The sequence below is a fragment of the Chelonoidis abingdonii genome, chromosome 5, assembly GCF_003597395.2.
Source record: "Chelonoidis abingdonii isolate Lonesome George chromosome 5, CheloAbing_2.0, whole genome shotgun sequence".
In the NCBI taxonomy this organism is placed as follows: Eukaryota; Metazoa; Chordata; order Testudines; family Testudinidae; genus Chelonoidis; species Chelonoidis abingdonii.
The window spans coordinates 143,792,170-143,936,348 of NC_133773.1; positions in this window are offsets into that span (position 1 = coordinate 143,792,170).

Genomic DNA, 144,179 nt, shown 5'->3' on the forward strand with positions numbered 1-144,179 from the left:
TTTAGGAACACAAGACCTAAACCAGAAGTGAGCCCCCGGGCTGCTGAGCCCTGCTCCCCCCATTCCCCTCCCGCATCACAAAATCACATTAGAATTTGTCCAGCTCTTTTTAAAAAGTAATTAAGTGGGTTGCCCCCACAACACCTATTGGGAGGCTGTTCCAGAACAGCTTCTAATTTCCAGCCTGAATTTGTTCATGGCCAACGTATATTGATTTGCTCTTGTGCCAGCATTGTCCTTTAGCTTAAATAGTGCTTCACCCTCCTGGTGTTTAACCCCCAATGTATTTATAGAGAGTTATCGTGTCCCCTTTCAGTCTTCTTTTTGCTAGACTAAAAACCCAGGCTCTTCCAGTGTAAGATAGGCCCTCAAATTCCCTAGTCCTTATAGTCTCCCGATACAAACACTGGTGATACAGGACACATCGGGAAAGGCAGATGATACTCTGTTCGTTTGTGTTTTTAATACTGTTGCTATCAAATCCCAGTCTATGGTCATTACTGTGAAAAGCAGTTTTCCAGAGGGATTTGGATAAGAGAGGGTAGGGGCTTGCTGGACTGGGATAAGGATGTCATAGCAGAATAGGGGTCATGTTTTCATTTTGTGAAGCTTCCATCTTCGTAGGGTCAAAACTGGGGAGGGATTTACAGTTCTGCACGTCATCATTTACAGCCATAATTTAAGTCCCTGAGTGCCTGGGGGGAAAAAGCAGAGGCCAGTATCTGTCCTTGTAACTTTAGAACCAAAAGGAGGAGCCACTCCAAAATGTGAGGTGTCAGCAGCCACCCGCCAATGCCAACAGGAGTCACGCACTATTGATTCCTACATGGCATCCAGCCCTGAAATATCATTCTACCTCTTGAAAAGGGCCCAAGCCTTACCTCCTTGCAGCTCTGTGAGGAGAGCCTGACACATTGCTGGAAAGGTCTCCCTCTTGCCATGGCCAAGAATAACAAGAGCTTGCAATGTGCGCTCATATATCATCAACAATTAAGGACGGGAATGATCCAAGTGGCCACCTCTCCAGGGAGGGAAGGCTTTACTAGGCCCTTGAAGAGACGTAAATCCAGCCCCGTGCTGGCCTTGGTAGGCTCCCATGTGAGCTGGAAGCCTGACCTTCTGGAGAGCAACATAGTCGGTTGAGGAGAAACTTTGGTGGGCCCAGCAGCTGCCAAGAACATGGGCTCTTTGGAGACCAGCTCCAGAGTTTGTAGAGTTTCATGCCCCCTCCCCTTCCCTTTGTACTCTTTGGACAATGCTGGCTCAGTCCTGAGACACGTGGAAGTTTCGGGCTACCCCCTGCTGCAGCTCACGAGGCAGGCCACATGGTCAAGCTGCCAGAGTGTGGCCAATCGGGCCATGAGGTTGTTTCACGAGGATGTACAGTGCACTGCGAGAAGCTCCTTGGTGTTGGTGTGTGAGGGCTCCATGCAAACACACGGATCTGGGCTCTGGTTTTCAGTCTCGCACCACGATCTATAGGGGAACAGAAGCAATGCCGCAGCAGGAGGGGTTCTGGCTGGCATGGGTCATATCACTCCTGAGGCCCCTCTGGACCAGCTGCTCTACTGCCCTTTGAAAAAATGCAGCCTGTTCTCTCCTCTGCACTGACGACAGCCCATTGGCAGGTGTGCTTGCAGAGGTGGGGCCATGACTCCATCTTCACCCTGCCTCCTTCTTGGGGTTTAGCACCATGGGCCACGTTATCTGGTAAGAGTATCTCAGCTCCTCAGCCCAAACCTGGAGCTGGCCCCTCCATGAGTGAGCAAGAGGGGAAGGCTCTAGGCAACTGCTTGCTCCCTGTGTTCATCCCAGGGCATTGCAAACCTCAGTAAACCTGCTTGCGGACTTCCCCGGCTGGTAACAAAACAGCAGAGCAGGTGAATTTCTGTGGTTCGGGGGTTTGCAGCAAAGAGTACACCTGGCTCTGGGCTAATTAACTCTTCCGCGCTCGCTCACATCTCCGAAGCAGTGAGCTGCAACCAGATGCAGAACATTACAGATCTGACCCTGACAGGCGCTGAGCACTCTGGCCTCCCATTGAAGACAGTGGGAAGACAAGGTCATGTAACTCACACAAGACTGGACTCTACGGTACCCAACAAAGCCCTAAACCAACAGAGCTCAGCTCTCCTTTTCTTACTCAGGTATAAAGACCTGCCCCAGACTGTGCTGATGGGGACCCCCCGATATGTGTCTTACACAGTGTGAGCAGATGCAACATTTAGCTCCTGGCCTACAGTAGCCGCACAACGATGCTCCAGGTTTAATACCATGTAAGCACAGCCCCGGCTAACCTGATCTACGAAGTTTGGCTAATCCGCCTGGATAGCACCAGGCTGCATAGCCTTTATGGAAGCCCTGAGGTCTGAAGGTCTAGAGCAGTGGCTCCCAAACTTTTTGGCATCACGCCCCCTTTTTAATTTTCGAGAAACCCTCATGCCCCCACCCACCCCCACCCCATCTCCCTGCTCCCTGTCTCCTTATTGCCCTGACCCCTATCCACACCCCCACCCCCGACTCCCACACCTATCCAACCCCCCTTGCTCCCTATCTCCTGACCGTCCCCCAGAACTTCTGCCCCATCCAAGCCCAGAGATCCTTGTCCCCTGACCACCCCCTCCTGGGACCCCACCCCCATCAACCACTCCCACACCTATCCAACCCCCCTTGCTCCCTATCTCCTGACCTGCCCGACGCCTATCCACAACCCCACCCCCGACTCCACGCCTATCAACCCCTCCTTCTCCCTTTCTCTGACCCCCCCCAGAACCTCCGCCCGTTCAGCAGCCCGCCATCCTTGTCCCCTCACACCCCTCCTGGGAACCACCCCCATCCAACACCCCCGTTCCCTGTCTCCTGACTGCCCCAACCCCTATCCACCTCCCCACCCCCTGACTCCCATGCCTATCCAACCCCCTTGCTCCCTATCTCCTGACTGTCCTCCCACACCAGAACCTCTGCCCCATCCAATTGCTCCCTGTCCCCTGACTGCCCAGGGGGACCTTCTGCCCCTTATCCAACCCCTCCTCCCCCTGCTCCCTTACCAGGCCACTCAGAGTGGCAGGACTGGCTTATTGGAAAGGCTGGGAGGTCTGCGGGCGCAAGCCAAGCTGCCAGTGTGGCAGCATGGCTACAGAGGAGGGGGTGACAGGAAGGAAGGGGCTGGAGGCTAGCCTTCCCAGCTGGGAGCTCAAGGCTGGGCAGCCTCGCTCCCCCTGGAATTTCTTCACACACCCCCTGGGAGGCGCACCCCCCAGTTTGGGAGCCAATGCTCTAGCGAGAAGGAGCTCTCTGCTGCCATCTACTGTTGAACCAGAGAAAGAGACAAAATGAGCCAGGTGTTATTTGCATGTGTGTTGCCTACTATCCCAGTGTAAACATTTTGGTCATTTTGGTTAAAATTCATTTACGTTTTGGGTGTCAGGGTAGTGAAATGTTCTTATCCTGATAGGGTGACAAAAGGGTAACAGAATTATGTCAAATAGGCCCTGAGTGAGGAGTCACTATAACCAAAATATTTGTCTTTAACTACTAGGTAGTGGTGCTTGGCCACAAGCTAGAAATAGGACATTTTGTGTTTTAAGTAGTGAATGTTTTTCTGGTGGCAGGGCTATTGCTTGGGGGTCCTATATAATGTTAATTTTTCTTCATTGAGAGCTTTGTGAGGAAGTGGTTGCCAGGTGGTTTTTCACCAAAGAAATGGAGGACATCAATAGAGCAGAGTGAACTCCAGGGAGGGCTCTCCTATCCAGCATTAACAATGCTTAGCTCACCATATGTGATGAAACTTTGCTCTGGACCTGTCAGCATTTCCCCTAAGAGCTGAAGATGGACTTATCTGACTGTGCTCCTGGACTCTGGGACTTTGCTAACCACTGACAACAAACTGTGAGTGAAGTACAGTAGAGGGGGAGGGCAAAGGGGGAAAGTGATGTATTAAATGAGACATTGGTTCATCCAGCATTTACAGGAACAGGTGGGGAAACTGAGGCAAAGGACTACTGCCAAAGATACTGGAGGGCTGGGTATTTTAATTATTATTCATATATATTGTTGATTAACTTTGCTATTTTTCCCCCAACAAATGTTGTGTTCCATTTTCCCTTAATGAAATTTCCTTTCTGAGAGAGGAGATATTATCTGTTAAAGGCACCCAGGGAAAGTAGTTATTTTTCCCAGTTACTCAGTGATGGCTTGAGCTGGTGTTGGTGTTGGTTAGTTTTAAGAGGAACCCATGCGTATCTGAACCCATCCCTTATTGCTGCCTACAATATCTGGCAGGAGGGTTACATTTACAGTCATGTTCCGCCTTGAGCAGGAATATGGGGCCAAACTGATCCCTGTTGCAATTCCAGTAAAGTCACAGTTTGTTTGGCCTTTAACCTAGGACATGGAGCCTGGTTCTGGTGGCCTCAAACAGATAAAAGTTAGGAGTGACTCCAGTAATATCAGTAGGCCTGATTCTGATCACACTTACATTGGGTTTGCATCATAACAACATAAAACCGGCCACATTGGATCAGACCAGTGGTCCATCTAGCCCAGTATTCTGTCTCTGATAGTGGCTAGTGACAGATGCTTCAGAGGGAATGAACAAAACAGGGTGATTTCAAGTGATCCATTACCTGTCATCCAGTCCCAGCCTCTGGCAGTTAGAGGTTTAGGCACACTCAGAGTATGGGGTTGCATCCCTGACCATCCTGGCTAATAGCTTATCTTATTCGTTTTTGAACCCATTAATACCTTTGGCCTTCACACCATCCCCTGGCAATGAGTTCCACAGGTGTCTGTGCTTTGTGCCTCTTCATTGGTTGAATTGGGTTCCTGACAGACATGAAATTGAGATTGGAATTGGGCCCCAGGGTTTTGAAAACTAATTTTGTCCCTATCCACACTGCCTGGTAAAAGCATGTTATAAACCAGATTAGAGGGGCCAAATGTGGTTGTGAGGAGAATGGACTTGAATATGGATTTAAAACTGTGGGTTTTTTTTTCAATATGCTTTCAAGCTGGTTGTCTCTCCATAATCTTTGCAATAAAGCCACTAATGCCAGAAAACTCCTATTCTGCCTGGCTGATGCAGAAATTCGGTATTATACCAGCCTCTGTGGCTGTTATACTGTTTCTTCAGGCAGTCCACTGAGGGACATTTTAACCAATGAAGAATGTCTGTGGGTTCAATTCATATCCAACTTCTCAGCTCTGCAGAACTGGGCTGTAAATACCTTTCAGCTATGCTTGCTTTTTTGGGAGGGGCGGGCAGAGTTCTGGAACCTGCTGCTTCCGTTCAAGCCCAGAATACCAATACAGGTTTTGTTGGAGCAGGGTGGGAGTGTGGTTCTGGATCAGGTTGGAACCTGGACAGACAGATGTAATAGACTTGCAAAGTGTGCTTATCACAACCCCTTCCAGTTACTGGTTCACTGGCAGATAATAACCTACTACTGCTATCTAAATAAATTGTTTCATGAACTCATGCAGTGCTGAAAGTTGTGGGTTTAAATCCCAGTGAGGGAGTTACTATACAAAGGTAATGTGGGCATGAAAAATAAATGGAAGAAGGAAAAGTTATTTAAACTTGTATGAAGTAGGAAAAAGTTGTAATGAAGGTTTTGTCCCACACATTCTAAAGGAAAGAGAAACATGAAACATAACTTGGATTAAATTATTTTAACATATCCCAGGCATTTCTCTACTGCCCAGAGTTTGCCATAAAAATAGGGGTGGATATTTATTAGCTATAAGTGAAAATGAGTATACCATAGGGAATCTCTATGGGAAACTATTAGGACTGGGCTAACGGACAAGTTTGAATTCTTAAATGTTAACACCCTAAGAAGAAACTTCTGCTGGACTGGGGTCAGTAGGAATCAAACCCAATATATTGCTTCCTGGCCTGAGCCAGAAAATCAGAACCAGACTCCATTCTGATGATCTCCATATGGGTGAGTGAGTTGGTCATAAAGAAAATACTGAGTGTGATTGACCTACAAACACCGACTACAGCGAGTGGAGTGTGTTACATCCACAATCTGTTTTTTTGCCCAGCGCTTCTCAGGATTCCTCATGAGAGGAAGCAGCGACACCCAACAGCCACATTAGCAGGATCAAGACCTTCCGTTGGTGTGAAGCCCAAGCCCTTAAGGACAAATCCTGATAAGGGGTATCTCTACTCTGCCATCAGGAGGCGGGATTGTAGTTTATGTACATACCTGAGCAAGCTTGAATCTTCCCGAGCTAAGGCTAAAGTTCCAAAAGTTAGGGCTGTCCCGGCTAGGGTAGGGCTCCCCAGGGTAGGGTTAAGGTACCAACTGGCTAGGCAGCCGTTCTGCAGAAAAGGACCTGGGGATTACAGTGGGTGAGAAGCTAGATATGAGTCAGCAGTGCGCCCTTGTTACCAGGAAGGCTAACAGCATATTGGGCTGCATTAGTAGGAGCATTGCCAGCAGATCAAGGGAAGTGATTGTTCCCCTCTATTCGGCACTGGTGAGGCCACATCTGAAGTACTGCATCCAGTTTTGGTCCCCCCACTACAGAAAGAATGTGGACAAATTGAAGAGAGTTCAGTGAAGGGCAACGAAAATGATTAGGGGGCTGGGGCACATCATTTACAAGGAGAGACTGAGGGAACTGGGCTTATTTAGTCAGCAGAAGAGAAGAGTGAGGAGGGATTTGATAGCTGCTTTCAACTACCTGAAGGGGGGTTCCAAAGAGGATGGATCTAGACTGTTCTCTGTGGTAGCAGATGACAGAACAAGGAGCAATGGTCTCAAGTTGCAGTGGGGGAGGTCTAGGTTGGATATTAGGAAAAACATTTTCACTAGGAGGGTGGTGAAGCACTGGAATGGGTTTCCTAGGGAGGTGGTGGAATCTCCTTCCTTAGAGGTTTTTAAGGTCAGGCTTGACAAAGCCCTGGCTGGGATGATTTAGTTGGGGATTGGTCCTGCTTTGAGCAGGGGGTTGGACTAGATACCTCCTGAGGACTCTTCTAACATTAATCTTCTACCATTCCATGATTCTATGAACGGGTGGGGCTCCCAGGTCTAGGATTAGGGCTCCAAGGTGTAGGGCAGCCAGGGGCAGGGCGAGGGGGCCAAAGGGCAGGGATCCCCAAGGTAGGATTGGAGTAGGGTTCCTAAGGCTTGGGTACGGGTAGCAGTGAAGCCATTGGCGCATGGGCAGCATGTGGGCATCAGCGCGGGCTGTACAATCCACCTCCCTTCTCAGAGCCCTGGGTAATTACCCGGGCTGCTAGCCACAGTGAACCTGCTCTCCTACCCGAGCTAGTGACTGCAGTGCAGACCTACCCTTAGATGGACAGGATCAAGCAGTCCAGGCCCGTGTGGCTATGTCTATGTGGCAGCTGGTGCCAAGCGTCGCTGCCCGTGTAGACAGACGCACACCGATTCGGCTCGAGCAAGCACACTGCAAATAGCAGCAGGTTGTCATGGCTCAGGCTGTCCAGGCTACCCACCGCCCTGTGTCTGAGCCACGGTGGCTAGTGTGAGTCTCTACCCAAGCTGTGAGGCCCGTGCTGCTATTCTGAGTGCACTGGCCCTAGCCCAGCTAGCGTGAGCCTTCGTGCTCAGGCTCATAGCCGGCCGCAGTGCAGTCTCCTAAAAAAGGCACGTTTCCGTGACAAGGGGGGAAAGCAACACTGGTCACTATGGATGAGAAACGTCAGGATTATTCAGTGTAAAATTTCAGCACCTGGGTTTTATTTAATTTTAATATAACCCTTTCCGTGAAGTGGAGAGACACAAGCCAGCAAGGGGCTTTGTCCCCCAGACCAGGACAAGCTAAACAAGTGTTGCCAAAGTATAGGGAGGCAGGAACGGCCCACCTTGGCTGTGCTCATGTGCTCTGAGAGGACTTTGAACCCGGACGTCCTGTCATGGTTTCTGAGCTGGGAGGGCAGGCTGCATTGTGGTGGGGGCTGTCTCTGACATTCTCCCAGGGCTGGGCCCAGTTTTGGCTCTCTGAGATGTCATTTGAGATGTGATTCCCAGTCGCCTGAGGAAAGGAAATCCCTGATCACCTTTCGCACACAGACACAGTCACTGTTTTTTGCTTCAAATGTTTTGTGGGGGGAAATAAGCGAGGCTCCACTCGCACGAGTTGTGGTTAGTCACATAGGGTGGGCAACATGGCCTAGTAGATGGAGCACTGGAGTAGGGCTCAGGAGATCTGGTTCTATTTCTAGCCTGGCCCCAGGCTTGTTTGGGCAAGTTATGTCACAGCCTTGTGCCTCAGTTTACCCCTCTGTAAAATGGGGATAATGTTTCTGACCTCCTCTGTGATCTGCTGAGGAAAATGGCTGTATAAGGCTAGGTACTGTTAATATAGCAGAGGCATTTGCCTAAGGAGGATTATTTATTTGTATTGTGGTAGGTTCTAGTAGCTCTAGGCACAGACCAGGTCCACATTGTGCTAGCTGCTGTACAAACAACCAAAGAGAGAGTCCCTGCCCCCACTCCCAAGCTTACAGTCTAAGCAAGGATCTGAGATCTCATTACAAACTGACATTAATTGAATCTAATAAACCCCCTGGAGCTGGGGTGGGGGTTAGGTATCATTATCCTCAGCTTGCAGATGGGGAAACTGAGGCATGGCTTGTGAACCAAAGCGTTCCTGCCAGATAGAGATTGACCTGAGTAGCCTTGATTCTCAGTACCCTATTGGCAGGGAGTAACGGGCCATGTATTTGCTGTGTGTGCTGCTGCTATCTTCCTTCAGAAAGAAGGACCACCGGCACTGTTCAGTGACACAGGCACTCGGCCAGGTTTATTGCCTTCAAAACACAGTCCTAGCGCCCCGGCTCCGTGGTCACAGGTACACGAATACATGTGTATCCAGTGGTAAGGAATGGCTCAGTCAGTAGCAGGACTTTCTGCTGTCCCCAAGGCCAAACAAAGGGTTAACTGAGGCATCCCGATATTTATAGACTGATACAAACAACTTTTACGCCGCCTTACGTGTGTCATGACATCTGCTTGTTACCTCCCTTTGTATTATGCTCCAGGTTTCTGGGACAAAATATCCTCCTCCTATCTGGTGGTAGCTCAGGATGTCTTTGGGCTAATCCTCTGGAGTGTGTTTTCACTCATTCCCAGTATCTGTCACTTTTGTTCTTTCTTAGGTGCCTGTATTTTCGCAGTGCCAGCAATACTTTTGCCAAGATCACATGGTGAACTTGTAAACAGCTACTTTAATACATGGCCTTCCTTTGGTTCACAGCCTCTGGGTCAGGCCTCAGATTCCATACCAAGCCCAGCGTGTCAGGCTCGCTCTCTCTTACAGCCTGTGTTATACAGGAATTCAGACTAGTTGATCATCATGGTCCCTTCTAGTGTTGGAATCTATGAATTTATGAACAGACTACAAAGCTCCAGGTTCATTATTTAACCATTTCTGCCTAGCTACCATTATTTATCACATACTGAGGGCTCCACAGAGACATGTACTGAACAGATGGGCCTTGCCCCAAAGAGTCTGTCGATTGATCGCCCACTTACCTGCCCACCTCCTCTGTGTGTCAAGCTATCGTGAGTGCATGAGAACCATGCTTAGGTCCCTCCACTGGCTCCCAGACCATTACTGGTGCCAGCTGAAGGCTTTGATTCTAATCCCCATGGATCGGGTCTCAGCTGCATTAGAGATTATGTCTCTGGGAACCTGCCAAGACCTTTGTTTTCCTCTGGGACAGGGCAGCTCACAAAACCCATGGTGAAGTAAGTGAGCTCCAGAAATAAGGCCTTCTCAGTCAGTCCAGCTGTGGAAGTCAATGCTGGAGATAAGGTAGATCCAGAGTGAGAACTCCTTTCGGAAATGCTGCAAAGCCTTCCGCTTTGAGAAAGCTTTTCCACCATTCATGACAGCAGCCCCTCTTTTCAGACAATTCCCTTCTCTTAGCATAGCTTTCTATACCCTGTGAAAAGGGAGAAGAGACAGGGAATTGATGAAGTGCATTAGGCATATTGCTGTTATCAGCCTAAGATGGAAGGTGGTCAGACACCCAAGTGATGGGCAGTACTCAATCCTAAATTGGAATATGTTTGTATTGCCATCAGAAAGTGAGACTGCAGGTTGGTGTACATAAGAACGGCCATACTGGATTAGACCAAAGATCCACCTAGCCCAGTCTCCTGTCTTCCGACAGTGGCCAATGCCAGGTGCCCCAGAGGGAATGAACAGAACAGGGAATCATCAAGTCATCCATCCGGTCGCCCATTCCCAGCTCCTGGCAAACAGAGGCTAGGGACACCATCCCTGTCCATCCTGGCTAATAGCCGTTGATGGACCTATCCTCCGTGAATTTATCTAGTTCTTTTTTGAACCCTGTTATGGTCTTGGCCTTCACAACATCCTCTGGCAAGGAGTTTCACAGGTTGACTGTGCGTTGTGTGAAGAAATACTTCCTTTTGTTTGTCTGAAACCAGCATAGGTTTGCTACACCTTGCATAGGCTAGACACAACCAAGTTTTGATCTACCTAGCTTGTCGGGTGACCAGATGTCCCAATTTTATAGAGACAGTCCAGATATTTGGAGCTTCTTTTTATATGGGCTCCTATTACCCCCCACCCACTGTCCCGATTTTTCACACTTGCTATCTGGTCACCCTACTAGCAGGAGCGGCGCCAGGGTTTCTGATGCCCTAGGTGGATGGTGGTTTCGCCACCCCCCGCAGCTCCGGTGGAGCTGCCGCAGTTGTGCCAGCAGGCGGTCTGCTGGTCTAAAGGCTCCGGTAGACCTGCCGCAGGCATGACTGCGGTAGGTCCACCGGAGCCTTTAGACCAGCTCACCCTCCACCGGCACGACTGCGGCAGCTCCTCCGAAGCCGCCACAGCAGCGCACCGTCCCCCGGCACGACTGCGGTAGGTCCCCCGGACCCGCTTGCCGCCCCTCCGGCAAAATAGCACCCCCAAAAATTCTGGCACCCTAGGCCATTACCTAGGTCACCTAAATGGTAGCGCCGGCCCTGCCTACCAGCTTTGATCCTGGCCACAGCATGTGCTCCCCACCCAGGTAATTATTCAGGGTTATGGGCAGACTTGTGCAGCCTGCAGTCTCGTCCATGCTGCTGCAGTGCCCTGCTACCTGTGCTTGAACTGGCTAGTTTAAAAGCAGCAGTCACACTCCCTGGTTGCAATGCAGACCTGTCCGTAGACGGAGATGTCAATCTAGCTGTTTAAAGTGTGCGCCTCACCACTGTGTCTGAAGAACTGGCTGCCTATCCAGAAGCAGGACGCCCTGGAAGCTTTGCAAGAAGCCACACTTACCATTTTGGCAGACGGAAGAAGGTTAGGTACTTTTTCAGATGGCTTAATGACAGGCAGGTCTAGTGGCTCAGGCATTAGCCTAGGAATCAGAAGACGTAGATTCTGTTCCTGGCTCTGCCACTGATCCTGAGCTAGGCACATACCCTGTCCAGGCTCTGTTTCTCCTCCTGTCCAAAGTCTGTATGGAATGTGAGCTCTTCAGGGCAGGAGCTGTCTCTTACCGCGTATATATACAGTACCGAGCACAGCAGAGCCTTTGAAGATATTTACATGGCTCCCATTAAGGTAGTATCTGAGCACTTCACAATCTTTTAATGTATTTATCGGCACAACATCCCTGTGAAATAGGGACCTGAGGCCCCAGGGAGATGCATGGCCATATTTTTAAAGGTATGTGGTTTAGGCGTATAGGTGCTTTTAAAAATCTCACTAGGCATCTAAATTCCCTTTAAAACCCTGGCCCTAAGTAACTTCGCCAAGATGCTGCAGGAGGTCTGTGGCAGAGCATGCACTTGGAACTGGGTCTTTCAGAGACCAGGTTAGTGCTCTAACCACTAGACAATCCTGCCTCCCATCCTCCAGTTCACCGTCGGCCTCCAGACACTGCTACAATACAAGTAACTATGCAAATTCTTGGGTCGCCTATCATTGCCACAGAGCTCTCTCCCCAGAACCCAGAATAGCCCTACATCGAGGGCCAGCATAAGCATTCTGGGTACCTGGTGGGTTTAGTTGAGCAGGGCTGACTTGGGAGCACTTTGGGGCCATACCCTTCATTTCCACAGTCGGCTTCTGGGGCTATAACCGCACATGAGCTAAGGCAGATTTCCTTAAAAAGAGGTCCCAAGCCTCCCCCTCCTAGGCAGCTTTCTCTCGCCTTTTGCGTAACATTGATGTGGTCACTGAAGCTGAAGGCATGATGGATGAGAGAGTTGAAAAAAAACACCGAGACCAATGGGTTTTTCCTATTTATAGTGGCTGTTTCAGAGACTGCCACTTAAATATGCATTCCTGATAAGTGAATAATCTCTGGCAGGACATAAAAATAGCTCTGTGGCTCTGACCATAATTATACAGTTACGGCTAGGCAACCTGCCCTGCAACAGACAGGCAACTGCTGCTGCTGGGAATGGATACAAGGAGCGGCGGGAGGACAACTGAAAAGCACAGCATAAAATATGATGTTTTAACTATAATCTAGGCTAAATGTAAGACTATCAAGTTGCAGGGAACTGGTTCAGGAATGTTGCATAGAGGAGGGTTTCTGAGGGACACACAAGCTGGATGGCTTGTGGGCTGGAATCTTCTGGATCCCTCTTCAAGCAGGATAACCCAGGTCCGTGCCTATGAAAGATACCGAAGCCGCTTGACCTCCGTTTGACCAAATCACCAAGAGACAGCTGCATATGGGAGCAGAGAGGAAATCTACCTTTCCATTGGGCCTTGAATGCAAAGAGGAATTGCAGACCAGTTCAGTCCCAAGATCCATCTAGCCCAGTATCCTGTCTCTGGCAGCTGCCAGCACCAATTGTTTCAGAAAAAGATATAAGAAACCCACTTCTCCATCCTAATTCCTAGTCAGGGATTGGGCTAAGACCTGCAACATGCAATTTTATATCCCTTCCACAACAGTCTCTCTCTTTTTTAGCACTTGCTGTTGTAATGCCGCAGTGACATCATGTGGCAATGAGTTCCACAGTCTCAAGTGAGCCAGTTTCAGCCTAGGCATACACAGGCATGTCTTCACATTCACATCCATGGGAGCAGCAGCTATTTATTAATACACCTGATATAACGCGACCCGATATAACACGAATTCGGATATAACGCGATAAAGCAGTGCTCCAGGGGGGTGGGGCTGCACACTCCAGCAGATCAAAGCAAGTTCAATATAACGCGGTTTCACCTATAACGCAGTAAGATTTTTTGGCTCCCAAGTACAGCATTATAATGGGGCAGAGGTGTATTACAGCTGCAACAGTTGAGATCAGGACCCCCATTGTGCTAGACACTGTACATAGTGAGAGACAATCTCTGCCCTTGATAAAGGGTGGGAGGGAAAGTGATTTACCCAAAATCACACAGTGAGCTAGTGGCACAGTCTGGATTAGAATCCAGCTCTCATGACCCTCAATGCAATGCCCTTACCGGAGCTTCCCTATGGAATGGAGGCATTGGGTCCACACACCTATACTATGTCATTAGCTATGCGAAATCCAGAGTGAGGTCTGGTGGTTGCAGCACTAGAACCAGGATTCATGGCTTTCATTCTGCCACTGACTCACTCTGTGACTATGGGAAAGCCATTTAACCATTCTGTGCCTCAGTTTCCCCTTACCCTGAAAACAGGGGCTAGAAATAAGCCTCTGCTTCATGTGGGTATTCTTAAGCTTAGTTAAAGTCTGAGCTCCTGGGATGAAAGTTGCCATAAAAGTACAAAGCACTATTCTGACCCTGCAAATGGGTAAACGTGTGGCTTAGGGGGTTCATATTTGCAGTGACCTTGACAGCCATTCCCCTCTAGGCTCCCACTCCAGATCTTAACTATCCTTATGTGTAAACATCCTGAGATGCTGATTGTACAACACCTCGCAATGCAACTGTAAGGCCTGGTCTACACTACGCCGTTAAATCGATTTAAACAGCGTTAAATCGATTTCACGCTGCACCCGTCCACACTACTATGCTCTTTAAATCGATTTAAAGGGCTCTTTAAATCGATTTCTGTACTCCTATAAAACGAGAGGAGTAACCCTAAAATCAATATTACTACTTCGGAATAGTGTTAGTGTGGACGGAAATCGACGTTATTGGTCTTCGGAAGGTATCCCACAGTGCACCACTGACCGCTCTGAACAGCAATCAGAACTCAGAGGCACTGGCCAGGTAAACAGGAAAAGCCCCGCGAACTTTTGAATTCAATTTCCTGTTTGGCCAGCGTGGAGCTCTGATCAGCACAGGTGACCACGCAGAGCTCATCAGCACAGTAACAATGCAGTCTCCTGAGAATTCGAAAAAGAGCACCAGCATGGACCGCACAAAGAGGTACTTGATCTGAGCGCTATATGGGGAGATGGATTCAGTTTTGCTTAACAGAAACTCCGTTCAACAAGACGAAATTGAAAAATTTTGATAGAATCAATGTCATGACGGGAAAGGCACAGCAGGACTCAGTGCAGTTGCATGATAATTTAAGGAGCTCAGACAGGATATACCAGGAAAACCAGAGAAAGGCAAAACGGGAAGGTCTGGTCGCCCAAAAACTGCTGCTTCTATGCTGAGCTTGCATGTATTTAGGCTGGGCAACCAGTACCCACCCTGGCCGTAGATTCAGAGGTCGGGTCATGTAATATTCAACCATGATGAGATTCTGCGGAGGAGAGAAGATGAGAGAAATGGAAGAGGAGGACAGAGCTTGCTGAGACCAACCACAGCACTCCGTTAGCCCCAACAGCCAGGGGCTTTTGTGACCCGATACCCTCCCAGCCCACCCCAGCCACTAGCCCAGACAGTGAAGCCATGGAGCGACCTCTGGTGAGTTACCTTGTAATATCATACATGGTTTAAAACAAGCGTTTTTTAATGAATTGATTTTGCCTTCAGGGCTTGTGATGAAGGATAGCGCTGCTTTTCTGCGTTTGGCGAGCAGGAATCTTCCCAGTACCAGCCTGCATGCGGCTGGGAGGGAAGGAAGGAGGGGATGATTACCAGTGATCTTACATGATAGCAGCCATGCCGGTGGGGAGGAGGGGAAAGGTTGGGAGTTTGGTTCTGCTGGGTTGCCTCTTAACAGGAACAAGGCATCGTAGGGCCCTGTGTATATGAGGCTGCAGAAGTCAAACAGAAAGCCTGACCATGGGCGCATGGCAGTGATTATGATGCCTGGACCTGCGTCTGTGAGATCTTGCAACACCAGAGCCACAGGCACTCCATATTAAACGATGCAAAATCTGACCTTGTAGTGAATCACATGTGCTTGTAAGGTGGATAGTGTTATTCACTGTGAAGAGTACAAGCATGTTCCTGTTAATGTATTTTTTAACTACTTCTCTCCTGTTTTCCCTCCCCATACCTGCAGTGCACAGTTGTTCCAGCCTCCCTACCTCATCCAAAGGCTAGACTCAGCTAAGGCAGGGGAGGAAGAAGACATGAGATGAAATGTTTCTCAGAATCATGGAAGTAACCTGCAGTGAAAGAGCTCATAGAATGAGTGGAAGGACGTGCTAGCAAAGTACAGAAATAGATCCAGTGACGGGGGATAGGAGAGATGCTTCGAGATGAGAGGTGGTGCAGAAGATCAGAGGTGTAGGCGGAAGATCAGCGGGTGGTGGGATGCAATGCTGGGCTGCTGTGTGATCAAACTGATATCCTCTGACGCATGTGTATCTTCAGGAAGAGAGCAGGGTCACAGATGCCACTGCAGCCCCTGTGTAACCACCCTCCACCCTCCCCATGTTCCTATTCTCCTCACCCAGACGTGTAAGAACGCCGTGGGGGAAGGCTTTCTGCACCCGCCACTCCACCCCCGTGGCCAGTCCAACCAAAAGGGTGTCATTTACGTGAAATGTGCCTTAATGGCCTTTTCTTCCTCCTATTCCTCCTCCCAAAACCAACAGGTCAGTATACCTTTGATAATTCTCTGCCTCTTTTTATAATTACTTTAATTACAGATACATCCAAGGGGAGGGTGGGTTGCTTACGGGAATGCCTTTTATAAGAATACATGATTTTTTAAACGTACTGATGACTTTTAATAAAGAATACATGATTTTTTATCATATGACTTTATTTCCTTCAAGGCAAGCTGTCAGTAGGGGAAGGGTGGGTTGCTTACAGGAATGAGTCAATCAAGGGGGGAGGTCATCAAGGGGAAACACAGCAGTACACCGTACCCTGGCCCGTGCTGAAACTCGTTTTCAAGGCTCTCTGCATGCGCAGCGCCTCCTTGGTGTGCTCTTCTAATCGGCCTGGGTTGTTCTGGCTGCTCAAACTCAGCGGCCAGGGTGATTTTGCCTCAGCCTCTCACCCCGCCCTAAAGGTCCCCCCCCTATTCTCACAGAGATTGGGAGCCACACGCAAAGCCAGCAATAACAACGGGACATTGGTTTGGCTGAGTCTGAGCATTCAGTATGTTGCGCCAGCGCCCTTTTAAATGGCCAATGCAATTCTACACCATCCCACTTTTTTTCCCATGACACTTGCTCAGCCTGTAGTTAACAGCTCCTGACCACTGTCCAAGCTGCCTGTGTATGTCTTCATGAGCCATGGCATCAAGGGGGGGCTGGGTCACCAGAGCACTAACTACAGGCATCTCACATCCCCAACAGTTTATTTCTGTCTGGGAAGTAATTCCTTGCTGCAGTCGTTTACGAGTTTGCTTTTGAAGACACCGAGCGTCATGACCCTTCCCGGCCATCCCACGTGGATGTTGGTTTAAACGTCCCTTGTGATCACCAGTGCTTGCAGCACCATGAAAAGTACCCCTTGTGATTTACGTACTGGGGGCCCTGGTGCTCGGGGCTAAAGATAGGGATTGGTTCCATCTATGGCCCCTCCACAGTTTAGGAATCATTGCATTCAAAGCCATCACTATTGACCTGCACATTCCCGAGTCACAACCTTTCGTAGCAGCAGCTTACAATTGCTTTGACTACTTGCATCACAGCAGCCCCCACAGTAGACTTTTCCCACTCCAAATTGATTCCGACTGACGGTAGCTGTCTGGCGTTGCAGCTTTCCAGAGGGCTTTGCCACTTTCTTCTCCACTGTGAGGGCCTACTCTCATCTTAGTATTTGCATTTCAGGCAGGGGAAAGCAAGTCACAAAGTTCAAAGAAAGTGCCCTTACGCATGTGAAAGTTCGCAGCCACTGGCGAATCGTCCCACACCTTGCAAATATGCGGTCCCACCAGTCTGTGCTTGTTTCCTGTGCCCAAAACGGCATTCATGGGTAGAACCTGGCCCATTACCAGCAGGGTAGCCTCCAAACGCAGGGGCCCAGGTTAGGAGAATTCAGTTGTCCATGTCCTCATCGTGTCTCGTCGCCGCGCTGCCGTAGCTGCCTCCTCCATCCCTGCGTTTGCATCATGGTTCACCATAGCAGCACAGAATGCGCGAGGTGTTTACAACGTCACGAACAGCATTACTGATCTGAGCAAGGTCCATGGCTTGCTGTGCTATGGCTGTTTGCTTCAGTTCACCCAGGGAAAAAGTGCGAAACGGTTGTATGCTGCTTCACAAAGGGAGGGTAGGCTGTACCCAGAACCCACCCGCGACAATGATTTTTGCCCATCATGCACTGCGGCTGTCAACCAGAATTCCAAGGCGGGGGGAGACTGAGGGAAACCTTATGGGATCGCTACGAACAGCTACCCACAGATGCACCGCTCAGAAATCGACGCTAGCTTGGACCATGGACGCACACCATCGAATTAATGTGCCTAGTGTGGCCGCGCACAATCAACTTTATAATATCAGTTTTATGAAACCGATTTTAGCTAATTTGATATTATCCCGTAGTGTAGACGTGGCCTAAGATCACTGATCAGTCATGATGAATAATAGAGAGAGGATTTCAGTCTCCAGGACTTCCCATTCAGAGCTACAAACCCACTTTAAAAATTACTAGGAGTCAACTCCTTCTTTAAAGATGATCTTCTCAGCTGTCGTGAAGGCTGGTTGACCCAACTGTCCACAACCAATGAAGAAGCTGTTCTCCCACTCACAGAAAACAGAACCTCTTAGGAGACTTTATCCTGTACAGTCCCCATTGTGCCAGGACCCAAGCACCTTCCACCTGTGCATGAATGCCTCCTTACCACACCCGTGTGAGGAGAGAGGTGTCATTATCCCTATACTACAGATGGGGAAACCGAGGCACAGAGCGGTGATATGACCTGCCCACGGTCACACAGGGAGTCTGTGGCAGATCCAGGAATAGGATCAGTGCTCCTAAATCCCAGTCAGCTATTGTAACCATAGGACTGTTTTTGTTACCCTTCAAGAAAGTCAACCCACATGTGTTAGCCAACAGCTCACATTAATATTGTCTTCTATCCAGCATGTGGGCAGTTCTGTTAACAGCTTTGCTCACTTACTTGTGTCTAGAGATACATACCCCAGAATATGCTGCAAAGTTAAATATGGGCGTTGGCATTAACAAATATAAAACCCGGCAAAGGCAGAATATATGATTGTTTTGCCCTGGTGCAAGTTTTGAAGGTATTTTCATGCCTGTTGGTGTCTGGAATGTGGTAAACAAGAGATAAGGGAAAATACAGAAAAACAAGGTGAGGAACCGGTACGAACTGAGGGGTTGGGTCTTATGTGATGTATAAAGTGTTTTTAGCTTGTAAGCAACCTTATTAGAAATAGAGGTAATTTTGAGAGTGTATCTTTGAAGCACAACTACTGTCTAAGGTGAACACGCTGCAGGGTAAGAATTGGTCCTGGAAGGAGGTTATGTATGGCTCCTTTTCATATTGTACAGTTTTGTCTTTAGGCAATAATTGGCTAAACTTGGTTATCTGGACTCAAACATTTTTAATACTGAACTGCAAATGTTGTCAATCAGTCGGCTGTATGTTTTAATCAGTCAAGCTTTGTGGAATTCTCATGAACATATTCAAGTCTCTGAGAACTGGAGCGTGTCCACGTTTTGCTGCAGAATTTGGAAGCTGAAAATTCTTGATCAACATGTTCACAAAACATGTCAGCAAAGCCATTCTTCCTGTTCAAAACTCGCCTTTTCAGAAAACACCCACAAAAGTGTGTCATTGTTTTCCAAGGAGGGCCCCACTGGTCTGGGCGCTGTACAGACACATCAGTAGAGCTCTGCGTGGAAACAAAATTTGGATCCGCATCCGATCTGCAAAAATGGTCCACAGATAGCCACTGATTTGCTCTACACATCAGCAAATGGCTGGAGGAGTAACAGGCACAGAGTGGGGGAAGTGACTTGCCCCAGGTCACACAGCAGAATGCAGGTCTCCTGATACTTAGCCTGGTGCCCCATCCATGAAGATGCAATGTCTTCCAGGGACAATACTGTTACCCCTTTTGATCTGTGTGGCAAGTCTATGTTAGGGGATCTGCAGCCGATCCAGCTGGGAGTACAATTGAGGATGGAGTTGGGTGTTTTCATTGATGCAATCCTATTTACTTGCAAATCCAAGAAATGTACAGAGACCTTCTGCCGCAAACGCAGGAGGAACCAAAACCAAAAAGCAGATGATTTCTTTGCTCACAGCCCCAAGTCTCTTTAGCCAGCACCAGAAGCTACCTCTTGAGCTTCTCTGAGGGTCATACTTTGTGCTCATCTGTGCTCTGTCTACTTATCATAGTCTTTCTTGTTTCTGTTTCTTTTTCTCTCTCTCTGCCGCACACACACATGCGCCTGCTCAGATAACACACAGTCGAACTCTTTGCCCATGCCGTGCCAGTCTCCAGGTAGACTCCATTATCCCCTGTTTTCGGCGGGTCTCCTTAACTCTCTCTTACAGCTATCTTAAAGAAAGGGCCCATCTGTCTCAACTAGTTTTAACCCAGCCCATGACAATACTTCACCACCGGAGGTTTTGTGAGGATAAATCCATTAAGAGATCTACGAGGAGCTGAGGTATTATGAGGTGGGGGAGGCATGTGAGAGCAGAGAGAGAGATTTTAAAAGGCCCTTGTGTTCATGACACACTAATAAGCTGCCAGATGGACAGAAGCCTCTCTGACAGTGAATGGCTGGAATTAAGAAGATTTGCTCTTCGTCAGGCAACCCCCACATGAGTAGGCTGTGTCTCCAAGCCCTGCACACGTTGCATGTTATTTCAATATCTTGTAGCTTCTCATCCATCATTGTTAACGCCACATGAGCTCGTTTAAACTTATTACCCAGCGAAACGCTATAAATGTAACAAAGGGGGGAAACTGAGCTGTGCTTCGTGTTCTTTCAAACCACAGCGTCTTAAGTGGCAGAGTGTAACATCTTAGATGTCAGATCATTAGACCACATGGTTCAGATTAATCATTTGATTATAAAGAAAATATTACAGGCCCCTTGCCTGCCTCCAGACTGTGATTTAACACAGACTCTTGCAAATCCCAGCCGTTGGGATTTCCCCCCACCCCCTTCCTTCTCTAAAGAGTTTCAGAGCTAAAGGAAGCAAATATTTTTACCTTTCATTTTTTGATACAAAACTTGAGATTATTATTAATTGTTTGATTTATGGTAACCTCTAGCAATACTTAGAAGGCCTAACTCAGATCAGGGGCCTGTCGTGCCAGATCCTCTGTGTGCACTTAGTATGAGAAAATCCCCTGCCTTGAAGCATTTACAATCTAACCAGACAAGACAAAGGGAAGATTATCTATCTCCCTTTTACAGAGGGGGAACTGAGGCACAGGGGGAGATGTTGGGGCCACTTTTGGAAAAGGTCTCTGCACTCACAATCCAGGTCAGATTTTCAAAAGCACTCAGCACTGTGAAAGTCTTGATTTAAATGTCATAATAAGAGCTCCTGAGCTTTTGGAGAATCTGAACCCCATCGCAGACACTGGGAGACTTGAAAGCCCAGCCCAAAATCACACAGGAAGTGGCAGAACCAGGAACGGAATTCATCTCTTGTCAGTTCTACTCTAGTGCCATAACCAAGACCATCTCCCTCTGCCTCCTCATTTTAGATTAGAAAAATTCCTCAGTAGCAGTGCTAAAGCCAAAGCCACCTACTCAGTGGTCCCTGCTCAGTGAGGTTCCACGCCATCCTTAGAGATGGGGATGGGTGGGTGAGAATCATTCTTGTTGAAGATGGGTGGACTGAACACATCTGGACACCCTGAAAGCAGCAGATGGTGCTTTGCGAGTGGTTAGGTTGAGAAAAGAAGGGAGAGAAAGGTGGGGAAACAGGTGGGACTGGAAGATGACAGAGAGAAGAATGGGTGCCTAGGGTGACCAGGTGGCAAGTGTGAAAATTGGGATGGGGGTGGGGGGTAATAGAACCCTATATAAGAAAAAGACCCAAAAATCGGGACTGTCCCTATAAAATCGGGACATCTGGTCACCCTATGGGAGCCTGAAAAGAGGGAGAAGTGGAGCTATTGAAATAAGAGAGTGACCGGTTCCCCAGAATACAACACACAGTTCATCGACTTGTCCTGATTATCGCAATAGTGCACCACGTGTACCGTCCCACCCAACAGCGGCTTCGGGGTACAGATTTGCACATTGGTTCCTTTCCGGTATGGTTCCAGCAACGCCACCTATCGGTAAATCCTTGTGTTGTACTTGATTTGATTGTGCTGCACCAGCATAATCATACCGAATAAAAAGGTAACCCTGTAGAAAACGCCACCAAACGGTCTACGAGTATGAAATCCAATTACATGCCACCTAGAGTAATAACTCGATGGTTTGACCTGCTCCCTTGTCAGCCTATCCCAGGGGTGGGGCTGGGGAGGTAGCACGGGACAGCAGGCTTCGTGTTTCATGTCTATGGTTCGTCTCCCACATTCATAGACCTCCCATCCTATACTCCTCCCCCCCCCCCAATAACCAGGATGCCACCACAGAGAGCCGCTCTCTTGCTAACAGCAGCTCACGTGGGTGCTGGAGAAATGTGTTTGTGTTTGCTTTGACTTTTGCTCTGAGCTACCACAAATCCTCAGGGCTGGATTTCAACTCCAGAGGAGGCAGCCTGTCATCAAGGCCTTTCCTTTGTGGGAGGGGAAGCCTGTACTTAACTTCAGCAGGGGAGGACTCTTCTTTTCATCATCCAATCTGGGGGCCCTGGCCTGTCTTTGGCCTCCCTGGCTCTCGGTTACATCTGGCTGTGTCTTTTCTTCCCCTCCCTCCGGGCTCAGGGTTCAGACCGATGGAGAGAGAGCCTGTGCTTTTGCCTCCCACCTACCAAGGAAACCACAATATCTTGCTCTGCCTAATGGCTACGTATGGGAGCCTCCCTGGGATCATAATGTCTGTCTGTCTGCCTCCTGCTGTGCTTGGCCCTGGAGCCAGGCATCTCAGTTACCCACAGGAGCAGCTTGTTTGTCTGTTTTGCATTACACCACATTTCGTCTTTCTCAGTTAGTTTGTTTTTAAGTCACCTAGTGACTCATAGACTTTAAGGCCAGAAGGGACCATCATGATCATCTACTCTGACCTCCGCACAACGCAGGCTGCAGAACCTCGCCCACCCACTCCTGTCACAGACCCCTAACCTCAGACTGAGTGACTGACGTCCTCAAATCATGATTTATAGACTTCAAGTTACAGAGAATCCACCATTTACACTAGTGTAAACCTGCTGCAGAGGAAGGTGAAAAACCCCAGGGTCAGTGCCGATCTGACTCAGGGGGAAATTCCTTCCCAACTCTAAATATTTCAATCAGACCCAGAGCACGTGGGCAAGATCTACCAGCCAGACCCCTGGGAAAGAATCCTCTGTAGTAACTCAGAGCCCTGCCCATCCAGTGCCCCATCACCGGCCACTGGGGATATCCGCCGCTAGCAGTTGCAGATCAGCTACATGCCCTTTTAGGTAGTCTCATCGTACCATCTCCTCCATAAACATATCTAGCTCAGCCTTGAAGCCAGTTAGGCTGTTCCAGAATTTCACTCCTCTGATGGTTAGAAACCTTCGTCTAATTTCAAGCCCACACTTGTTGATGGCCAGTTTATAGCCACTTGTTCTTGCATCCACACTGACACTTAACTTAACTAACTCCTCTCCATCCCTGGTGTTTATCCCTGGGATGCATTTCTGAGAGCAATCATATCTCCCCTCAGCCTGCATCTGGTTAGGCTAAACTAGCCAAGCTCCTTAAGTCTACTCTCATAAGGGAGGTTTTCCATTCCTCTGATCATCCTAGTAGCCCTTCTCTGCACCCGCTGCAGTTTGAGTTTATCCTTCTGAAACATGGGAGACCAGAACTGCATCCAGGATTCCAGATGAGATCTCACCGGTGCTGTGTATAACGGTACTAACACTTCCCTGTCTCTACTGGAAATACCTCACCTGATGAATCCTTGGATTGCATTGGCCTTTTTCATGGCCGCATCACATTGATGGTTCACATTCATCCTCTGATCAATCCGTGCATCCAGGACTTTCTCCTCCTTTGTTGCTTCCATTGGATGAGTCCCCAGTTTATTGCAAAAAATCATGTTGTTAGTCACTAAGCGCAGGACCTTGCACTTTGCACTATTAAATTTCATCCCATTTCTATTACTCCAGTTTTCAAGGTCATCCAGATCTTCTTGTATGACATTCTGGTCCTCCTCCATGCTGGCAATATCTCCCAACTTTGTGTCATCCACAATTTTTATTAGCACTCTCCCACTTTTTGTGCCAAAGTCATTAATAAAAATGATAAACCAGGTTGGTCCCAAGACCGATCCCTGAGGAACTCCACTAGTAACCTCCCTCCAGCCTGACAGTTCACCCTTCAGTATGACCCGTTGTTGTCTCCCCTTTAACCAGTCCCTTATCCACCTTTCAATTCTCATATTAATCCCCATCTTCTCCAATTAAACTAATCATTTCCCAAGTGGAACCGTATCAAATGCCCTTACTGGAATCCAGGTAGATTAGATCTACTGCATTTCCTTTGTTTAAAAAATCTTCTCAAAGAAAGAGGTCAGATTGGTCTGGCACAATCTACCTTTTGTAAAAACCATGTTGTATTTTATCCCAATTACTGTTTACTTCTTAACTACTTCCTCTTTCCAAATTTGTTCCAAGACCTCGCATACAATTGAGGTCAAACTAAGAGTCCTGTAGTTTACTGGATCATTTATTTTCCCCTTTCTTAAAAATAGGTACTACATTAGCAATTCTCCAGTCATAGGTAGGGCCCTATCAAATTCACAGCCGTGAAAAATGCATCATGGACTGTGAAATCTGGTCTCTGCATGTGAAATCTGGTCTTTTATGTGCTTTTACCCTGTATATAGAGAGATTCACAGGGGAGACCAGCATTTCTCAAATTAGGAGTCCTGATCTATAAGGGGGGGAGAGATAGCTCAGTTGTTTGAGCATTGGTTTGCTAAACCCAGGGTTGTGAGTTCAGCCCTTGAGGGGCCACTTAGGGGTCTAGGGCAGAAATCAGTACTTGGTCCTGCTAGTGAAGGCAGGGGGCTGGACTCACTGACCTTCCAAAGTCCCTTCCAGTTCTAGGAGATAGGTATATCTCTTATTATAAAAGGGGGGTACAGTATTGCCATTCATACTTCTCCACTGCCATCAGAGCTGGGTGGCCAGAGGGCAGCAGCTGTTGGCCAGGTACCCAGCTCTGAAGGCAGCACCCTGCCAGTAGCAGTACAGAAGTATAAGTGGCAATTTCATACCATCCCACCCTCACTTCTGCCCTTCAATTGGCAGCAGCTCTGCCTTCAGAGCTGGGATTCTGGCTAGCCGCCACCGCTCTCCAGCCACCTAGTTCTGAAGGCAGCGCTGCCATCAGCAGCAGCACAGAAGTAAGGGTAGCGGTACCACAACCCCCCACTACAAAACCTTGCGACTCCCCTCTGCTCCCCCCTCCCCAACTCCTTTTTGGGTCAGGACCCCTACAATTACAACACTGTGAAATTTCAGATTTAAATAGCTGAAATCATGAAATTTACAATTTTTAAAATCCTATGACCTTGAAATTGACCAAAAATGGACCATGAATTTTGTAGGTCCCTAGTCATGGGGTAGGACCGCCAAGTTTACAGATTCATTAAAAATCCTTGCTATTGGGATTGCAATTTTATGTACCGCTTACTTTCATATTTTGTTTTCATTTTCTGCTTTGGAGAGTCTGTGTTACATTGCACCCCTGGCACGAGGAGCTCTCTCTTCAATTCCCTACTCAATGTTGTCCTTTCTCAGTGTCAGTTGCATCTTTAGAGGAACTGTGTCGATTCTTCTAGCAAACGGGGCATGTTCTAAGGATCTTAGGAGACTTCTGCAACGTTCAGCCCGCCAGACTTGTCTTAAAACCACAAACTTCCAAGCAATTACTCCGTGTATGTTGATGGATTTATGTTGATCAGTCAAGAATCACAGTTCAATTGCAAAGAAGAGCACTGAGCAAACGAATCAGAAATGCCAGTGTTTTCCAGTAGGCTCTCATTGTCCCTGAGAAGCTCGGGACAAGCGGTCTGTCACTGGCAATAGTAAATATATAACAAAGCTGTTCTTCCATTACAGGGGATCCGCTGTATGTATGCTTTGTACAACCGTCGTTGTGCAGGGCTGCTTTCACCGAGGTCGAGGAAGTCACGGATTCCATGACATTCTGGGACTTCTGCAGTGACAGATGTGGCTGACCCCAGGGCCACCCCAGCAGCTGGGGCAGCCCGGAGACAGCTGCACTGGCCACTCCTCGAGCAGCCCCGGGCAGCTGGTCCCATGAGCTGCCCCAGAACAGCAGTTGGGGAGCAGCAACACCAAGGTCCCGGGCCGCCCCATAGCCGGAGCAGTGGCAGTGTGCCAGAGCCCTACACCGAGAGCAGCAGTAGCATCACCAGAGCGTCCCCCTTCCCCCCAGCACCTACCATGTAGTCAGGGGTATTTACAGTACAAGTCGTGGACAGAACACAAGACGCGACTTTTTGTTTAGTGTCCGTGACCAGTCCATGACTTTTACTAAACAGACCTATGACTAAATCGTAGCCTTAATTTCAGCGTAAGCCCATGATTACAATGCAGTGTCCACACACCTTGCCAGGAATAGGGAGGTGAAGTTGCTATACGAGGTCCATTTACTCCATTCTATACCTGCTACTTCTGATTCAGACAACAAGAAAACACCGTGGGCTAAAGTCTCCTCAACATGGCTGAAGGCAGGGGCAGCAAATGTGACTTTAAGACACTTCCCTGCATCTCTCCCTCCAGTCCTGGAGAGGACTGAGCAACGAAGCAGCCCCTGGCTCATATAAGAGTAGTTTTTAGTGCTGATCTAACTTATGCTGGCTTTTAATGGCCCCAACTAGCCATTTTTGCTGGTGTGGATGATAGGAGTACTGTATGCTCCACCTCCATGGCTGTTAGTCCTTTACATGTCCCCACCCTGCCCTTTGTGACTGGCGAACTAGGAGGAGGTGTAGGGCTGGCTACGTTGTCTTTAGACTAGTCAAGGTTTCCCCCATTCGTGCTTTTCCCATTTAGGGAAGTTTACAGTCCCTTTGCCCTACTCCAGCCACATAACCTCAGCATGTGCCAGGAATCGGCCCACTGTATCCAGCCAATTGCATAAGGCAATCTGGGCCGGGGAAGTAGCTAGGAGGAACTGTCTTGTGACTGCTACGGGCCATCAGCATGTGCCCTGAGCCAGGAGGTTTTACTAGCCACATCTTACCTTGCAGAGCTGCAAATGTCAATATTAATGCTCTTGTTGTTATCCAGCCCTGTTTAAAGCCCAACCTCTTGTACTCAGCTCAATCCCCTCCTGCTGCAGTGAGTTTCACAGATCAGCTATAGCTCCTTTGTGTTTTGTAATTGTGTGGGCTTCTTCTAGTAACAAATGCACCAGGTACTGTGTCAACGGGGGTCATGGCACAGTGAGTTATGACTCAATCCATTTGCAACAGGACATGCTTCTGACAAGGACAGGAGGCGTGGCCCACAGGCAGGGTGACCAGACAGCAAATGTGAAAAATCGAGATGGAGGTGGGGGGTAATAGGAATCTATATAAGAAAAAATCCCAAAAATCAGGACTGTCCCTATAAAATCGGGACATCTGGTCACCCTACCCACAGGGGAGGGACACTGTTCCATTTCCTGTGGATAAAACCACCACCTAGTTCCAGTAAAGTGTGTGCTGCTTCCTATGCTAGTGGCAGGGCCTCTTAGAGGATAACACCCTACTACTGCTACTAGCTAATGGAGTTACACCTTTACCTCAAGAAGAAGCAATTTGTGTTCTGGTGACAGAAGGTCCAGGGTTCAGATCTTCCTGATGACCTGTGGTGAGGGCAGGTACAAACATTGGTCCCTGAATAGAGATTTTTGAACTCAGCTGCTTGGGATAAGTTTCCACTTGCAGAGGAAGTTTGCGTATGAGTCATGTCTCCATCTAGTGGCTAGTTCATGTAGTTTAACAGCCTACTAAATTCTGCCAAACAATGGAGTTGCCGTTTAGCTCCCCAGGTGAGGTATGTACATGAGCCCTGAGGGGCCCAGAATCAAATCCTGAAGATGATCCATGGTAAGGACTGTTGCCCCAGCATTTTAAACTGCAGAGAGGCCTAAGTTGCAGAGTTCAAGCCTGCATGCACATTTCAGTATATTGACCTGGGGTTTGGGTTCATCATAGGATAGAGACAAGGGTCAGCTATGAAGTTAGATCCACCCTGGAATTTTGGTGAAGTTTTTGGGGAGCTCAGACCCAGAGTGAGGTGAACCTCAAGACGCTCTAAAGTTTGGATTGGACCATCTGAACCATCCAAGACTAGCAATGGCAGCTGCCCAACATTCTACTCTTCCAGAGGCTCTGACAGCCGGCCCCCATTCTTTCCCCCACACACGCCCAGCTGTCCGAACTATTCACAGCAAATCATTTTTTGGCTGAATCCAAGTCCAGCTGAGGCGCTTCAAAGGCAGGCAGGCGGCAGCCAGGGGAGTGGTGTAAGCATCATGGTTCCCAAAGGGGTTGGGAACCCCATCAAATAGAGAGGGAGTTGAAAAAGGTCCTGCAAATGGGACTTAATATATAGTCATCTCCTATAAGAGATCAAGGTATGACTCTGTCTGAAACGAAGGCAATCTGCTGGATGGGCTTAGGAAATTCACAGAGGTAAGCCAGCCAGTCTCTAGATGCCATGAGAACAGCCTTTCCTGGCATATATTTCAGTGCTCCTGCCAGAACTGGGAAGCATAGAGACGTGACAAATAATGGGGGAAAGAGGCAAAAGTTAACTGAACTTCTTTGACCCTCCAGAGCAGTGAGCTTCAGAAGGATCCAGTTTAGGCTAAAGTCTCAGATCGGATCTGTCTCCAATCCCCGCCGCCAGTCTGTATCCGACGCCGACGCCAAGGGGCGACGTGCAGACAGTGCAGAATACCAGCGCCTCGCAGAACAGTGAATACGACTCTCTTCTTTTATGAAGGTGGTTTTTGCTGAGAGCCAACTCCCAACCGCAGGTTTAAGCCATTGGGAGCCTTTTCTTTTTTCTCCATTTAACGTTCCTCTAGGATCTACACATCAGCGGGCCCAATTACATTGACATTGCCTCTGCTACCCAAACCACAGCCTAATTTGACGTGTCAGCATGCCCCACAATGGTGCATCCTGCTGATGGAATAATTTAAAAACAGAAATGTTCTGCTGCAAAGTCCTTTTTAATCAAATAAAAATGTAGGGAATAAATCTGGGTTAAAATGTCAACGGTGCCCAGAGTCTGTCATGTCACATCACGTCTGTCTGTCTGTTTAATCACCATAGTACCTCACTCTTGAGAACTTCCATGGTTTCCATCTCATTGTGCCCAGCTCAAGCCAGGATCCCCGAGGTCTAAGGTTCCTTCATTCTCAACAGGCCCCATGAACCTTCCCACCTTGCTACTGGGAAGGCCAGCACAGTTCAAGGGACTAGCCTTCAGGAAACTAACTCACAAGCACGCAGCCATCTCCCCTTATCACCCATGACCCCTAACTGGTTATGTCTGCCACATACCTAACCATCACTGAGCAAATGGGAGGTGAGACAGAGTGGTTCCATAGCCCAGACCTTGTGCTCCTCAGTATGTCTATCAAGGTGCCTGGTTTACTTTCTAATTTTTTTGTCCACGGCTCCGAGATTTAATGTCTGTATGGGTTCTGGGGGAATCTGAGACCCCGTTCCATTTGCTAAAAGCTAATCTTTTTGCAAGCAGTTCTTTCTCCCCCAATGTAACTCGATTTCTCCTTAAGCTGACAGACTGGAGACTGCTGCCCTCCAATTATAGCATTAGTACTTTGCATTTCTCCAGAATCTTTCCCTTGTCCCCAAGAATTCCCCAGAACTTCAGCCTGACACAGCCCTGCAAGAGAGGGAAGTATCATACCCACTATACTGGTGGCGAAACTGAAGCACAGAGCAGTGACGTGACTCATCCGAGAGCCCATAGTGAGTTCCTGACCGTAGCAGCAACATAACCCAGAGTGCCTGACTCCCATTCTTGTGTTAACCACAGAACAAGCTGAAGTGTAAGATGCCCCGCCAATGCCCAGCTGAACCCTGACTATTCTAACCATCGAGTCCTCGGTACTAATATGACCAAACTATCTTCGCGCCTTGTCCAGGCCCTAGTTCATGTATTTGTCTCACCCTACCCCTGTGCAGTAGGGAAGTGCTAGTATCCCTGTTGTGGAGATGTAAAAGTGAGCACAGACAGATGAAATGACTGGCCCACGGGCTCACAGGAAGTCTACAGCAGAACAAGGACCTGAAGAACCTATTCTGCTCTGTAATATTCCAACGCATTCTGAAAGGGGCTGTGATTGCTCTCCATAAATACACTGGGGGCGGGGGCTAACGCCGGGGAGGGAGACGAGTGATGGTAAAGGACAGTTTTTGCACAAGAAAAAATGGGAATAAACTGGCCAGGAATAAATTTAGGCTGGAAGAAGGTTTCTACCCATTAGAGGAGGGAGGTTCTGGGACCTTCCAAATGGGAGGAGTGGGGACCACCAACCTAATGAGTGTCAAAGTGGAGCAGGATAGATTTATGAAGGGAGCTAGATGACAGGATTGCCTTTGCTAGCAGGGGCCTGGACTTCATAACCCAGGAGGTCCCGTCCAGTGCTAGCTGAGTTCTTAAGCTGCGTATGGGAAGAGTGTGGGTCAGTCTCCTTGAAGCCATCTGAAGCACGGCCACTTGGTATCCATAGGAACTCATGTGAGATAGGAACCATTGTCTACTAGGAACCTGACCGAGAGCCACCACACAAGGCCACTGAAAAAAATGAGGTGCTCAGAGCGGGGCAGTGTCCTGTCCTTTAATTAGTCTGCAAGAACCATCAGTTAAAAACAACTATGACTCTTGTTCTCCTCTCTGGTAGCTGCAGATCAGTAGTAACTCCATAGAAATCAGTGGTGTTACACTGGTTGTGCCAGTATAAGTGAGAGGAGAATCAGGCCTTCTCTTATACCAGTGACACACAACATATCGTGTCTGTTGCCCCGGGATTCTCTAGTTTATGGGTCTACGGATTTCAGTGCTTTGTGTATGAAAAAGCTCCCTTGTCCCTCACCGAAGCGTTCAGCCACAGAAGCTGCTGTGCAGAAAGCAGTTAAAATCACCTCAGATTGGAATAAATCAATTTGTTCATACTCGGTGCATATTCTTTTCACTAAAGTCATACTGTGGTTTTGGCTTCATCTTGTTGACTGCCCTGAGTTACAGAAGCTGGCAAGCCCTACCCGTGCACAGACCTCCTTGAAATTCTACCAGTTCTATATTGCTGGAGCAGCCTCCAGAGGACAGAAAACTGCTTCTGAATTTATTGGCTATGTAGGATACAGGCACACTGGAACGGGCGGCAGGATATGGGTCAGTGACTCAATAGGTGGCACTCTCCCTCCTGTGTTAGTACAGAATTGATGCCCCCCGGCACAGTGTGAGAAGGCACAGTGTGCTGGGGGTGCTGTCTTTCGGAGGCAAGAGAAGCCCAATGTCCTAACTACCAGTGTGTGGTCATTAAAGAGCCTGTGGTGCTTTTTTGCAAGTGGAACAGTGTTAACCTCAATGTCCTGGCAAAATTCCCCCTGCCATAATTGCATTCTCCCTAAATTCTTCAGAGAGTTTCAACTGCATAGAGTTTTTTTGTACTTGCTAACCTACACCCTTACACTCCTTAATAAAACCCTGAGACTCTAGTACTAAAAGCTTGAGCCTTTGCTGCTGGGACTAAGGAATTAATTCCCTGAGGCTGCTCTTGTGGCAGCTTCATCAACCTCACTTGCACCAACACCCTGTTTACGAGTGCACCCACAGTAACTGTACATATCAGCCAGGCACAAATGCTACAAGCAAGTTTGCACATGGCCCTCAGTTTCTTAGGGTTTCAGCAGCCAGTCCCCTTAAGCATCATGGATTCATAGATTCTAACATTGTTGCTATCTAGTCTGATCTCCCGTCTAACACAGGCCATAGACCTGCCCCACTATAATCCCTACAGCCAAGCTTTTAGAAAACCAAGCAGTCTTGACTGAAAACTTCCCAGTGATGGAGAATCTATCACAACTCTCGGTACATTTTTCCAATGGTTAATTGCCCTCACTGTTAACATCCCTTATTTCCAGTCTGAATATTTTCTAGCTTCAACTTCCAGCCATTGGATCATATTAGATCTTTCTCTGCTAGATTGAAAGTCTGTTGTCAAATATTTGTTCCCGGTGTAGGTACTTACAAACTGTGATCAAGCCATGCCTTGCCCTTCTCTTTGTTACGCTAAATAGACTGAGCTCCTTGAGCCTATCACAATAAGTATCGCAAGTTTTCTAATCCTTTAATTAGAAAAAAAAATCAGTCACTGTCAATGTCTGCAGTGTTTCCAGCAACCTCAGAATTCAGGATTGACCATGTCATCTCTGGCTCTTTACTGGGCAGCTGACAAATGCAATGGCAAAGGCTGAGCATATTTTATTACTGATTTTCTAAGATTTTCACTTCTAGTGTTCTGGCAAATATTCCCTTCATAGCCAGATGTAGGAAGAAGCTAAGTAGGCATAATCTCTGAAAGCTAAGAGGCACGGCTGCTTGAAAACTGTCAAAATCATTTTTCAGTGGAAAAGTGGTTTTTCAACTAATTGAAATTTTTGGAGTGTGTGCGCTTTCTGCAGAAAATTTTGACTTAGCACCCAAACCTGAAACCTTTTTAGTTTTCAGCTGAAAACCAAAAAAACATTCAGCTGAAAACTGTGATTTGGACATGTTGCTCCCGTGCCTAATGGGAACTGTGCTTCATATGCCTCATCACACATTTTCCTTTAAGGCATGAGCTCTGCAGCCAAACTACATCTCCCATGATGCACCATGGCCATGGGACTCCCATGATGCACAATGATCTCCAATCTTGCTGAGCTGCCGAAGTGTAGGCCAATCAGGGTGCCAGGCTCATAGAGGAGAATGAGGGCGTATGGCATCCAAACTACATTGACATTTTCAGTTTCCTACCAAAGGTTTTTGGTTTTCAACTGAAATATTTCAGTTTTGATTCAAAATGTTCAGTTTTCAATTTTTTTACCAAAGCATTGAAAATTTCCATGGAATCCTCCCCCCACCACGCACCTTCTGACTCAGAAGTACCAGGTTATGGGCATTGCAGCGGCAGTACAGAGTCCCAAGCTACAAGGAGGCAATGAGCAACACTCGACTTTTCAGTATTAATGAAGTGGAACCTTTAATGAGAAGATGCAACTGACTCACTATCAGTAAAACTCTCAACTGCCCTGTCCCATGATGCACTGGGTCTTAAGCAAATCCAGGATGGATTCTTCAGGGGATGTCTCTTTGGTTATTCCCAAATCCTGGTAAGGAACATGGAGGCTGTATTTGGATTCAAGATATTGGTTCAGGTCTAGCTCTAAAATAAGAGACTATTAGTCATATATTAAAGGTCGGATCACCATAGCATCTGAGCACCTTCCAATCTTTAGTATATTTATCCTCACAACCCCCCAGTGAGGTAGGGAAGTGCTTTTATTCCCATTGTACAGATGCCCAGTAGAGGCACAGACAGGCCCAGTGACTTGCCCTACGTCACACAACAAATTGGAGCATTAAATCCAGGTCTCCTAAGTCCTAGGTTAGTGTTCTAACTGCTGGACCTTTTCCCAACCATCTCAGCACTCCATTGTGCTAGGCGCTGTACAAACAAATAATAAATTATAGTCTTTGGCCAAAGAGCTTACGATCTCAAAGACAAGACATAACAGGTGATGAGACTACCAGATTGGTTAGGGTAGAGACAAGATAAGATGTGGGCAGCTCTGAGCCAATTAATTCGCCAGCTCTTAGGCAATAAACTCATGATTAGCAAGCATAACTCGCTGCCTGCCTAGCAGTTATCAAGAAGTGATCCCAAACATTCACCTCTGACTTTGAATCCCGGAAGGAAACAGGCAACCTGAAATGTTTTGCCAATTGAATAAAAGTTCAGAGGAACCATCTGGCATGTGTTTTTTAGACTTTTGTGCCCCTCTGCACTTACTGGCTTAGGACAGAAGGAAAAAAACATGCTGACATTTCAACCAAAAGCAAGAGGCAGCCGGTGTCCCATGCCAAAGCCTGCTCTCATGGGAGATGCCATCCGGGTTCTCAGCTAAATAAATTCAGGCCACCTTCAGATTGGTGCTGAATGAATCACTCCCCCAGAACCTTCTATTCAAATTCAGCCTCATTTGCTGCTTGGGGCATGTCAGTTCCCACAGATCATGTTTGCCTTCCCTTTCTCTCTGATTTGAATCCCTAACCCTAACCCTCTTTGGCTTGATCACGTGTACAGTACGCTCTCGGTTCTCTGAATTCCCTTTATCTGAAAACCCTTGTTGTCCAAATCCTCCATGTGTCCCCCATGTAGCCCTGCAGCATCCCATGCAGTGATCCCCTGCCCCGAGCACAACCTGCCCCCGAGGCTGACAGGACTTATCCCCTACCCTAGGCTGTAGGCACAAGGGCAAACGCGGCCCCACAGAAAGCTGCATACTATGCACCTCCCATGACTCTGGCTAGTGGGTCACCTGCCTCCTAGCACCCGCAGAACCCATGACCCCCCACCCTGTCACAAGTGGTTACCGTGGGGTACCAGTTCTCACTCCATGGGTTCAGGACCTTGCTGGTGCCTGTAGTAGCCGTGCATGGCTGGCTCTGACCCAAGCAGTAGCCAGTTCCTGATGAAATGCCACATCAGCATTCAGACCCGCCAGGTCACTGGGGGTGGTAGGGCTCTAGGCCCAGCAGCACCAGTGAGGGCAGAACACGGCCAGTCCATGCACCCTGTAGCCACCATCACCACCTGGGCTCCTCTGACCACCTGGGTCCTGGGCTGTCCAGCCGCATGACAAGTGGCAGGGATGGTGGGGGCTGCTGCCTGGTGGCGCGGGAGCTACCTAGCCAGCCAGGAGGGTGCAGACCATGCAAGACAAGGACAGGGCAGGTTGGAAGAAGCAATCTGTCTGTTTATCCAAATACTCAGTGATACAAAAGTTTCAGATGTTCTCCAGCCCATTCAGATCCACAGGAGTGTCCTGTGTTTGAAATTCAAGCTGCGTTGCCTGGTTGTGATTGTCCAGATAAGCCACATGATGCTATCACTGCTTTCTGATTAGCTGAGCATCTAAGCATTCCCAGCCTCAGATAGGTTTATATGCAAATCTGAAATGTGCTTCCTGCAGAAGCTCTCAAGCCCTCAGTGGTGAAATTTATTCCTGGAATATTTCTGCCCAGAAGCTTCAGTTATTTGAATGTTCCCAGAGCAAGACTTGACATAAATTCATCTAGAAACTAGAATCAAAATTGACATTGAATATTTCACCCAGGTTGGCGTCAGAATCAAGCATCTGAACCATACAGACCTCCTGTCACGCTGAGCAGTGGGTCAACCTTCTTTACCATCTAGGTGCAGAGATGTTACAGAAAAGTGACCCCTCTGCTGGCAATGGAAGTGTCCATCCAGCTATCCGCGATTATCATGGGGGTGTGGATGTTGTCCTCTAGTGATTTCAGGCAGGTTGGTGCTCTGCTCAGCCGTGCTTCAGCTGCTGCTACCCGTTCTCCCATGGCTACACTGCTATTTATACTAGGGCTAGCTGAATGAGAAGGGTGTATGGGGGACATTAGGAAGGGATAGTACCTCTGTTGGAGGAACATGTCATGCTCCTTAGGGAGAAGTTCATCTGCTTTGGTCCCCACCTACACCTCAGCTTTCACCTGTCGCTCTAAGTAGGTGTTTTCAGGCGACAGTGGCCACCCCCTGGGAAACCACTTTGACGAGCAGGCTAAACCAGGTGAGGACAGCCGATGGATCTTTTACCCTCGGCGAGATAAGGAAACTGCCTTGCTCTAGCCTGCGACGACTGTAAGGAGGAAATCAATTTGTGATTCAACGGCCGTGAAGGTTGAGGGGCATGGAGAGCATGTAGGGTGACCAGACAGCCAGTGTGAAAAATCGGGATGAGGGTGGGGGATAATAGGAGCCTATATAAGAAAAAGATCCAAAAATCGGGATTGTCCCTTTAAAATCAGGACATCTGGTCACCCTAAGAGCATGGCAAGCTGTCCTGGTCATGCACTGCAACTAAGGAAGTCCCCAGTCGTAACGATCCTTCCTGACACTGGAATTCAGCTTCCACAGCTGAGGGAGTGGGTCTGCCCCTGGACTATGGCTGTCTCAGTCAAAAATTTCCAGCCCGGGTTTTCTCGCAAATCTCATCCATTAACATCCATGAGAGCTGGTGCAAGTATGTGTGTGCAAACAGGGGGATCGCAGTCTAGCTTGTAGTGTCGACGTAGCCTCAGTAAAGGCAGGTCTCTTGTAGACACAGATAGTGAGTGCAATGCTATGTTTACGAGCAGCACATCATTTAGCCACTGGATATCTCTGGGAGCCGTACAGCCTTCCAAACAAGGTGTGGTTGCTGGTCAACAAAGGAAACCAGGCTGGCACTCAAGCTATATGGAAACTCATTACCCCAGCTGCCTTGTAGAGCTATAACGATTTACAGCGGCTGAAGACCTGCCCTCTCATGATTAAGGACTGTGATTCACTGTCTTGTGATATAGACAACAATGTTTATGGAGCTAGAGGAGAAGGGCTCAGAGTCCTGCTGGGTGTGTGTCATTTACATGGTAACAGCGCCAATTGCCTGCAGCACAGAAGTTCTTTGGTTCAGAAGTTCTTCTGTTTCTGATTTCTCTTCCTGGCTGTAGGGAAATTTGTCTCCCAGCCAAGATGTCTAAGAGAGTGGCAGAAGCAGGAAAAAAGCAGATTTGGAATTCTACTTTGAGACTGTTCACTTAGGTAGGGCACAGACATTAGATAACTTTTTCAGACTCGATGTATCATTCCATTTCCTTTGGCTTCCCCGATCTGAGTGCCATGTGAAGCTAGACTAGAAATTCAGGCAATGGCAACCTGTGAAAATGTCTCCTCAGAGAAAGCAAAAAGCAAGGGGTAGTCATCCTTCCCCACTTGGTACATTCAGAACGAACATGATCACTGATCTCAGTTGAATTGAGAGCGAGCCTGAGCCATAAAATGCTGGGCTTTGGAAGCAGAATCACAGCTCCTTTTGACAAGTATCTGGAAGGCAGAAGAGTTTGTGTCAAATTCTGGGCCCTACTGCTGCACAAGCTGAAATAAATATTTTGCACAGGACAGTTCTCGGAATGGAAAATCATGGGAAACTACAGGGGGAAAAAATTGCTTGGATCTAAATTCTCTTGCAGCTTAAGAGGGTTTCATCAGTGTGTATCCAAGTGCTGTGAGATCCTGGGAAAAGTCACTCCTGGCAAAGGATTTTTCACAAAATACAGTTTGGAAGGAGAGGGGAAAAATCCTCTCCAAAGGTCGTGTAAGGGACTTCTAATTAATGTTGATGGAGAATTTAAAGGAGAAGTGTCTATTAGCTAAAGCACGCATTTGATCTAACTCACAACAACTATAAAACCACAGATTCTATTTTAAAAATGCTCCTCTCCACCTCCCCCAAAATGTACACATACAAAAAGCCACAGTTTATGAAGGACCTACATATAAACAATGTTTGTTTCCTCTTGTGCCCCCTCTCCTGGCCATAAAAAAGGAATTAAACCCAGCTCCCTAAGCCATCGTTGCACTAGCAAGGATGTAATTCAGTGGCGAAAAGTGCTAGCCTGAGATTTCCTGCTCTGCCACAGATTTCCTCTGTGACCTTGGGCAAGGCACTTAGGCCTGAATGTTCAAAAGGAGTTAGACACCTATGTATCCGTTTTGGCTCCATGGCAATGCACAGAAATTCCTGCTGAACCCTGTTGGTGCCTGAACTCACTTGGACCTAAGTTTTTGGAGTGAAAGTTCTCAATGCCTATGTTTCAGCCTCCTGGCATGTGCACCTCCCACTAGGGGTATGTCTACACAGCATTGTAAACCTGTGTCTGCGGGACCCGAGCTCATGGACTCACTGGGTCCAAGCCCTTGCTTGAGTAACCACACTGTATTGTAAACCTGGGCTTACTATGGCTGGACCTGGGTCTCACAACCGTGCTAATGAGTCCGTATTGCACTATGTAAACCTTCAGACTCAGGTCTGCAGCTTGAGCTGTGACAACACTGCAAAGTGACAGGGCTTGGACCTGCATCCTGGTGGGACGCAGGTTCTAACCCGCCCCGCAACAGAGTTCTAGGACCCGGTCCTGAGTCAGACTGATTAGTGTGTGGAGAGAAGTGGGGTTGGGCTCAAACCTGAGTCACTGCCCAGGCTTGGTATGCAGTGTAGACATACCCCAGGTGTCCAGACATTTATCTCCCACTTAAGCCCCAAAGCAGTTCACACAGTGGGGGAAGACAGGCACTTGCTGCTGAAGTCGCTTTTGGGGCCTCATCTAGCAGGTGTGCTGAGACACCACCTACCAGATCGGATCCCATTCAAACCCCAACTGGAGTAGAACGTTGTGATGGTGCCCAGTGATCAGAGCACTTTGCCTGGGAAGCGGTAGACCCATCGATGGTAGTCCTGGCTGAGAGAGACCTCACCCAACCTCATGAGGACCTGGTCTGGTTTAAAACCATCTGCTGGGAACCCCATCTGTATAGCTCTTTAAAGCCTCTTTATTGCCTAATTCCTAAGCATCAGTTTTCTTTGACACTGAGAAAACAAAACAAAAACCACACACACAAAAAATGGGGAGGAGGTTACAATCCAGCAGCAGAGGCATGAAAAATGGAAATGACTGTCCTTGATTTTTCACAGTTGTTACTCAAAGGCCAGGATTATGAGTTCACGGAGAGGCCACTGGAACTAACCCTAGACTGCAGCTAATGCTTTCCATCCAGAAACTCCCTTGCTAAAGCCTACAAGCCTCAGTGATATGTTGAAGCTACCCCAGCAGATGATGGGGGAAATATGCTGAAAACACGATGCACCTGTCTGTTTGGGCAAATCATTACAGGGTTTGAAATGTTGGGATGCTTAGCCACTTACTGGATCAAATCCTTATGCCCAAGAAAGCCCTGCCCCTCAGCTTGGCTTTAGTAGCCTTTCCCGAGGTACCCATGAAGAATGGGTTTGTGGGTGGGGCAGACATAAGGGAAACAAGATCACAGTCAAATAGAACTTAATGGCTGGGTGATTTTTCCTGATATTCAGCCTAAATTTCCATCTTACACTCATCCTGTTACCTCCTTCGGACCACCATAAACAACTCCTTTCCCTCCCTGCTGTCGACATGTCAAATATTGGTAGACTATCATGTCCCACTGTTGGTTATACAGGACCAGATCCTCAGCCAATTCCCATTCCAGCCACTGGAGCTATGTCCATGTACACAAGCTGGGAATCTAGTCCACACTGTTTAATTTGCATCTTTCCTTGTAAGCCAATACATCCAACTCCTTGATCATTACTGTTGCTCTTCTCTCAACTCCCGCCACTTGGTCGATGTCTTTCTGCTCATGCGGTGCCCAGAATTGAGCACAATGTCTTCTGTGATGGGATGTTGTGACAAACTGGGACTGTTCTGAATGTTTGCTCTGAATACTGTGTTGGTGCCTCAGTGTCCCCTATGCAGTTCTTAGGTATCTAGGTGGTGGAATAAGGGTGTGTGATTGCTGCAGAGCAAAGGGCCAGTGCACCTAAATGCCTGGCACTCTGTCTCCTAGCAACTGATGGCCTGGGCCTCCCGTGCAAGGTGCCAACTAAAGGTGTTGGAGACAAAGAGATCAGGTGACCTCCTGGCCCAGGAAAGGGGCTGAGCAGAGAGGAGGGGCTGGAGGGGTTGTGAGTCGGGAGCTGGCTGGGGACAAGGAGCGCAAGTGCAGACCTGGGGTCTGCTCACTGCCCCCCGAATGGACCCGGACGAGGGTCTGGTTCTCTGTACCTGCAAGCTTCTGTTTTAGACCCTGTTCGTCATCGATATAACCTCTATTTTACTGGCTGGCTGAGAGTCTGACTGCAAAGTGGGGTGCAGGCCCTGTGGCTTCCCCAGGACCCCGCGGGGTGGCTCGTGTGGGAAGCGCCTGGTTTAGGGCAGAGGAGTGCACTGAATGCTCCAAGGAGAGACCCAGGAGGTGAAGACGTGTGAGCTTGTTGCCCTGAACAAGTCTGCTCCAAGGGAGAGGAGGCTCCCCAAAGTCCTGACTGGCTTTGTGGGGAGCTGTTCCAGAGCATCGCTCGGTGACTCCGTGACAGATGTATAAGCCCCACCCTGGACGGGTGCCTCAGACCTGGGTTAGCCCCACGTTGTTACACCTGGAGGCTGTGTCAGGCTCAGACAAGAGGTCACAGCTGTTGTGGGGAGGGTGACTCAGACGAGAAGTAGTCTGGAGTTCCTGCTCTGTGGAGTCAGACAAAGGGAGAACAGAGGGAAAGCTACCAGAGAGAAGTTAACTCCTGTGGTGGACTGTGGAAAAGGTTGAGACGTCAGGGAAGCAGCCCTGTTGATCAATGTCTTATAGAAGAACTGAGAACTGGGGAGAAGTTAAGATAGGCTGAAGCAGAGGTTCTCAAACTGGTGGTCAGGACTCCTAAGGGGGTCATGAGGTCATTATATGGGGGATCAGGAGCGGTCAACCTCCACCTCAAACCCCACTTGCCTCCAGCATTTATAATGGTGTTAAATATATTAAAAAGTGTGTTTAATTTATTAAGAGGGTTGCACTCAGAGGCTTGCAGTGTGAACGGGGTTGCCAGTAAAAAGTTTGAGACCCACTGGGCTAAAGGCTCGGCCCTAAAGTGAGTGGGAGTCCCTTAGCTTGTTTTTGCAGCAAGACTGATGAGTCGCCCAGGAGGGGTGGAAGACGTTGTATGGCTCACCATTATTTCATTAGACATTATTGATTCAGGCCATGGGGGTGGCACTAACATGTGACCTGGCTGGAGCACCAAGTTGTCATGACAGCAGACCACTGAAGTCCAGAGGAAGAGGGTCGGCAGAGCCACTGAGAGGCCAGGGCTCACTATGAGGCGGTGCTGTGGGATGGGGACTCTACAATTGACTGATTCGCCGTTGCGTTACTCCGGATTTACACCAGTGAAGCTCCAGTGAGCCATACTCCCTGCTGGCGTGCACAGGCATAGCTCTGCTGAAGTCAGTGGAGCTATGGTGATCTACACCAGCTGAGGATCTGACCTCTTGATTTCAACTGAGTCAGCCAAGCCTGGATGTGAAGTACAAGCATCATCCCACCAGAACCATGAATAAAACGTTCTTTCCTCCCTGCTCCTGCTGATGGCACCCAGATCCTGGGAATGAGAACAGGCCTTGGTGAGAATTTCTGAACTTCAGAGCCTGTTCAGTTTGCCCTCCTTGTGGCTTTGCCGTGACTATCAGTGGCTTGGGTCCTCACCAGGAGGAAGAGAGGATTTATTGCTTAAACTCTGCAATGAGGGACTTGGCATGTGCCCTACAGACACAGATTCTTTGTTACATTCTATTTCCCCGGGAAACCAGGGCCCAGACGCAACATCTGGTTTCCCTGCTCTCTTCACCTAGTTCTCTAACGTGGCTTGGCTGAAGCACCAGGAGGTGAGAAAGGTGCCCCAAGGTCAGGCAATGAGCCAGTGCTCAGAGCTGCTCAGTGGGGATTGGGATGAGGAAGGAGCCTCATCCAGGCTCCCAGGTCTGTACTGCTCAGCACTCAACTTCCTTACAGGGACAAAAAAAATCGCTACACCCTTGCAGTGAGGAAGTCAGGATCCACATCCACAGGGGAGCTCAGGCTGGAGTAGGAAACAAGGTCTTTTGGAGGGATTGTGTAGCGTGTGTGTTTACACAGACAAAATAACACCTATCCATAGCTATATACCTAGCCCATCTGCTGGTAGCTATCTATGATTCTAAGCACCCTTGACAACATCTAAATGTGCAATTACTGTAATTTACAACTCCCCCAACCGCAATTTCCCATCACCCTCCTACCATGCACCATCCCTGAAATATTCCCCCCTCACCAAAAACCAGGGATAAGAGCATAAAAGGTGGCATGATTAATGCCAGTCAACATGGTTTTATGGAAATGGGTCTTGTCATGCAAACCTGATACTCTTTTTTGATGAGATTACAAAGTTTGGTTGAGAAAGGCAACTGTGTTGGCGTAATATACTTTTACTTCCGTAAAGCATTTGACTTAATTCTGTACAATATTCTGATGGGAAACTATACAAAGATAACATTCAATAACCAGTAGGAGAACACTTCAGTCTCTCTGGTCACTCAATAACAGACCTAAAAGGGGCAATTCTTCAACACAAAAACTTCAAAAACAGACTTCAGCGTGAAGCTGCAGAACTGGAATTAATTTGCAAACTAGATACCATCAGATTAGGCCTGAATAAAGACTGGGAGTGGCTGGGTCATTACAAAACCTTAACTTAATTTCCCCAATACTAATTTCTCCCTACTGTTACTCACACCTTCTTGTCAACTGTCTGTAATGGGCCACTCTCTTACTACTTTAAAAGTTATTTTTCCTCCCTTGGTATCCTGCTGTTAGTTGATTTATCTCATTAGACTGACCTCACACTTGGTAAAGCAATACCATCCTTCCATGTATTTATACCTGCTCCTGTATTTTTCAGTTCATGCATCTGATGAAGTGGGTTCTAGCCCATGAAAGCTTATGCCCAAATAAATGTATTAGTCTCTAAGGTGCCACAAGGACTCCTTGTTGTTTTTGCTGATACAGACTAACACAGCTGCCCCTGTGAAACCTGTACAGAATCAATGTAGCCAAACTAGTGCAATTTTGGATCTGAAAAAGTAAGCGTAAATGGGGACACATCATCCGAAGGGGGTGTTTCTACTGGGGGCCAGTTCTGGGCCCAGTGCTATTCACTGTCTTTTTCTATAATCTGGAAGAAAATATGAAATCACTGCTGGCCAAGTTTGCAGAGGACACCCAAATTGATGGAGTGGTAAATAATGATGGGGGCTGGTCAGTTACACTGGCCGATCTGGGTCACTTCGTAAGGTGGGCTCCTTTCAACAACGCGTGTTCCAATGCAGCTAAAGGCAAGTTCATACATCTAGGAACAAAGAATATTGGTTAAATGTACTAGACGGGGAAATGGTGTCCTGGCAGTGCAGTAACTCTGAAAAGTACTTCGGGGTTGTGATCGATACCCAGTTGAACATGAGCTCCCAGGGCCATGCTATAGGGAAAAGGGCAAATGCAATCTTTGAAGGTATAATCAAGGGAATATCAAGTAGGAGTACGGAGGTGGTATTACCACTTCAAGCAGTGCTAATGAGACCATTACTGGATGCTGTGGGCTTGTCTACACAGACAGTTACTTTGTAGCTGGCGGGGGCAGGAATCTACGAGTCTGCCAGGGATTGCGCATGCGCGTCCTGCTGAGGCACAGTAGCAGCTCGTTAATGCACGTTGATCTAGCCCCATTTCAAAGAGGCCTAGATGAAAGCACATTAACAAACCTGGACTACGCACCAGCAGGATGCACATGGATGGTTCCTCCCCAGCAGTCTAGCGTGGGGTAAATTCACACCCCAGCTCGCCACACAATAATTATTCACGTAGATCCCCATGTCTAGTTTGGATGCCCACATTTCATAAAGGGAAGGATGAGGCCTGAAGAACATTAACAACTTTTTGTGGAGCAGTCTGTGGGAGGGACATTATTCCCCCTCAGAGACCTCCACGGCTCCATCTGTTGTCCATCCAAACAGGCCCACTGTCCTGGCAGGAAGTCATGGGCCTGACCTCAGACAGAAGGAGGCATAGTCAGTCCACAACATGGATCTGAGTGCCAAATTCCCACCCCACTGCCATCCCAAACAGTAGAGCACGAAGGTAGCCAGCGAGATGGGCAAGCCGGCACCACTGGGGTTGTCCCCAGGTTGTCATGGCAATGAAGTCTTGAGGATGTTTGTGAGATGCCAAAGACTACAGTGCTGGGACCACAACGGGAGAGACACTGTGTTGGAGAACAATAAATGTAACCAAAATACTGCTGTTTCTGCTGCCCTTCTGGCTTGCAAGCCTCTCTCCTCTTCCCACCTTCTTCCCGCCCTGCCCCCGCCAGGCAGTTCCCTGTGTCTGAACCTGGACTTGTTACAAACCCAGATGGGAACAGAGACTACAAACTTTACTCATTTTCATCTCCCTCACACCTCAACTAAACATTAGCCATGTAGGGTTAGTTGCCAGCGAGCTGTTAGGCGATGTTAGTCTTCCCAGTGCATGTTTTTTAAATGCAGCAGCAGAGTAATCATTGCTTGGGGAACTACCTTGAGTTTTTACAATGTCCTGAGAAAATCCAGGTTTTGGGGGCTGGTGGTTTAGCCGATTTCCAGCCTGGTGTCTGCTCAAACCCCCACCCCCACCTTCATTCCTTTCTTCTTTTTATTGCACATCATTCTGTAACTTTAAGAGAAGTTTGAACTCCCCTGCCTAACTGGAGCCTCCAAGGGAGGATTTACACAGAGGAGCTGTGAAGGGGTGGGGAGCGGGGAAAAAGAATTGCTGGGATATAGAAAAGGCTAGACAGCCATGAGAGTGAGAACTGGAGGATACATGGATGTTGAGAAAAGCATGAATAATGCTGATTTTCTGTAGCCTGTCAAGCACTTTGCCAAGGTGGGCAATCATCATTACCACCAACTTGCTGATGGTGAGAGCAAGTCCCAGACAGGTTGAGTGACTCGCCCAGGGTCAGCCAGTGAGTCAGTGTCAGAGTCAGGAATAGAACCCAGGTTTCTTACTGTGTGTGCCACCCACTAGACTAAAAGACAGGCTTGAGACAAATGCCCTGATCTGAATGTCCCCGACCCCTAAAGATCTTTGGCTCTGGAGTCAAGGATTGGGACTTGGACCCCTCTGCAGGTCGTGGGACCAATACTTTACTAAAGAACTCGTGTTTTCAGCTTCTTTCTCCGGGCACAATCCAAAGCCCATAGACATCAAGAGAATGACCCTTGCTGACCGCAGTAGGCATTGCCTCAGGCCCCAAGTTCCGTCACACATGGTCAGGTGCCAGCGCTGGAGACAGGTGCCATTTGGTTTCATTTCATATACAAATGCAGAGAAAGGAACGACACGAAGAGTGAATGAGATTTGAATCTGGATCCGAAGTCTGGAGGTGGTCAGCTTGGGGAATTTAGTTCAAGCTAGTCTCCTGGGTTAATTGTGAGCCCAGTCCTACAAATACTCACTACTTGTATGAGTAATAAGTATTTGCAGTACACTGGCTTACTATTGTTTAGTACTTATATTGAGGTAATTCAGGCCCAGAGGGAGAAATGTGGGGACTGGTACATCACATTCACTCCCCGTCTCCGTTTCACCCCAGTTACAGATGTTTTAGTGCCCAGAGGACGCAATCAGTATTGGAGTCCTCACTAGGAGAGGTGCTGTACCAACACATACAAAGACAGAGTTCCTGCCCCAAAGACTGTACAATCTAAGGCGATAAGCAACATACGCAGCCACAGGCTATAGGAGATGACATTTTAATATAAATAGAGTAAACCCTGAACATGCAAACTTCACAGCAATGCACAAATGGACTGTGGGAAAATGGCCAGTGCCCAGTAAGCCATGACCCAGGCCCATGCCTATTCATAGCCACTTCTCCCAGCTGAGGACAGGTTCCAAATTTCCATATGTCTATTTAGACCCCCAGCTTCATTAAACAGGCAGCCAGCAATCCTGGTTTTCCTTAAGTTGTGTTGCTATGTTGGCACTGTGAATACTGGGTTAGATATTTTGGAAGTACCTAAGAAACTTTGGACCGTAAGTCCCATTAATGGGTCTGGAAGGTTTGCAGAACAAGCTGAATAGGTCTCCTCTACAAATTGGCCCTAAAAGCGAGACGCTAAATCTAATAAGCACCCACTTTTTCTTACCAATTCTCATCTGCAACAGGTCACTGTGGAAAAAACAGACATCAGGGCTAATGTTAGAATTAAACACTATGACCACAGAGAATCTCACTCAGTGAACAGAATGAGTGACTCTATATGCCCCTGTAGATTATCTGTGTGTACACACACACACACACACACACTTTATCACTTTGAAACCTCTGTGGTTTTCAACTAGCTCCTGTAAATTTCACCTGGAGAGGGGGATCATGTGCAGGTCTCATTAGGTTTTTATATTCTCTGATTGTTTTCGCAGGCCTCAGAGCCAGTCTCCAAGGGCCCACTGAGTTCAAAGATCAAATAAATTGTCTGGCAGATTTATCAGGTCTTATGCTAGGTAGCCATGTAGTAAACTTCCTTTGCTTTTTTTTCTTTTTTTCTCTTCCCTGCATCGTCAACATAAACCAAGGGACATTAAAATGAACACAGCATTGGGTCCGAGTCACTTCCGCCTCACTCAGTTTCCGGATGGTATAAATTGATGATTTTGATCATGTTACACTGGTGTAAACCTGGAGTAGCGCAGCGGTGAAATAGGCCCAATATCAGGGTGGTGGAACAAGTAAGAATTAAAGCTGCTTGGTTTTGCTGTCAGCATAAAGGGAAAGAGTCAACAAAGAGGCTTCTGCACCTCATTGTCCTCCTCCTCATTCCGCTTTAAAACTCTCCATGAGGTCTGCAAAAACCTTAACACATAAACAGCTGGTGAGCTGTGGCCAGTGCTGCTTATGCTGATCAGTACAATCTCCTTACTTCCTTCTGCATCTGTCTGTTGTCTCTTAGTCCAACTGTAAACTCCTTGGGACAGAGATTCTTTCGTTATATGTTTGAACAGCACCTCGCACAGGGTCGCCGTGGTCTATAATAGGGATCCCTAGGCATTATCGCAATACAGACACATCACTAATGATAACAGTAAATTAAAGGGGCCTGGGTTTCAGAAACTGCTGAGCATCCACCCTCTGAAAGACATGCATCCAATGAAGTGGGTATTCACCCACGAAAGCTCATGCGCCAATGCGTCTGTTAGTCTACAAAGTGCCACAGGACTCTTTGCTGCTTTTACAGATCCAGACTAATATGGCTACCCCTCTGATACTTGACACCTCTGAAAGTTGGACCCTTTCAAGGTGTCTCGAGTTGGACACTCTAAAACAGAGTCCCCCCCAAACTCACTTGTTGCTTATGAAAAGCTGAGCTGGAATGCGTCTCTCTGAGAAACAGGGCTGGACCATGAAAACATAAGAACGGCCAGACTAGATGAGACCAATGGCCCATCTAGCCCAGTATCCTGTCTTCCAGTAGGGGTCAATGCCAGGTGTTTCAGAGGGAATGAACAGAATGGGGAATCATCAAGTGTCACCCATTCCCAGCTTCTGGAAAACAGAGGAGGGACACTCAGAGCATAGTGTTGCATCCCTGCCCATCCTGGCTAATAGCCATTGATGGACCTATCCTCCATGAACTTATCTAGTTCTTTTTTGAACCCTGTTTTAGTTTTGGTCATCATAACATCCTCTGGCAAGGAGTTCCACAAGTTGACTGTGTGTTGTGTGAAGAAATACTTCCTTTTGTTTGTTTTAAACCTGCTGCCTATTAATTTCATTGGGTGACCCCCTAGTTATGTGAAGGAGTAAATAACACTTCCTTATCTACTTTCTCTACATCAGTCATGATTTTATAGACCTCTGTCATATCCCCTCTTAGTCATTTCTTTTCTAAACTGAAAAGTCCCAGTCTTATTAATCTCTGATCATATGGAAGCTGTCCCATCCCCTAACCTTTTTCTGTTGCCCTCCTCTGTATCTTCTCCAATATATCACATAGTATTCAAGATATGGGGATACCACGGATTTATATAGAGGCAATATGTTATTTTCTGTCATGTTATCTCTCCCTTTCCTAATGGTTCCTAACATTCTATTAGCGTTTTTTTACTGCCGCTGCACATTTGCATTGAGTGGATGTTTTCAGAGAACCATCCACAATGACTCCGAGATCTCTCTCTGGAGTGGTAAGAGAGAATTTAGCCCCCATCATTGTATATGTATAGTTGTGTAATGGGGTCTAGACTCACCACCGCTGGCGCCTCCTGCTGGTTGCTCCAGGAATTAGCTCTTGTCAGCTGTGAAGCACCCTCTGCGTGTGGTGTCTCGCCCATTGTCTGCTCTGCTGATTTGTCAACAGCCTTGCTCCTTGCTTGGTGGTGTCCACTTCAGGACACTGCCCTCCGGCAGCTCCCACTACTCCATTCTCACCCCCTTCTGGGTGTGTGGGGGGGTAACAATAGTCCTTCAGCTTGCACTTGCCTCAGTGGCCAACCACAATCCCAAAGTCTAGCCACTCTCCTCAGGGCAAGTTGCAGTCTGTCTCAGCCACACTCCTCTGTGGCCAGGTGCAGTGCAAGGGAGGGGACCCAGGCCCATCCGCTACTCTGGGTCCTGACCCAGGGACCCTCTAGCAGCAGCCTCTCTCTGCCCTCCTTCTCTCCCCTCCTGTCCACCTATCTTCCCTGGGCCACTTCCCCTTTGGCCCCTTGCACGTTCGTGAACCTTTTTAGCAGGGGTCACAGCCTGGCAGGTAACTGGGCCAGAGCTCTCCTCTGCTCCCCAGAGCCTGCCCAGAACTGCTGTATCTAAGGTGCCACCTCCTTACCTCAGGAGCCACTCCTCCCTTGCTACTCAGGGAGAGACTCCCCTCTCCTTTGCGAGGCAGCCTTTATATAGGGCCCAGCCCGGCCCTGACTGGCTGCCTCTTTCTTTGCCCTGATTGGCTCTTCACAGGCCTTTGCTGATTGGCTGCTGGTCTGTGCAGCTGCTCTGGCCTGTTCCAAACCTTTTTCTCATGGAGTGGGGCAGCCACCCCACTACAAGTTCGGATTTTGTTTTCCAATGTAATTTACTTTGCATTTATCAACACTGAATTTCATCTGCCATTTTGTAGCCCAGTCACCCAGTTTTGTGAGATCCCTTTGTAACTCCTCACTGTCTGCTTTGGTCTTAACTATCTTGAGTAATTTTGCATTATCTGCAAATTTTGCTACCTCATTGTTTATCCCTTTTTCCAGACCATTTATGAATATCTTGAATAGGACCATTCCCAGTACAGATACCTGTGGGACACCACTATTTACCTCTCTCCATTCTGAAAACTGACCATTTATTCCTAGCCATTGTTTCCTACTTTTTAACCAGTTACTGATCCATGAGAGGGCCTTCCCTCTTATCCCATGACTGTTTACTCTGCTTAAGAGCCTTTGGTCATCGACCTTGTCAAGGGCTTTCTGAAAGTCCAAGTACACAATATGCACTGAATTACCCTTTTCCACATGTTTGTTGACCCTCCAAGGAATTCTAGTAGATTGGTGAGGCATGATTTCCCTTTACAAAAAACATGTTGATTTTTCCCCAAGAAATTATGTTCATCTATGTGTCTGACAATTTTGTTCTTTGCTATAGTTTCAACCAGCTTGCCCTGTACTGAAGTCAGGTTTACCAGCCTGTAATTTCTGGGATCACCTCTAGGGTCCTTTTTAAAAATTGCCATCACATTAGCTATCCTTCAGTCTTCTGGTACAGAGGCTGATTTAAATGGTACTCTACATATCACAGTTAGTAGTTCTGCAGAACCAGAACTTCAGACCTTCTCAGCTGCAGAATTTGCAGAAGTTTGGGCTTGGCATTCACCCTACCATTGGCTCTGGAATAGGTTTGGGATCTGCCTTCATGGATCTGAGTGTAGGACCAGGCCGGTAGTGATTGGGCCTGTGTCAACCCCCATCCTTGGGACTGAGCATCCAACATGAGGCAGGTTAGATAAACACCCTTTCAGGGGTGCTCTAGATAATACTTAGTCCTGCCCTGAGTGCAGGATCTGAACTAGATGATCTCTTGATGTCCCTTCCACTCCTACAGTTCTGTGATTCTATGAATGAGCTTGGCGCACCAAACTCACCCCTAAAAGTGTGTTGCATTAATTTAGATAGAATATATGGGCCAAATAACTCAGTCCCTGTCCAACATTAAACAGTTTTAAACAGGGTTTGGTAGCCAGAGACCTCAGCCTGCTTAGTACCATGGCCAACACTCCAATAAAAATTCTTTTAACCTTTTAGTAAAGATACAGGAAGAGAAGGAAAAGCAGTTAAAAGCATTTGATATGGAAGCGATCAAATGAGGCTTTTGTTTTATCACCATCCCTTGTTCCCTTTCTCTTTCGCTGGGGAGACTCTTTGGAAGGAAAAATCCCTTGTTTGACCGTCTCTTGTGTGGTATTAAAGATGGTAAGAAGTGCTCTTGTTGGAGAAAAGAGAAGTTAGTTGAGGTGGGATGGAGCTGTTGTTGTTGAAACTGGATCCCATTTCCAAGAAGACAAAACAAGACAAAGAGGGGGGAGAGATAGCTCAGTGGCTTGCACATTGGCCTGCTACACCCATCGTTGTGAGTTCAGTCCTTGAAGGGACCACTTAGGGATCTGGGGCAAAAATCAGTACCTGATCCTGCTAGTGAAGGCAGGGGGCTGGACTCAATGACCTTTCAGGGTCCCTTCCAGTTCTATGAGGTAGGTATATCTCCATATATTATTTTTTATATTCTTATTTATTATGTAAAAGGGGAGAGAAAAGAACAGCAAAGATAGAAAATGCAGCTTCTGTCTCTGGTGTTGACTTTCACTTGCAGTCTCTCTGCTGGGAAAACATGGGCCCGGCCCATGGTTTGATCAGCCATGCCGAGACCTGGCAAGTTTGTACCAGCATTGGGGTGTTCAGGGCATTGCATTTGGCTGCCTTTCTGGCCACAGGCTCACAGCAGTGTTGCAAAATATGCCATCCTGGCCAGCTAAGCCAGACTCAAGGCAAAAGATAGGAAAGAGAAGAAATAATGTAGGGGAAGAAAAGGACACAGTTCCCATTTGGGGAAGGAGGGAACAAAGTGCCCAGCTAGAGCTAGTGATGTCACCTGCCTCCCTCTCTTTGGTCCAGCCTCGTCAGGACATCTTTCAGGGTCAGGATGAAGAAGGTTCAGGGTCCTAGGAGATGGTGGGGGTGGCAGCCAGGATGGTGAAGCTCGCTCCTTCCCCTCCTTTGTTTTTGTCGTCAGCCACCATCACAGTACCTTTCATCTGTTCATCCATATCCCTCCCACACCTCAAGTCTCTTTCTTTTTTTTTAAGAACCCCAAAAGGGAATGCTGGACAGAATAGCCCATCCTCGTTATTTTACCAATAGGCTGACTTTTTGACCCATCAATTTTGCTTTATTCATTTTGGTCTTATGCTGTTTTGTTTACCAGGCACAATTTTACTGCAGTTCTTGAATTATGTGAGTTGGCCTTTTTGTTTGTACTAATTCAGGGTTTTTTTTTCTTTTTACAAATTTCCCATCAACATTTATTACTCTAGATTATTGTGACACATCACAAACTTTGACTCACTTTTTATAACTGAGCTCACAATTAGGAGACATTTATAGGCCCAAATATTATAACAGGTGGTCCCTTTGTCAAAGACAGGGGAGTTGAGAGGTCATTCAGCACATCTTCCAGGGTTAAATGGACAACTTCCAAATCAGGAGGATTACTTCCTCAGAACAACCTGTTATCAGCTGATTGCAGATTTTGAGACAGGATTGTCCAGAGTCAGTCAGCAATTTTCCTGAGTGTCGCATAAACCAACTCAACACAGTATCTATCCTCACTTCTTGTCCTAAGCTGTTGCACAGTGTTACTGTGCATTGTTAAACAGCTGTCATGTACCACCCCAGAGTTGGCTGCACTTCTGTGAAGGGCACAGCAATTCGTCTATGTAGGTTGCTAAATGCTCTGGGATTGAAAGGTGTTTTTGTAAAAGTCACTCCTCATCCTAGCTCCTACCATATAATATCATCTGTATTTTTAGGGGCTTTTTTGCTTAAATGACTTTTCCATGTGCCAGCTGATCTAGAATTATCTAAATGATTTTCCACAAGCATGAAGCTTACCCTGTTCTCATTGCCCTCTCCCATATATTTTTACTATGTCAAGTAGTGGAAAGTTCTTGGGTTTACTACACTGAACAATCAGAAATAGCTTATCCAGCTAACAGACTGAAAAATGTTAGAGATGCAAGATACCATTTGAAATGGGATGTTTAAAAATAACAAGGAGCCTGTATAGATTAGATCTCTATCTAGAGAGGGTATTATCATCATTATTATTTCTGTATTAGAGCCCAGAGGGCCCACGCAGGATCAGGAGTAGAGAAGCTAGTAGGAACTTTTCTGATTAAATATTTTTAATAGAAAATGACATTTTGGACAAAATGAACATTTTTGTGGAAAAAGGTCCATTTTTGTCAAAAAGCTTTGGGATTTAAATGAAAAAGTTTTGGTAGCTGAAAGTCAAAGCATTTTTTGTTGTCAGGTTTGGGATTTTTGACAAAACCTCAAAAAATGTTGAAGACAAAATTTGACTTTAGTGAATTTTTTTTCACTCAAACTTTTGGCACAGAAAGAAATTTCCAATTGTGCTAAGTTCTGCACATACACATCGCAAGAGACAGTTCCTGCCCTCAGTTGTTTCAAATCTGAATAAACAGAGGGAAGTTTATGATCCTTATTGGGCAGATGGGGTTTCTACCTCCCAGAAAGATTAAGTGACTTCACAAAGGTCACAGGCAAAGTTTAAGGTAGAGGTCAAAATTAAATTTATCCCTTCTGAGTTTCAAGCCAGTGTCTTAAGTATAAGACCACCCTTGCCATTTGTGGCTGCCAAATAAGACATCCATAAGTACCACACCTGCAGTGAGAAATACATCTAGACCATCTCGCAGTAATGAGTAGCTTAACTAATGGTTTCCACACACTGACCTAAACTTCAAATTCAAAATGATCTTGGCAAACTGGAGAAATGGTCTGAAGTAAATAGGATGAAATTCAACAAGGACAAATGCAAAGTCTTCCACTTAGGAAGGAACAATCAGTTGCACACGTACAAAATGGACATTGACTGCCTAGGAAGGAGTACCACAGAAAGGGATCTGGGAATTATAGTGGATCACAAGCTAAATATGAGTCAACAGTGTAATGCTGTTGCAAAAAAAAAAGAGAACATCATTCTGGGATGCATTAGCAGGAGTGTTACAAGCAAGATGCAAGAAGTAATTCTTCCTCTCTACTCCTCACTGATTAGGCCTCAGCTGGAGTATTGTGTCCAGTTCTGGGCATCAGAATTCAGGAAAGATGTGGACAAATTGGAGAAAGTCCAGAGAAGAGCAACAAAAATTATTAAATGTCTAGAAAACAACCTATGATGGAAGATTGAAAAAATTGGGTTTGTTTAGTCTGGAGAAGAGAAGACTGAGAGGGGACATGATAACAGTTTTCAAGTACATAAAAGATTGTTACAAGGAGGAGGGTGATAAATTGTTCTTCTTAACCTCTGAAGACAGGGCAAGAAGCAATGTGCTTAAAATTGCAGCAAGGGCGGTTTAGGTTGAAGATTAGGAAAAACTTCCTAACTGTCAGGGTGGTTAAGCACTGGAATAAATTGCCTAGGGAGGTTGTGGCATCTCCATCGTTGGGGATTTTTAAGAGCAAGTTAGACAAACACCTGTCACAGATGGTCTAGATAATATTTAGTCCTGCCCTGAGTGCAGGGGACTAGACTACATGACCTCTTGAGGTCCCTTCCAGTCCTATGGCTCTATGATCTATGACTGGAAAAAAATTGGGCTTTTAAATTCTGGCTACTCATCACCATTGATCATCCCATGTCACTTTTCATAATGTGGGCTTGTCCCATGCCACATCTTTGGTGGCTCCATTTTAGTAGCTAGAGGGATTCAGTGGAGATGTATATTTGTGAGTACAGAAAAATGGGCTCATGATACCCGTATGATAAATAGGGCTCATTTCACATCTTTGGCCACCAAGCATGCCCTTTCCCTCTAGTCCACCTGAGCAGGGACCGCTGCTACACTTCTGACCCTCTGTGCAGCTCCCACTTTGGAATAATACAAATACAACTTGCCACAGAAATACAGGAGTGGGAGCCTAGAGATCAGGGTCCTTTTTCACAGTGGAGGCCACATTTTAATTCAGAGATTGTCTCGCTATACCTCCCCTTTCATTCACAAATGTGCAACAACCTGACAGCCATTACGGTGGCTGCTTCAGGTGAAAAAGTAACATTAGGGAAGTGTTGCGTTCAGTTACTAGCCACGGGGCCTTTAGCAGCTGAACACTGGGAGGACAAGCCAGCACATGGAATGGATAACTTGCAAACAGATGACAGCTTGAGAACCCTTGCTCCAGTGTGCAACATCTAGTTACCTCGCCTTAACCTGAATAAGTCTAGTTACCCTCCCTAAAATCATCCATCGCTGTTTAGAACCCAGCTGACAGCATTTCATGCTCTGAACTCCTGCATCAGTGAGTTCCAATGGTAGGAAGGATGATTTCCTTCTTTCCCTGCCTTTCATTTTGTAGAAATCAAAACATTATGAGCCAAGCTGGTGGGAATAGAGGAGTGTTGTCCTGGTGCACTACACATTTCTCCAGCAGTGTGAATGTTGTTTGGGATTTTCTCTGCTCCTGCTACTCCCTGGGTCCCCCACAAGGCCCTATGACAGGGTGCTGAGAAACTACTTGAGCACAAGGAGTTAACGCCGTCTCACCTGCTCCTCCCCTTGCAGAGGTGCTCAAGGGTATAAAAATGGCTGCTCTGGAGACAGAGGTGGGGAGTTGAGTTCAGAGCATAGGACTTGAAGGGACCTCCTAGGTCATTGAATCCAGTCCTCTGCTATCTCAAGCAATCCCATGCGTAAACTTGATCTTAAAATCAATTCAGCTGTTTGCACCCACTCCTCCTACTGGGAGGCTGTTCCAGACCTTCCCTCCTCTGATGGTTAGAAACTGTCTTCTAACTTTCAGCCTCAATTTACTCATGGTCAGTTTATCTCTGTTTGGTCTTGTGCCAACATTGTCCTTTGGTGTCAACAGTTCATTTCTCCCCTGGGTGTTTATCCCCCCGATGTATTTCTAGCGAGCAAGCATAGCTGCTCTTAACCTTCATTTTGCCAGGCTAAACAACCAAAGTTCTCTGAGTCTCTTCTCGTAAGATAGGTTTTCCATTCCCTGATCATCCTAGCAGCTCTTCTCTGCTCCTCTTCCACTCTGAATTCATCTTTCTTGAACGTGGGTGGCTAGAATTGTGCACTGCATTCCAGCGCCTGGTGCACTGGGAAATGTTGAGCCAACTCAGCTGAATTTCTGCTCACATGAACTTGCTCTGTTCTCTTGTTGGGAATATTGTTCCTTGATCAGCCGTGGCAGGTACGTCGCCATAATGATGTTACTTGCGTAGAGTCCAAGGCCAGATTGACTGTTGGGATCATCTCGTCTGCCCTCCTGTGTAACTTGTAGCATTTCTGTCTTACAATGTGGAAAGACCATAGCTGTGCCCTGGGCTGTCATGGCTATAACTGCATACATCGGTCGCCCTGCTGGGACACATTTTTTATAGAATCAAGGGTCCTTGTGCAATTCCATTTACTCCTGTCTCTCAAAGCTCCTGCTGGCTTTAATGGGTGTTTGCCAGAATAAGAAAGGATTAAAAACTGAGTACAAATTACATAAGCAGCTCAGGATTTGGCCCATGGAAATTAGAAGGGGATAAGACACACCTTGTCCCTCTCTCTCCTCAGTACAGGCCTTTCCCTACAGTATATGCTATTGTGCTTTGTCTAGCTTAGTTTCAAGCAGAGAGGAAAGCTGGTGGCCTGACGTGCAGGTGCTTGGTTCAATTCCCATTTCTGCTACAGGTGCCCTCAGTGACAAGTGGCAGCTCCCCTTGTCTCCCTAGGGCTTACAAAGACGATGGGATTTTCAAAAACCCCTCCCCACAAGCAAAGGATTCAGTGCCAACCGACAGTCAATGGAGGTGAGGCACCTCAGTCACCTGGGTGCCTCTGAAAGTCCCGCCCCCCCACATTCAGATAGCAAACCCTATGGGGGCAGGGACTGTCTCCCATGCCGTGCCTGTACAGCCCCTTGCATAGTGGGCCCCCAGTCTTGACTGGGGCCTTGGGGTGCTCTCCTTATGCAAATAACTCAAGCCACGAAGCTGCTTCTAGAGCTTCCTTGGAAAGACTCTCCTGCAGTTGAATAGAAGGACAGGCATCGTTAGGACATTCTTTAAGGTCGGTTCCCTTTTGTTGAGCTTTACCCAGTGCAGCTCTCTACTCCCTTGGACACTCTAAGGAATTCCTCTCTGTCAAGATTATTCTGCTCTCTCCCTAATGTTCAGCATGGCAGATGGTACTTAACCCCACCTCTTGTAACAAGAGAGGCCTCAGGAGCATGCATGCAGGCTGTCTAAGATGTTTGCTTTCCATTGCCCTCCAGCCCAGCTAGCAGAAGAAAAATGTTTTCTACATCAGTCACTTGAAAGACTACAGATCACCTACAAGTATTTTTATTGAGGCAGTTTTGTTCTTGTTCTGAATTGTAAATACTTTATGTCTTCCAGGTGCCGGCTACTTGGCTGTTGATGGAGTGTGTTTAGCCGAGTGCACAGCTGGGCCACGCAGGTGTGTGGAACAGACAGACGGGTGAATCTAAACAGCTGCTCGATGGGGAGAAACTAGAAGTCCATTTCACTCCTAGCATCGTCTTAAAGTTGAAGACACGGGGTGCAGTGTGCTGATGACCCAATGCAGGCTAACTGCTTTGAGAAGGGTCTCTCCTGCAAGCTGCTTTGCAAAATTAAGCAATGCAGGACAGCAAGCTGTGCGTGCTATAGAAATGACACAACGCTGTGCTGTACAGAAATTGCATGGTAAATAGACGGCAACGTTCTGTCATCTCTGCTGCCTTGGCAACACCTTCTGAGTCGTCACTGCCTCTGTAGCAAAGATGAGACTTCCGCTGAGACATGACATGATGTGGAGAATGCTCGAGGTGGAATACGTTATGTCAGTCACAGCTGTGTGAAACTAATGTAAGATGGGTGTGATCCAGGAGCATTTTACTGGCCACATTTGCAGGGGTGTAACTCATCATGCAGGAGGGGAGGCCATGGAGAATCAGTAGTTTAGGACAGGAAATGAAGTAGCATACTGTATTTTGCACTTTAGAGGGAATTTAGGGAGGCAAAGGGTAATTATCCAGGCTGGAACTGGGGAAGGATATCAAAGGGGCAACTTACATGAGATCGGGAGACTGAAGAGCAATTCCTGACTACTTTCATCCTACCGTTTGAGTCCCATATAATACATTAAAGACCAAATTTCATGCTGTGAATCATCATGACAGCTGTATAGATCTCCAGGCCCAGGCTGAAGCACATGAGAGGTGGGAACAAAGCATCCAGCTATGACATGGATTTCCAGAGACTAAAAATAATCCAAAACCTGATGATTTTAGATCCCCTTAGAAAAATACATTATACTATAGCACTGACACCCCCCTACAGGTTGATATTGTGGCTCAAATTTTCAACACATTTCTTTGACACAATCTCTAGAGATGGGAAAACACACATAAGCTTTTGTGGCCTATAACCCACTTCATCTGATGCACAGAGTGAGAAATACAGTAGGCAGGTATAAATACACAGCACACGAAAAGATGGGAGCTACCTTACCAAGTGTGGGGTCCAGTGCTAACGAGGCCAATTCAATCCAGGTGGGTGTGCCCCATTCCCAATATCCTTGTTGTTTTTGTGGATACAGACTAACACAGCTACCCCCTGGTACTCGGTAAACTGAAAATCTCACCCCAAGCATGTCAACCAACCTGACCCACATGTGGAATTTTGATAATTGAAAACCCACAATTCAATCAGGTGCCTAACTCCCATTGAAATCATTGCAACTAAATACCTTTACGGCTTTGGGCTTTGCTGACTACAACAGACAGGCTGAGAATTTTTCACCTGATGTATCCAGTGAATCAATTTTGTATCACAAACAAATTTGAGAAATCTCACAAGCTGTTTGCAGGCAGTTATCAAACTGGAAAAGACGTGAACTTAGTCGAGATATTTAAGTCTTCGTAAAATACAGATTTTATCCCCTTTGACTGAATACCTTCCATTGTTTTTTTTTTAAAGGGAAATTAATCTTTCAAAAAAGTCCATGCTCATTCTACTGTTTGTTTTTAAAAACAGCAGGAACACAAAGCATTGGCCTTCAGCTTTGAATTTCCAGACTTTTAACAGCTTTGCAACACCCTTAATTAAATGTGTGTGGTGGGTGGTGGAAGGATGTATGTACATATGTTGTGGCAACAGGCCAGTCCTTAGATGCCTGGTTGGAAATGGAAAACGAGCTGTAATGAAGGAGAAAACTACATCTGCATCCCATGAAATCATCAGAAAGATTACAGGCTGCAGCTGGCTGTGAAGATGTGTTGCCTTGGAGAACCAGTGAACAGGTTCATTTCCAAAGTTCTCCTCCCCTACCTCAAATGGTGACAAAGGATGAGCTGCTCTCAGGGCCTGAGTCTCTGAAAGAGAATGAACACATTAAAGTGGAAATAACACAGTAGCGAATTGGCCGAGGGCTACTGAGGGTTAAGCTGGTGGCAGGAAATCCCTCCTCTGGCTTTGCTGGAGGTGCTGATCCAAGTGTAAATGAAGAGAAGGAATCAGTCAAGCCTCAGAATTTTCACTGGTGGGATTCAAAGGAGGTGAACTGCTTTCTGTCTCCCAGGCGTCTGCAGAAATGAACGCCACGCACAGCACATCAAAGATGGCCATGTGTTGCTGAACCCTGCACTGGAGGAGGAGGAGGTGGTGGTGGTCTCATGCTCCGTTCCCTTTGATGCTTTCCAACACTCAGCCTACTATTCAGCAATAAAACAGAAAGTGCAAGCATGTGCACGTTGGCAATTATTCAGAGCACCTCGCTTTTGGCCTGTTTAATGCATCATGGAAGGATTTTTCCTTGGCTCTCCAGTAGCTCATGTTCTGTCTTGAGGGTACTAACTAGGGCGGTCTGGTCAAAAATGTTCCATCCAAACTGTGTGCAGTCAAATGAATGTTTTTTGCAAAAAGTGCCTGCTTTCCATGGAAAAAGTTGATTTTTTTTTTCATCCAAAAATCAACCTCCTGAAATATTCTGATTCAGCTATCTCACCATAGTGCCTCATGGGAGTCACAGTTCAGTTTCCTCGTGTCCCCATTCACCTCTATGAGCCTCACTCCCCAGCTAGACTACATTTCCCATGAGGAATCACGACCAGGGACTCCCATGATGCAACCTCCTCCCCTCACCATGAGCGGACACCATGGTGCATTATGGAAGGTGTAGTCCAGCTAGGGAGCCTGACCTATAAAGAAGAAAGAGAGTATGAGACTGCCAAACTACAACTCCCATGATGCACTGTGGTAGGCTATCCAAATTGAAATATTTCAGATTTGCTGAAATGTTTCCATATGAAAAAAGGCACTTTTTTTTTTACCAGCTCAGCTATTTACCCCCTGTTCTCTCAGGGTGGAATTCATCCCTGTGCCAAGGGCTGCCACCAGGTCTGTGCACCATTTAAGTCTAACTTATTCATCATACCTCCCTCGTGTGTGCCTCAGAGTCAGATCTGCTGATATTAGCAGCTATGATATGTCTTTGCACCTCCTTAATCTAGCAGGAGCCCACACAGCCCTAGGAAAGGGAGCTGGGGGTCTGTATTACCTTGTGCATCATCATCAGAATTCTTTACCAAGCTCCAATGCAGTCCACCTGTGCAAACCCATTTAAGGTGGTGATACTGCACATGTCCTGCGGGCACACGTATCCTGCACAGCTTTTATCCCTGGTGATGATATGCAAGCAAGAAAGAAAACAGTTTAATTCTCAGAGACCAAACTGAGCTTGCAGTTCTGCCAGGTACCGAAACCACTTTTATGAATGTAAGCTGAGCACGTTTAGTGGCCTGATTCTCATTTCCATGGAAATAATGCAATGAAAAGGACAATCAGGCCCTTGCTATTGAAACTACCAAGACCCAGTAGGCATGGAGCCCAACAATGCTGTTTTTGCAATCTCTTTTCAGGACAGAACCACATTTTAAGGAGCCCAATTCATTGCTAGCATCACTCCCTGGAGTTCAGTGGAGCGACACCAAGGATGAATTTGTCCAGTATGTAGCTTTTATCTCTTAGGTCAATAAATAAAAGTGCCATAACTAGACCAGTCACCATTGAGCTCTTGGGTCTAAGGTCTCAGAAGTGGCATGTGGTTGTGATTTCCCAAAGGGCCCTGGATTTTCAGAGGACGAGCATTCAATATGGTCTGAACATCAGGCCTCTTTGAGGTGTTTCTAGGTTGTTGCACCTGAAATCACTAGCTACTTCTGATAATGTAGACCACAGTTTAAAGGGCGTAGGCAGAAGCAATACACAGGTGATGCATGGACATCTGCAGAGCAGCAAGTGACCATTACAACCTGAGTCCTCATGGAACCAGAGGTCTCACTGGAGCAGTAGGGACATCTCTACAGGCAAAGTTCAGAGAAAAGGACTCATGCTGACCATGGTTTGCATGCTTTCTCTGAACAAAGGAAGCTCCTCTCGAGCCCCACAGCAGTTTGAATCCTGGACTGGTCCCCACTTCTGTGATGGCTGCTAACTCCCTAGCAAGGGCTGTAACAGGCTCATATCAGGCAGAGAGGGGGACCTGTATGTTACCTGCACTCACTAGTGCATTTCATAAACACAGCTCTAAGTTCCCAGAGACCAGACCTCAGCTGTCCCGCAAAACTGATAGGAGCTGGCAATGATCCTTCCTGTTATTGTTATTTATTATCTGTGTTGCTGTGGCACCTGCGAGCCCCAGTCAGGGACCAGCCCCTATACAAAACATGAGAAAGATGGTTCCCTCAAAGAACTTCTAATCAAAGCAGAAGAGCAGAGGCAATAATACGCACAGCAGGAGCACAAAAGACCAAACAGACGATATTGGGCAGCACGGTAGGCAGGGTTTCAGTGCACCAGTTGTCTAACCATTGTCAAGTTTTTTTGTAGGCCTAACGCTGACACCCCTGGATGGGTTGTCTGCAGCAAAGATTAAATCTGGGACTACTGGAGCTTAATACATGAGTTTCTATTGCCTAAACTAAAAGGCCCATCTCTGTCAGCTAAGGTTGTCTCAGAGAAACTGCTGAGCTTCGGTTCATCCGCAAATTTGACATCATCAGCTCAGGATTAAACAAAGACTGTGAATGGCTTGCCAGCTACAGAACTAGTTTCTCCTCCCTTGGTTTTCACACCTCAACTGCTAGAACAGGGCCTCATCCTCCCTGATTGAACTAACCTCGTTATCTCTAGCTTGCTTGCATATATATATCTGCCCCTGGAAATTTCCACTACATGCATCCGACGAAGTGGGTATTCACCCATGAAAGCTCACGCTCCAAAACTTCTGTTAGTCTATAAGGTGCCATAGGATTCTTTGCTGCTTTTACAGATCCAGACTAACACGGCTACCCCCCTGATACCAGACCCAGACAGAAACGCCACTCAGCCCCTTCTGAGCTACACTCACTTGGAACTGATCCAGGAGCAAAAGGCGTAACAGCCATTACCAATGCCTGAGCTGCACGCTTCCCTTGCTCAGACATGACATGAAAGGTCACAAAGGCTTATCTACCGTATCTCAGCTTCATTAGGTCAGTGTTTCTGGTATTTTAATACCCTGACAGTTATTAAAAACATATTGGTTGAGGTTTATAAACTAATCTAGCCATTGCAGAGCTGTTAAACCTCAACAAAATATGTTTCCAATACTCACATGCTATTAATTTAACATAAAAATTTCCTTAATAAATCGGAGCTTGACGCAATTTGGGGATCGCTGCTTATCATTAAATCACTGACTGATGAGTACTGAAAACATATTTAGCAGGGTTTAACAAGTACCCAACAAATCAAACCCACACGACTGTCATTGGCTCAAATCTAGCAGCCGCAAACAGTCCTTGCCCAAGCAAACCTTCTCATGGGCTCACGCCTGAAGTCCTTAGGCACAACCCAAGTTTGGAACCTGATTGTGCAATGCTGTTATGCTGCAGTGAAATACATGCCTCACCATAAAGCCTGGGGGCTTATGTCCCCTTTAAGAGGTGCACAGCCTTTACTCTGTGGTAAATTTCACCCACTGATGAGCATGTTCAGAACTCATCTGGTTGACGTCAATGGAGACGCTCAGCGACATGTGCAAGAATTGCACAACTGTCTCTTGGAATTGTGACTGGATAAACAGTAAGGGCTTCATTGATGCATTTGCTTGATTAAGCACTCCAGGCTTTGCCTCATCATGACTAGAGTTGACCCCCTGCCCCCATCCCATTTTCATACTGTATAGGATACTTATATGTCTCCTCTTATAGTCGTTCCTGAGTACCTCATAGAGTTTAACGCCCATGGTGTTCATGGAATGTGTGCATCATCTTTCAATGGTTTGATGCATTGATTATGCCCTTTTCATTCTGATACAGGGTGTCATTCCCTTGCCACCAGCACTCACCCAGATTCTCAGAGGCCTGTAGATGCCTAATGCCCATTGATTTCAATGGCAGTTAGGTGCCTAAACACCTTTGAGAATCTGGGCTGAAGCATCTGTAGTGCAGAAGAGTGGCATTATCGCTTCCTGAAAACAGATTCCCCTAAGTGGATGGAAAGAAGCAGTTAAGCCACAGGAGGACAGCCACACACAAGGTGTATTTTAGGCCTCAGGGTGCAGCGTCTAGAACCAATCTCTGCATGGGATGGGCCAAACAGGCACAGTCATTGGGCTTTTCTCAGTTCTTGCGAGCACATCTACTTACCTTGAGACATTGGGCAAGCTCCCATTGAAGAGGCACTCATGCTAGTCATGGCAGGGAAAAGTCACGTGCTGGATAAAAGCTCTGCTAGTCAACAGTGGGGCTTGAACCATCCATGAGAATCTGTTTCAGCTGTTGCTGGCCATACTATCACTCATCTGGGCTTCGTAACAGAGTGGAGGTACAGTGTCTGGTGACCAGGGCACTACGTTGGGTGACCAGGGTTTCATTCCTGACCGACTACGTGACTGTATGCGTCTCTTATCTCTTTGTTTCTGTCTTGTCTATTTTCACTGTTAGCTGTCTGGGGCACAGGCTGCTCCTTACTACATAGCTGGGCAGCACCCAGCACACAACGGAGCCGTGATCTCACTCGAGGCCTTTTACAAAGATAACATTGTACTAAAGTCCATACTGTGCAGTGAAGTTCAGCATCAGCATCTGAATTTCACATGCAGCCCCTATTTTGATCACAGGCCAAACCAAAATCCTGGATCCAAAGATCCCAGAATTATGGAGGTGTTTAAAATTCCCATCTGGAATCCAGTCCAGACGCTTGGCCAATGCAGGACTGCTCTCACCAGTCAATTCTCCAGTGCTCCCTTTAAATGTCTCATTGGTGCTCAGATACTTCAGAGGGGGAACATGGTATATTAATCCAGGAAGACTATAAGTATCTTTCCTTGTGATCATACCCACGATGCATAAGATGCTGTGGTCAGAAACAGCCTGGCACAGTTCCTCCCCTAGAGCTGATTGAAACATTATTGTCCAATGGGAAATTCAACTGTTTTATCTTGAATCAAGACAAAAAGTTGAAATATCACAACTGTTCCACCATGGTGCATCATGGGACATGTAATCTACCTGGGGATCTGCACCCATAGAGACTGTGGGTATGTGGGACCCAGAACTACAAGTCCCATGAGGTACTGCAGCCATTCACACAAACCCAGCAATCAGGGTCAACTGAAAACAAAACATTATGTTTCAGGCTCCAGAAACCAAAACGAAGCATTTATGTTTCAATTTTCCCCAATGGAAAATTCTGCCAAAATTGATCTTTCCTTGCAGAAAATTTCAATTTCAATGAAACCCCATTTTTCTGACTGGAAAATGTTTTGTTCTCAATTTTTCAGCCAGCCCCGTCCTGCCCAAAAAGAGCTTGCAAGCGAAGATTACAAAGAGAGGATTAAAACAGTCAATGGGGCTCTGGGGTGTTTTTTTCTTAAATAAATATAAAATATCCCCAACTTCCCTGTGGCTGAGCTGTTGTTGGTTGGCTGATTGATGTAATGTTTCAGAAGCAAGTTCCGAGTGTGGCTCTGAAGGCGGAGAAGGTGGTGGCCTTGAGGGCAGGAGAAGGGTGATGTGCCACACATATGGGGTGGAGTAGTAGAAATCTATGGGACAGGTGATCAAATGGGAGCCGAGAAAACTTCTCTTTGGAATAAGTTGGCAATATCTTGTGCTGGGTGGGAAGAGCTTGGAGGAGGAGGAAGGTTTTAGGTGTGAGACCAAGGAGGTGACTAGGCAACTGGGACTAGGCTTCAGCTGATGAGACAGGAGCATCCATGTTGTTCAGCCATGAAGATGGCAGAGGTGAAGGAGCACAGAGGGTGAACTGATAGAGGAAGAAGTGTCTGTGGTCAGAGGACTTTCTCCAGTGGTGCTCAGTAGTGTGGGGGCAGGAGTGGAGAAATCAGGGGCAAAGCAAGGTTTGAGACATGGACTTTGTTGTTGGAGAGACAGGAATCGATGGTAGTGGCAAGGATCAGTGACTGAATCAGCTGAAGAGACAGCAGGGAGAAGGGGGCTAAGAGTGGCAGGGAGGTTACTTACATTGCTGGGCTGAATGGAGCAGCAGGAGACAGCAGGTAACTGGGTGATGCTGAAGTGAAAGAGGTGGTCGCATTCAGAGATGAAAGAACTCAGTGATGGAGGGATCAGAGAAGGAGCAGTGTATGTAGTTCATGTTGTCACAGCATCAGGCTCCGATTTCTTAAGTACTGAGCACATCCAGCTCCCACTGACTTTATCATGAGCTCAGTTCTTTGGAAAACAGGCCCTGTGTGTCTCTGTCCACCTCTAGTGGCTGGTCCACCTAAGAAGATAAGAGTCTATTAATGCTACCAGCTGGAGGAGTTACACCTTTGGCCTGAGGAAGAGTGGCTCATGTTTTTGGCTGTGAAGGTTTCCCATTCAAGCCTTCTGATAACTCAGGTAAGGGCTAGTTATACAAAAGATGCCAGCCTGGGGCTTGAACTTTGGTAGATCTCAGACTGAGCTGCCCTAGAGAAAGGAAGCAGACGACCCACATTAGCACAGCATGTTCTTTGTCACCTCCCAGGGGCTAAGAGCATAGTACAGATGCTCCCCGAGTTATGCAAGACCCAACTTACGCAAATTCACACTTACGGAAAAAGTTCCATAAGCCAGAAATAGGATTTTTGAGTTGCAGAAATGTTTGTGTAACGTATGGATATAAGTTTCCGACTTATGCAAAATTTGAGTTACGCAAAGCTTTCCAGAATGGAATGCTTGCATAAGTCGGGGGGCATCTGTACAGCTGGCAACACCAGTGTAGGTGTGATTATATTTAGTGAAGACAAGGTCGATGGAAAGATGGCCCTGGTTGAGTTTCCAGACATTTCTCCTGGGAGGGACTAGCTCCAGAAGGACAAGTTTCTTTGCCGAGAATGTTCTCCTTCTTGGAGTTCATTCATGCCCCACATTCTCTGCCCTGCAGCTCTGACCTGAAGAGGCCCATACAAAACACAGAAGCACCCAAGAGGACAGCACATGAAGGGAGATTACTTGAATCCACCCAGGGTTTTCATTGTGCACACACTGCAACTTTTCTCACTCGACTTCTCTTTGGCAAGGCTGTGTTATGAAAGCTCCCCCCAAAGGTGTAAATCAGAAGCCACAATGTGTTGTCTTGAGAGTGTCACCATACGAAATACTCTTGCACAGCCATCTGTAATGAGATAACCCTGCTGACCATCTCATGACAGTCCAGGTTCCTCTGCCTTTGGTCAAAGGTCCCAGTTTTTAACTCCCACGTCTATCTGGGCCATTTTTTTTTACATGTGGAGGGGAGAAGAGACGAGGTGCTACTCTACATGCTGAAATGCTGGGGGATAAAAAGAAACATGTTATTTGGCCAGCTGGATGCCTCTGGCAGGCAGGTAAAACCAGGAATATATTTTTTATCAAATTGTCTAATTTCCCTGACAGATGTAGACATAAATAATTTAAAAAACCCAATTCCCTGATTTCTTCCTCCGAGCCAAGGTCAGGCAAGGATGTGTATAGAGAGAAATCTTAAGCTTTCAGTCAATGTTTTGCATGGATAAAAACTCTGTTTTCAGTTCTGCCGTATAAAAACAAAAGAAAATGAATAACATTGCCCCTTAGAGTGGAAAGTTGCTGCTTCTTTTTAATCATTTTTCCTTTCCACGCTGTGAAGAGAGCAAGCCAGAGGTCAGACACTGCTCAGAAGTACATACAATATATTCCCCGCAGCAGGACGATTGCGTTCTTCCCCGAATCCCCAATCCACAAACGAAATGAATTTCTTCCGTAATAATGAGCGATGGCTCGCGCCGCTCCACATATGGCACTGGAACAAGATGGGAATGAAATCCAACGAAGATGGTCTTGAAATATCAGCTACTGCCTGTTATTAGATTTCCTGCTGAAGCTAAACTCCTTTTTTTTTTTTTAAGTTCTATATCGAGGCGCGTGGGGCCGCCAGCACTTGTTTAATTGTAGCCAAGTGAAATGTTCTAGTCTTGTTGGTTTACCAGCCACGGGGTGGAAAAAAGGTTGGGGATTCCCGTCATGCTGAATAACAAGGCTGAGCCACAGAGCAGATCATGTGCGCTGGGAGAACTGGCATGGGACGTCCTGTACAGTGAGTGAGTCAGAGCTGAGGAGTGGGGTGCAGGGTGAGAGGGGAGATCAAAAGATGGATGATGCTGCAGGGCTGATCTGGGGAGCAGGGCTCAGAGAGGGAAATGGAAAAGCCTTTATTTAACTGATTCTCCCACTCCAGTGTGATGTTTCTAATTTCTGTTCCATCGCCAGAAGAAGACACAGCTCCATAGTCAAGACCCCAGCCCAGCTGGACACCAGCTCTCTTTCAGAAAGTCATCAAAACCCCTTGAGGATGTGGGGTTATGATTTACCTGGGGGGGGGGGAGGACCCTGGGGGTTGGAGATGGAGGGGGCTCACCATTCAAAGCCATTAGCTGCTTTGCCACTGATTTCCACCTGGCATATTTCAATGCTAGACAGAATTCCCTGGCACTGTTTCTTTGATGAACTGCACAACCTGAGCTGGTAGCTTCGATCCAACTCTTCGTGAACAGTGGACATCGCAGCTGACTCCAGCTGGCAGTCTCCACGGAGCGGCACAGGATTAAATGAAAGTTGGGGATGGATTTCCCCTCTCACCCTCCAGGTCAGGGTTGACAGCCCACCAGGCAGGGCCAGTGATGGGAGACATGCATAGCTGCAAACCATTCCTCTCCCCTGCAACTGCAAGAGCAGGTATCTCGAACAGAAGCAGATACAAGGCTTCCAAGCCAAACAGATGGTGATGAGGAGGAGTGTGTGGGGGAGATAATCCAGCCGCTTAGTTAGTGAGGGGCGCCGTGTGGCCCGGCTACAAACTCACGATCGTCCAGCATCCAGCCTTGAATCTCTCTCCCGCTGATATCGTAACCCGGCCCACCAGTTAAGAGCCTGTCTCTTGGAAGCAGCCCTTTGGAACGCCTGCTGTTTTACTGCTTCTGCAGGCCAGTTTTTCCAGGCTCTGTGTTGGCCAGTTCTCCCGATTCCAGCCTCGCGCTGTGGGATTGTTTTATTTCATTCTCAGCAGCTGCTTGAGCTTCCAGACACTTGAAATGATAGACTGAAACAGAGCAAAAAAATCCGCTCTGTTGGAGAAGCCCAGTGTTTCTGGGTAGGTATTGTTATACAGCCAGTTGGAGGTCCATTAGGAACAACGAAATGAAAACCTCACGCGAAGCACCACACTGCTTTCCAGTCCAAGTGCCATGAAAGCAGAGCGATGTAGTGGGCAGGCTCCTGCCTTGAAGAGTCCACCATTCTATTCCTGACCTGCTGTGGGACCGTGGGCAAGCAGTTTGCCCTCCATCCCTTTGTCTGCTTCGATTCCTCGGGTCAGGAACCACCTCTGGCTATTGGTTTGTAAGATGCTTAACACAATGGCTACCAATAAACACAGCGTCAAGGTGATGCCAAATCTCTCAGCACCTTTTTCTCACAATCACTGGCCATATCCATTACTGTTGCTTGTAGATGTGTGAGGAGGGTCCAGATACAGGATGATAGCCTATTACAGCTACTCTTTAATGGATTTACTGCTTTAGTTCAAGTGAGACCATTCAGTGCTGTAGTGTGGCAGAGCCCAGATTTAAAGGTGGCTCATGACCAAAGGTACAAGTGTGAGTTTGGGATGGAGAGACGTATGCGTAGCCTATATACAGCATATGCTTTGCTGCAAACCTGTCTTTAAAAAATGTTTTATCAAACAGTGGTCCTAGGACTATTTTTGGTATCCTTCCACCAGTAAAATCAAGTGCATTAGAGTGTGTCTACACTACACACTAAGCCCAGGCTGTGACTCAGGTTTGAGCCTAAGACTGCCATTCATTCATATACAAATCAGTCTGACTCGGGCCAGCAAGCAATCGGGAGCCGGGTCCTAGGACCCTGCTAGCTGAGAGTGAGTCAGCCCCTGAATCTGGCTGTGACGCTGGTCCAACCCCTGTCATTTTGCAGTGTGGACACAACTCAAGCTGCAGGCTCGAGTCAGAAAGTCTATGTACTTCGGTGTGGATGTGTTAGCATAGCTGTCAGCAACTTGCTGACAATGCTTAGCCAAAGATTTTTCCCAGCTCCCTGGACCTCCCTGTGTTCTGTGTTTCACCTGGTCCGGGAACAATCAACATGAACCCGCAGCTACGCAGGGGCAGGATTAGAGAAGCCAACATGGTCCCCAGCACCTGGTCCTCCACCCCCTGGGTTCCCATTACCAGCCCAGCAAAGGACAGATTCCACTGGCCAGAAATGGTCACAGAGGGAGCTGCTAGTGCCGGGGGAGGAGAGCATAAGGTGGTGCTGCCATTAGCATCCTTTGCTTGAATCAGTGGGTTGGTGTGGGGCGACATGTCATTGTCCTCTCCTCGCTGTAATGAACCTTTCCTGGCTGGACTGTGCCAGGGACATGGTGCGTAGGTAACTGCACACCAGAGAGCTGAGCCACCCCTCCTGTGCCAAGCCCATGCACTAGCTGCTTGGCCTGCATGACTTTCCCTTTGCAGGACTGGGCCTGCCGAGAGCCAGGACTAAGCGTGCTTGGGCTAGACCCTGCTACTCCAGGCCCCCATTAACGGGGAGGGAGTCGCTCTTCCATCACCCCATAAGCCTTCCGAGACGTGGGCTGCAGGACAGAGGCAGAAAGGACTCAAATCTGACCTTGGTTTTGAAAGCAGGAGGAGCCAGTGCTCCCTGTGGGACAGTGGGGTTGGGGCCCTGGGTGGCTTTTCCTAATGGACATGGGGGGGGACAGTTCTCCTCCTTCAGACTTTGGTTACCCCAGCCCAGACTTTGATAGGTTGATCTGTAGGATTGGAAGGATTCGATTTTTATCAGCAAAAGTCAGTAAACGTCGATTTCACCATACCCACGCAAACCGACACGGAAAATAATTCCATCGATAATCCCTGAAATTCACAGCGAGGCAAATAGAGTTCAGCGTCTGAGGGAAGGCTGCAGAGGTGCTATAGTTTGACATGGGATGTCACCCAATTGTGTTATAATGGCTATACACCAGTCACTTTTAGCCTCTCAACAGCTACTGGTGTCTGACCTCCCACCGTCATTCCCCACAACCGTGAAAATTTACACTGACCAAAAAATTGGAGGGAAAATGCTTCAAAATAAACATTGACATTATTTGTCAAATGTATCAAAAAGGCAAAATCAAATTCTGCTAAGCCTAGCTATGTGCTCCACTCCCCACACTGCCCCCTCCCGCCGGCTTTGCAGACTATAATATAATCACATATAGTCTTCTATATGCTGTCACAACTGTGCCCCACCCTGAATTGCTCTCAAGTAAAGCCACTGGCAGGGGCGGGGAATCCTTCCAGATGTGTTGTGCCCCATTCAGCATCTCTCGTTCATCCTGGGGGGAACCCATCTCGCTGTGACAGCCCATTACAAGCCTCACTGATGTTGCACGTTACCACTCAGGCTAGTGTCTTCATTGCTGCACGAGGGTGAATTTCACACAGTGAGTCGTACTTACTCGTGTACGCAGGCCATGGGCGGCAATGAGACTGTTGCAGGGGGTTGGTGTGGTCTAGTGCACGGAGCATTGGACTGAGCTGTGGTAGAGCTGGATTCCAGCCTCAGTGCCGCCCCTCATGTGCGGAGTGACCTCCTGCATGTCATTGCCCTGCCTCAGTTTCCCATCCCATAAAATGGGGATAATGATACAGCCTTCCTTCGGAAACTGCTTTGAGAGCAACTGATGAAAAGTGCTATGCAGGAGTGTGGTATTGTTATTGTTCTTGGAAAGCAACACGAAAGGCAGCAGACGTAGCTTCGTGCCTCCACATGGTGTGCTTACCAATAAAAACCACGGGCCAAGCATGCCAATAGAGATTGCCAATAAAGTTGATTGATTTTTTTGCCAATATTTCACCGTTGTTTTCATTTTGCAGGGAAATGAAATGAGTCACTCTTCATTTTGAAAATACAGAATTTTTCAACCCCCGTTTTAATTTTTTTAAAAAAAATATATCAATGAATAATGTCACAAGAAAGTTCACAAAAAAAGTTTGCATAATGACACTAAATTTTTTTTGCAGACTATCACATATTTTAAAAAAAAAAGTCTTTTTTTTAACCAACAACCTTTTCATTCAGAGAATTTTGACCCCCTTGTAGTTGTAAAGTCACGCATTCAAACACTAGGAAATGCTAGGATTAAGGCTGTCCACTCAATTTTAATTCAGATCCCTTGTGCATAGGCGTTATGATAGTCTCTGATACATGAGCTCATACTGTCCTGGCCACAAAAGCTTATGCCCAAATAAATCTATTAGTCTTTAAGGTGCCACTGAACTCCTCGTTGTTTTTGTGGATACAGACTAACACGGCTGCCCTCTGATAATTTAGTTAAATTTATTTAAGGCCACATTAATTCTGAATGAAAGTCCACACGGGGGCTAAATGCAATGTAGCTAATTCACTTTGAATTCACACCTCTAATGAATTAGGATTAATTGTCCTGTGTGTCTCCATGTAGACAAGCCCGTAGCGTAGCAATCAGGCTCAGCTCCGTGGCACAGTTGCTCTCCCCCTTTGTGAGGCTGAGTAGCGCTGGCATGGCTGGCATTCCTGAGGGTTTCGAACACAGCCCAAAGAAAAGGCTTTTAAAAAAATTGAGGTTGGGGGGTGGGGTTAAAAGAAAAAAATGCTTCACCTTTCAGATGTCTTTTATTGCCCTAGTTGCTTAAGATAGCGTTACCATAAATCGACTTGACCAGAACATTATTTGGAACCCAAAAGGATTAACACATCTACTAGAACATTTAAACCAGCTGTGTGAGGCTCAGCGCTCTCTGTGCCATATGACAGATACATATTGGCCTGCCAACCTCTGCTCCCCTTGGGCATGGAGCTGCTGAGTTTTTACTGACGAGGGTTGTGGTCCATATTAACGTGAGGAGAGGGTTGGTATTTTTCCAGCATCATTTACATGGGGACCTCAATGGAATTTACAAATATTATTTAAGCCTCAGAGCAACCTTGCAAGTCATCCCACCACCATGAGAAACCTCAGGTACTGGGAGATTGAGGCCAACATTTTGAAATGTAAGAGCCCAACATTAGGTGTCTAAATTACTTGGCCTTGATTACTTGATTTTCAGATGCTTTGAGTAGCTCTTGGAGGAAAGTTGTGGGTGATCAGCACTTCTGAAATACCAAGGCAGGTTACTGACGGCATGTTAGGAACCGCTAGGACAGGGGTTTTCAAACTGGGGGTCGGGACCCCTCAGAGGGTTGTGAGGTTATTACATTGGAGGTTTCAAGCTGTCAGCCTCCACCCCAAACCCCGCTTCGCCTCCAGCATTTATAATGGTGTTAAATACATTAAAAAGTGTTTTAAATTTAAGGGGGGGGGCAGCACTCAGAGGCTTGCTATTTGAAAGGGGCCACCAATACAAAAGTTTGAGAATCACTGCACTAGGAAAAGGATAGACAATGAGACAGAAAATATCTTAATACCACTATATGAATCCAGGGTACACCCACCCTTTGAGTACTGGGTGCAGTTCTGGTCGCCTCATCTCAAAAAAGGTATGTTAGAAATGGAAAAGGTTCAGAGAAGGGCAACAAAATGATGAAGGGTATGGAACAGCTTCCTTATAAGAAGTGAGTAAAAAGACTGGCACTGGTCAGCTTGGAAAAGAGACCACTAAGGATGGGGGTATGGGGTCTGATAGACGGCTATAAACTCATGAATGGTTTGGAGAATGTGAATAAGCAAGTGTTATTTACCCCTTCACATAACACAAGAACTAGAGGTCACCCAATGACATTAATAGACATCAGGTTTTAAACAAACATAAGGAAGCACGTCTTTATGCAATGCACAGCCAACCTGTGGAACTCCTTGCCAGGGGATGTTGTGCAGGTCAAAAGTATCACCGGGTTCAAAAAAAGAACCAGATAAATTAATGGAGGACAAGTCCATCACTGGCTATCAGCCACGATGCTCAGGGACACAACCCCATGTTCCTGGTATCCCTAAGACTCTGACTGTGAGAAGATGGGACCTGATGACAGGGATGGATCACTCAATAACTGCCCTGTTCTGTTCATTCTCTCTGAAACATCTGGCACTGGCTGCTGTTGGAAGATAGGATACTGGGCTGGCTTGGACCATTGGTCTGACCCAGTCTGGCAGTTCTTATGTTTTTATTGTGTGTGTACATATAGACTGAGATGTCTAGCTTTAAAGATCCAAATTTCTCAATGTTGGCCTAAGTGTCTTGCTCCAAGATGACACAGTAAATCAGGGGTTGAGAGCACATCAGAAGAATCCTGACTTCCAGTCCACTGGCAAGTCACTCTGCACCCCTAGATCCTGGCCATCTATTGATTGCTTCTTTTGGTTGTTATTTTACTGCATCTCTTTTTTAACAGATAGTAGTTTCCTAGGCATAGAAATAGAGTAAATGAAATTTACCTTCAAAGAGGACACTGGACGCAATCTGGCGGTTATGCTGGTTTCACAAAAGGCGAGAATGGATAGTCAAATCATCTAGTCTGACCTCCTGTAGAGCACAGGCCGCTAACTTGCACCCAGATAGCACCGTATTAAGACCAAATACTTTAGTAAGACCAAGACATTTTAGTCCCTAGGAAATAAAATTATGCCACAGGCAGAGAACAGGAGAGACCAAGGTACCACCAGTGCCCGAGGCATCTGCAATGGAATTGATTATGAGAGACATGCCCAGATGGTCCCAGCAGGCAAACCACAACCCAGGCTGCAGGGGGAGGTGAAAAACTTCAAAAGTCCCTGCTAATCTGGCAAAAGAGTCTGTGCCCATGAGCTCACACTCCTCGTCAGAGCCTGGATAAAACTCCCAAGACTAATGTGTATTTCATCCCCTTCTTATGGCAGATCTGCAAGGAGGATAACCACCTATGGTGCTACTGGTTAGCCCATTAGCTTACTTGGCAGAGGTCTGTGGTGGCTCTAAAGATTCCACCCCCGCTGATGAGCCCAGGGGATGTGAATGATGCTGCATGATGGAATTTCTTCAGTTTGCTTTTTTAAAAACCTCAGAAATTATTGGCAACAAATCCCACCTTAAAAAGAACACTGGGGTTGTAAACTCATACACTCACAAGTTAACGGCCTGCGAATCCTTAATTCAGCCTCCTTGTGCGGGTGTGCGCGTTGTGATAATGTCTTTAACTACACAATCACAGACTGTGTCTGGCACAACATCCCTGTCTCGTTCAGTGCATGGGTTGGACCCACTGTCGGGACGACCACTGTAAAGGAGGCTGTTGTGTGTGGGTGTGCGTCACAGAACCCTGCAACAGGGAGTTTTGGAGCCTGGGTCAACAGACTTGGGTTTGCAAGGATTGGAGCCAGGCTCTGAGACCCTCCCCTCTCACTAGGGCTCAGAGTCCAGGCTCCAGCCCAAGCCTGAATGTCTGCACAGCTATTTTGAGCCCTGCATACCCAAGGCAGTTGACCCAGGCTCCGAGATTCTCTGCCATGGCTCTTTTTTTGTTTTGCTGTGCAGACATACTCTGTAGGACCCCTCCATTTGTTGCAGAAGTTGGACAGTGAATAAGGCAGGAGCTTGCAGGAAGAGAGAGGATGATCTCATGGTGAAGGCAGTTAAATGCAGCTCTGGAGACCTGGATTCTACTCCTGCCACTGAGTTTCTGTGTGATAGTGGGCATGTTACTTACACCAAACTTTGCACAGGTGGTTGCTAAATGTGAGTTCTTCATTTTTTGAGCACCCAAGTCGAGACCCTGGGGTTTGATTCGCCAACGTGCTGAGCACTCACAGCGGCAGCTGAAGTCAAAGGAGGCTGTGCTTGGAACACATTGCTTTACAATGCAAAGTTCTGGGAAACTTAGGTTCTAGGGGTCTCAAATTGGGCACCAGAAATGAATGAACTGCTTTTAACGTAATCGCTCTGTGCCTCAGTTATGTGTCTGTAAAATCAGCATAATAGCACCTGTTCCCTTCTCGAGGTGTTGGGACAATACATTAATTAGGATTTGGAAAGCACCCCAATACTGTACTGATAAGTGCCACAGAGAAAGCCAGGAGAAAATTAATACCTTTGCCTTCGAAGCAGGAGCAACAGACATGCCCTAAAAGTGTGGGGGGGGGGCACAGTTTCCCCACCCCATACTGTGCCCCTGAGACTCTGCCCCCGCACACCACCCCTTTTCCAAGCACCCTGCCCCCATACTGCCCCTTCTCCCAAGACCCCACCACCTGCACTGCCCTGGCCCCTCTCCAATACCACCTCTTCCCTCTCAAGACCCTGTCACCCACTCATTCCTCTCCCCTCCTTCCCCCACATCGTTCCCCCTTACAGCTTGTAAAAAGTGGAAGGGCCATGGCCCTCTGGCCTCCCTTGTTCTGGCGACCCTGCCTCAAAGCAAGGTTTGAATGGTGTGCAGTAAAATAAGCCACAGGGCCGCCCATTGAACAGGGAGAAAACAACATATGTAATAACTTCAGTGATGAGTGAAAAGTGGGTTTTTGTAGCCTTTTAGACCCACGTGCGGCACATTTAAATCCCTGAGATGATTCTACTATTGGTAAAATCTGGGACTGATTCATTTTGGTTCAGTTTGTTTTTGTTTTGGGGATGAAATGGGGGGGTGAGTCTCTATTCCTCCAACCTCTGAGACTTTCAGAATGTGCTGAGTTCCCTTTCCAAGCTTCGGAGCCAGCAAAGCAGCCTGCAGTTCCAATGGAAGCTGTCTGAAAGTGCGAACTGGCAGCAGGTGCTGAAATACAAGGGGGCGGAGGGTTATTTTACTAAATCTCACTAGGGATTATAGTTCTGTCTAGGTCAGTGGTTGGTGCTAAACCTGCCTCCCCTTGGCATTCTCATACTACGGGTTAACAGTAACAGGCCAGATCCTCAGCGGGTGCAAATCGGCGTAGCTCCACACGTCCTAGTTAACCCAGCCGGGAGGGAAGGCACCAGTAGCAGTGCACACAGTTTTATCACCTCGGCTTCAGTGTGGCTCTGATTTCTTCTCATCTGCAATGGAAGGGCTCCCTCTGCTGCAGTCCTGAGTCTTCTCTGCTGCTTTCCTGCTGGTTCAAGAGGAAGCATCTTTGCTGTCACCTCTCTGCCTCTCCTGGGGAGGTGAAAGTGCCCAGGGCTACCTGGTCTTCTGAATCAAGAAAACCTGATTCATCCCCCGCTACAGACACACACAGTAAAATACACGGATTGTGTCACTGCAGCTCCAAGCTAGACAGAATTTGGAGGGCAGCTTCCGAACGAGGGGAGTGTCAGCTGGTTTGGGTGAATAAGAATCCCCCAAACCTGCCCCGCAAGCTCCTGTCAGTGATTTGAAAATGTTTCGTTAACTTTAGCTCTGTTCACTATGGAGCACTCTCGGCAGCTCTGTGGGGCTGGAGGCTGGGATGGGCCAGTCACACGCAGCCAGAAGCAAGCAACACTGCAAAAGCGCTTTCTCGTGACAGTTCCAGCTCTGTTGTCCAAGCCTGATGGGTTCTAGCAGTGTGCGTCACCAAGCTGCCTTGGGCTGGGCACAAGGCAGCCCCTGCCTGGCAGTGCTTGCCCCGGGAAAGGCAGAGGTGCTGGGAGAGTGAGCCATGGGCTGAAGCTAGAGCCGGGTGGGGATTTTTTCAACAGTTTGACTTTCTGTCCCTATTTGGAACGGCAAACAGTTCTGAAATTTCAAAAATTCTCGAGAGCTTGGAAAGCTGCTTCGGCCTGGCCAGAGCTGAAGGCAGAACACTGTGCCTGCAGAGGGCTGGCCTCTGGCCTTGAGTGGCCCTGGGGGTGGGGGTCTCAACCATGGACAGGCACTGTATTTGGAAAACATTCTGAAATCCTTGATAGAAGGTGCTGTAGGGCTGCATGGCATTTCAGTTAGCTGCCATGCAAGCCAGAGCCTGAGACTCAGCCCAAAATGACCCTGTCGCTACCTGTCTATCCAACTGTATTATGAGGTCATTGTAATATGGTAGAGCCTAGGGCCCCCAACCAAACTGATTTGCTGGGCACTGTACAAGCCCAAAGTGAGAGACAGTCCCCACCCCAAGGTGCTTACAGTCCAAAGAGATGAGGGGCTGATTCTCTGTTTCCCAGCACCTTGCCTTTATCTTTGTGTAAAGCGATCAAGTCAGAAAGGTGGTATCAGCCATTCACACTCATGGGTATCAGTGAGGCCCAATGAGGAAGTGACTTGCCCAGGGTGACACAGAAGCTCAGTGGCAGAGCCAAGAACAACATACATACAGTTCTCGTCTATGAATAATGTGAGACAAAAATCAATGACATAGCAGCCCACCTCACAGCCACATAGTCTATCTGGGTAAATATATTATAACCTTCCCTATGTATTACATAGATACTGTCTATTGCACAGGTTGGTTTCAGTCATTCCATTCTACTACCTAAATCCCCTTGCACTTCTAATTTGCTCTGAGCTGTTAAACATCTGCTGCATCTCACCCCAGAAGTGGCTGCATTTCAGTGCTGGGTGATCCCTACCTAAATAATCTGCAAATGTAATTGCAAAGTGATTTGGATAATATAATCTAGCATTTTTATTCTATGACGTGTGTTAGATGTGAGGAGGGAGCATTGCTCAGTGCAGCGGTGAGCTACCTTGCAATCTCAAAACTGTGTTGGGGAGATAGACCGTGACATTTTCTATAGAATTTTAGCTTTGATTGTTGTTAGTTTTAATGAAGTCAAATGCAAAGAGCTGCAGATTTATGTTGTGCTGGGGAAAAAGTAATTCAAACTATTCTCCCCAGGAATATACTTTCTGCTCCAGTACCATTCGGGACTAGGTCCCTGCTGGAGTTGGACAAAGAAGGTCCAGTGTCATTCATCATTCTGCAGAGGACGTCTCCTACCACATTCCAGGAGGCAAGTCTGGGACAAAGATATCATCTAGGCCTTCAGCATGATCCTCTGGCACAGACCAGTTGCTTGGGAAGATGCCAGGCATGGGGGCCAGTGTCAGCTACGTATCAGCCGGCAAGGCCAGGCTCCACATCCATCTGCAAGGGCAGATAACATAGTAAAAGCAGTGAAATACACCTGGCAAAGCACTGGAGGAGGAACCTAGATAGAGAGACTTCATGTCATATTCTGCCAGCTGTATTCATCCATGGCGCCACATAAATATTCATATTACAATGTAGGATGGGAACTGCTATCCCTGAACCATCATTCTCAAGGCAAACTACATCACGTGTTACACAGAAGATAAGAGAAGCTTGAGAGGGATGTTCCCAAATCAGAACCCCTACGGGAAGGACCCCAGATTAGGAGTCATGTGACTCGGTTCTAGCCACAGCTCTTCCGAAGACTCCTTTCATGGACTTGGACAATTCACTTAGGACCACCTAGCTCCCACTGAAATCAAGGAGAATTTGGCACCTATATCCCTTTAAAAAATCTGTCCCTGAGGCTCTATGCCTCAGTTTCCCATGCTGTAAAAGGGGGATAACCTTACCTCCCCTCGCAACGCTCTGTGAAAACTGCTGCTGGACAGTGCAACATCAGGGCTAAGTATTAATAATGATTATAACCAGCCAGACATGCCCAAAGGGTGGGAAGGGCGTTAGTATTATTTATTATCTAGTGCCTAAGAGCCCCAGTCATGGACCATGACCCCATTGCGCTAGGTGCTGTACAAACACAGAACAAAAAGACTGGCCCTGCCCCAGGGAACTGAGTTCCCGAGCAGACCCTGCACAGAGATGAGGTGTCTCTCTTTCGCTCTTTGTGTGGGGAGAAAACGAAATCTTTGATGGAAACCTGCACTGCGGTTGTGAGAGGTGGGGCCATCTAGGAAGCTGTCTTTGTAATAGCCCCCAAATAAATGTGCCTTAAATGTGTGGCCCTGCATCCTTCTGGAAGGGAGGGAAAGGATGCAGGAGCCTTTCTTGGCACCTACACCCCATGCACAGTTCCCTGGGGGCACAGGGTCTGCTAGTGCCGTGACATAGACATCTGAAAGAGGGCAGGGACTTGGTGCCAAGGGAGGCATGCCAAACCGCTCACCTAGCATGATGGCATTGCCTCTCCTGTGCATGTGTCTTTGGTTCCCCAAGGAGGAATTCTGGCTCACTCAGCAAAACTTTGTCCTTGGGCCTGCATTACCTGGGTATCACCCCTAGTATACCTCTGGCTGGAAAAACCCTAATCCAGCCCTGAAACAGCTGATAAATTACTTGTAGACTCAGGAATAATTTCTCCAGTACCCCATCCACCAGCCTAAGTACTGCAGCGATAGGGTAACTAGAAGCAAAGGTGTTCGGGGGGACTATTTCCCCTTTTGGGGTCAACAGCTTGCCCAGTCGTCCTCTTCCTGGGTACTAAGAAGGCAAGACATTCCCAAGGGGCTGCAGTGAGCCCCACCAGCTACTGGTTACGAGTCATATCTGATTTTTTTAAATGCATTGTTAAATCCAAGAAATATAGTTAATATAAAGGACGGCATAACCAACATGTAAATTCAGCAACAAATCAAGATGGCAGCTGGCCAAGAAACAGATTTGGAAGTTTATCGACAAGCAGGTCCAGAAAAGTTAGGGAATTATCCCTCCTCACCCCCCAAAAGGAGTTGCCAACGAAAGAGATGGTGGCTGCAAGCTAGGTGGAAAGACAAGCTGGTGGGACGTGCTTGAATGCGAACGGAGCAAGACTGAAGAAAGTGCTGCTTAATGTGGAAGGCTTTTATCTAGTAATGGGCTGAAAATGACAGAAGAAAGCAAAGAAGAACGAAATGGGCAGAATAATAATCCGCAGTATTTTTGTAGCACCAGCCACGCTTGAACTAATCATGGTCAGCAACTCCTCCCGAAGGTAGAGACTAAACCTCATGATCTGGCTCCATCCTGCAGAGGAGAATGTAGACTTGAGCCAAGATTCACACCATGAGGTGGTAGCAGAGGGGGGATTTGAACTCATGTTCTCCTGACTTCCCAGCCTGAGCTCATTCTACATTGCCTGAAAGGGATGATGGAAAATTTTAGTGGCCCAGCTGCTACCCGCCAGCTGGACAAATGTCCTCATAACTGGAACATATTGGACCCCTTTGAGCCTCAGCAGAGGGTTGAATGGGTCATGGAGACTGACCTTTGGGTGTTCTGGCCAAGGTCATGCTTGAGGTTCACCGATGGTGCAGCAGAAGAGAAGCTTGCGCTGCCTCTTCCTGCAGGGTACCCGTGCCATGGCTTCCCGGAGGACTTTGTTTTCTCTAGAGCTGTCAGTCCAACAACCAAATCCAGTGAGAAAACAACAGCAATGAATACAAGACCCAAATCTCATGCCCTCTTCTGATGCTCCTTGCTCCCCAGTCTCAAGCCATTTCGGCTTTCTTCCCAGGGCAATGGGCCTTGCCTTCCAGCCATACAGCGCCACATTTACGGGGAATATTTTTTCAGACACAGCTGCGCCTCTACCTTTCCTTCGCTGCCCCCCTCGCCCCCACATCTCCATTATCTTTTTGCTGGAAAGCGCAATTTGCTGCAGGGAATGCAAACAGAAATGGTCTGTGGAGGCTGGGGAAGTGTCATGCCGAGGCTTTGAGGTTCCTTTGATTTCCTTTAACTATGGAAAGAAAAAAGAAAAAAACAAAAGATGGCCACCCCCGAGCATGCCATAAAATGTGCTGAAATTTAGCATGGAAGAAGACAGGGAGTGCAGGGGGCAGGGGGTGCGCCTAACAAAGGCTGGAATGAACCAGACATGGATGTGTGGCAAAAAAAAAAAAAATCCAACCCCAAACCAACGCTCTCTTCCTAATTGGAAACAGCTCTGTGAGGGCAAGTCCTGTAATGAGTTTACGAGTGGGTTTGGAAAGAGAAGGATCGCACATGTAATTAAATGTGCAGGGGTAATAAAAATACTCGAAGAACCTTGTGTGGAATCAAGAGGGAGTTTAAAACCCCAAGGGCTAAACTGAGCTGCTAACAATTAGGCCATAGGAGTGCTAGTCCCTGAATAAATAATGGGATTCTTTTTTTTCCTTCCCCCATGGAAGTTGAGAGGCAGTTCTTCACCGGGCCAGCCCTCCATGCCAAAGCAGAAGAGCAGGAGCTGGGCTCTGCAATGTAACCTGACAGCTTCATCAGTCAACAGCAAGCAGAGGGATGCAGCAGACCATATGCTTTCCTGCCTTTGCTCCAAGAAACTCTGTGGTGGTGGTAGCGATATTAAAAGCAAAGACGGCTCTTCTGGCCCACAGGGTAAAGCGTCGTAGCAAACAGTTCATGAACGGCTCTAAAAGTCCCCCAGGCAGCAAGCTCCATGTCCTTAGAAATGAGCAGACGATCACTGAGACTACGGTTTGTTCAAGGTAGAAATACATGGGGACCAAGGCGTTTCCAGGGGAGTGAAGGTTGGGGAGGATGTGTCATAAAGATTCAGCTTAGGCCTTTAGATAGCTCTTTCCAACCACAGATTGCATAGCACCCTACAAAGGAGGGGAGTGGGCTGAGTGTCTTTCTGGCTCCAATAACCTTAACATTTAACGAATTTACATTCAACAGCCCTTTCTGTGAGATGGGAAGTGCTATTACCCCTCTTCTACAAACAAGAAACAGCAAGATTGGGCAGGACATGCATTACAGAAGCTAAAATGAAAAGCTGAGCTCCTAAGTTCAGTGCTGCCTGCCCTCGATTGTGACTCCCCTTTTCATAGGGAGGTCAAGTGATTTGCCCAAGGTGGCAAAGAAAGTTGATGGCAAAGAAAAGAGTACGTCAAGGTCTCTTGCTTTCCACTCCTATTAGGACACATCTATTTCCATCCGCAGCTAAGGAATTTTGCTTTTTCCAGTAAGACAACTGCACCAACAGAAATCTCTCTCTCTTTCTCTCTCTTCATAGGCACTGATACTACACTCGGGGACTTGGAACAGCTCTGAAAGAAAAGAAGGGGATGGCACGGCCAACTAGCGAGGTATCCCTGCGCCAAAATTCCCAGTCCCAATGCAGCCAAACTGAATAGCTGTTTAGACTCCAAACCTGGATTCAGGCCCCCCTATCTTACCAATAGGCTAAAGCGAAGCAAAGCCAAACCAAATTCCTTGGCTATGTTCTCCGGTTCCATGTACACCCACGATACCCACAAGATACAAACTCTATTGTCTAATGTCTGGTGAGGGACATAGGTCACCAGCCAAACAGGTTTTCATTTGCTGTAATGCTGCAACATTTTTTAACGGCAATAACAACTCCATCACAGGCTAACGCAAACACCCGCTTACCACATGATACCACGTGGTACCATGCTACAATGTTTGGTTCTTCGTTCAAACTTAGGAGCAGGGCCGGCGCTACCATTTAGGCGACCTAGGCAATGGGCTAGGGCGCCAGAATTTTGGGGGGGTGCTATTTTGCCGGGGGGGCGGCACGTGGGTCCGGGGGACCTACGACAGTGATACCGGCGGACAGTGCGCTGCTGTGGCGGCTCCGGCGGAGCTGCCGCAGTCATGTCGGCGGATGGTGTGCTGGTCTAAAGACTCCAACGAACCTACCACAGTCATGCCAGCGGCAGGTCCACTGGAGCTTTTAGACCAGAGGACCGGCCGCCGACATGACTGCGGCAGCTCCACTGGACCCGCGGGGGGGCGGTGAAACGGCCGTCTGCCTAGGGCGTCAGAAACCCTGGCGCCGCTCCTGCTTAGGAGTCACTTGGATCTGAGGCAGTTGGGTCTGTGGTTTGGGCCCATCTCCCTTCATAGACTCACAGATTTTAAGGCCAGAAGGGATTTGCGATCATCTCTTCTGACCACTTGTATAACACAAACCACAGAACCTCACTAGCTACCCCTGTACTGGACCCAAGAACTTAGGTTTGGCTAAAGCACATCTTCAAGGGAGGCGTCCCATCTGAATCTGAAGCCACAGAGAGGTGGAAAAGCCACCACGTCCTTTGGGGTTTTGTTCCAATGGTTAATCACCCACACTGTAAAAAAAATCTGTGGCTCATTTCTAATTTGGATTTATCTGGCTTTAACAAAGTCTATCCGTTCCCATTATTTGAGTGATTGATGCCAATCTAAAACAACTAGATCTATCGCTGTATGTATTGGTATTTATTTGTTTGCTGTGTTGTTGTAGCCGTGTTAGTCCTAGGATATGAGACACACAAAGTGGGTGAGGGCATCTCTTTTATTGGACCAACTCCTCGTGGTGAAAGAGAAGCTTTCAAGCTACGCAGAGCTCTTCTTCCGGTCTGGGGAGGGTACTCGGAGTGTCACAGCTTAATACAAGGTGGAAAGAATGGTTGAGCGTAAGAAGTTAACACATATTGCAAGGAACGATTCACAATGAAGTGGGTGGTAACGCCTTCTGCAGTCATAGGACAAAAGAGAGTTGGTGGGTTACAGATTGTTGCAATGAAACATACAACCGGCAGCACATGATTTTTAGCACCTAGCAGAGTGATGAATTTAAGCTCCCAGGCTCGTCTTTTGAAGGTGCTGTGCAGGTTCATGTTATTATTTATTTGTCTCACAACAGGACCTAGTGGTGTCAGCAGGGCAAGGCCCCGTTGTGGTCAGCACGGTACAGATCGATCGAAATCCCAAACCACCAACCATCCTGATCTCTCTCACACATGTAATTCCATTGGCTTCAGAGCTGTTCCTCCTGATTTAGAGCAGCAAACAGAGATACGATTAGGGCCCGACTGTGTCTAAATCTTCAGAGCTTATATATCACACCACAAACTTCATCAGCCATGAAGAGGAGAGTTAAACTCTCTTGCCCGTAAAGGAAAGGAAACAAGAAAAAAAAAGTCAGATCACTGAGCAGAGCAGTCGTTCCTCCCCACTTATCAGTTTTGTTTCACATATTTCATTTATGGTTTTTTTTTATTGACCAAAGGAAGCCCTGGAAACCTTATTTTCCTTTTTACCGTGGCAACATCGACGTGGTAAGACTGGGGACTGACCACATGAACATCTGAGCAGAGGCACTAAAAATTCCAGTAAATGTTTTTCTGGTATGAAACTAATAGTAAGTAAGCAAACCAGTCTTCCTCCGGGAGCAATTAACCTTGCTGTTACCCGAAAAGATTCTGCTGAACTTCATCAGCTACTCGGCTTATTTAGATGTACATTTTTTTGGGGGGGGGGGTTAGTACATCAGCTGTAGGAGCCTGCGGGTGCTCCATTTGACACCACGGACTAGATTTTGCCTCAGAGACTTGCCACATCACATAATTAAGGGTCTCTGTGAAAACAACACTCGCCTGCTTTGCTCTTCACATGTTTCTGCCTCCAGTGTGGACACGGTAACCACATCCCTGCTTGTGTCGCATTTAGGCTGCGTCATCATGGCAACAGGAAAAGAACCCCCTGGGGTCACTGATATTGGAGGTTGTGGAGCACTGTGGGGAAGAAATAAGAACATAGAACATAAGAATGGCCGTGCTGGGTCAGACCAAAGGTCCACCTAGCCCAGTATCCTGTCTACGGTCAGTGGCCAATGCCAGGTGCCCCAGAGGGAGTGAACCTAACAGGCAATGATCAAGTGATCTCTCTCCTGACATTCATCTCCATCCTCTGACAAACAAAGGCTAGGGACACCATTCCTTACCCAGCCTGGCTAATAGCCATTAATGGACTTAACCTCCATGAATTTATCCAGTTTTTTTTAAATGCTGTTATAGTCCTAGCCTTCATAACCTCCTGAGGCAAGGAGTTCCACAGGTTGACTGTGCACTGTGTGAAGAAGAACTTTCTTTCATTTGTTTTAATCCTGCCACCTATTAATTTCATTTGGTGACCCCTAGTTCTTGTATTATGGGAATAAGTAAATAACTTTTCCTTATTCACTTTCTCCACATCACTCATGATTTTATAGACCTCTGTCATATCCCCCCTTAGTCTCCTCTTTTCCAAGCTGAAAAGTCCTAGCCTCTTTAGGCTAGATGAGGACTGGCTGCCCGTAGTGTGACTGGGAAAACTCTACGGGGGTGAGAGATGGGAGGTGTATGCAGGCCACTCAGAGAGAAGGAAGGATGTGGCAGCTCGAGCACAGTAAACAGATATCGATTAGCTAGATGCAGGATTGGGAATAGAGGCAGATCCTCCACTGAGCATATGGACTCCAAGTGTTCAAAGTCCTGATGACAATGTGACCATAAGTTATTTTCCATAGCTATTGGCTTTGGCTTGGGACATCAATGGGCTTATGGTCCCTCTGACCTCTACAGATCAGTGTCATCAACATCAAGGGGCTATATCGATCAACAAAACACAAGCCGATGTCTTGCAGAGAACAATCCCTACATATGGAGTGGATGGGGCCTAATTAGAAATGGGCCTGCAGTGCTCCATTTGGGTCTGGATCCGAGGAGATCTGACCTAGTGCATTCGTTAGGTGAAAGCTAATTAGCCTTTTCTATCTTGTGATTCTTTTTGTGGCTCTGTGATTGCAGTAGCTGGTTATACAGTGGGGAGGGCCTGCTTGAGGGGTGATGGAGCTGCAGAGTTTTTCATTTCTGCATTAGGTTTCTGGCTAGAATCCAGCTCAGATTGCAAGAGGTTGAGCAAAGTATTGTCTCACATTTGTTCAAAGCTCTCTATGAAAAGAGAGGGGAGGAGGGGCCATCTGTCTAGCTGGCCTCATACTGTTCCATCCATCTGTTTGTCCATCTATCTGTTTAACCCCACAGGATCTCATCCATCTGTCCATTTGTCCATCCCTGTATGGCCTCACACAGCTGCCTATTGATCTACATTTACACATGCACATATAATATGTGACCTTTTGACCTTGAATCCAGGGTTTACACTTCCCCCACCGCCGCCCATTGGGATAAAGTTCCAGTTGCTCAAACTCCCGGGAACCGCAGTGTTTTCCACTGGTCTGAGTTAACAGCAATCCCTCGCCGTGGTGCTCCAGGTCATAGGCCGGCACACTCCATAAATCAGCCGCCCAGCCTTGTAAAAGCATGTTGCACACGCTGCGTCTGGTAATGAGAGTCTCCCAGTTGTGAGGGTTGGGGGGTGGGGGGGCATTAGCACCTCTGCAGACTTACGTCAAGGGTCTCTGACTAACCTCCAAGCAATCCTGCCAGTCTGATAGACACCCCCCTCTCACACACACACACACACTCTTTGTTTGAAGGGAGCAAGGGAAAAGCGCGGGCTGGCCCTCCGCCACCGGCTGTGAAACTCCTAGGGCAGATCCCTGCTATAACCCTGCCACGCAACCTGATGGAGTTTTGATCCTTGCTGGGTTTTGTTGTGCTCGATGGGGCCCATCTTGCTTAAACATTGAGAATCAGAGACAGGGAAGGGCCTTTTGGGTCAGTTAGTCTGCCCTCCTGACCAGAACAGGGTTGTTTCCAAAGAGACATTTTCCAGGGCGTACTCCAGACTAATTTTAAATACAGTTGATGGAGAAGGAGTCCTTTCCCAGGGAAATTATCTGAAATTAAACTCAATTTTCTCACTCATGTCAGTTGATAGTGCTGGCGGCTGAAGTCCTCTCAGGCATCCGCAGCCAGGCTGTCTTCCGACCGCTATCCCCCAAGCCAGCCTAGACTTGTCAGCCACAGCCTTGATGTGCAGGGACCACCTTTAGAGAAGAGATGGCCACTCAGCCTCCAGGTCTCTCTCTAAAGGAGGAGTCTCCTTCACGAGTGGTGAGATTCCCTGGAGAGGAACCTGTTCTCACCTGGATGAAATCTGCATCCTCATCAGCCCCTTAGACTCTGAGACAGATGGGATCCTGATGGCAGAGGACCCTGCATGGCGATGGTCTTGCTTCATAACTATGCATAGGCTGGAGACTTCTCCTTGCAGGGCTGATCTAGGGAGTAACAAGCCACAGCTCTAATCAGCAACTTGTATCGTTCATAGCAAATTCACAGGCATTTCCACCTGCTGCCCCGGCAGCTTTGGGAGATGAACACTTCTCCGCTAGCCATGGGACTGAGGACCTCAGCTCAGCTCCTACTGGTCCCTCCCCAAAAGAGCTTGCAATCTAAATATAACAGGAGCAGTGGATGCAACAAACAGACCACAGGAGTGCAAGAGGGGGTGGGTGAGGGGGGGAAGGAAGGAAGGAAGGAAAGGGGCATGGAGGGAGCATGGAGGAGCTGGACCCTGCAGCCAATCAACAGAAGAGAAAGATACTTCCAAGCAAAAGCAGACTGATGACATCATCAGCGTCTCACAGCCCCTGCAAAAGATACTTGCCGAGACAAAATTAGGGAGGCCAAAGCACAAAACAAGACATAACTAGCTAGAGACTTAAAGGGTAACAAGCAAACATTCTACAAATACATCAAAAGCAAGAGGAAGACCAAGGACAGGGTAGACCCATTACTCAATGAGGGGGGAACAACAATAACAGAAAATGTGGAAATGGAGGAAGTGCTAAATGATTTTTTGGTTCAGTTTTGACCAAAAAGGTACGTGGTGACTGGACGTCTAACGTAGTGAATGCCAGTGAAAATGAGGTAGGATCAGAGGCTAAAATAGGGATAGAACATGTTAAAAATTCCTTAGACAAGTTAGATGCCTTCAAGGTCACCAGGGCCTGAAGAAATACCCCCTAGAATAGTCAGAGAGCTGACTGAGGAGATGTCTGAGCAAAGGGCAAATATAGTGCCAATCTATACAAAGGGAAATAAGGACAACCTGGGGAATTACAGACCAGTCAGCTTAACTTCCGTACCCAGAAAGATAATGAAGCAAATAATTAATCAATCAATTTGCAAACACCTGGAAGATAATAAGGTGATAAGTAACAGTCAGCATCGATTTGTCCAGAACAAATCATGTCACATCAACGTAATGGTTTTCTCTGACAGGGTAACAAGCCTTGTGGATGGGGGGGAAGCGGTATATCTTGACTTTAATAAGGCTTTTGTTACTGTCTCACATGATCTTCTCATAAGCTAATACAACCTAGATGGAGCTACTATAAGGTGAGTACATAGCTGGTTGGAAAACCGTTCCCAGAGAGCAGTTATCTGTGGTTCACAGTCAAGTTGGAAGGGCATATCGAGTGGGGTCCCAGAGGGATCTGCCCTGGGTCGAGTTCTGTTCAATATCTTCATCAAGGATTTAGATAATGGCATAGAGTACACTTCTAAAGTTTGCGGTCCATACCAAGCTGGAAGAGGTTGTAAGTGCTTTGGAAGATAGGATTAAAATTCAAAATGATCTGGACAAACTGGGGAAATGGTTTGAAGTAAATAGTATGAAATTCAATAAGGAGAAATGCAAAGTACTCCACTTAGGAAGAAACAATTGGTTGCAAACATACCAAATGGGAAATGACTGCCTAGGAAGGAGTACGGCGGAAAGGGATCTGGGGTCATAGTGGATCGCAAACTAAATACGAGTCAACAGTGTAACACTGTTTCAAAATCAAACATCATTCTGGGATGTATTAGCAGGAGTGTTGTAAGCAAGACACGAGAAGTAATTCTTCCGCTCTGCTCTGTGCTGATTTAGGCCTTAACTAAAGTATTGTGTCCAGTTCTGGGCACCACATTTCAGGAAAGATGTGCATAAACTGAAGAAAGTCCAGAGAAGAGCAACAAAAATGATTAAAGGTCTAGAAAACATGACCTAGGAGGGAAGATTGAAAAAACTGGGTTTGTTTCGTCTAGAGAAGAGAAGACTGAGAAGGGGACATGATAACAGTTTTCAAGTAAATAAATATTACAAGGACAAGGGTGAAAAATTGTTCTTCTTAACCTCTGAGGACAGGACAAGAAGCAATGGGCTTAAATTGCAGCAAGGGTGGTTTAGGTTGGACATTAGGAAAAACTTCCTAACTGTCAAGGTGGCTAAGCACTGGAATAAATTGCCCAGGGAGGTTGTGGAATCTCCATCATTGGAACTTTTTAAGAGCAGGTTGGACAAACACCTGTCAGTGATGGTGTCAATAATGCTTAGTCCTGCCATGAGTGCAGGGGACTGAACTAGATGACTTCCCGAGGTCCCTTCCAGTCCTATGAATCTAAGGTTCTTTGTCTGCCTCTGCTGGCATGAGCACAAATTGCAGCTGAAGCCTGGTATCCTGCCTTATATTAAACATGCCGGCTGCTCGATGCCATCTTACCCCTTTATATTGTTCATTGAGCACAGGCGGGTGTAAGATCCGAGGTGGGGATCGCATGGAGAGGCAGAGCTGGCTAGCTCACATCGGGAGCAATTTAAAAACCCTGCTTTCATCCCTTCGTGGCTTTGACTTGCACTCGCTTAATCAAAGGCGTCTGGTTTATATTGTCGCACACAAGCTGCAGAACCTCTGGGAGGGTTTTCTTTTTGTTTTGGAAGAGTGAAAGGTTAGAGCAGCTGTTTATGTGGAAAGGAAAATCTTGGATTAAAACCTGGGCAAGCGGCTGAAATCATTCAATTCCCATGGCTTGCCTTTTCGGTAAATCTCTCGCATGCTCAAGGCATAGCATCTGAACTCCGTGGCCACTCAGGGAGAGGGGGTATTCTTGCATATACTGTAGGCCCTCTTGTCCTCTCACCGCAATGCACAACAACAGCATCTGCACTGCACCCCTGGCATTGCACCGACCCAAAGCAAGAGGCAAATCAAGCCCTTAATTCCTCATTCTCAGCAAGACGCCAGTGGCGGCCGAGACCAGAAATAAAAAATGTACCAAACGCAGGGCAGCCAGCTTGTAAACCCTTTGCTCGCCTTGGCGAGCTGTTACTTGCATGAGCTGAACTCAGACTTGTGAAAAGATTCCCAGTCTGGCCTGTAACGAGCAGCAGCTGCACACATACAGATAGACGCCCGGCCGGAATTGACCCAGGGATCTTCAATATCAAACCCCCACCTCCTTGCCACTAGGAGCAAGCTTGCCAAACAGACCCTGGCCAATTCTGCTAAGCCAATGCCTTCAGCACAGGCTCCCAATGGAATGAGGCCATTGGCTAAATTCTGGCCTGAAGCTAGGTTTGGAGTTCAAACGTCCCCCAAACAAGATTTGTTCAGATTGGAGTCCCACAAATGCTGAGAAGAAGGGGGTGGGACTTTGAAGCCTGGCACCTTTCCACCTCTCAGCTGATCACCCACCCTTCTCTCCCCAGTTACTCATGGACCCATCCCCATAGAATGGGAGCAGCCATGGCCTTTGGAGTGTCTCAGGGCTACTGGAGAAAGAACTGACGTTCGAAGGCAGCTACGGCAGCTAGGTAGCCAAAAGTCCTATGATTCTGGAAACAGTCCCATGACACACAACATCCCTCTGAAGCCTTACACCTCAGGCCAAAAGCATGAGGCATAGCCAGCCGAACGAGGCCACCACTTACTTCTGATTACAGCGCCTGACCTAACTTAAACCAGATGAATGCACCTCAGAGATGATTGTAGATGACGGCCCAGATTCTCCTTCTTTCCACCTGGGTGAGCCTATGGACTCCACTCGGACTGGCCCAGCCTGGGAGCGAACTAGCCCAATAGCGTCTCTTTTTGCCTTCTGCTCAGATGGCTCTTTGGTGCCAGGTGAGAACATTTCAATGCAACATCATGGCCTTGCAGTGCAACCTTGTGGCCTGTATGCTCTACAGGAGGCTGGGGAGCAGCAAAGGGGCCACAAGCTGCTCAAAACTAAAGGAGACAGACAGGCTGGAGTAGGGGAATGAGGCTGGCAGCTTCTCAATTATAGGCTGGAATGCGAATTGGATGTCACTGCTGCCCAGGGGTGTAAGAACTCTCCAGGAGCATGTGGGGTGGGGAGTAGGCTGTGACTTGACTCCATCTTGGCCTACTTGTAGAGCAGCTGTAAATGACTATCCCAACCAACCCCGGAGCTAGTGGGAAACTAGGCTGGAATTGTATTGTGGAGTCACAATAGCTCCTGGGGCCTCTCCTGGGATGGTGCAGCCTACACCTCATCCCTAGCTCAGGGCTGTTGTGTACAGGAGTCCCCCTAGCCCTGCGTATGACCATCTTTGGTTCTCTTTTAACCAGCACACTCTGAAACCTCCAGCATAAAACCCCAGAGGTGTGGGGTGGGGTTGGGGGGGGAGTAGACTTGCTGATGGATGGCCTGCTGAACGCCACCTCTGTGCATATAATAATTACACCCATCTTACAAATGGGGAAAACAAGGCACAGAGACTAAGTGGGGCTCACCCAAGACCACCTGGTGACAGAGCTGGGATGAGACCCAAAGGGTCCATTTCCATGCTTAGATCATATAGTCTCCCATGTATGTTGACAACAGCCAGACAGGACTGCTAGAAGGTCCTGTTGAGCCATATTGGCTGGAGCTTGTATCTGAGGTTTACATGGAATGGAATTAAAATGTCACCCAATGAGGAGCGCCTTGTTTCTTATCAAGCCAGAAGCGTCTCTTGTCTTCAAGCAGATTTTTTCCTTCCACGGTTGGGAAAAAAGAAAACTCTGAGTTCTTCATGCAAAGAACGAATGTGGTGGGGATCTGAACAAAGTTAGAAATATAGGAATGAAAGCAAAAGCGTCATGTCAGTGAACAATAGGGCATTTATGGGATAGTCACCACAAATTAAGGGCTGGCATAAGCTGACTTGGGAGCATAATTTATACCATTGCCTAAGTCCTGGCTCGCAGACAAGTGGGCTAAAGCTGAGAACACTCTGGAAGGTTTCTTTTTGTACCACAGGCAGGGGGAGCACGCTGTACCCCGGAAGAAGTGGGTTGGGCATTATGTGGGAGACTCAAACCAGTTTGTGGGGCTGATGCTTGGAGTTAAGCTTTGTCCGGGGAACGAGAAGCCCGGAACAGAGATGTGCTGAATGATTTTCAGTATAAGGTTGGTGGGTACAGAACATCGACTATCCATGGTCTGATGATGGATGATGCCCTCGGTTCTATGTGCGTAACTGACACATGGCTGGATGACACTCCTAGAAGGTTGATTCCTACACTCAAAAGACACACACGATAGGATATGCAAAACCCATCTTATTTCTGTGCTATTCACTTACTGTGGACCTCCCACAAATGAGGTCCTTGCAGTATACCCCCCACCCACCCCAAGGGAAGCCCTGTTGCTTGAGAGAGAACAGAGTGCTGGAGAAGGTACCAAAAGGAATAATCCTCCACTGACTGTGTTGAGCTTCACCATCTAACTTCTACATTTCTCAGTGCTGCTAATTCTTGCAATTTTTATTGAAAGTTTCCCCATATTTGGTATTTTTCTCAAAGCCCCACCTCTGGGATTCATGTGATTATGTGAGAATCTCAGCATTCATTTAAAAATGAGACAAATCTAGCCTTGTAGTTGCAGAGAAAAACTTGAAAATGTGACCTGAGTGGCCCCTAAAGGCTCAGAACTTACAAGGTAAATGAAAAGAACCCAGCATTTATTATTCTTGAAAACCTCATGATTTTTAAGCCAGTCTCATGCATTTTAAACATTTGGGATTGGGAGTCCTGCTTGCTATAAAAGTTCTCTGTTAACTGGAGAAGGAAGAGTGATCAGACCATTTTCCTTCTACCTCGCACCTCATTTGGTCTAAAACAGTCTCAAACTGATGATATCAACAAGTTAACAATGTGTGGATTGGATGAATGGACTATAAATGGCCAATGGAAAGCTGGCTAGATCATCGGGTTCAAAAGGTAGTAATCAACAGCTCCATGTCTAGTTGGCAGCCGGTATCAAGCGGAGTGCCCCCGGGGTCTGTCCTGGGGCCGGTTTTGTTCACCATTTTCATTAATGATCTGGATGATGGGATGGATTGCACCCCCAGCAAGCTTACTGATGACAATAAGGGGAGATGTTTACTGATGATGATGCAGGGAGAGGTAGATACACTGGAGGGTAGGGATAGGGTCCAGAGTGACCTAGACAAATTGGAGGATTGGGCCAAAAGAAATCTGATGAGTTTCATCAAGGACAAGTGCAGAGTCCTGCACTTAGGACAGAAGAATCCCAGGCACTGCTACAGGCTGGGGACTGACTGGCTAAGCGGCAGTTCTGCAGAAAAGGACCTGGGGATTACAGTGGACAAGAAGCTGGATATGAGTCAGCAGCGTGCCTTTGCTGCCAAGAAGGCCAACAGCATATTGGGCTACATTAATGGGAGCGTTGTCAGCAGATCAAGGGAAGTGATTATTCCCCTCTATTTGGCACCGGTGAGGCCACATCTGGAGTATTGAGTCCAGTTTTGGACAAACTGGAGAGAGTCTAGGGCAACGAAAATGATCCAGGGGCTGGGGCACATGACCTATGAGGAGAGGCTGAGGGAACTGGGCTTGTTTAGGCTACAGAAGAGAAGAGTGAGGGGGGATTTCATAGCAGCCTTCAACTACGGGGTTCCAAAGAGGATGGAGCTCCGCTGTTCTCAGTGGTACCAGATGACAGAACAAGGAGCAATGGTCTCAAGTTGCAGTGGGGGAGGTCTAGGTTGGATATTAAGAAAAACTTTTTCACTAGGAGGGTAGTGAAGTACTGGAATGGGTCACAGCAAAGGAGAGGTTTGAAGGAGGACAACGAGGTTGCTTTATGGGGAGCTTCTCCCAACAGTGAGGGGCCTCTTCCTTATCCGAATTCGCTACAGGGAAGAGAAGCATCTCTATATCCTTTGGTGGCCTGCCTAGTCCTCTGGCTTTGGTAAGCATGTCTGCTCAGCACATATCCTGAGTGCCCTCTGCTCGGTAAGCTTGCCCTATAGCTCTGCTGTGGATAAACTGGGTTCAGTCGCCAGGGCTGTCTATCGAAAATGGCCTTAGCAATAAAGACCATGCTGCGAAATGTCAAGGGCCCGTCTGTTGAGCCCAGGAACGTCAATGAAAATAAAGCACAGCTAGTGCCCAATACCCTGAAATCACAACACCACAAGCTGCAGCATCTCGGACTAAGAAAGCAAGGACAGGGTGAAAGGATCGTTTAACTCAGCTAGTCACTAATTCAACAGAGACAGTATGAGCCTGCGGAGAGAGCAGAAGACAAATTCAGGAGACTGGGGGCAGAGCCTCAACCGCACTGGAGCTATGCCAACTGATGCTAGCTAAGGATGTGCTCCTAGGATTAGAGTTTTGGCTCTGCCGTGGACTTGTGCAGCCCGGGACAAGTTGTTGCGTCTCATTTTCTCCACGGGTGAGAAAACAATAAGGATCGTGGGACTAACACTTCTTCTGTGGTGCGTTAATATCTAGCCCTGGGCAGAGCTACGTAACTGCGAAGCATTATTACTTTCACTCACTAGGACAAATATGAGTGGAGACTTTTATATTATATAAACCATAAAGCCCTAACAAGAGCAATTTTGTGGCTTTGCTTTTATTTTTTAATAATGAAAAGGTATAATCTTAACATGGCTTCAGAGCAGCCCCCAGTATATGCACAGTAGTTTTATTTAACTAAAAATCAAGACTGATTTAAGTCATGGCTACTTGCCAGGGGCATTAAAAAATATATTAAAATCAAGCTAAGCTACTGGGGTTTTAAAAAACATTTAAAGATAAATTTAAAATCGTTACCAGCCTCCGAGGGGCTATTTCCAGGCTGCCATTTGAGGTGAGCGGGTTTCCACTGGTGACTGAGTCACAGGTTGATACTGCTATGTCCCATGGTACACGTTTTAGCTTACTGAGCCAAAATGGCAATTTAAAACACTGCTGCAGACTCTTGGGCTTGCTGAATGTGTCACTCAAAAATTCCACATGTTAGCAGCAGAAGACGCTAGGATAGAGTTACTATAAATATTATGCACCCTTGGCAAAATAAAAAATAATAAGGCCAATTGAAACTGGAACCTGATCTCCTCTTACAATTACAGTTTGTCAAACTTTGTGGAAGCCTGTTCCACTGATAACGAGATTGGAGGGTTCGCATCCCCTCTCAGCAAAGGCCAATTTTATTTATTTGCTGTGAATAATAATCATCATCTGATATGGATATGACTCGAATGCCGAACGAGTCCAAGCTCCTTCACAAACGATTTGCTGAAGAAACAGGAAGCAGCGAGTGTGGGTTCAGGGGCTAGCGGACAAAAATGGGAAACCGGATTCTTGTGTTCTGGTCTCAGCTCTATCCCTTGCTCTGTGAATTTGGCAACTGGCCCCCTTTCTGTGCCTCAGTTTCCCCATCAATAGAAGTGGGGTAATTATACTTCCTTATCTCACAAGTATGTTGTGAAGTTAGATTCATATTTATAATGGAGAGAGACCTAAATCAAAACCACAGATCTTGACAGGCTTCGGAACCTGTTGGAGTTTTTTGAAATCTGAATCCAAATTTTGCTCCTCCAGCCCAGCTCTGGTTTATAAAGCTATTTGCCACATAAAAGCATAGCAAAAAAATCTCAACAGAATGTCAAGGTTGCCTGCATAACCTTACCTCTGCCTCTTTTGTGTATGCACTGCAATTTTAAATCTGAGCTGCACACAAAGTCGCAACAGTTTAACAATAGGGGGATGTCTGAGTGGGGCAATATCAAGCAGGAGTAGGGGGCTGGTATTACCACTGTGACAGCATTAATGAGACCATTTCTGTGCCTAGTTCCAATGCTCACACTTTCAAAAGGAGGTTGACAGACTGGAAAAGGTTCAGCAAGAGCAACGAGGTCTGGAAAACCTGTCTTACTGTGACTGACTAAAGAAGCTTATTATATGTAGTTTTTCCAAGAAAAGATCAAGAGGGGACTTGATCAGAGTCCATAAGTACCTGCATGGGGAGAAGATTCTGACAGTAGAGGGCTCTTTAATCTTGCAAAAAGAGGCTTTGCCTGGAAACTGAAGTGAGACAAATTCAGACTAGAGCTAAGGTCCGCTTTTTAACATGACAGCAATTAGCCATTGGAATAATTTACCAAGGGATGTGGAGGATTCTCCATCACTTGAGAACTTTAAATCAAGACTGGATGTCTTTCTAAAAGACCTGCTCTAGCTCAACCACAAGATATGGGCTGGATGCAGGAACCAGCAGGAGAGGTCCTCTGATCTGCATTACTTAGGAAGTCTGGCTGGATGTTTATAATGACCCCTTTTGGCCTTCAGCTGCTACAGCTATGACTCACCAGTGATGGATTGTGGGCCTGATTTGCAGAGAGGTCGATTGCCTTTTGCCTGTTGCTCCCATTTGGAGCTGTGAGACTCCCCTTGGGCGATGCGATGAAATCACAGCCCTGAATGCTGAGTGCAGCTGGTTTATCGACAGCTTGGTTTGCTGTGGTGGCAACACAACAGAAGCCAAGGCTACAGGAAGGTTGGGGTGTTGCTTTGGGTTGTCAGTGATCAATAGGATTCTGAAGGCTAACAAAAAATAATGGTGAGAGATCTGTCCGACTGCTATTAAGGGAAAGCCTGGAGTCGCTAAGCCTTGGAAGGACTGGGCAAGTATGTCACCCTTGTTAAAAATGTGATACTGCATTGGACTCAGTGTCAGTGGTTATGTGTCACATCCATTCCAGCACTGCTCACAGGCACCTACATTCATGGGTTGTTTCACACCAATTCATTTATACAACTTTGCCTGCTTCCTCCTATGCATCCTTCCTTCCCTTCCAGGCATTTTTATGCCTTCTCCTCCTTCTTGATCTGTGTTGTGTTAGCGCTTCCAGCTCCTGGCCAAAACAGAGATCAGGTTCCCATGGTGCGAGGCCAAGTACAGACTCATTTTACATAGACGTCATAAAAGTGCCAGCCACAAAGTACTGAAAGTCTAAATCAGGGGTCTCAAGCATATACTTGTGTGGCCACCATGACATAGTCAGGAAGCACATAATAATCACATTCATTAAGAAGAAAACAGCAAGTTTCTAGTCCTCATGGCAACAAAGAAAATCTTCCAAATCAACTTGAGGGGAAAATGACACAGTGTTGCCTTCCTGAGTCTGCAGGGAGCCTGAAACAATGGCTTGGAGAAGTGTGAACTCCCCTGTCCATCCCATTGGGGTGGCAACTAAAGTGATGCCACTTTAATGTTATCATTAACTATTGAGCTGCTGGATGGAACAGGAAAGGTGGTGTGAGGGAAGCCCAGGAGGGGTAGATATTAGGAGTTTCTGCGGGGACAGAAGTGCAGAAGAAGGAAATGAAGAGCCAGAAAGACAGAAAAGAGGGAGAAAAAGGAAGATGGGGAAGGAAATTAAAGAGCAGAAATAGTGCTGGCCCAAAGGAGGGGGTCCATATTTCCCCAATGAGCGACACTGAATGTGACAATGAAGTGCTTAAGGGACAATAGTAACTGAAAAATTAATAAATATATAATATAATATAATATAATATAATATAAAGCCAGATTCTATCCTTGATCTCTGTGCAAATCTGCCATGGAGATCAGTGGGTGCTCTGCTGGGCACAGAGGGAGACCAACGGACCAAAACTCTTACTGCAATTCAGCCCTCCCTGCTCATAGAGTTCTATGCACCCCATCTAAGTAGACCAGACAGACAAGGGTGAGGGCGTCAGAAGGGAGGAAGGAATAGGACCCCCATTTTACAGATGGGGAGCTAAGGCACCAAGACTTGCCTACGGACACATGGGGAGTGTAACAGAGTCAAGGATTGACCCCAGATCTGCTGAGTCTTAGGCCAGTCCTTTTTCCATACACTGTCCCCGCCCATCCTAACCAGCGAGCTCGCCCCCTGTCCTGCTAGCTGGCAATTCCATGAAACAGGAGAACAATCATCGGCCACATTTCATTCAGGATACAGATTACACAGAGAGCAGGTCTAAATGGCAAAAGCCCAATAAGGATTCCAGGATACACTAATCTGTCCCTCATCAGTTCTTCTGGCCTCATTACCCACAACACTTTCCTGCAGGTGTAGGCTCAGCGTATGTGGGTGGGTTATGATAGACTCATCTAATGATAACTTGCCACACAGGGGTCCTAAAGCCTAATTCTGCTCTCACTGACCAGTGGGGATGCATATGGGTATGCGATAGCAGAAGTCATCCTATAGAGATTAGAGAAGAAAGACATCTTCCGATCCATACCTCCATCCCCTTCCCGGCCAATGCAGGATCAGACCCTATTATATAATCCTCCAGGGCTTTGTCCAGTCTAGTTTTAAATAACTCAGCTGACGGGGTGTCCACCATTGCCACAGGAAAAGGTACGGCTCTTGCCACTGGAATTTTATTGCTGATTAGAGCTGGCCAACATTTTTCCAGTGATCAATGTTTCCACTGGAAAATGCTGATTCCACAGGCTCCAAACGTTTCATGGGAACATATTGATTTTGCTGAGACTTTTGATGAAATCAGGCAGGCAGGTAGGATGGCCTGGCTTCCTACCCTGTCACCTGGCCCTCAGATCTCCTGCTCCCTAGGAAATCGCAGACTTGCCAGGCAGCTCGGTGGACATTTCACTAGCTGGCTGATTCTCCAGGCAGCCGCTGTCTGCCTCGTGGGCACATGGGTCTCCAGCTAGGGAGCCAGCCAGAAACTTTAAAAAAAAATCCATTTTGGTTCTTCCAAAAATTATTTTTTTTAAAATTCCTGTTTCACAGGAAATTTTGCCTTTTCTGATGTTTTGTTCCAATTTGGAATTAAGAAAAATATTCAGAAATGCAAAATGTGCTGTGGGATGTACAATTTCAGTTCCCTCCCAGTTCTGTTATTGCTGTGCAGGCCAAACTCTCCATTCACTTAATTTCGTCACATTAACCTTTGTTCTTTGAAGCAGTATCAACCATGGGTTCCCCAGCACGGACCATTTTTAAGTCAAGATGGGGTGTTTTTCCAAAAGCTCGGCTCTAGGAATTATTCCAGGGAAGTTCTCTGGCCTGTGTTATGTGGGAAGTCAGACTACATGATCACAATGGTTCCTTCTGACTTGGGAAGCCCTGAATCTTTGAATTCCTCTGTTTCCTTGCAGTGTTTAATGCTTCTAGGTAGTCTACCTGTGAGGCGACTCGTATGCAGGCCAGTATTGTCAAGCTCACAGCTAGTTTATGTCCTAATCCTGTGCCTCCTGGACACCAGGACAGTCTTGAGGCACAACTCAGAGTGGCCACGGGGTTGTTCTAACTTGAGCTGGCTGCTCATTTCCTAAAGCCAGGCAGCTGGAGTTCAGCCAGACATAAAGGTGCTCTGGCTATGCTTCCCCCACCGCTCCACAATTTTCCTCAGCCAAACTGGAGGCTGGAAGGGGGTTAGATCCACTACACCCATCCTACATCATCTGGGGATTCACCATGTTAAGCCGGTTTTCCAGCTGCTTTGTTCAGCCCACGTGGCGTGAAGAAACTGGAGCTGGGATTGAGAATCTCTGCAAGCTCCCTGCTTTAGTACCTTTTCAGTAATAGGAAGAATCACTCTCTCACCACTTCAAAAGTTATTTTTCCTCCCTTGGTATCCTGTTGTTAATTGATTTACCTCATTAGACTGACCTAACACTTGGTAAAGCAACCCCCATCCTTTTATGTATTTATATCTGCTCCTATATTTTTTACTTCATGCATTTTTTTACTTCATGAAGTGGGTTCTAGCTCATGAAAGCTTATGCCCAAATAAATTTGTTAGTCTCTAAGGTGCCACAAGGACTCCTCATTTTTTTTTTATGAAGAGACAAGTGTATATATGCGGAGTGTGTGTGTGCGTGAGAGAGAGAGAGAGAGAGAATATGTCTCTGCAATGACACATTTCATTTCTCTTCTGCCTGTGACTGCCAAGGCATCCAGCATTGAGCATGGGCTATTAACTTAACAGCTCAAGAACGTTTGCTTTAGTCCTGCCAGATTCTAAATACAGTTTTATACCCTAAATCCCAAACCCTCTGAAAAGTACAGCAATCATCTGCAGCTGAAATATGAAAAGGACTGCGGTTAGAAGGGAGATTCTTGGATGCATCAGCCAGTCACTCTGGAAAAGTGACTCCAGAAGGGATTACAGCGGCAAGGTTTACGTTTTTTAAACCCAGGACAACGCCATTAGAAAAGCAGAGTCAGGGAGCTCTCTGCCATGCAGACTCTGACACAGGGAAGGCACGGAGGAGGTGAGCTGCATGGCAGCGAAGCGTTAGCGTTATGGTAATGACTGCATCCAATATGGAAACAGGTTAAATGACAGCAAGATTCGGTTCTAGTCTCTACAGGTTCTCATGCTTCACCTCGCCTGGCTGGGTGAAACAGAATGAATATTCCTGCTAAATCCAGCCGGACTAGTGGGTCCCTAAGGCCAATGACACACTAACCTCAATCATATTATTCAGGGGCCACTAGGCATCTTGACAGCCTCTAATCTGGAGGAGTTATTCTCAAATACTGGGCTAAAATGCAGCCCTGAACTCAACTCTCTCAATTTCCATCAAGCAGAGGGAAATTGGGCTTGCTTTGTCCATGGTGTTGGGATGGCATGTATGCCCTGCTCATTGTGGGCTAGCCAGAGTAGTCTAGGCTGGAGGGCTCTCATGTAGCCCATGCCTGCTTGATGTGGTGCTCTGCCCCCCTCTAATGACACCTAGCACAGCTAGAGATTGATGAGCGTGTTACAGCCTTCGCTAACAGCCACGTGGCTTTTAGTTCAGGCAGTGGAGGCTTGTGCATTGAGCTCCAGAGGTCCCAGGCTCAGTCCTGCCCATTGCACTCACATAAGCCTTCACACTGAAGTATGTGAACCCTTTCTGAGCAGCAGCTACTTCAGAATAACTTCAGGTACGTGGGCTAGGGTCTGTGGTCAATCCAGACACTGAACGCAGGTCTCCTGAGTCCCAGTATGCACTACAGCAGGCCATCCTTCCTTCCCAGCCCTTGGAAAGCTAATGCTAGCTAACCGGGGCAATGGCACCTGTAGTATTTTCCCCACACAAGCAGGGAGCTCAGCTGTTCACATGCTCAGTTTGGAAACAGGGCACCGGGTAGTTATAGTTACAGAGTGTGGTTCCAGGGTGGGACAGGCCTATAAATGTGATGCTCCTCTGGGCTAGTGGTTCAAACACATACCAGGTAGCCAGCATCCTAACCCGATGGTTATAGTTCTCTGTTTGCAGGAGCTGGTGGGCTCTGTCCAGTTCTGCATAGACAGCTGTCCACATTACAAAGATCCCCATCACCACTGGTCTGCTTGTCAGAACGCTCAGCAGAGGAGGGGCCGGGAGAGTGAACTGCCCACTCATCCCACAAGGCAGGCATGGTAATGCGGTGGCCATTTCAACAGCTGCTCTATCTATTGGTTGTCTAGAGTTTCCATCACTGGAGTTTCCAAGGGCACATCCACAGTGCATTGTAAACCTGGCTCGGTGGTTGCCCCCGGCTTGTGGACTCGGTGTTTCCAAGCCCGCATTTGAAAGTCTACACTGCATTGTAAACTTGGGCTTGTAGTTGCTGGTGCTGGGTCTAACGTGTCCATATTGCACTAGGCAGAACTTCTGGCTTGGTTCTGCGGCTTGAGCTGCAGCTACATTGCAAAATGACAGAACTTGGTCCAGAGTCAGCCTGAATCAGAGCCTGGGCTTGGTATGCAGTGTAGATGTACATTCAAGTATGGCTCTGGGAGTTGTCAGCAGGTGGTGATGTTACACACAATCTTTCAAGTGCTTTTCTTAGTGTGCGAGCAAGGTTTGGTTTTAGGGAAGACATGCTGGATTGCTGTTAGTTTTGGGTTACGGAAGGTTTTTATGTAGAGGCAGCTTTCGGCATGGGAGCAGTGGGAGCAGGAGGACAACTTGATCGCTGCCATGGGCTCTGATTGGAGTCAATTCTGAGGCCGAGTTGCCACAGGAACTGGATTTCGGTGTTGGGCTGAGATTCCTGGAAGAAGAGAATATCTTGCATGCTGTTTGCCCACCTCTGTTCCAGGTTTTATAGGTGTAAATAAAACAAGTTACAATTAGAATATACCCAGATTCTGCATCACTGAGCTGAGTGGCTGGAGAGCAGCGGCTGCTGGCAGCAGCGACTGGCAGCGCTGCTGGGTTCAGAGCTGAATGACCAGAGAGCAGCGGCTGCTGGCAGCGGCGACTGGCCGTGGTGCTGTGTTCAGAGCTGGGTGGCCGGAGAGCAGCAGCTGCTGGCAGTGGTGACTGGCAGTGGTGCTGCGTTCAGAGCTGGGTGGCTGGAGAGCAGCGGCTGCTGGCAGCAGCGACTGGCAGTGGTGCTGTGTTCAGAGCTGGGTGGCCGGAGAGCAGCGGCTGCTGGCAGCAGCGACTGGCAGTGGTGCTGTGTTCAGAGCTGGGTGGCCGGAGAGCAGCGGCTGCTGGCAGCAGCGACTGGCAGTGGTGCTGCGTTCAGAGCTGGGTGGCTGGAGAGCTACGGCTGCTGGCAGCAGCGACTGGCAGTGGTGCTGTGTTCAGAGCTGGGTGGCTGGAGAGCTACGGCTGCTGGCAGCAGCGACTGGCAGTGGTGCTGCGTTCAGAGCTGGGTGGCTGGAGAGCTACGGCTGCTGGCAGCAGCGACTGGCAGTGGTGCTGCGTTCAGAGTTGGGTGGCTGGAGAGCTACGGCTGCTGGCAGCAGCGACTGGCAGTGGTGCTGTGTTCAGAGCTGGGTGGCTGGAGAGCTACGGCTGCTGGCAGCAGCGACTGGCAGTGGTGCTGCGTTCAGAGTTGGGTGGCTGGAGAGCTACGGCTGCTGGCAGCAGCGACTGGCAGTGGTGCTGCGTTCAGAGTTGGGTGGCTGGAGAGCTACGGCTGCTGGCAGCAGCGACTGGCAGTGGTGCTGCGTTCAGAGTTGGGTGGCTGGAGAGCTACGGCTGCTGGCAGCAGCGACTGGCAGTGGTGCTGCGTTCAGAGTTGGGTGGCTGGAGAGCTACGGCTGCTGGCAGCAGCGACTGGCAGTGGTGCTGCGTTCAGAGTTGGGTGGCTGGAGAGCTACGGCTGCTGGCAGCAGCGACTGGCAGTGGTGCTGCGTTCAGAGTTGGGTGGCTGGAGAGCTACGGCTGCTGGCAGCAGCGACTGGCAGTGGTGCTGCGTTCAGAGTTGGGTGGCTGGAGAGCTACGGCTGCTGGCAGCAGCGACTGGCAGTGGTGCTGCGTTCAGAGTTGGGTGGCTGGAGAGCTACGGCTGCTGGCAGCAGCGACTGGCAGTGGTGCTGCGTTCAGAGTTGGGTGGCTGGAGAGCTACGGCTGCTGGCAGCAGCGACTGGCAGTGGTGCTGCGTTCAGAGTTGGGTGGCTGGAGAGCTACGGCTGCTGGCAGCAGCGACTGGCAGTGGTGCTGCGTTCAGAGTTGGGTGGCTGGAGAGCTACGGCTGCTGGCAGCAGCGACTGGCAGTGGTGCTGCGTTCAGAGTTGGGTGGCTGGAGAGCTACGGCTGCTGGCAGCAGCGACTGGCAGTGGTGCTGCGTTCAGAGTTGGGTGGCTGGAGAGCTACGGCTGCTGGCAGCAGCGACTGGCAGTGGTGCTGCGTTCAGAGTTGGGTGGCTGGAGAGCTACGGCTGCTGGCAGCAGCGACTGGCAGTGGTGCTGCGTTCAGAGTTGGGTGGCTGGAGAGCTACGGCTGCTGGCAGCAGCGACTGGCAGTGGTGCTGCGTTCAGAGTTGGGTGGCTGGAGAGCTACGGCTGCTGGCAGCAGCGACTGGCAGTGGTGCTACGTTCAGAGTTGGGTGGCTGGAGAGCTACGGCTGCTGGCCGGCCACCCAGCTCTGAAAGCAGCACCACCACCAGCAACAGGGCAGAAGTAAGGGCAGCACAACATGGTTACTTAGCTCTGTAGGGATCTGCACTGATGCCGCAAAAGCTACATCCAGTACCAACAGTGGAGGTCGGGGGGTTGTCAAAGCCTGAAATATTTTCAAAGGGGGGGCCAGCAAAAAAAGTGTGAGAACCCTGGTTCTAGGACTGTAGAGCTGGTACCTTTCGCTGGCACTTAGTTTCTTCACTCCAAACCAGAGGTGAAAGCAAACCAGTCTGGTACGCCATACCGGACTGGACCGGCTTCCCTAGGTTGGCCATTTAAAGGGCCCGGGGCTCCCCAAAGCGGCCAAATCCCCTGGCCTTTTAAATCACCTCCCGAGCCCAGCTGCCAGAGCCCCGGGGTAGCAGCAACAGGGCTCCCATAGGGATTTAAACAGCCAGGGGCTCTGGCTGCTGCAGGGAGCCCAGGGCCCTTTAAAGCACAACCCGAGCCCCGGTGCTGCGGAGTAGTGGCAGCAGGGCTTCGTCGACCGATTTAAAGGGCCCACAGCTCCACTGCGATAGCGGCAGCCAGAGCCCTGGGCCCTTTAAATTGCCCCAGGGCTCCCAGCCACCTGTGCTGCTGGGATCTCCGGGGTTGATTTAAAGGCCCTGCCTCCTCCAGTTAGGCCACGTCTCTGCTCAGGACTCTGGCATACTGGTAAGCCCTTTAACTTACTTTCACCCCTGCTCCAAACTAAAAACATCATTTGGAAATAAACCCAAAGAGTTCCATGTGAAGTAACCTCTGTCCACACTGAAAAACAGACATGCATGGAGGGGAAGTAGAAGTGGGTGGCAACCTGGGCAGCAGTGATCATGAAATGGCTGAAATCATGACAAGAGGAAGAAAGGAGAGCAGCAGAATATGGACCCTGGACTTCAGAAAAGCAGACTTTGACTCCCTCAGGGAACTGATGGGCAGGATCTCCTGGGGGGCTAATATGAGGGGGAAAGGAGTCCAGGATCACTGGCTGTATTTTAAAGATGCCTTATTGGGAGTGCAGGAACAAACCATCCAGAAGTGCAGAAATAATAGCAAATATGGCAGGTGACCAGCTTGGCTTAACAGTAAAATCTTCGGTGAGCTTAAACACAGAAAGGAAGCTTACAAGACGTGGAAACTTGGAGGGATGACTAGGGAGGAGTATAAAAATATTGCTTGAGCACGCAGTGGTGTAAACAGAAGGCCAAAGTACAACTGGAGTTGCAGCTAGCAAGGGATGTGAAGGGGAACAAGAAGGGTTTCTACAGGGATGTTAGAAACAAGAAGAAGGTCAGGGAAAGTGTGGGACCTTTACTGAATGGGGGAGGCAACCTAGTGACAGAGGATGTGGAAACAGATGCAGTACTCAATGCTTTTTTTTGTCTCTGTCTTCACAGACAAGGTTAGCTCCCAGACTGCTGCACTGGTAGCACAGCATGGAGAGGAGGTGAGCAGCTCTCAGTGGTGAAAGAACAGGTTAAAGACTATTTAGAAAAGCTGGACGTGCACAAGTCCGTGGGGCTGGATGCGCTGCAGCCGAGGGTGCTGAGGGAGTTGGCTGATGTGACTGCACAGCCATTGGCCATTATCTTTGAAAACTCGTGGTGATCAGGGGAGGTCCTGGACAATTGGGAAAAAGCAAATATAGTGCCCATCTTTTAAAAAGGAAGAAGGAGAATCCAGGACTACAGACCAGTCAGCATCACCTCAGTCCTTGGAAAAATCATGGAGCAGGTCCTTAAGGAATCCATTTTGAAGCACTTGGAGGAGAGGAAGGTGATTAGGAACAGTCAACATGGATTCACCAAGGGCAAGTCATGCCTGACCAACCTGATTGCCTTCTATGATGAGATAACTGGCTCTGTGGATAGGGGGAAAGCAGTGAATGTGATATACCTTGACTTTAGCAAAGCTTTTGATACAGTCTCTGACAGTATTCTTGCCAGCAAGTTAAAGAAGTATGGGCTGGATGAATGGACTATAAGGTGGATAAAAAGCTGGCTAGATTGTCAGGCTCTACGGGTAGTGATCAATGGCTCAATGTCTAGTTGGCAGCCGGTATCAAGCAGGGGTCAGTCTTGGGGCCGGTTTTGTTCAACATCTTTATTAATCATCGGGACAATGGGATAGATTGCACCCTCAGCAAGTTTGCAGGTGACACTAAGCTGGGGGGAAAGGTAAATACACTGAAGGGTAGGGATAGGGTCCAGAGTAGGGTGACCAGATGTCCCGATTTTATAGGGACAGTCCCGATTTTTGGGTCTTTTACTTATATAGGCTCCTATTACCCCCCATCCCCATCCCAATTTTTCACACTTGCTGTCTGGTCACCTTAAACAAATGGAAGTATTGGACCAAAAGAAATCTGATGAGATTCAACGAGGACAAGTGCAGAGTCCTGCACTTCGGATGGAAGAATCCCAGGCACTGCTACAGACTGGGGACCAACTGACTAAGCGGTCGTTTTACAGAAAAGGACTTGGAGATTACAGTGGCCAAGAAGCTGGATATGAGTCAGCAGTGTGCCCTTGTTGCCAAGAAGGTTAATGGCATATTGGGCTATGTTAGTAGGAGCATTGCAAGCAGAGAGAGGGAAGTGATTATTCTCCTCTATTCAGCACTGGTGAGGCCACACCTGGAGTACTGCATCCAGTTTTGGGCCCCCACTACAGAAGGGATGAGGACAAATTGGAGAGTCCAGCAGAGAGCACCAAAAATGATCAGGGGGCTGGGGCACATGATTTATAAGGAGAGGCTGAAGTAATTGAGCTTATTTAGTCCACAGAAGAGAAGAGTGAAGGGGTGATTTGATAGCAGCCCTCAACTACCTGAAGGGAAGTTCCAAAGACGATGGAGCTTGGCTGTTCTCAGTGGTGGCAGATGACAGAACAAGGAGCAATGGTCTCAAGTTGCCGTGGGAGAGATTTAGGTTGGATATTAGGAAACACTATTTCACTAGCAGGGTGGTGAAGCACTGGAATGGGTTACCTATGGAGGTGGTGAAAGCTCCATCCTTAGAGGTTTTTAAGGCTCGGCTTGACAAAGCCCTGGCTGGGCTGATTTAGTTGGGAATTGGTCCTGCTTTAACCAGGGGGTTGGACTAGATACCTCCTGAGGTCTCTTCCAACCCTAATTTTCTATGATTCCTGAGAGCAGCTCAGCCTAAGTGCTCTTTCCACTGTGCCACAGGACATAAGACAAATTGGAGCCAGTCTCAGAAGTAAAGAATAAAATACACATAATGGGGGCTATGGAATACACAGTAACAAATGTTATTTGTTTACCCTCCCTGCCAATAAAACCCATCATGGAAATAATGAATGGACCTTGCAAATTAGTCACTAGAAATCACTTAACTCATAAAAAATTACTAGGCCAGGAATGGAGGCTTGGAGAAAACAGTGAAAAAAGCCAGAGGAACTCTTGTCTTTAGACAAATGTTCTTTACACTTAAATTAATGGGGGTCAGGGAAGGGCATGGAAATAATATACAATAGAGCAGGAGGGTGGGGTGGGGGAAACCCTCACTGGAGAAAGTGAAGACAAAATGAAGTTGGATATTGGTCAAATAAGTATTGCAATATTGTCAAGAAACCTGCCTCATTAGGCCAAATCCATTGCATATCACAGAGGTGGGAGAAGCTAAGTAATTGCAGGTCTAAGACAGTAAAAAAAATAATCTGGTTATAACAATATCACAATCTGGGGACATATGAGACTGCTGTACAGGGGTGTAGATCACAGATTTGTAAAGACGGGTTAATTTAAATAGATAATATATAAGAGGATTAGGTAGATATTGAACCAACTTCTGTTGGTGAGACACAAGCTTTCAAGCTACACAGAGCTCTTCTTTACATCTGGGAAAGGTACTCTGAGTGTCACAGCTAAATACAAGGTAGAGGATAATTTAGCATAAGTAGATAGAACATATTCTAAGGGACCGTTCAAGGAGAAGTGGCCTGTTAACACCCTTGTAGTCAAAGGACAAAAAGACTATACATCAACATCCCTCACAATGACAGCATAGCTGCCTGCCTCAAATATTTACAGGATAATGGAGAACCCTCAGATATCAACCCCATACACATCACCAAAATCATCCATTTTATCCTCACTCATAATAATTTCACATTCAACAAACATTTTGTCCAAACCATGGTAAAAACCATGGGTATTAGGATGGCTTCCCAATATGCCAATTTCCTCACGGGCCATTTTGAAGCAGAATTTCTGGACAAATGCACCACAAAATCAGTGATATACCTGAGACAGAGCAATGATATTTTCAGTCTCTGAACAGATGACTTAAACACCCTCATAGATTTCCATTAGAACTTCAGCATACCCCCCGCTTCCAAACTCTTGTTAGAACACTTCCGCACCGGCATCAGCTTCCTGGAAGCAATGATCAGCTTCAACAAGGGAACTCTACAGACAACCAAATACAAGAAACACATGGTTCACCACACCTACCTTCATAGATCCAGCAACCGCCTCAAACACATCAGGAAACCTGTTTTCTACGGCCAGGCACTCAGATATCACTGAATATGCTCTGAGGAGAAAGTTAGGGATACAGACCTTAACGTACTCAAAAGTGCCTTCACCAAACAAAGATGCTTCATCACAGAAGTAGATCACATTGCAGAATGGTCCAAAGAGAGAACCTGCTTCAAAACACAAATAAAACCCTCTCTGACTGCACAAGTCTAGCTGTCACCTACCACCCCACACTGGAACCCATACAGGATATCATCAAACAACTACAATTCATACTCGATGGGGACCCCACCCTGAAAGAAATCTTTCCTGAGTCCCCTCTTCTGGCCTTCAAAGAACCCCCTCAATCTCTCCAAGTCTCATCAGCAGAAGCAAGCTCCCCATAGACGAAGACCCACCAACTCAAAGGAGTACCAGACCCTAGAACAAGAGATGCAAAACCTGCAGCCATATCTTCCCTGCTACAGTGATCAACACCCCCAACAATGCAACTTTCAAGATTATGGGATTGTCTTACACCTGACTATCATAACGTGGGGTACCTCGTCCAGTGCACTACATGCCCCAATAGCAACTACATGGGTGAAATGAGACCATCACGGCTCTCTTGAATGAACTTGCACAGAAAAATGATAAAAGACAAAAGCACCCCATCACCTGTGCCTGAACACTTTTCATCAAGCGATCGCTCTGTATCTGACCTGTCAGTTTCTCATCCTCAGAGGAAACCTGCACAACACTTTCAAAAGACAAGCCTGGGAGCTTAAATTCATAACTTTGCTAGACACTAAAAATCATGGTTTTAATAAAGACACTGGATTTATGGCTTATTACAGCAACCTGTAACCCACGAATCCCCTGTTTTGTCCTATTGACTACAGGGGTGTTAACAAGCCACGTTACCTTGAATGGTCTCAGAATATGTGCTAACTACTTCAAACAATCTGTTCCAGATAGTATTTAGCTGTGACACTCCCAGTACCTTTCCCAGAGCTGAAGAAGAGCTTTGAGTGGCTTGAAAGTTTGTCTCTCTCATCACCAGAAGTTGGCCCAATAGACGATATAATGGCATTCACCTTGTCTCTCTATAATCCTGGGACCAACACAGCCACAACAACGCTGCATACTAGGGGGTTAGGTAACATTTTCAAAAGCTGCTATGAGACTTAGGAACCAAAGTCCAGTTTTCAAAAGTGATGTAAGGGTCAGCTCCTCAAAGACAGTTAAGGTGCCCAACTCTGGGCCTAAGCATGTAGGAGTGAATGTCTCACAGCACATCAACAGGACTTAAGCTTTTAACTGCTGAAGTCACCTCTGAAAATGGGACTTCCAGTGCCTTAGTCCCTTTGTCATCAGGAACCAAGTTATGGAAAATCATCAGCTTTTTATCTTTTACTCTCAGGGACAACTAACACTTTTAGAGGGCAGCAGCAGGGAACAGAGTAGCGCATTAAACTATGAATCAGGAGACCTCTTCCTATTCCAGGCTCTATTGCTGACCTGCTGCATGACCCTAGGCAAGTCCCTTCACTGCTCTGTGACTCAGTTTCCCTTCCCACCTTTTGTCTGTTTAGATCATCAGGGCAGAGATTACGTCTTCCCACCTGCATGTCAAGTCTAGCACAGTGAGGCTGCAGCCTCAACTGAGGCCATCAGGATTTTGTATTTAGATAAAGATCAGATACAGAATCACTCTCACGGGACTCTTAACATCTGTGTGTGAGAGAGAGAAAGACTCATGCAGAGTAGCAAATTTGCCATTCCCTTCCATTTGCTGTTTGGAAATACAGTAGACTCAGAACATATCTGAATTTATACGAAGCCCTATTAAATTGCACATGTGGGTGCTCAAATCCCATACTGAAAACTTAACTGAGGGGAAAATCATGCGCTGGGAAGGGAGAAGCCTGGATAATTATCAAATATTTCATTCTCCTCATTTTGTTAGATGGGAGGCAGGCTTTGTTCCCCTCTCCTTCTTTCCCAAAGGTCAGGCGCAGGGCATGGGAAACAAAGCGAAGATGGGAATTATGTCAAGCTGCCTTGTGAGCAAATTTACCCAATAATTTACTTTGTAACAGGTATTTATGGAGCAGCAGGGACTGGCATCTAGGCCAGAAAATGGGCCAAATTCCCAGGGTATCCTGCTGTGATTTTTTTTTTCACAAGCTATGACCCTTCAGAGGAAAAAATACCCTTCCAAACCCTATATTACCATATGCAATTAAATGGAAAGGTGGATACCAGTTCCCCTGGCTGGTGCAGCCTGTCTGGGCTGGGTCTGGCCTTTTATATGCAATCTCAATTACATTGAAAGTGCATTCTTTTGGAAAGAAGGAAAATTGCAAGCAGACTTCTCAAAGGTTGGGGTTGGTTTGAAACTCAAGGCCTCACCAGTGACTGCCTACTGTACCCAGAGACACAGCTGCCTCCAAGCTTGGCTTTAAATTAAAGCCAGGCTTTGCCTTTCGTTTTCAGCTGAAGTCCCCACCGCAAATCGACAAGCCGCGCTCTTTGCCAACAACTGTAAATAACATTGCTAATAAACATTCGCCAGGAAGGAATAAACAGAGAAGGCGGTGGGTGTCTCGGAGCAGGGGCCCCATCCCACAGGCTGACACAGACTCTCCCCCTCCGTTAACGCTATATAGGAACACGATTATTGTTCCTGCTAATTTCCTTGGAGGGCTGAAACCAGAAGCTAAGAGGCCATTGTATAAATGGCCCAATCCAGTGAAGTCCTGAGTAGCCCCGGTTGCTATTGATTTTACTATACTGGTCTTGTGATAAATGACCACTGGAGGACTCAGAAGATCTGGGTTCAATTCCCTGCTCTGTCACCGGTCCCCTGTGGAGCCTTGGGCGATTCATTGAATCACCTTGTGCCTCAGTTTCCGTCTTCTGCTTGTATGTTTGTTCCTTTCCTGCTGCCCTTGGTCTGTTTACACTGTAAGCTGCTCAAGGCAGGGACTGTCTTTCACTATGTTTGTACAGCACCAAGCACAGTGGGGTCCTGTTTTCGGTTAGGACTTCTAGGATATGTCTACGCGGCATGCTAAGCCCATGATCTGACTCAAGTCTGATCTGAAGCCCCCTTTCCGTCCACACACAAGTCAGTTTGGCTCAGGTCAAAAAGCACTCAGGACCATGTTAAAGGGTTAGATCAGAGCCTTGGTCCTGTTGTGACTTGGGTCCAAGCCCCGTCATTTTGCAGTGTAGACACAGCTCAAGCCACAGACCCAAGTCAGAAGGTCTGCACAGTGCAGTATGGATGTGTTAGCACAGCTGAGACACCCACATCCAGCAACTGTAAGCCCACGTATACAATGCAGGGTGGACGCTTAAGCACAGACTTGCTAACACCAAATCCACAAGGCTGGATCCCACAGATCTGGGTTTACAATGGCATGGAGACATACCTTTACCCTTAAGTACTAGTCGGAGAGCGCAAAGCACTTTACATTGAATGGTATCACGACCACCCCTTTTACAGATAGAGAAACTGAGGCACAAATTGGTTTGGGGCCAAACTTTTCAAAACTAGCCTCTGATTCTGCACCCCGCCCCCAAAAAAGCCCCCCGCTTATGAACATGTTAGCCTAAGTGACTACAGAACCCAGCCCTCCTGAGTACCAGGCCTGTGCCATACCCACCGGGCACTACAAAGAGGTGTCTAGACGAGGCCCGCGATTATGAAGCCTGGGGAAATCTGCTCAGAATAGGAAGCAGGGCAAATCACTGGGACTGCTCTAAAATGGGTGTCAGAATGAGCTGCCCTCCATGGCGTCCGAAGCCAACGGAAGTTGGAGGTGCCAGGAGATTGCTCACAAAGTGTCAGCTCCTGGCAGGGAGCTGTCAATGTTTAACCATTTCTAACACACCGTCAGTGCCGATCATTCTGGTGTCTTCCAAATAACAGGTATGGACGGTGCTGAGCAAAGCTCATAACTAGATGGTCACAGGGCCCGCTGCACTGTAATCCAAAGGGAAGCCCACTTCTGTTCAAGGAGCGCAGGGACTTGCTGCTAAACTTGCTCTGCTGCTAAGTAACTTTGAGCGTGAGCTACTAACCCATCCCTGAGTTCCTCCTGGAGTGGCTGTTGTTAACCCCTTGTGCAATTGCCCCTCCATCTGAGTACCTATGCTGGTCTCACATCTTTACTACGAGATGTAACACAGCAAATCTGTGTTTTCTAGAGCGGAGTCTGTTGCAGGCCGGTCCAGAACATCACTATGCCCTGTATATTGCTAATTCCTTCAGGCTTCTGAAACTAGGAGTTCCTGCTGAGCAGCCTCGCCTCTCATTGGCTCCCTTGCAACTTTTCATCAATGGGTGAAAAAGAATGGGCTTTTGCGTAAGACATGGGCCAGAACAGCAGGGTTCCCTTACCACCTCTTCCACAGACTCTCTCTGTGACCTTGGGTGCACCACTTAGACCCAGAGCCAGGGTTGCACAGAGGTTTTGGGGGCAAAATCTCAAACTGAGGCCCACCACCCTTCCAAAAAAAATTACCATGAGGACAAAAGAGCAGCTGGGCCAAGCCCCCCAGTGGCACTGCAATTCCATGTGCCAGTCCCAATGCTGCTTACTCAAATTCCATAGGTTTGAGGTCCCTCTCAAACAGGGCGCCTGGGACAAACTGCTCTCCTCCCCTACCAGTGGCCCTGCCCAGACACTCAAAAGTATACAGTTGCCTAACTCCCATTGAAAGCAGGCTAAATGAAGTTCAGAATGGGTATATCCCCCGTACATTTCCAACCATACCAAGGGCTAGATAACTGTGGTGATGGAGGCCATAAAAGGACCTTAGTGGATAGCTAGTGCTGCTCACAGCAGAGAAGAGACAGGCACTCTTTGTACTGAATATAAAGGTAATTTTTAACAAGGCTGCTGGGCACAGATAGACCCTGTGGGTCTCTCTGGCTCTGCTACTTAGCATTTCCTTCCCAGGATCTCCCTAAGTCCTGGCCAGACACGAAGCAGTCATGCAATCAGCTACTGACCAAACTACAGGTTCTATGATTTAAATTAGCAGTGGGAGGGAATGGTTGGTGACCTCGAACCAGTTTTATGAATCTGTAAAATCATTTTAGAGGAATCCTTGAGGTTCATCCTCTCTGGGGGAACTGTCAGTTGATGTCCATATAGGAGTGACACGTTTTTGGAAGTTTTGAGAAGACTTTTTCCAGGACTGTACCGTTGATGCACTCTCTAGATGCAACTCAGCTATGGGCACACAATATGTCTAGCTGGCTTCAGGACTCTTGCCATTACTCCAAATACAGTTATTGCTTGTCATTACATGGTTGGGTCAATAATTCAGGGGGTGGTGCATCCCAGGTGCACATTCACAGATCCTATTAAGTATGCATTCAGAAGCCTTGATTAGAAGGTCTGCCCCAACGTCTCCGACCATTCCATTCTGAGGAAGCCTCTTTGTTTTTTCAGCAGATAAGGGTTCTGCTCTGTGCCATTTTCCCCATTCCTCTGACAGCTTTCAGAAAATTACAAAATCTGAATGGCTGCTGGACTGTCACTCTCATTTCCGGGACAACAAATTTGGAAGGAGAACAGAAGAACCCACTGAACTACTTGGTACAAATTGCTCACTATGGGCTTGTCTACAGTACCACACGGGGTCAGTCTAAGATACACAACTTCAGCTACATGAATAGCGTAGCTGGAGTCGATGTACTTAGATCTACTTACGGCAGTGAGTCGACAGCTGACGCTCTCCCATCGACTCCGCTTGCACTTCTTGTTCTGGTGGAGTACCAGCATCGACAGGAGAGTGCTCGGCAGTTGATTTATTGTGTCTATACGGGATGCGATAAATTGACCCCTGCTGGATAGATCGCTGCCTGCTGATCCAGTGGGTAGTGTAGACAAGCCCTAAGTTCTGGTGTTTATACCCCTTATCACTGTCCTTCCTCTGCTCAGGAATTCACAGAAAGCTCTTTGGGAAGGAAACAAGATACATTCTATGGGTGCAGCATGCACCTATCAGATCTGACACTGAGGGCCTTCTAAATACCCAGGACACTATCAATTGGTTGAGATATTTATACTGTGGTCATCAACATGGGGTTATGAGCTGGGTGAAAGTTTGTTATGGGTTAAAACCCCATTGAGATTGGAAGGTGTGAACTCCCCCGTCAATTAACATAGCTGTAAGCGTAAGTCCCACTTTACACAAAAGGTGTGTGTGAAAACCTTCCAGCAGCTTTTGGCTGAATTTTGTTTAGGTATAGGGGAGGGGAGAGAGAGCTCACAGAAAATGAGGCCATGTCCACACTACAAAATTATGTCAACCTAACGTCAGCATACAGCCGCCGCAGTTATTAAATCACTTGTGGATGTTGTAACCCAGGCCTGCTTGGCGTGGTGCTCTGTCCCCCTCTAGTGGCACCTACACCACCTAGAAATTGATGTGTCTGCTACAATGTTGGTTAAGAGGCACATGGCTTTTAGCTCATGCAGTAGAGTCTCACACGCTAAGCTTCAGAGGTCCCAGGTTCGATCCTTCGCACCGATGACGGGGGTCTATTGGCATTACATAGGTACACTTGGCTCCTTATGTCGGCAGGATACGCCCTCACCAGCAGCGCTTGTATCAAATGCACACTCAGTGTGGGGCATTGTGGGACGGCTCCTGAAAGCCAGTAACAGTCGATATAAGCAACACAGTGTCTACACGGACACAGCGTTGACCTAAGTACATCGACCATGACTCTAGGCCGCTCTAAGTCATTGTAGAGAGGCACTTACGTCAGCAGGAGCCAAATTTAAGTGAAGACTCTTTCAAAGCTAGGTCAATGCAAGGCAGCTTATGTAAGTCCAGCGGAGGGCAGCAAAAATGATTAGGGGGCTGGAGCACATGACTTATGAGGAGAGGCTGAGGGAACTGGGATTGTTTAGTCTGCAGAAGAGAAGAATGAGGGAGGATTTGATAACTGCTTTCAGCTACCTGAAAGGGGGTTCCAAAGAGGATGGAGCTTGGCTGTTCTCAGTGGTGGCAGATGACGATGGACAAGACACAAGAAGCAGTGGTCTCACGTTGCAATGGGGAGGTTTAGGGTGATATTAAGAAAAAACTTTCACACTGGAGGTGGTGAAGCACTGGAATGGGTTCCCTAGGAGATGGGTGGAATATCCTTTCTTAGAGTTTTAGGTCAGAGTTGACAAAGCCTGGCTGGGCAGATTTTAGGTTGGAATACAACAACGAGTGGTCTCACGTTGAGTGGGGGAGGTTTAGGTTGGTATTTAAAAAACTTCTCAAGGAAGGTGTGGTGAAGCACTGGAATGGGTTCCCTAGGGATGGTGGAATATCCTTTCTTAGAGGCTTTTGAGATTCAGAGTTAACAAAGCCCTGGCTGGGCAGATTAGTGGGGAAAGGGTCCTGCTATTAGATAAATCAATTGGTCTCCAAACTTTTTTTGGTTGCAACCCTATCAGTAAAAAAATTTGAGCACGCACCCCCTGTTCCCGCGCAAACTGTCGAAGCAAAAAAAAAACCAAACAAACAAAACTAGACTCCCGGCCAAACTGACTGAAGGGAAAAAAAAAATGCAGCACTGCTCTGGCGGCGCTCTCCTGCTGCGCACCCCAAAGGATCCTCTTGCGCACACCCCACTTTGGAGACCACTGGACTACATGATCTCCTGAGGTCCCTTCCAACGCTGATATTCTATGATTCTATGTTGACCTAACCATTAGTGTAGACCAGGCCTGAGGTCCAACAACAGCAGATAGAGTGAGAGGCACCTGTGATGGAGTAGGGACTGTCTGTGTGGGGAACGGGAAAGCAGGGCGGAGACTTTAGGTGATGGACAGGTGCTCAGCCGCGTAACCGAACCGGCAGGGAGGAGGGGGCACCTGGGCGGAGGGAGAGAACAAAGGATTCGGCGAGGAGGAAAGGCAGACGTTTGCTTGGTTTGGGGCTGTGGCGGAATTCAGGGATCCTAGCTGGGATAAGCACCCTGAACCCCAGAAGGACTCGATGAGGGGTCCTGGACTGTGCACTTGCAAGCTCTGCTGTAACCTGTGTTCCTGATTGTCCAAAAATCCAATCTTCTGTTTTACTGCTGGATAAAAAGTCCTGTGGGTCCCAAGGAAGAGGGGTGCAGGGCCGACACTCCCAGACTCGTGACAACTGGTGGCTAGGGGAGATATCTGCACCCCGGGACGGGCGCTTCTGCAGTAATGACTGGGAGCAGTAAAACGAAGGGAGAGACCCCTGGGAGTGCGTGCCCAGTGAGAAGGACTATGCAGTAACAGGGTCCCCGCGGGGATTGCAGCGAGTGGTCCCAGGGGCGGAGGAGTTACAGCTCGAGCCCTGCAGAGAGTGGTGACCTCAAGAAGGGCTGGTGCACTAGGGGTCCCTGGAAACCGTGGGGAGCGTGCGAGCACCCCGACCTGTGAGTGGCCAGCAGGAAGATGTACGCCCGAGCGGCGCAAGTGTGACCTGCTGGAGCTGTGCAAGCAGAGGGGGCTGCGCACAGGGAGGCTACCAAGGACCAGCGATTGCCCAGCTGGAGGAGGGAGACCGGAGCCCGCTGTCTCGAGGAGCGAGCCGGAGAGCAGCCGGTGCAGTCGCAGCGCATCACCAGTGCTGTCCCCCCGGGGAGTGGTCAGCCGCGGCGATGACTTCCCGAGACCCCCCTTCCTAGGCCTAGGGAAGGGCGCGGGAGGAGCCCAGCGAATGCCGAGGGCACCGTGACCCCCCGGCCAGCAGGGATCCGGGCAGCAAAGACTCCCAGCAGGGGATCTCTCCCGGCGACGCTCGACAAGCTGTGGAGCAGCTGTGGCTGGAAGAGGAAAGGGTTGAGACAGGGGCGGAGTTAAAGAGGCAAGAGCTGGAGGAAGAGGTGAACCAGCGTAAACATGAGGGAGAACCAGCACCAGCATGAGCTGGAAAGAAGGGAGACCAGCGTAACATGAGGAGAACCAGCGTAAACATGAGCTGGAGAAGGGAGAACCAGCGCCAGCATGAGCTGGAGGAGAAGCGAAACCAGCGTAAACTAAGAAGAACCAGCGTAAAACATGAGCTGGAGGAGAAGGAGAAACAGCGTAAACATGAGCTGGAGCTGGCCTGGCTGAGGAGCGCATGAGGCCCCGGCTGCGGTGAGTGAGGGGGACCCAAGCCTACACGAACTTTGATAAGCCACTTGCTGCCTCGCGTAAGGAGGGGGAGGACATAGATACCTTCCTGACGGCCTTTGAGAATGCCTGCGAGCTGCACGGGTGTTGGCCCTGCAAGACAGGATCGCGTGTTCTCACCCCCTTACTGGACTCCACGGCCGTGGAGGTGTACAGCCGACTGAAAGGGGCGGAGGCGGGGGACTATGAACTGTTCAACAGGCCCTGCTCCGCGAGTTTGGCTGACTCCTGAGATGTACCGGAAAAGGTTCCGGAGTCAGCGTTAACAACCCGTGAGATCACATATCTACAACTGGTCAACCGCGGAGGGTGATATGCCCGCAAGTGGACAGCGGGGGCCCAAACTAAAAGGACTGCTGGACCTGTTCATACTGGGACACATGTATGAGCAGTGCCCGTCCTGACCTGAGGCTGTGTGTTGAAGAGGACCAGAAACCTCCGGAAGAAATCCCCTGCAGCACGCAGTTGCACATAGCGATTTAGCCTGGACTCTCAAATAGTTGCGCTTGGAATAGTCCGGGCTTGCACGGAGGAGGGCAGATGAGAGCTGGAGTATGAGGAATGAGCGCACAGCCTGCCCTCAACGCGATGCAGAGAGAGTCATTTACAGTATGGAACCTGTCGCACACAAGTGGAGAAGAGTCTGCTCTATGTGTAGACTCCCAACTCGCCCAATATATAGGGCGGCACCACATCAGTGTCAGGTACTTGCGCAGACCCTGGTTAACACTCAAGGGGACAACTAACTCGAGACCACAGGTGTAGTAATATCAATGTGCCAGAACGAGGCCAGCAGAGCGAGGCCTCAAGTGCCAGGGTGCCAAGCATAAGGACGCCGAGAGCAAGCCGCATACGCTCTACTTATAACAGCAGAGGGTGGATCTTGACAATAACCAATCGGAAGATTGGGCTACATTCCGGGAATATGGCAGGTGGCTGGCAATACTTATTATGAAATACCTATCAAGCAGGGGGGAGGTCACTTCAGTATGGTCTTCAAGCCCCTCTCTGGGGGAGCTGGACAGCCCAGAAGGACTCAGTGGAGGGGTCCTGACTGTGCCTGCAAGCTCTGCTGTAACCTGTGTTCCTGTTGTCCAATAAACCTTCTGTTTTACTGGCTGGATAAAAGTCACTGTGGGTCCCAGGAAGAGGGGTGCAGGGCTGGAACCCCCAGACTCCGTGACACAGCCCAAAGCAGCAGTTGAAAGCATGTGGTTGATCCTGGGGAGAGGTTTTCGGGTCAGGGGTGCAGGCTGAAGAGTGCACTTGGTGCTACGAGCAAAAGAAGCCGGGCCCTGCGATTTGATTCCTTCCACATTCGGAGACACAGGACTTTGGTGCATTCTTTGTTAATAAACAGAACTGCATGAAAGGAATTCCAGACTACCACCAATTTCTACTCCCAACTGGAATGCCCACAGGGCCCCAAACTTTGCCTAGCTGCTCGGGTCAAAAAGGGACCACAAGAGTAACAAGCTATAGAGCTGCTCTAAAACAACCTGTCTGAGATGGGATTCAGCCTAGAGACAGATGGACCTTCAAAGTATCTGAGATCACCTTCCAAGAAGCACCCAATTGTTCAAATGCTTTTCTGACAGCCTCCGATTAGCATATGTGGAGGCTAGAAATCTCAGGAGAAGAAGGGTGTTTTTTCTCAGATTCTTCCTGGTTCTGGCAAATCCCAGGATCTTTCTGGGAAACATGAGCAAAATAAATAGGGAAGGTTGAACAGCTCCAGCTTCAGGGTGGGGTAATCTGGCACATCTGGATGTGGTCTGAGCTGGTGCAGGGACAGCTGTTTTAGGTACAGCTGGCAAGTGGGGCCGATCACCCCTTTTCTGGAACCAATTGTTATTAGATTTTTATATATAAATATAAAACTGAAGTCTGCTTGGCAACTCTCTCTTCCTGGTTTCCCCTCCCAGCCCAGCCTCCAATGCTTATGCAGACATGTCTTCAGATGGCTTAAAAATAGACACAGCTAGTGCCAATGTAATGAAAGCTGCACGACTCAGGCAAAGAGTGAAAAGCACTTTCCAAGGATGGGGAAATATTGCTAGCTCTTTGCACCAATCGGGGAAACTGAGGCACAGCCAAGGTAAGTGACTCGCCAAAGGTCAGTGGTCCACATTACAATAGGATCCACATACCTCACAATTTTTACCATTGTTATCCGCACACACACCCTCCTGCCAAGTAAGGCAGTGCTGTTATCCCCATTTTACAGATGGTGAAGTGAGGTGCAGTGAGACAAAGCTGCTGTCCAACTGAAATTAGAGCCCCCACTCAAGGCCTTGCGCTGGTTTAACTCGTCTGGTTTCAGTTCATTCCTTTAGTTAAGAGGGTGCACCTCTCAGAGTAGACAAGGCCTATGTTGAGTCACACATCATGCTTGGGTGGTAGGAAGGTATTATTACTCCAATTTCACACCAGGGGAAATTTAGGCAGAGTGGCTAAGACCATATTTTTCAAACTTGGAGGACTAAATTAGACATCTAGTTAAATGGCCTGTTTTTTTCAGAGGTGTCAAGCATTGACTAGTCAATGGCGGGGAGGTCAGCACCGCTACCTATTTGGGTGCCAGAGGATGGATGCGGGCATCTAACTTTAGGCACTCAGGTTTGAAACTTTTGCCCTAGGAGACTCACTGAAGGACACACAGAGAATCAGGGGCCCTTCCTCCCTGACTTTCACTTCCAGAGAGACAATTACCTCGCAAGGAATTGGGTCCGTTTGGCAAGAGAGCCGTGGGCCGGTCCTTAGTTTCTGCTTGGGAAAGGCAAGTCAGTGGGGTCCATCCTTCCCTTCGCAGCCGGCGCTCCTGACTTTCACTTCCAGAGAGACAATTACCTCGCAAGGAATTGGGTCCGTTTGGCAAGAGAGCCGTGGGCCGGTCCTTAGTTTCTGCTTGGGAAAGGCAAGTCAGTGGGGTCCATCCTTCCCTTCGCAGCCGGCGCTCCTGACTTTCACTTCCAGAGAAAAACTGTCAGTTACTGAGCATACAACTTGAAAACATCCTATTGAGCCAGCCTGGGTGTAAATTTCTAACCAGTAAGGTAGAGAAAAGCTGGGCATGTGGGGGTAATTAACCACTGGAACAACTTACCAAGAGTCATGGTGGATTCTCCATCATGGGCAATTTTTAAATCAAGACTTGGTGATTTTCTAAAAGATCTGTCCTAGTTCAAACAGGAATTAATTCAGGGAAGTCCCATGGTCTCTGTTGTGCAGATCAGCTTAGATGATCATAGCTGTCCCTCTGGTTTATAAAATAATCTACTAATTAGTCTCTGTGCACCCTATTTCTCCATCTCCCAGCAAACTTGGGAGGGTAAATATATTAGCACTTGTGAGGTGCACAGATAAGAGCCAGGTAAGTACCTTAGACAGGCAGAGCTGCTGTTGGGTTTGTCAACCAACAGAAGATACTACAGAGGACTCATCCGGTAAATGTCCTCACCCTTGCGCGATTGGTGGCTGGGCTGAGTGCAGCCGAAGCGCAAACCGGGTCGCTTGCCGTGCTCAAAGCTCTTCCAGGGCCTTGGATCTGTAAATATTAGCTCATCTCATCACCAACCCATCATCAACCTCTCTCTTTTTTCTTTTTTTTTTTTTTTTTAAGGGGTCGAGATGGGGCATGTCTCTCTTTTCACTTTGAGCCAATTCAAGTGAAAATCTGAGTGCAGACGCCTCGGGGCCTGGCGAGGGGCTATGAAGCCTTGAGCAAAACCATCGCCGTCCGCTGGCTGGCCTGTGTGAAATAGGCTGGAAGAGCAAGGGACTGGCTCCCCAGATTCTGCATCCGAAAATCCACCTGGCTAGCACTGCTTGTATTCTCACCACGATGGAAGACTGAACGGGCACCTGAATGGAACCATACGGGGCTTTTTGCAGGTCCAGCTTGCCGCCCATTGGCTGGGCCTTGCAGGGAAAAACTTGCCCCCTGCCTCTGCTGTTTGTAACGCAATCACACCTCAAGGCCCCAGCCACCATGGTAGGCACTATACAAACACCCAGTAGGAAACAGACCCACCCGTGTCCTCTTACCAATGTAACAGACAAGAGTGAGAAGGGAAAGTGAGACCCAAAGAAGGGAAGTGACATGCCCGGGTTGCAGAGCAGAAAACCCCAGGAGTGCATTTAGCTACAGTGCTGATCTGCTACCCTCACCACCCTTACAGACCTGCTATTATTCCCACTGTATGGACGGGAAACTAAGACACAGAGGCTCAGGCTCAGGCTCAGGCTTTTTTAAGCTATGGAGGCACCGAACTCCCACTGGCCCCAAGAAACGTGCCCAAGATCACACTGAAAGTCTATAGCACAACAGGCCTAGTGTGCTACCCACTGGATGACCTTTTCTCTCCATCCTGAATCTCCAGCCGGTGCTCTACCCCAGGGACCCCACTGCCTCCTCATTCCTGCCAGTGTCTCTCCCAGGGCTAAAGCAAAGCTCCTCATTCTCCTGGACGCCAATCCAGCCAGTTCCAGGAGCATCGTGATGACAGTGAGGGTCAGCATACGGCCAGTAGCCACAACATCCATCATCACTGCCTCAGGCTCCCCAAGGCTACCTTCGAGAGGCACCTCAGGTCCCGACAGGGGGAAGTTAAAGATCGTTGCCACACTGGGGCTGTCAGGTAAAGGAAAGGAAGCGAGGGAGGTGACCCAGAAGGACTGGCCCTGGCTTAACTCATTCCTGATGGCTTGCTGGTAGAAAACAGGGCTCTGCAATAAGGGAGAACAATATGCTTAAGGTCGAGCCAATAAAAGGTTACGAGCCAAGCCTCAGAGCCTGGCAACAATATCACATTTGCTTGTAACCCATGGATGTCTTGTAAATCATTATTTGAGAACCCACTGCCTGTACCTGGCGCATGGTTTCATTTAGGACCTTGTGCTGTCTCAGAAATATATAGCACTGGGATCAGGCGTTGAGAAGTTTGATTTGGGGCCCTTCTGTAGCTTGGACTGGACCCTGAATGTCAGGACATACAAGGGGATGTTGCACAAGAAGGACTGATGCATGAGCTACTTTTGCCTTTTGGGAAGAAGGGCTTAGTGCGTGAAAGTGAACCTACGTACATCGCCATGAAGTTGTGTTGTCTTGGTTCCCCACGTACTGTGACTTCGACACCACTCTGTGTGCAGAACCATCAGGCATTTTGTTCTTGGAGTCACTGCAGCTGCAGCATTGTAAGAGGACCAAAAAAGAGCCACCCTGGCTAACCCACAAAGTAGAAGGGGCGGAGAGAGGCAAAAAGGCATCCTTCACAAATGGAAGTCAGATCCTACTGCAGAAAATTGACAGGAGCATAAACTCCAGCAAGTCAAGTGTGAACGTATAATGAGGGAGGCCAAAAAAGAATTTGAAGAGCAACTAGCAAAAGACTCAAAAACTAACAGCAAAATAATAATAATGATAATTAAGTACATCAGAGACAGGAAGCCTGCTGAACTATCAGTGGGGCCAGTGGACAATCAAGGTGCTAAAGGAGCCAAGGCCATTGTGGAAAAACTAAATAAATTATTTGCATCAGTCTTCACTGCAGAGGATATGAGGGAGATTCCCAAACCTAAGCCATTCTTTTTAGGGGACAAATCTGAGGAAATGTCTGAAAATGAGGTGTGAATAGAAGTAGTTTTGGAACAAATTGATAAATTAAACAGTAAGTCGTCACCAGGACCAGGTGCTATTCGCCCGAGAGTTCTGAAGGAACTCAAATGTGAAACTGGAAAACTACTAACTGTGGTATGTAACTCATCATTTAAATCAGCTTCTGTGCCAGATGACTGGAGGATCGCTAATGTAACAACAATTTTTAAGAAAGCTTCTAGTTGTGATACTGGCAATTACAGGCCAGTAAGCCTAACTTCAGTACAAAGCAAATTGGTTGGAACTATACTAAAGAACAGAATTATCAGATACATTGATAAACATGATTTGTTGGGGAAGAGTCAACACAGCTTTTGTAAAAGGAACACGTCTCACCAATCTATTAGAATTCTTTGAGGGAGTCAACAAACATGTGGACAAGGGTGATCCAGTGGCTATAGTATACTTGGACTTTCAGAAAACCTTTAACCTGTGGAACTCATTGCCAGGGGATGCTATGAAAGCCAGAAGTATAACTGGGTTCATAAAAGATTTAGATAAGTTCATAGAGGACAGGTAATCAAGCCAAGTTGATTAAGGATGCAACACCATGCTCTGGATGTCCCTAGCTGAGTGCCAGAAGCTGGGACTGATGGACGGGATGGATCACTCAATAAGTTCCCTGTTCTGTTCATTCCCTCTGAAGCATCTGGCATTGGCTACTGTCAGAAGACAGGTTACTGGACGAGATGGACCTTGGTCTAACCCAGTATGGTCATTTTTATGTTCGCCACACACACACACACAGGGACACATACACGCAGCACTCTTGTGTTCAATCATACTGTTCACTTTAAGTTAAAATAAAAGTCATTCAGACTTAGAGTTTATGGTCACTCTAAAAAATATAACACCTAGTTCCCACCTGGTGACTGGAGTAATATTTGATTCTTTATAACATGCACGCCCAAGGACTTTCAAGCACTTTACAAACATTAATTACTCTGTCTTTTAATGTGGCTAGCCCTCAGGATTATGAAAGTGTCATTGAAAATGTGAACCAATTGTAAGCAGATGCAGTGAAGCCTGCCTGAGTTTGCAAATAGCCTGGGACAAAATCTCTGAGAACTGCAAACTGCCTCATTCACCTCAACGGCTCATTAACACAAAAAAAACCCTAATGATGATAATTCAGAGGTCAACACCGTAATAGATTTAGCAGGTTATGCCTCCCCAGCTAGCTCAAACTGTCTCCCATACCACTCTAGAGCTCAAAACATCTGTCACTCCCCAGCCCTTCTCCCAGTACAACATTTACAAGGCAGCTGAGCCATTTCAATTAAAAGTGATATTCTACAATAACAAGACACTTAGGTAGCAGGGGTCCATGGTGCCACATGGCCACTGTCACATCACAAGGCTTAATTCCCAGCGTCTAAAAGCTCCACAGGATCCTTACAGATCTGGTGCAGCCAGCTTAATCCCAGATGACTGTGGTCGTACAGTGTCCTCTCCTGACCTCAGGTCGATCTCCAGGGCTCGATGTGTGGGGACTTTATCTCCCAATCTGGCTATGTGACCAACAAGCGCCAGCCGGTGGTGACTGATGATGTCTTTAATCCTCTTGAGGCCAGTTCTCAATAATATATCCCTATGGCTGATCAAATCAAACCATCTTATGCCCAGTAGTTGCCACCAGCAACGCGTATGCAATGTCTTCAGCCTCCTGATGTCTTGTTTAAGTAGCATCCATGTTTCAGGTTCATACAGAAGGATCAGAAGTACACAGGTTTGAGAACTCCGTGTCTGTGTATACAATTTCCCCTTCTTTTGTCTCCAGACCCCGGGCAGGTCCTTCATGACTTAAGCCGCTAAACCACTTCTCCCTAGGATGTTTGACTGGCTGCGCCTGTGTGATGGCAATTTACTGCCTAGATAAATGAAATCATCCACTACTTCTACAGCTGGTCGAGCACCACAGACCCCTTGTATCCCAACTTTGGGGCTGACCCTCTGGATTTTTGTTTTGTCCAAGAAGCCCTTAGCCTAAGGCCTACTCCCACACACTGGACGCTCTCTCGTGCATCTTTAAGGTCATTTGCGACAGGCTAAAGAAGACATTGTCATTCACATAATCCAGGGTGATAAAAGAGGTTGAAGCAACAATTATACCGGTCTTTGTGTTCCAGGAGCCAATCCACTGGGCAAAACAGGGCCAGGAGTCAGGGCACAGCCCTGCTTCACTGCAGCTTTCGTATAATACCCATTGGAGCTCAAAGTCCTCCATCACACCCATGCCTCTAAGCCTTTATATAAATCTTGAGTCAACCTCAGGAAGATGTTGGGAAGCCTTGTAGGACCTGCCACAGGGCAGTTCTGTTGACACAATCAAAGGCTGCCTTTAGGTCGACATACGCTGCTGCCAAAGCACAATTAAATTTGCTCTGGATCTCAGATAAAAGGCAAAGACTGAGTACAGCGTCCATTATAGAGCGCCCCGCAAGGAAGCCCAGTTGCACACAGCATAGACAAAAATTCACCATGTGGGGATGCTATGCTGAGTCCATTGTTCATTATCATACTGAATAAAACCCAGCTCTGGGGGAATTTATCTGAAGCTGCTGCAGAACTGAACGTCCTCTTGAGCATTATCGACTCCTGAGCTCTTCTTAAAGAATTTAGGTCCAAGTTTCCGGGGAGTACACGGGGCCTCGATTGCAATGAAGTGTCTTCTGTGCGTGTGTTACTGCTGCTGTCTTCTGGCTGGAATCACAACAGCTCAACTGTGTGTCACAGGCCCTAAACAGGTAACACTGGTGAGCACAAAATGTCCCAGGAACCATTGCAAAGAATGAACACATTGGTCAGAATTGTGGCTTATTGGAGGATCGGTTACAACCTGAGAAAGAGCATGAAGTTTCCTCAAATAAAAGGGCCCTTTTCCTCAGCTAAATTAATTGGAGCAATCCTGATGCTGAAGCGTGTGATAATCATCTAGCCCATGTCCTTCTTTCCACCGCTTCTTCCATCTCACTGTTCCCAAGATCCTAGATATTAAGGCCAGAAAGGCCTGTCGTGATCATCCAGTATGACCTCCTGCAGAACACAGAGAGCCTCATCCAGTGAGTCCTGGGCCAGGTTCCATACCCTGGAGATAGGCTGTGATACCAGCTCTGGGATGAAGAAATATCTCAGAATCCCTCAGGCCTGGCAGCTCCAAGCTGAGGCCTGCGGAAGAGAATGGCGAGATCTGGGCAGATGGCTGAGAAGCCAGGAGTGGAAATATATTAACTTCAATCCGAACATTGGCGGCCCTGGAGATAAAGCACAAAGAGAGAGCCAGACGCCTGCTGTCATGTTAGATCCTCTAACTCCATGGATGAATCCTCCACCCCTTCCCCTTCCAGACCCCAGGGGCCAACAGGAGTTTCCTTCTCTCATCAGCCTGACAAGGTTAACAAGGCAATATTGACCTGGTAGCCTTTAACATGTAATTAGCTTGTAGCATAGTGTTACATGTGGCCGGGCTGCTTTATTTAAGGAAAATCTGACTTGCTGTTTCCACATTCGGTTTGCAATGGGAGGGGGGGAGGAAGGCAACAGTGAGGGGCTGGGGGTGAGGGTTCTCTCTCTCTTTATTTGCTGTTCATTACAGAGCTCCCAGCAAAGCCTCTGGAGCAGAGAAATGGAACATTCCCTGACATGTCGAATCAGTTCAGCTGAACTTGGAACATCCCCATCATTCCCGTGGCCAAAGTAAACACCCCAGGCCATCGATACGATTATTATTATTCTTCTAAGTTAGTGCGCTGGATGGAAACCATGAATGGGTTTTCTAAATTCTCAGGATTCGGTTTTTGGGGTTTTTTTGGTTATAACAAGAGATGGAGAAAAAGTAAAACTCGAGGCCACCACATCTGCACTGACACAGGGTGACCTTGGAAGAGTTATTTGCTCAGCTGAACACAGAGGGAATCATGCCCTGTATATGTGTGTGTGTGTCGCTTGCTATTCTTCAAACTTGAAGGCTGAGGTATGACGCCACAGGCTGCCAATGTGGGCTGATGTTTAGCAGCCTGGACAAGGACTCTGAAAATCTGGGTTTAAATCCTGACTGTGCCACAGACCCCCTAGCTATTTTGCATAATCTGTACCTTAGTGCTCATACTGCCTTCCTGTAGGGGGCACTGTGAGGCTAATAAACTCATTAACCATAGAATCATAGGGTTAGAAAGGACCGCAAGGGTCATCTAGTCTAACCTCCTGGCAAGACGCAGGCATTGTTGTGTCTAACCCATCCCAGACAGAGGGCTCCAGCCTTCTTTTGAAAACCTCCCGTGAAGGAGCTTCCATAACCTCCTTACTGCAGTTTGAACCCATTTTCTCTTGTCCTGACCTCCAATAAATTAAAGGTCCTCAGATGGGAGCCTGAGAAAGAGACAGGTTTGCTTCCAGTGAGGGTTTCAATTCTTTGACCCAAGAATCTCTTAATGTCATCTGACAAGGAGATACAAAGGGGTTACAGAAATCTCCTGAACATAGCATGTCCATTCTGGTTCACCAAATGAAAGCTGATGTTGCACTGGTTCATTGGTCATCAACATCCCTGTGACACGTCTGTGTGTATGCTGTGCAAGGAGTTCTGTATCTATACCAGAAAGTTATGTCCTTAAGCATGTAAGGTAAAAGCAAATCATCAAAAGGTGACATGCCCTAGATCGAGAGAAAAGAAACATGTATCTCTCTGTCAGCATGTAAATTAAGCATTGTAATCTAATACAACAGCTACCCATTTACATACAAAGTCAAATGTTAACGAAGAGATGTGATGTCAACAGGACTGGGGTGTGAGGAGAAAACAAGCCAGGGGAGGTTATCCTCTCTATGAGCAAAGACAATGAACTTGGGGGGAATTTCTAGAAGGCCAAGATGACATCCTGGCATCCTGCACCTAGGAAATAAGTGGACTGCGTGATTGCATCGGCATCTCAGCCAGCCTGGGCTGAAAATGCTGCAGACTTTGGGTGAGATTAGCTTCTTTAGACAAGAGGGTAACCTGTTAGTTCAGTTTAGTCTCTAGAATGCACGTTATGATTTTGTTTTATAGAGAACCTTTTGTATCCAACATTCTTACTCACTATTTCTTGAATCTTTGGTAATAAATTCATTCTTGTTTGCACTAAAAATGTATCTAAGTGCTGTGATGTTGGCCAAGCGCTGATCCTGACTTGACTCTTGCAAGCTGGTTTGTGCTGTGCCTTTGGGAATAGCAGGGCTGTGTCCAGTGGAACAGGGGCTCGGCACGGCAGGCAATGCTCCAGGGACTCAGGGGTTGGCGTGTGCCTATCACTACTTAAACAGAGAGAGTGAGGACTACAGAGGCCTGGCAGGCAGGGCTTGTGCTGCCAGAGACTGTTGATTTCAGGGAGCTGACCCACAGCAAGGACAGACAATACTCCTACACACTAAGGGTAGGTGGTGGTGTGGGGCCCTGCACCCTGGAGAGAATCACAGATTCACACCAAGGCCTGTCTGCTGTGACGAGCCACAGGACAGAGCTGACTGCTAGGAAAAAATGGTGATTGAATAAAGGGAATAAGGTGGCTATTTGGCATAGCAATGTGGATACAGCATCAGAGTTGGAGTCAGGAGAGGCAGGTTCTACTCCCGGTGGTGTTATTGGCCTGCTGGGTGACTTGGCAAGTTACTGAGCTTCTCTGTGCCTCAGTTTCCCAGCTGTAAAATGCAAGACAATGACACTTGTGCAACTTTAGAAAGGGCTTTGGGATTCTCCACTGTAAAATGGCAGCTGTTTCGTGATTTAGCCTTCAGATGTTCATGTACCTATTACTGGTAGTGCAGTAATGCCTCTGGGCCCATTATGCTCCCACAGAACAAGGACACCATCTCTACCTTGCAAAGCCTACAAACAAAATACAACACAAGAGGCGACAGGTAGAGACAGACCGGCAGACAGACACATAGGGGAGCTCAAGGTGACTATGAGCCAATATTGGTTAGCATGATAGTCAGTGGCCTATCTGCTGTCATTTAAGGATCTGAACGGATCTAGTAGGGGTTTGATGGGACAGAGACACCCCCAAACTATAAGACATGACATGCTCATGGAAGTTAGGAATACAAGCTAGCAGTCTCTTCAGTCTAGCTCCCTGTCAAAGCAAGAACACCAAGCCCATCGCAGAAAGGATAATAAACAACCCACACAACATAATGAAGGGGCTAGAGAAGGGGGAGTGAGAACGTCTGGTCACCCCATCTTATACACAAGAGCAAGTGAACGTTCAGTGACAATGAAAGGTGGCCAATTCAGAACTAATCAATGTTTTTTCCAAAACGTGTCCCATGGAACTCTTTGCCACAGGACACTGAGGCCAAAATCTTAGCAGGAGTCAAAAAAAAAAAAAAAAAAAGAGGCCTGGGCATGTATGTGAATAATGAGACCATCTAGAGGTATGAGTGTAAATGTTAAACATGTGAACAAGTGTTTTGGAAAGTGGATAAACCCTCCCGCTTTAGTCCAGTAAAATATATGACTTCATTAATAATAAAATAAAACGACCACCTCATTCTTCTATAGAATATTTTTGTTATTCACAGATCAAAGCATTTCACAAGTGAGGTTGGTATCATTATCCCCATTTTACAGCTGGGGAAACTGAGGCACAGATATACCAACATGAGTCTAATGTAAACCAAGCCTCAGTGACCCCATATTTATATGTGCTGGGATTCTCGCCGAGAACTTTTCCAATCAGCTTACCCAGAACACCTCGCCCAATTCTGGGAGAAAACTTTATCCAGTTTGCTGGACTCCATGAAATCAATTCAACACCAGACTCACCACACAGGTTTCTTCACTGGCATACAACCCAACTACACTTGAGCTGAGGTGGTTCAGGTGTAGGAAGTGGGTACAGGGTGTACCGCACAACCAATGTACATCATCATGAATCAGCTTATATACGCACTTACACTTAATACTATTGGTTAATACATCATATCACACGCTTTATGACTGGTGTGCTAATTATTGTAACCAATCCCAGTAGGGATGATTAACTGGCCACCACGCTTCTGACTATTTCGGTATCTACTGACTACAGGTTAGTTACAAGGCCACGTGTGACTTTACGCTTTGTCCATTGTTAACCTTTGTATCTTTACTTCTTGTATTGTTCATGCACGGCCTACAGTACGGCCTAATGGGGGCCATGTAAGTACCTAGATTAGAGCAATGGAGTGAACACAGCCCTGGGTCTGAGCTAAAGGGCTTAGGGAGAGGCTGATCTCTAATTAGCTGGAAACTCACCTCCTTCTCCTCTGTCTCATGGATTGGTAACTCATTTCCCAGAGTTTTGCCTTTCAACTCCTTAGCCCCAATACCTGAGCTTCTGCAGGTGGCGAGGGGACCTGCTGCCAGTTCTGTGCTCTTGTCCTTCTAGCGATCTTTGTCCAGGGTGCTGAGAGGGTTGCTCACAGAACGCTGCTTCCTGAGAGGGAACAGCGTGTCTGTCCACTCTACGTTGCCTGCTTCGGGGCATGAGCTGTGACCACATCCCAACCCTCCTTTTCCACTGACTCCCAGAAGTTGAAGGTGGTATGGGGAGTAATACCTTTGACTGCAGGTCACATCTTGTCCATCCTCCTGCCCAACTGGTCCCTCCATCTCGCCACTGGGCTTTGTCCAGTGAAGTTCAGGGGATGGGGGCTTCCAGTGCTACCGCTGCCTCTTTCTTACCATTGCCACACCTGCGCTCAGCTCTGCCTGTGGATTTGGTTTCACTGAACTTCACAAAGCAGCACCTGACTAGCTGCCCCTCCGTGTGCAGTCAAAGGGACATTCTCCGTAGTCCCTGCTAGCAGACAGTTAACACCCATTCACTGTACTCAGGGATTGGGGGTGCTGGAGGCACTGGAGTCCCAGGCTGAAGATGTGAATGCAGGAGAGGAACAACTGAGCTGAAAAGTTGATTTGACCCTGGGTCCAAATGTTTCTAACATGGTCTTCTGGGCAGCAGAGCCGGGGTGCTGTGATATGCCCCCTCACAGGGCATGCAGGTTGGTACAAACTCGAATCATAGATGTGTAGGACTGGCAGCGACCTCGAGAGGTCATCTAGTCCAGTCCCCTACACTCATGGCAGGACTCAGGATTATCTAGACCATTCTGGACAGGGGTTTGTCCAACCTGCTCTTAAAAATCTCCAATGATGGAAATTCCACCACCTCCCTAGGCAATTTATTCCAGCACTTAACCACCCCGTACGCTCCAGCTGGGCGCTTACTCTGAGCAGCAAGACAGGAGCTCTCCGGCCATAGCACTGGCGAGGAAAAAGGACCACTGTCCCATACCCATTGATTAGGTCCCAAATGTGCTTCTGAAGCCAAACGCAAAGGGCTGTTCTGGGTTAATTTGAGCTGGCAGGATTTCTCAGTGTGAACACTATAGCCGTCATCCTGATTATTATTTGTATTCCTGAACCCCCTAACGGCATGGGCTGATATCAGGGCCCACAGAACTAGGCGCTGTACTAGGGTTGCCAAGTCTCCAATTTAAAAGGGACCCTGGTGGCTTCAGTCAGCACTGCTGACCAGGTCATTAAAAGTCCGGTCAGAAGCGCAGTGGGGCTAAGGTAGGTTCCCTGACTGCCCTGGCTTCGCGCAGCTCCCGGAAGCAGTGGAATGTCCCTCCTCCAGCTCCTACATGTAGGAGCAGCCAGGGGCTCCACATGCTGCCTCCTTCTCAAGCGTCAGATTCGCAGCTCCCATTGGCTGGGAACCACAGCCAATGGGAGCTGTGGGGGTGGCACCTGCAGATGGGACAGCATGCAGAGCCACTTGGCTGCGCCTCTGTGTAGGAGCCAAAGGTAGGATATGTTGTTGCTTCCAGGAGCTGTCTGAGGTAAGTGACGCCCAGAGCCAGCACTCCCTCCCGTGCCCCAACTCTAGCCCTGATCCCCCTTCCACCCTCCAAACCCCTTGGTCCCAAGCCCAGAGCCCCCTCCTGCACCCCAAACCCCTCATCCCCAGCCCCACCCCAGAGCCCGCACTCTGTCCTGCACCCCAACCTTTATCCTCCCTCCCTCTGTCACTCACTCTCCCTACCCTCACTCACTTGCTCATTTTCACTAGGCTGGCTCAGAGAGAGAGAGAGAGAGAGAGCCCTCCCTTCCCTAAAGAGCCAATAAGCTGATGGCTAGGGGAAAAACAGTCACCTGGCATGTGGAAAAACTGGGTTCATCTTGCTGCTCTGAATCAACTAAAGTAGGGACTTGAACATGGGTCTCCCACATCCCACCCAAATAAAAAAAAATGAAAAGCCTCATTTTCCTCCTGATGAAAAAAGGGAAAATGTCAAAAACTTGAAAATGTTCTCAGGATGGGAAAAGTATTTCCCACCTAGCTCTGCCAGGGACCTTCAGCACTGAAGCACAAAGCTAAAGGAGTAACTCCATTGTCTTGCAGCAGTCGCAGGTTATGTTCTGTGTAAACCAGATGCTAGAGGAGAACATTATGCATATTTCATATGTGTATTGCAGAAATAGCTGCGATCCCAATTCCTATCCCCAGAGACTGTTACCACTTCTCTAACTATGAACCTCCAAGACAGCTGCGCTCCTCTCGGATAAATCAGATCATAAAACGCATGAGAGCTGGGCACAAAACATCTGCAGTCAAGAAGCTCTGGCTGTGTAACAAACCTGCAGGGGAGACTGGGAGAATCTGGAGTATGATCACCTCTAGAAAATGGCGCAGAACCTTCCTCCCTGCCAATGGTTTTCCACCATAGCTACGAGGATTTTCAAAGTATTGCAAAGCCTGGTTTCATCTTGTAGATATCTAGCTCTTCACCAGACCAAGTAGGTGCACATCTGCTGCTGTGTAGGAATTTCTCAACATTAATACAGCTTAGTTCACTGCAATATTTCCACCCCAGCCCCAGCCATTCTAAAATTATGATTCAGGGCCCCAACAATCATGAGATTGAAAACAAACAAACATTAGGTAATTTTCTATTTGCTATCCCCTTTTTGGAGTCTTTGAAGCCCTTCTCCACATCCATGAAGGCTAGAAACGTACTCCTCTTTTGGTTTAAATGAAAGCCTTGAGTCACATGTGATTACCTGACTCCAGGAGTTGGGATTTGACTGTCACCGCCTAATACCATGAGGTTAATCTGCTGAGAGCGGCCTGCTCACTTGTACATTGAGTCTGTGGCCAGTCACATGTCCTTCTCCTCACACACCAACCACAATGCTGTGAGAACCACGCGGCAGGGAATTGTTCAAATTAACTCTAAAAAAAAAATCTGATTTCTTTGTACATAATGCACAAAAATGGATCTGTTCTTATTAGACTACAAGACAACTGATGAGAAGCAGGACGTGCACTACTCGGGCTATTTCAAACCAAGGTTGGAGGGAGCACTAAAAAATATACTGCAAGCATCAATCCTGCATTGAGTGATGTGATGTATTGAAACTGTGTAAAATTACAAGCTACTGCTTTAAGGGTGGTTTCCTGGTTCTACTTGCATGCAGGTGGCTCTGTCAGGAGACATGTGATGAGAATCGTTCTGTCTAGATTAAGGTGGGGTGAGCAGCCTGCTTTGTCGCCCTCTGTTTTGGGGTTCTAGTGTGGTAATGTTCTGAATGCTAAAAAATAAAGTCATGTTTCCATTACAATCTTCCAACAAGAGTATTTTCTGTTTTTATCCAAGTTCTCTGTGTGTAGGCTGTGAACTTAAAGAGACGAGCGGGGCAGGACTAGAGGTCCTAACAGATCTTTTCCATCTCTATCCTGATACCCCTTTGCTCCCTCCCTGTTGTTCCAAGCTCTAAATTTTGGGTCTCAGATTTCCTGAGGATTATTCCCTTGAAGAGAGTCTCTCAATGCAGACGTTAAACTGTTTAACAACACGAAAGAGAGACTCCATCCCTGCTTTCTCCTAACCCTGATGAAAACACCAGTGAAGCCTTGACGTTGTAGCTGTGGCAGCCTGGTTAGAAAGCTCTATCTTGGGTGGCATTTGCGTCTTTTATCTCCCTCCAGCACTGCAGCCAATTTTTTTGTTCTTAACACAGTAGCCAGCTGCTACCGAGGAACAAAAGACCCTCAGAGCAGCGAGCCCCTCCTGAACGAGTCATCGTACCGAGGTCTGTGTGGTTTTCAAGTTGATGAAAGTAATGATTACACATTTTCTTTTCTTCATTAGGGAGTTTTACTGTTACTGTAAAACACGCCAGGGTCCATCCCCCCAGCCTCTCCTGTCAGGGCTCGAACAGCAGGCGGTGTTGGCACGGGATCAACAGAATCAATGAGCTAATAAAGGCGGGCAGCCCTGATCCTCATTCATGCATTAACTTGGCATAACATTTATATAAACCCAGACCTGACTTCCATTACCCCAAATCCCCAACTGGAGTAGCTCATACCTTCTATCGCGGCAATTAGTCTTTTGTCCAAGTTGGCAGCTTTCTTCCTGTCAAGGTCTGGATGATTTACTGTACTGGAATAATCTGGTAAAGGGGCGGAGGGGGTAGGAAAAGGCCTTTCCTGCAAAGTGTTTAACTCCTTCAGTGACAAACCACCTTTCTCCACAGCTCGCAGGCCTTTACTGCTGATGCCAACTGATCGGCCTTTGAAATCAAGTTACAGCACCAGCTTTGGGGGCATTTGCCTGATGCATCCGGACTGTGCCAGCAGGCAACCAAGTCAGTGTATGCAAAGACTACCCAGCCCTGACAACGAGCTCAACTGCTAAAAGCTTCCACCACAAATGCGTTTCCCCAACACCTTCTCAGGAAGCAACAATGACATTTAGTGGCCAGTTTTGCAGGACGGAAAGGTTGAGGGATAGCAGGGGCTCTAGAACAGCAGCCTATCTCCTGTTTAGTGAGGAGCTGCAGCCTAGGGAGGCTACATCTCCCAGCATGCAGAACTGGCCTTGTGCATATGGCTCGTCCCAATCCCAGCTACCCCAGCCAGAAGCCATACAGATTGTCTCATCTCCAGGTTCTGTCAAGTAGCCACTATGGCTTTTAGGGGGGCAAAGTTTGGGAGCCCCGTTGATCACTGGGACCGTTGAATCACAACACTAGACTCCTTCCCGGTTTAGGAAGCATGGTCTAGGGGGGTGGGCATAGGTTGAGGACTTTGGAGACGTGGGTTCCCTTCCTAACTCAGCCTCTGTCATCCTAGGCAAACCTCTTTGTCTGTCCTGTGTGTGAAATGGAGCTAGCAGGTCCCTACCTCCAGGGGGCCTTTGAGGATAACCTCCATTTTTGAGCGTGGTGGGAAGGCCCTGGCCCCTCATTACCCAATAGAGACCACTCGGTTCACAAGGTATGGCTACACTTGCAGCTGTACAGTGCTGGGAGTTAAACCTGTCTTCGTACAGCTGAGTAGGGAAAACGCTGCAGTCTGTCCACACTGACAGCTACCAGTGCACTGTTGTGGCCACATTTGCAGCATCTGCAGCGGCATTGGGAACGGTGCATTATGGGCAGCTATCCCAGCGTTCAAGCAGCTGCAACGTGCTTTTCAAAAGGGGGGGGTGGAGTGTGACAGGGAGCGTGGGGGAGAGAGAGAGTGGATTTTTGGAGCTGACACTGTGTCAACAGCTGCCTTGCAAGTTCCAACCCCCTCCCACACCCCTCTTTCTCTCACTCACTGAAAGCAAACAGCAACTGTTTGTTTTTTTCCTCACAGACCAAATAAGCAGCCATGCCGAAACAGACCATCCCCCTCCTGCCCGCCGCGCTGCTTCTCTCCTCAAGCAAACACTAGCTGGGGCCTTCCAAAGGGAGCCCCCCTGCCTGCCCCTGCTCATTCACAGCAAACAGTTTGATAAGCAGCTCCGGAGCCCGGAGTTCACAACAAAACAAAGAGAGTAATCTTCACTTAAAAGGATTATGGGAAGCTTCCGGAGGTCAGTTACAGCGTAGTAAGATTATTCCCTGTTTACACTGGCACCCCAGCTGCAGAAACAGTGCTATTCTCTTTATGCCTCTCGTGGAGGTGGAGTACAAGCAGCGCTGTAGCCACGGAGATACAGCGCAGTATGTGCCTTGCCAGTGTGGACAGGGAGTGAGTTACAGTGCTATAAAACCACCAACAGCGCTGTAACTCTCAAGTGTAGCCAAGGCCAAAGACATATCAGAACAAACCCAGAAAAGTCTGTTCTCACTGAATGTGCCCCAGCCAATACCAGAGATTTCCTAAGACAGTCTGATGTCACCAGACCTCCCTCCCAGGGCCAGATCCTCAGCTAGGTTAAATCAGAATAGCTCTATTGAAGTCCCCCTGCAGAGAATCTGGTCCCTGACAGACTAGAATGAACCACAACACTAGATACAAATGCAACCATCCTCACAGGTCACAGGGCTTTAACCTGGCACCTTTGCGCCAGCAGCACAGATCTCTGCCACAAATGCTAAAGGAGCAGCTCTGTTAGCTGGAAGTAGCAGTAGGCTGTTATCCTGTATGGACGAGCCACCGTAATGGACAAAAAACACACTTTACAAGCATATCATCTTTTTAACGTACCTATATGGCCCCTGTTAACATCATTTCTGAGAACCTCACAATCTTCAGTGTATGTATCCTCACACTCCCCCGTGAAGCAGGGAACTACTATTATCCCCATTGTATAGCTGGGGAAATTGAGGCATATAAGAGCTAAAATTTTCCATTGAAACATATTTTTGACACCCCTCAAAAAAGGTTTTTTGACCACAATAAAATCTTTTCTGGGAAATTTTCATTTTGGCTGACGTGTTTCTGTTTAAAAAATAAATGTTCAGAGTTGGGTTTTCAACAACTTAAGAAAAGGGAGAGAAGAGGGTGAAGAAATCCAAAACCCGACACCCTGCCTTTTTTGTTCAGTTTCAAACCAAAACAAAGTGGAATTCTTTTAATTTCGTTTAGTTGAACCCCAATAAAAAATCTGTGCAAAATTTTGCCTGAAATGAACATTTTCATTTCTTGCACAAATGCTCGTGGCAAATACCACTTTTGAACATCCTTAATATCCGTCTTTCTCCCTCTCAGTCGGGGTATGCACCTTCCAAATCTAATCATTAGCAACAGCAAAGGCCTTAGGGGACTTTCTGGACTCTCTGGCATGTCTCCCTTTCTGCAGTAAAAGTTCTGGGATGTCACTTATTTAGCGGCTTTGGGGGAAGCATGGAGGGGGGCTGTTTGGGGAGATAGGAGTAACAATAATATGAGTGGTTTTAGAGTAGCAGCCGTGTTAGTCTGTATCCGCAAAAAGAACAGGAGTACTTGTGGCACCTTAGAGACTAACAAATTTATTTCAGCATGAGCTTTCGTGAGCTACAGCTCACTTCTCAGATGTCACAGAATTGGACACGCAGACAGGAGATATTTATAATAAGATGAACATGAAAAGGTAAGTATGCATACCGACAGGAGGTCTACTCAATGAGATGAGCTCATTCATGCAGGAGAAAAAAACCTTTGGAAGTCATAATTTAGATGACCCATAGAGTGTGAGGAGAACTTAATCATAGGAAATAGATTCAAATTAGTGTAATGACCCAGACTGTTCCAGTGGCGTTCTGTATTTTCTTTGTGGGCCTGTTCCTGTAGTAGGTGGCTTCTGGTACTCTTCTGGCTCTGTCAATCTGTGTTACTTTCGCAGTGTGGGTACTGCAGTTTTAAAATGCTTTGATAGAGATCTTGTAGGTTTTTTATCTCGTCTGAGGGATTGGAGCCAATACTAAGTTGTATCTTAGAGCTTGGCTGTAGAACAAAGCCATACCTAGCAGCCCCCAGGTTTAAAACCCCTCTCCAGCGCATCATCAAAGATCTGCAACTATCCTAAAAGATGATCCCTCACTCTCGAATCTTGGGAGAAGGCCAGTCCTCGCTTATAGACGCCCTAACCTTGAAAGCAAGTACATCCACCAGACTGACACCATCTAACATAAACACTAACCCAGGAACGCTGTCCTTGCAACAAGCCAGATGCCAGCTCTGTCCACATATCCTATTCAAGTGATACCATCACAGGACCCTAATCACATCAGCCACGCCATCAGGGCTCATTCTCCTGCACAATTTACCAACGTGATATATGCCATATGTGCACAGATGGTCCTATGCCATGTACATTGGCCAAACTGGACAGTCTCTACGCAAAAAAAAAAATGGACACAATTGACATCAGAATCCTAACATTCAAAAACATTGGGAGAACACTCAACCTCTCTAACCACTCAGTGGACAGACTTGAAGGTGCATATTTTGCAACGAAAAAAAACTTCAAAATAGACTCCAAAGAGGACTGCTGAATCGATTAATATTCAAATTAGATACAATTAATCAGGCTTAAACAGAGATTGGGAATGGCTGGGTCATTACACTAATTGAATCTATTTCCTATGTTAGTTCTCCTCACACCTTCTTGGATCATCTTAATTATTCACTTCAAAAGGTTTTTTCTCTGTCTGTGTAGTATCTCACGTTGATTAGAACTCTTCCTGTACCAGGTATGATATTCACCTTTTTCATGTTCTCTGTATGTATAAATATCTCCTGTCTGTGTGTTCCATTCTATGCATCCGAAGAAGTGAGCTGTAGCTCACGAAAGTTCATGCTGAAATAAATTTGTTAGCCTCTAAGGTACCACAAGTACTCCAATACTATGTGTGTCATGCTTGCTCTGATGAAAAGGCCTTTTCAAAAAGACAATCGCACTCTAGATTCACCTGCTCTCCTCTGGAAGTTTGTTGCATAGCTTGATCTCTTTATCGTGACTGCTTGTCCAATAACAATGATCATTACCCCGCTTTGTGATCCCTGGGTGAAAGATGCTCTGCTAATTAATATTATTTATTACCCCAAGTGGCCGCATTAAGGATTCCCTTGCCGGTTAGCTGCTGCACTCCAAACACCACTAAGTGAAAAAGCACATTCCCTACCGTATACAGTTTACATTTAAATTGTGCCCTCTGGATTCTACATCATCTCAAGGCGACAAGCAGCCTGAGTTAGCTATTAAGCACTTTCTGCATCTGAGATGTAAGGCAGGAAAGCTCATCTGATAGACGAGCTGATGTTTTGCCATCCTGAGACCCTTTGGCCATTATAATTTTTTTTTTGGAACGTTCATTGCACAGCCAACTGCATAGAAAAATAACACAAACTGTTGGCTTTTAACAACCTGTTACCAAAAAGTAGCATTCAATCGTCTCCAGTTCTTCAGCTGGGCTCCTGCGTTTTAATCGCACACAGACCTTGCTGAATGCAGCAGCCCTGTGTTTTCCACTGGGACGATGCCTTATTAGAACCGGATTTCCTCCCAGTGGGCTTTCCCATGCTCAGCCTTGCACGGGGTGTCTGCTTGGGTCCTCAAAACAGGAGCTCAGTGGTGAGCAGGCCCTTTGCACAGGAGTGAATATTACCCAGTGATACTGACTTCCATCCCTAGAAGAAGGCAATTGAAAAAATGAATAATGATCCTCAGTTAGAAATGTGAGGTGTTCAGATGCAAAGATTTGGTCTGGGGGTCATACAGTGACCAGATGTCCTGATTTTAGAGCGACAGTCCTGATTTTTAGGTCTTTTTCTTATATAGACTTCTATTACAACCCACCCCCTGTCCCGATTTTTCACATTTGCTCTCTGGTCACCCTAGGGGGTCATCTCTGCTTTTAACAAGTGAAAAGCTATGCCTGGATCTTCCATTGCTTCATCACACTGCTCGCAATGGGAGTTCAGGATGCACCAGAAATGCAGGTATGGTCCCACAATAACCAGCAACAGCAATAACCTTTGGGCCTGATTCTGATCTCATTCATGGTGGTGGGAATTGGGAGTAACTCCACTGAGGTTAATGGAGTTCCCAGGTGTAAGTGAAAGAGGAATCGGGACCTTTTGGGCATTTTCTTATTATAGATAATGAATGCATAAGAACATAAGAACGACCACACTGTGTCAGACCAATGATCCATCGAGCCCAGTCTCCTGTCTGCCGACAGTGGTCAGTGCCAGATTCTTCAGAGGGAACGAACGAAGCAGGGAAATTATTGAGTGATCCATCCCCTGTCATCCAGTCCTAGCTTCTGGCAGTCAGAGGCTAAGGACACCCAGAGCATGGGGCTGCATCCATGACCATTTTGGCTAATAACCATCGCTGAACCTGTCCCCCAGGAACTATCTAATCCTTCTCTGAACCCAGTTATACTTTTGGCATTCACAACATCCCCTGGCAAAGAGTTCCACAGCGTGACTGTGTGTTGTGTGAAGAAGGACTTCCTTTGGTTTCTTTGAAATCTGCTGCTTATTGATGTCATTGGGTGACCCCCTGGTTCTTGTGTTATGAGAAGGAGTAAATAACACTTCCCTAGTCACTTTCTCCAAACCAGACATGATTTTATAGGCCTTTATTATATCCCCGCTTAGTCGTCTCTTTTCCAAGCTGAACGGTCCCAGTCTGTTTAAGCTCTCGACACAGAAGCTGTTCCAGACCCCTAATCATTTTGTTGCTCTTCTCTGAACCTGTTCCATTTTTTTTTGAGACGGGTTGATCAGAACTGCACACAATATTCAAGGTATGGGCTCACCATGGATTTATACAGTGGCATTATGATATTTACAGTTTGATTATCTATCCCTTTTCAAATGATTCCTATCATTCTGTTTGCTTTTTTGACTGCCGCTGCACATTGCATGGATGTTTCCAGACAACTATGCACCATGACTCCAAGATCTATTTCTTGAGTGGTATCAGCTAATTTAGACCCATCATTTTGTATGTACAGTTGGGATTATGTTTTCCAATGTGATTTACTTTGCATTTATCAACACTGAATTTCATCTGCCATTTTCTTGCCCAGTCACCCAGTTTTGTGAGATCCCTTTTCCCAGATCAGTTGTGAATATGTTGAACAGCACCAGTTCTAATACAGACCCCTGGGGGGCACCACTATTTACTTCTCTGCATCCTGAGAACTGAATTTCTTGCTCGTGACAGGCATCTGGGAGACTGGAATTGTCCAACTGCCAGAAAGTAAGCGACATGACACACATCAATGGCAATTAAAGCTTCCTTCACACACTGCCCCAAACCTGATCTGGGGTGGTCACTTACAAGAGCACCTAGCTCTTAAGCAGTACTCAAAGCACTTTACAAAAGAGGGACCTCTTATCTTGGCCAGTTTTCAGATGGGGAAACTGAGGCATGGGGACAGAAGTGACTTGCCCAAGGTCACGCAGCAGACCAGTGGCAGAGCTGAAAATAGAATCCAGGTCTCCTGCAGTCTTGACCAGTGCTCCATCCACTAGGCCATGTTAGGCATATAGAGAGCTCACTCTCCATGGCACATTTATTTGCTAACATGCCAACAACGGGGCAAGTGGTAGCAGGTATTTTTTGCGACATGGACCCCTGTCCAGTAGGCACCAGCCTTAGTCCGCTGCTTAGACTTCTCACTTGACCTGGAGAAACCCCCCTTATGCCAGTGGAGTTGCACCACTGCCACCAGGATCAAAAGGTGGACCAATGGTCTCATTTCATATACAGGGCGCCAGTCATCAGATGGTAACAATGTTCAGTCACTGCCAACCTGAGCTGGAATAAAGCTGCGGCGAGTGAGGACAATTCCCCTGCATCCGACAATCCTCAGCGACAGCAAGCATCTTCTAATACCACCACCAAACTCTTACACAGCAGTTCACACCTGTAAACCTCAAAGGAGGCCACTATCATTTCTCAGATGGAGGAAACTGAGGCTCAAGAACAAACGTGATTTGGCTAAGGTCACCCAGCAGGCCAGTGGCAGAGGTGGGAAAACAGCCCATGTCTCCAGAGTCTTGATCGCATATGCTAGCTAGTAGGCCACGCTGCTTCCTCATGATACACAGCAAGTGCCCTCCCTCTTTCTGCAGTTCATTGTCCACATGAACCAGCAGATAACCTGCCCCTTTTCTACTCAGTATTTGTCTCGTGGGCCAAGAAATGATTTGCCAAAAAGAAGACAGCACATAGTTAAACTTGGGGGGAGGGGGGTTTCCAATGTTGTTGCAGGCTTGGAAATAAATGTAACTGTCCACGTTTTGCAAAATGACTCCTCTTTGGATCTGCTAGTCAGCATCCCAGGGAGAGGAAAAACCAAACAGCGGATGACTAGAAAAAACAGTCCTGTGCTAATGTTGACAGAGAAGTGCAGATTTTGTTACACTGGCTGGATAAAGGTTTACATTTTGTTCTGCTCTCCTCCTTCCATCCAAGGATCTTCACACAGCACCTTGGTGACAACAGGAGTATTGTTACCCCATTATACAGAGGGGAAAACTGAGGCACGGAGAATTGAAGTGATTTGCCCCAGGTCACAATGAAGCAGAGTCAGAGCTGAAAGCGGAACCCCGACACCTGCCACCCCAGCTGATGCTGTAGCCACAAGAACACACCTTCCCTCTTGACCACTTACATTGGCACAAGGATTTCAGATCGCATCTAAAATTTCCAAAAGCACTTACATGGCTTAGGACTCTAACTGCTCCAGTCACCTTTGAAAATGGGGCTTAAGTACTTCAAAAATGTTTCCCCATATTTACCATTCACATCGAGTCCCCAGCCCATCGTGTTCATTGGATTGGGATGTTTCCCCCCCAGTTCCCAGCCCACCTATTTGTTCTGGTTCAATAGCAAACTGCATCCAAACTGGGAAAGGGGCATCTCTCCAGGTCTAGCCCCGGCAAGACTGACTGGTTTGGGGTCAAAATACCACAAGGAGAGCTTGCAAGCAACACATTCAATCCTGGTACCGGGCTGACCTCCAACCCACACCCTGACCCTACCACTACACCTAATCCAGAGTCTCATCAGAGCAGCCCTGGCCAGAGGCCCAGCTCTTCACCAAAATGTGGGACCAAACAGCTAATTCGATGCACAGTTTATCCGGGAACTACCGAACTACACAGACCAGGGCTCTGTTCTCTCTCCAACATGGGCCAACACCAGATGAACAAGAAACTCCCCAGTGGCTAGCTATGGAACAGGGGGCAGCTAACGAGCAGGGGAAGTTTGGTTAATTCATTAGACTGAGACTCCTGGCCTGTACAAATCGTGGCTCTGACACAGATTCCTGTGTGACTTTGCGCAAGTTATTTACCCCGTGTCTTGTTTCACAGAGGAAGATATAGCCCCTCTCATCTATTTAGAGCGCTCTTAGCGTGATGACTGTGTCTGCACGGGGACAAGACCAATGGGGTCACATGGGGGCCTGTGGGTGTTACCAGCACAGTCACACCCTCTATTGTGGTATTAACAGGGAAAAACGTGTCCTTTGAAGCACCAGATAAAAAGCAGTTGCTTCCGCTAATATTTGTGCGGTGATATGGATCTTGTATTTGAAGTATTTCAATGAAACGATTTTAAAAATGGGTGTGTCTTTCTTATACATTGTTGATTTCACGGCACGCACTGAAGTTGGTGTCAACAAGTCAGAGCAAGGAGAGATTAGCTACTGTCCTTGTAGGTCTTGTGAAACAGATGCGGCGGTGCAGTATTGCTTTGGACTTACAGGACTGCATTCATGATCAACATCAACTAAACAGCCCAAATGACCATTCTAACAAGCAGCGCTGCTGGTGAGGTTGTTTGGTCAGGCTTAATGGTCAGAATGAGAGAGTGAGGAAGTACTGCCTATGAAATAGAGCTAAGAGAGTTTGTTGAGAGCATCTGTTTCCTGTAACTAACTACGTAGGTTTCACTAAAAGTTAAAAGCAGTTGTCTCAAAGCAGAAGCATTACCTAGAGGACCATACAATGTCTTATTGTATCTGACAGGCACTAGCCAACCTCTGGAGGGGCAGATTGAGCATATCACGAATCAACTTGAAGGGCAATCTAGGGCAGGGAAAACCAGAAAGTAACGACAACTACTTATAACCACAGATTCAGTCTCTGCGTCTTGTCCATATTTGCTTTTTGGCAATTAAAGTGCACACTTGGGAGATCTGGGTTCAGCTCCCTCCTCTACCACAGCCGCTATGCAAGACTTTAAACAAGCCTCTGTCTCTGACTTTCCCCAGTATAACCAGGTGTAATAGCATTGCCCTTCCTCACATGGGTGCTGTGACTTCAGAGATACTACAGCAATGAGGGCAATGGGGTACCACAGCTAGTTAGACCCAAGAGCCCTGTGCAAATATCCATAAATCTGAGCAGAGGTGTTCCATAGTCTCTCTCCTTCCTTAAAACAGAATGCTGGATCCAAAAGCCAAGGAACCGGACAGAGAGGTTCTCACTGACTCCAGAAGGCTTTGGATCAGGGCTGGAGAGCTCCCTCCAACTTCACTCTTTCTCTTCATGCATTTCCATAGAGGTTATGCTATTTCCAGACAAACCCCCGTAAGGCCCGATTGTTGGTCGTGAGCAAAGCAGATGAGTTTATTTCACATGTTCTGAAAAGGAGACTGAAAAGAGAGAAAGAGAGAAGGCCTTGCAAGCACTGGGGCTTTCCTAACTGGTACACCTGTCATTCATGACTCCTCCTGGGATGGCATTTGTTTTATGAGGCCTGGAACCAAAGCGATGTCAAGCCACAAACGAAAAAGTACAAGCGGGGAAGAGACTTAAGGAGAGAGGGGGGAAAAAAAGGATTCCACTTACAGCGTCCCAGGCTAGAGAAATGCTCCTGCGGCCACAGAGGGACAACCAATGGGGTCGTGGCGACGAGTGAACATCTGTGGAGACTTAACGTGACCAGGGAAGAGTCCAGAGTAGAGATGAGAGATGGAGATAAGCTACTCAGACATTTAGCTTGCTCCAGGCATCCAAAGCAGGGTGGTGCCCTATGGAGGCATTGCCAGGAACTCAAAGTCTCAGGTTGTCTTCTCTGCTCATTGATGGAAGTGGGGTTGTTGTGGGTACGAGGCCTTCTCCACACTGGGGACTGGCCCCATTCCAGCCACCAGTGTAGCTGCACCATTGCAAACCCTAGCACAGAAAAGGTAAGCCGTGATTTGCAGTGGTGCAGCGACATAGGTTCATAGATTCCAAGGCCAGATGGGAGTATTGTGATCATCTAGTCTGACCTCCTGCATTACAGCCCAGAGAACTTTTCCTATAATAATTCCTAGGGCAGATCTTTAAGAAACACATCCAATCTTGATTTAAAACTGGTCATTGATAGAGAATCCACCACAGCCCTTGGTAGGTTGTTCCAATTGTTAGAACATTTACTCTATTAAAAATGTGTCTAGTGTCAACTTCCAGCCATTGGCTCATGCTAGACCTTTCTCTGCTAGACTGAAGAGACACCAGCAAATATTTGTTCCCCAGGTAGGTATTTATAGCCTCCTGTGGACTGAAACCTCCCTTTTGTTATATGGCATGGACAGCAACTAAGCACAATGTGGCTCTGATCCCTGACTGGGACCTCTAGGTGCCACTGCTACACGAATAA